At 36.0% G+C, this 119,712-nt stretch overlaps 7 protein-coding genes and 1 long non-coding RNA gene across 25 annotated transcripts; 3 read left to right on the plus strand and 5 right to left on the minus strand.

Annotated features, from left to right (window-relative positions):
• The first annotated feature begins 630 nt into the window (after nucleotides 1-630).
• Nucleotides 631-17,483, plus strand: LOC112569060. Of its 2 annotated transcripts, XM_025246708.1 has the most exons (9): nucleotides 646-702; nucleotides 1,153-1,210; nucleotides 1,669-1,773; nucleotides 2,530-2,727; nucleotides 8,820-8,948; nucleotides 10,129-10,159; nucleotides 12,364-12,402; nucleotides 14,390-14,458; nucleotides 15,708-17,483. In XM_025246708.1, exons 3-9 carry the CDS (start codon nucleotides 1,680-1,682, stop codon nucleotides 15,760-15,762), a joined length of 615 nt encoding a protein of 204 aa, XP_025102493.1. In that variant the 5' UTR covers nucleotides 646-702; nucleotides 1,153-1,210; nucleotides 1,669-1,679; the 3' UTR covers nucleotides 15,763-17,483. The 2 variants fall into 2 exon arrangements, with proteins under 2 accessions (XP_025102494.1, XP_025102493.1); XM_025246709.1 differs by lacking the exon at nucleotides 1,153-1,210 and having other exon boundaries at nucleotides 631-702.
• Nucleotides 17,484-18,302: 819 nt separating this feature from the next.
• On the minus strand, nucleotides 18,303-24,890 carry LOC112569230. 2 transcript variants are annotated; one of them, XR_003100340.1, is made up of 5 exons: nucleotides 24,723-24,890; nucleotides 24,001-24,381; nucleotides 22,867-23,175; nucleotides 19,591-22,667; nucleotides 18,303-18,942 (listed from the first exon to the last, which is right to left on the minus strand). XR_003100340.1 is itself a non-coding variant. In XM_025246963.1 (4 exons), the coding sequence occupies exons 1-4, from the start codon at nucleotides 24,841-24,843 to the stop codon at nucleotides 22,303-22,305; spliced, it is 1,176 nt and encodes a 391-aa protein (XP_025102748.1). In that variant the 5' UTR covers nucleotides 24,844-24,890; the 3' UTR covers nucleotides 18,303-22,302. The 2 variants fall into 2 exon arrangements, 1 of the variants encoding a protein (XP_025102748.1); XM_025246963.1 differs by having other exon boundaries at nucleotides 18,303-22,667.
• Nucleotides 24,891-32,374: 7,484 nt separating this feature from the next.
• LOC112568420 lies at nucleotides 32,375-33,595 on the minus strand. The gene is made up of 3 exons (XR_003100089.1): nucleotides 33,338-33,595; nucleotides 32,963-33,060; nucleotides 32,375-32,674 (listed from the first exon to the last, which is right to left on the minus strand). It is a non-coding gene; the product is annotated as an uncharacterized LOC112568420 (long non-coding RNA).
• A 3,201-nt stretch (nucleotides 33,596-36,796) lies between these two features.
• Nucleotides 36,797-55,854, minus strand: LOC112569090. Of its 5 annotated transcripts, none has more exons than XM_025246759.1 (13): nucleotides 55,033-55,854; nucleotides 52,036-52,404; nucleotides 50,017-50,289; nucleotides 48,669-48,959; nucleotides 47,597-47,731; nucleotides 45,801-45,819; nucleotides 44,880-44,932; nucleotides 44,450-44,638; nucleotides 43,871-43,951; nucleotides 43,635-43,712; nucleotides 42,945-43,000; nucleotides 41,872-42,065; nucleotides 36,797-37,241 (listed from the first exon to the last, which is right to left on the minus strand). In XM_025246759.1, the coding sequence occupies exons 1-12, from the start codon at nucleotides 55,106-55,108 to the stop codon at nucleotides 41,877-41,879; spliced, it is 1,809 nt and encodes a 602-aa protein (XP_025102544.1). In that variant the 5' UTR covers nucleotides 55,109-55,854; the 3' UTR covers nucleotides 36,797-37,241; nucleotides 41,872-41,876. The 5 variants fall into 5 exon arrangements, with proteins under 5 accessions (XP_025102544.1, XP_025102546.1, XP_025102548.1 ...); XM_025246761.1 differs by lacking the exon at nucleotides 36,797-37,241 and having other exon boundaries at nucleotides 41,031-42,065; nucleotides 55,033-55,145; nucleotides 55,709-55,851; XM_025246763.1 differs by lacking the exon at nucleotides 36,797-37,241 and having other exon boundaries at nucleotides 41,031-42,065; nucleotides 52,036-52,232; nucleotides 55,033-55,050; nucleotides 55,709-55,846.
• A 681-nt stretch (nucleotides 55,855-56,535) lies between these two features.
• On the plus strand, nucleotides 56,536-69,912 carry LOC112568072. 3 transcript variants are annotated; one of them, XM_025245095.1, is made up of 11 exons: nucleotides 56,537-56,836; nucleotides 57,464-57,588; nucleotides 58,997-59,158; nucleotides 59,570-59,698; nucleotides 60,415-60,603; nucleotides 61,736-61,795; nucleotides 64,188-64,229; nucleotides 65,872-65,976; nucleotides 67,016-67,043; nucleotides 67,689-67,838; nucleotides 68,406-69,912. In XM_025245095.1, the coding sequence occupies exons 4-11, from the start codon at nucleotides 59,581-59,583 to the stop codon at nucleotides 68,503-68,505; spliced, it is 792 nt and encodes a 263-aa protein (XP_025100880.1). In that variant the 5' UTR covers nucleotides 56,537-56,836; nucleotides 57,464-57,588; nucleotides 58,997-59,158; nucleotides 59,570-59,580; the 3' UTR covers nucleotides 68,506-69,912. The 3 variants fall into 3 exon arrangements, with proteins under 3 accessions (XP_025100881.1, XP_025100880.1, XP_025100879.1); XM_025245094.1 differs by having other exon boundaries at nucleotides 57,498-57,588; XM_025245096.1 differs by lacking the exon at nucleotides 64,188-64,229 and having other exon boundaries at nucleotides 56,536-56,836; nucleotides 57,498-57,588.
• Nucleotides 69,913-72,908: 2,996 nt separating this feature from the next.
• LOC112568070 lies at nucleotides 72,909-85,215 on the minus strand. Of its 3 annotated transcripts, none has more exons than XM_025245093.1 (9): nucleotides 85,083-85,215; nucleotides 84,095-84,472; nucleotides 82,387-82,659; nucleotides 81,291-81,584; nucleotides 80,566-80,694; nucleotides 80,046-80,055; nucleotides 78,136-79,282; nucleotides 73,710-73,832; nucleotides 72,909-73,335 (listed from the first exon to the last, which is right to left on the minus strand). In XM_025245093.1, exons 1-7 carry the CDS (start codon nucleotides 85,153-85,155, stop codon nucleotides 79,213-79,215), a joined length of 1,227 nt encoding a protein of 408 aa, XP_025100878.1. In that variant the 5' UTR covers nucleotides 85,156-85,215; the 3' UTR covers nucleotides 72,909-73,335; nucleotides 73,710-73,832; nucleotides 78,136-79,212. The 3 variants fall into 3 exon arrangements, with proteins under 3 accessions (XP_025100878.1, XP_025100876.1, XP_025100877.1); XM_025245091.1 differs by having other exon boundaries at nucleotides 80,046-80,058; XM_025245092.1 differs by having other exon boundaries at nucleotides 73,710-73,883; nucleotides 80,046-80,058.
• A 54-nt stretch (nucleotides 85,216-85,269) lies between these two features.
• LOC112568073 lies at nucleotides 85,270-102,772 on the plus strand. 3 transcript variants are annotated; one of them, XM_025245099.1, is made up of 10 exons: nucleotides 85,270-85,362; nucleotides 87,865-87,961; nucleotides 89,380-89,522; nucleotides 89,938-90,063; nucleotides 90,506-90,694; nucleotides 92,855-92,914; nucleotides 97,939-98,043; nucleotides 99,101-99,128; nucleotides 99,746-99,900; nucleotides 100,476-102,772. In XM_025245099.1, the coding sequence occupies exons 4-9, from the start codon at nucleotides 89,949-89,951 to the stop codon at nucleotides 99,825-99,827; spliced, it is 579 nt and encodes a 192-aa protein (XP_025100884.1). In that variant the 5' UTR covers nucleotides 85,270-85,362; nucleotides 87,865-87,961; nucleotides 89,380-89,522; nucleotides 89,938-89,948; the 3' UTR covers nucleotides 99,828-99,900; nucleotides 100,476-102,772. The 3 variants fall into 3 exon arrangements, with proteins under 3 accessions (XP_025100884.1, XP_025100885.1, XP_025100882.1); XM_025245097.1 differs by lacking the exon at nucleotides 85,270-85,362 and adding an exon at nucleotides 87,193-87,215; XM_025245100.1 differs by lacking the exons at nucleotides 85,270-85,362; nucleotides 99,101-99,128; nucleotides 99,746-99,900; nucleotides 100,476-102,772 and adding an exon at nucleotides 98,330-99,091 and having other exon boundaries at nucleotides 86,346-87,961.
• A 1,027-nt stretch (nucleotides 102,773-103,799) lies between these two features.
• LOC112567429 lies at nucleotides 103,800-118,452 on the minus strand. Of its 6 annotated transcripts, none has more exons than XR_003099828.1 (12): nucleotides 117,824-118,452; nucleotides 116,919-117,293; nucleotides 115,840-116,112; nucleotides 112,979-113,269; nucleotides 111,356-112,379; nucleotides 110,679-110,799; nucleotides 110,222-110,296; nucleotides 108,896-108,940; nucleotides 107,427-107,479; nucleotides 106,367-106,427; nucleotides 105,378-105,496; nucleotides 103,800-105,008 (listed from the first exon to the last, which is right to left on the minus strand). XR_003099828.1 is itself a non-coding variant. In XM_025244114.1 (5 exons), the coding sequence occupies exons 1-5, from the start codon at nucleotides 117,894-117,896 to the stop codon at nucleotides 112,213-112,215; spliced, it is 1,179 nt and encodes a 392-aa protein (XP_025099899.1). In that variant the 5' UTR covers nucleotides 117,897-118,452; the 3' UTR covers nucleotides 110,303-112,212. The 6 variants fall into 6 exon arrangements, 1 of the variants encoding a protein (XP_025099899.1); XR_003099831.1 differs by having other exon boundaries at nucleotides 105,367-105,496; XR_003099830.1 differs by having other exon boundaries at nucleotides 108,844-110,296.
• Nucleotides 118,453-119,712: the final 1,260 nt, after the last annotated feature.

Genomic DNA, 119,712 nt, shown 5'->3' on the forward strand with positions numbered 1-119,712 from the left:
AATGTTTAGTTTTCGCTTATTATAGAGTTCAAATTATTTTTTTCTTCAAAATTTATAAATCCTTTTAAGTATAAAGCCATTATTGTTTACCTGAACTATTATTGAATTCGTTGCAACTAGTATACGGACTGAAAATATCGAAGCCGTTTTTGTTAAATAAAACCTTAATAGAGAGGATTGATTTTATTTTTCAAACTTTGTTTAAGTGGTATGTCTGCCTCTTTTTCTTAAACCCATTTGAGGCTCTTTGATTACTAGAAAAAATGTTTTTCAAAATAAATGGTTTCTTAGAAAAGTTACAAAACTAGTTATAATCGTTTTTTGAGAGTTCCGTTAGTATTAGAGCAAAGATTAAACTATACAACGGGCATCTTATTTTTCAAATGCTTATATTTTACCTATTCAGAACTGAAAAAGCACGTTTTTGTCTGGCATTAAACGAATTTTTAAAACAATTTTTATTGTTTATGAGTTATGTGTATGCTTTTGCAAAAAGAGACAAAATATTTAATATGTGAGCACATACGCTGCTCCCTGCCACGCATCACACACGCTCACACAAACGCACTTTAATTATTCATTGATCGGAAATTCCCGTACCACGAATGTATCTATTAATAGTGTGGAGTTCTCACAGTGTAGAGACGACCTAAGCCTCATTTCCTCCCGAGCTCGCAGCCATCGAGTGGTTTTGCAAACATAGTATGTACAGATAGTTTTATATTTACTGGCTTGTGAATACTACTATATCTATCGTGTTTTTAATCAACACCTTAAAACTGTCATGAATTCGTGATCACAGAATCACATTCTTTTGGGTATAATGCCTGCAGTCTACAATATTAATCTCATATCGGATATACTGCGGTATTACAACTCGTTATCACTGTGAACCATCCCATATTGAAAGTTCAACCTGAATGGCTTGCGAGAGAGAGAGAATGAGCGACAATTCTGATTATTTGCACCGTGCAAGTCTGCATTTCTCGTGCTAAAGCAGCAATTTTCTTAAAATCCCGAAACAAATGCAGTCAGCGTCCGAATAATCCAAACTATCGCTCATTCTCTCCCTTCTGTGTTGACTGCTGGCAACCTTGACAATGGTGTACAAACGTGACGTAGTACATTGTTAGCAGCACTCGTTAATTGCAGGTGCGAATCGTAGCGGATAATTAATTAACGGATGTGTTTTGGAGACCGTAATTTACAGGTTAGTTTTTTATTGCCTTTGTTTATCTATATCTGAAAAAAACACAACCCATTTAGGGTTTGTCTTTAATCTCTTAATGTCATGACAAGTGTTTAACGTATGAGTACACCACCCCTCGCCTTTCTCAAAACCCGCTGATAGAAGGTATCCCAAACAATCATCTCTTCCTGTCCACGTTTCTCGTCGCAAGAACTATATTTCCTCACATATACCTAATGAATTATAATTTAAATAATTGAATTATAATTACATTTAGTAAGATCCTCTTTACCCCTGTATTGAGCAAGGTAATCATGTCATATGACAGCACATTTTCCTAATACATATATAGACGAACCAGAGATAGCCCTAAACTTGCCATTAAGCAGATATGTAGCATTAGAAATAAACTTTGGTGTACACTCAAACGGATTTACAGGAACGTCTGTTAACAGTTCTTTGATTTGAATGTTTTACAGATATTTCAGAAATGAGTGGCAAATCGACTCTGAAATTTCTAATTCCCGAGAGTTCATGCCAGCGAGACTTTTCAGTCTTCGCTGTGTATGCTGATGGAACAAAAGGTAATTACTGAAACCACCAAATATCTGTTTGTATTTCTATCTTTGCATCGAGTTGTCTCTTCTTGGACCCTGTCTGCATTTTATTGACTTAAAATTGAAAAAACAAACAAACATTGAGAACTTCCTTTTCTCTGAAAGTATTTTTAATGTTTATATCTTGCCGTGTAATTTTGTTCTTCATGCTGCACTGTGTGTTTAATTCGATTAATTAGCGATTTGAGTGTGCTTATAACAGGGAAGTTGTGTTGCAGTATGTTAGATATAACATGTGAACATGTGTAGAAAGACAGAGCAGTGCGTAACATAGACTTAACATGTGTAGACAGACACTGAGTAGCGTGTTATATAGACAGCATATAGACAGACACGGAGCAGTGTGTTACGCAGACTTAACATGTGTAGACATACACAGAGTAGTGTGTTAGACTTAACATGTGCTACATTTACAGAGCAGCATAACCGAGTACATGTAACGGTCGCAAGCTGTAGCTTAGGGGAAGTAACAACGAATAATCATTCTACTATAGACTGCAGTAGTCTCCCATTTATCATGCCCTTGTTTTTCTACATTTCTTTTCGTTCAAAATCTATTGAAGCATATGAAATAACTGAAATTTAAAATTCAATTAGATTTGCTTATGAAACTGCTCTTTTTCGCCAACATTACCTTTTTTTTTTACAAAACATTCAAATAATTTTGCATATTCTAACGAGCTCTAAAGTAAGGACATTCGTTTTTTGTAATATGTTATGTAGACAAAGTTCTCCGTTGTGACTGGTTTGACAAGTACCTCTGTGACAATGCTCCGGGATATACCCATACAATTGAAAACGACACCGCTCTAATCACAGTGCCACGTGACTTGAAAAAGGAACCTGAAGTTTTTATCTGTGAACCTTATTTTCAACTTACCAACTTCACCAAAAGGTGCTTTTGCAAAATGCATGTACCAGGTAAGGCTGTAAAAGTAATCTTACTGATTACAACTGTTAATTAACTCCTTGTGTGATTAGTGTAATTGAGTTATGAATGTCACTAATACAACACAATACACAACTTTTAATATTAATGTTAGAGCTACGTAATTAAAAAATTATTTTAACAGGTTTTAAAGGTGCCACACAAAACATAAATAATATACAAAATGTTTTATGCTAAAGTTTTGGTGCATGTTCGTCCGATTTGGTGTCTGCTGACATATATATATATAGTATTTCAAAGCAACAGAAAAACTTTTCACTTGCATAAACAAAAAGGGAAATACTGTTAAAATTTAAGCTGCATGCTGGTTGGCGTTTGGTAACACATCAGAAGGTGAAAAGGCAATAAATATTTGAAATATTTTGTATTTTCCTAGTCAGGTTATATTGTGCCAAAATATTGTAATACATATCCTAACATTACATAATAATTATATTATTTCACGCTATATTTTCTTCGGTAGTTCAACTTTGCTGTTTTAACTTCATCATTAACAATTGTAATGATATCGAAATATTAGCCGGCAAAACATTTTAGTTAAGGAGGGTTTGCTTTCGTTAGACACTAAACAGCTGCTCTGATGTACTATCTTTGTTGTTAAAACTGATTTAGAATTTACAATTTACAATTTTAATACATATTACTTCAGATTCTTTGATCTTCGTAGTACTAGATGTGCTTGAAGTGCATGAATTTAATTCCGTTTGCTGTACTGCTATGCAATTACCACTACAAGCAGTTATAACTACGATTCAATTTTTTAAGGTAAGGATTTAACGGTAGGCAGTTAGTTAGGCCCTTCGCCCCTCCTGGTGCATAGGCCATCGAAGACAGTCCTCCAACGCCTCTTGTCTTGGGCTACCGTCACCAGTTGCTCCCATCCGAGTCCGGTGAGCTTGGTGTCGGCGGCGAGGTCTCGTCTCCAGGTGTTTCTCGGCCTTCCTCGCTTTCTCTTTCCCTGAAGGTTCCATGTCAGCGACTGTCTCTTGACGATGGATGCTGTTTTCCGTAGAGTGTGCCCTAGCCAACCCCATCGTCTCCGCAGTATTTCTTCCTCCACAGGCTGCTGTTTTGTTCTCTGCACGTTCCACGTGCCCATGGAAAGTGCTTTCCTGGTCGATAGAAGGGTGGTCGGTGTTGTAGCTTCCGAAGATCGGCTTTCACCGCAGCACGTGATATTCCCTCTAGATCAGTGATGCCCAACCTTTTTCGGCCTGCGGGCCATATCCATTTCGGACAGCCGTGTCGCGGGCCACTTCACCGCAAAAATACAAAAAAGGAAAAAAAAAAGTAGAGCAGATACCATTTTTTATTAGAAACAAGTTGTAATTACCATTAATTATGGAGTAATTAGTGGGATATTTGAAGTTGTTTACCCGAAACCAACTTCTGAATGTCCGGCTGCATAGTAGAGACACCAAGTCGGAGCACTGAATCGAAATGTTCGTCCATCGAAAAAAAGATTGGGAAACGCCCCCTACGTAGAGATAAATACTTCTTCTTCCCTTTTTTCGTTTTTTTTATTACTAACATGCCGATTTCCTGCACTGTGGGCAGAAGTTTCGCGGGCCGGATGGCACCGCGTCGCGGGCCGGATATGGCCCGCGGGCCGTAGGTTGGGCATCCCTGCTCTAGATGAAGGCCCTTCCTCTTCCAGGACTGTTGGCAATTGTTTTACTGTTTTCGATTTTTTGGTAGCAAGGGTTTGTTTGACGGGGTTGGGGTGCTAGCCCCACGCCCAACCCTCCTCCTTTTTCAGCGGGCCTTGGGACCGTCCTTGGCGGAGTTGGTAGGCAGTAACATCAATATTTTATTGCAAAGCACAACCAGTATTATTATAATTTTTATTTTCATCTTTTACTTACTCTTTATGGCAGTGGTTCTCAAAGTGTAGTCCGCGGCCATAAGTCAGGTGGTCCGCGGCTGACAGTCCTCATATGTCAGCAAAGTGATTATTAAAGTGATGCATTCCTCGCATTAACATTTTAATTACAAAGAACGAGGTATACGTAGTTTTATGTCAACTTATTACTATACTACTTCTACAAAAGGACATTTAGTTCTGAATTAAAATGAAACAAACGCGGCAATTTAAATTTGAAATTCATATTACAGACTGATTTTTAGGCCTTGGTGGTCCGCCATAGCTTTTACTTAAGTAAAGTGGTCCGCGGTCCGAAAAACTTTGAGAACCACTGCTTTATGGAATGAACAATAATGATACCATATATAAAGTGCGTTCTCTTAAAACCCTCAGAGCTTTTTTTAGTTCTATATTTGGTAGATAACTGCGGACCACAAAAATAAAAAAAAAGTATAATAAAGGTATAATGGATGACTATGACCAGTGTCGTCGGCTAGATTAGCAAAGTATTTAAACAAAAGTATTTAGAGGTCTGCACAAGGACATTGAAAACTCTGATGAATGATACTTTTTTTATACTAATTGGAAACTAGCGTTGAGTTTTCTGTTTCCAAAATTTTACAAAATGTCTTTCGAGGATAGGTGACATTGGTAAAAAAATTGTGGTTTTTTTTCCTGTTGTTCTTTATGTCACAGATAGTATATGCAAACATAAGAATTGTTACGTCTGTTAATGTACGCACCAAATAAACAAAATCAACTTTTTATAGTGCAAGACATCATAATCATTATTTCTTTTCTTAATAGAAAACTACAGAAAAATATTTGAGATATTTCAAATTGAGACAAATACGTTTAAGTAAAGCCGCATAAATATCTAGCGCTGAAGAGAGAACATATATATTTCAGAGAATATATTTCAGTATTAATGTTACTGAGGTACAAATTGCATTTCACTTATAAATGACAGCAATCTGGGATTCAAATTAAGTTTAATTTAACATTTTTTGTTGTGACAAATGTAGAACTAAAAATTAATCTTTGTCAAAAATATGAGAAAAAGAGAATCTGAGTGAGCTATTAGCGCGATATATACTCAGGTATTATTCTACTCATGTTGATTGAACGCCTGCAATTAAAATATAAGATATTCAAAGGTAGACAAATAGAATTCTTTCACTTGGACAACCTATTAGTTTTAGTTGGTTATGACCTCTCCTGCATCCCCAACGTTCGTCCCTGATTCTACTAAAGGCCAGCATCTTGTTGTACATGAACAAGTGGCAAAAGCAACGAATCAACCGTCACAGCTTTACTTCCCACCGTTTACACTACTGACCGCGATTTTAGATTTTTGAAGAACCTCCTTCACACGTTTAAAAGCCTCTACTACTAGATTAGCTGATATGAGATAAACAGTAACCTAATTATCTGTTAAGACACTAATAGTTTGCTTTCTAAGTAGATATAAAGATTATAACAAGTCCACATTTGCAATACTGGCAAAAGACGCAAAAATGTTGGTGAACTAATCAAATTAAAACAGACATATATAAAAGCAGCTTTCTCATTTCTGTCACCATCTCTCCGACCCTTCATCATGCACACAGTGGAGACAGAAAAAATACGACAAAGTAAGCAGTCGTTTGGTTTATGATCACAGGTGTCATTTCAGGTACATTACTGAGGAAGCTACTAGCAATTCATAGCAACATACATAATGATCTATTCACAAATGTCTCAAGAAGACGGCTGTAAGTAGTAGTAGCAATAATAATAATAACCGTGTGATTGAAATAGCGCATGAAGGAGCCTGCTTTCAAAGCTTGGGAACGAGACACGGAATACGAATGACGGAAGGATAAACATCCGCCAAGACAAGTAATAAAAGACAAACATAGGAAACGTAAGGAGGACTCGGTAAACAAACAGTTGGTGTTTAGAGTTTCGTTAATCTCCAGAGGAAAACGAGCAGGCGGACTAGTTAACATATGGAAAATGTACAAGAAAAGATAGACTGTAGACTATGGCTGTCTCAAGACGACTTTCTCCATTATCTTCAAAAAGTTTGTAACTGGGTGGTAGTTGTTTGACACATTGACACGAAGTGTTAACTTCTTAAGAAGTGGCCTCATCAGGACCTTTGTAAACAATGATAGGCGAACTCCTGTTGACAAACTGGCATTGACAACATTAGTGATGGCGGGGAGTAAAATACCTCTGCATTCCAGAAGAAGGCCTGTGGGCATTGAGTCTAACTTGTTAGCTGGACCTTGAGTGATCATTTTTATATCAGTAAATCTTGTGGAATTAGTTGCTGTTGATTTTTGAAGGGAATCGCTTCCATCTCACTGCTTTCCATTTGGTTTTGTTGGGGATGTGTGTATGGGGGGATGCGGGTGAAGAGAGGGGCATAAGTCGCTGTGTTTGTGTTTTGTTTTGTCTTCTTTGGAGAGTGACATCCATTTCTTCACAGCCTGCGAACATCACTGACTGCTATTTATGACCCAACATGCAGGTTATCTAGCAAAGTTGACTACTGCGAGATGTTAAGAGAGGAATGTGGGAAGGTGCCCTGTGAAATATCATTCCAAGACAATCCTTCCAGAGTGTAAGATGTTTAGGTATTTCATCCGTGGTGTCGTATCCTGGGACAAAGTCTGCGGGGGACGTTCAGACCTCATGGGTGTTGATGCTCTAGCCTAATGTTGAGATCACAAAACATTGTGGGGAGCCTATTGATGGTGACATCCAACAGAACTGGATTGTTACATGTTGTATGGACATTGGCGTTGAACCTTCAGATATGATTGACAAATGGATTGAAGGCATTTATTGCATTGGCTAGTCACCGTTAGTGTACTTGATGGAAGTGTTTTACATTATTTTTATATTTTCCTTTTCTCTTATACAGTCAAATCTCGCTACTATGCCATCTACCGGGACCGAGCAAAAGTGGCATAGTAGCGACAGTGGCATAATAACGAGGGTGCTTAAAAACGGCTTTATTTGCTCAAGTTACCCGTCAGTCCAAAGCTCTCAAGAATCGTCTGCTGTCTCCTCTCATTCTCCCCCTCACCTCTTCATCCTCCACCCCTCCCAACCACATCTGCACACCTGCATCCTGTCGCTAGTCGACCCCTTCCCGCTCTCCCTCTGTCACGTGACTGTCATCCGGCCAGCGACCACCCCCCCATCGCCAGCCTCCACCCTCCCTGTGTGCGTGCTAGGTTCCATCCACCTAACTGCCATGTCTCACTACCATACAGTATAATAATCGAACACTGCGTGGAATTTCACAACTTGTGCCTTTTAACAATCACAAAAAAGTGGCATAGTAGCGAGAGTCTGGGGTGGCATAGTAATTTTTTTTTACATTGAATTTATAGTCGGGAAAGAGCAAAAGTGGCATAATACCGAGAGTGGCATAGTAGCGGGTGGGGGGGGGGGAAAGTAGCGAGATTTGACTGTATTTGTACATGATTATGTACTTGATTTTAAAGTAAATAACCATTGATAAACCTAGATTATCGACTGCCCAACAATACAGAGTTGTCTTTTTAGTTCTTTTTTGAATAATAAAGGTAAATAGTGAAATCAGAATACTTTGACTGGAGATGTCGACATTAGTTAAAACATCAATTATAGGTTTTTTAAAATACAGAAACTACTACACTTCATTGTAACGTTTATAATCAAATGTTTTGATTACTCTTTTTAAAAAGTGAACTTCTTAGTTATACGTTTAGTGCACTTTTACTTTTGTGTATAATGAATTGCTAGTCTACAATAATATCTTCGAGAAGAATAAAACGCTTAGTTTTTTGCAATTGACATGTCAGTGAATGCTTTTTTTCTTGCTTGCTCTAAAAGTTTCTTCTCGCTCTTCGTTTTTTTTGATTCAGTATTTATCAGTATTGTCTTTTATACTTTAAGCTGGATTTTTGATGAACAATGTTACAAATAACAAAGGGTTAGGAGATGACTATGACCAAGTAATGTTGTCCGCTAGATTAGCAATAGGGACGAAAGTGTCTAGTACTATTAATTATCAGAGGTCTGCACAAAGACATTGATACATCTAATTGATGATATTTCTGTTATACTAGCTTATTTTGACTGTGGTAGTATTTGTCTTTATAGAACTTTTAGTTCATATGATGGTAATGGCATAACTGAAAATCTGTAATATCTGTGCAGCCATTATTATCCCGGGACAGCCTGGCGGTGATAGTCCTGAGCAGGTTGATTTAATCGGGGGCCTGAGCGTGCTCTCGGTCCTCTTGCTCCTGGTCCTGGTCGTGGTCGGGTTTTTAATCTGCAAATATTGTAAGAAAAAATTTTATTCTAGTTCTATAATAGCAACAATGTGATATTGAAAAAAAGGAAAAGTTAAACTGTTTAAACAATTACCCTAATGTGTAATGCGAATTCTTCGTATTAAAAGGCTATAAAGGCAGCATTTTTTCTTTTTATATCTTGATTATCATCATAGAAGATATTTTATTCAGCTATTCTTTGATTATTAATGTTCGTCGGAACGTGGATATATGCTGATCTGTGTATTGACATATTTTGTAATGCAAATAATTCGTATTTAATAGCTGTAAAAACAGCATTTGATTTCCCTCGATATCTTGACTATCGCCAAAGTTAACTCATTCAATACGGAGCTGCGGTAGCCCGTTCGACCCCGGTATACGCAGCAGAGAATGACCGCGAATGAAATCTCGACTGGTATTTTCAAAAAAATTATATTTAATATCCTACATTAACAACAACTATGTGTGATACTCCGTTTTAAAGATCATTTAAAATAGATTTACGTGGTGTACATTTTAACAAATATACGTTTTGTTGTCTTGTAGTAAAATCAACTGAAAGACTGTAACTGTATCGGACCGAGAACTCACAAAAGTAGGTCAAAAGTTCGACAATCAGAAAAAATATTTATAAAATATATACACACACAAAAGCTCAAAACAGGCATATATTTAATGAGAATATACCTTTGAATTTTAATATTACTTACTGTTTTCTTCTCATTTTCGGTTGTTTGAGTACAAATCCACGTCGAATTGAGTAACCTGCTACGAATGTCAAAATGGCGCTGAAGTAAACAAACCTTCGCGTGGTTTTAACATGGAGAAAATACCTGATTGGTTGATTTTTTCAGACTTTAAAGGGAAGTAATCGAAAGAGGAACAATTCCTTAAGGTTCCCGTATTTTCTCCCCTTATGTATTCGTTCATTTACGCACAGAACTAAACACTCGAAAGACTCTACTGTGGTACAACAGTGCGTAGTACAGATTCAGGCGACGCGTGGGCTGCGACGCTTAGCGCCGTAGTACAGCCGCGTACTACGCGTGGCGAATGATTTAAGATATTTTATTTCAACTATTAATTAATTATTAATTTTCTTCGAACCGTGGATGCTGAACTGCGTATGCTCGTATTTGATACGGAAGGTAACAGTCATAATTTTCATATAAACTGAATGTTTTCAGGTCACAGACAAAACTCATCAGATTCCGAACAGTAAGTTGATTTAAAACATTTTTCCGTACATGTTTAATGTGTACCGCATGTTGCTAAAGCTTAACAGGCATGAAGACATACACACATACGTTTTAGCAGAAAGCAACACACACGTACACGCTTTCACGTATGTTAATGAAATTAATTTATGATTATTTATATTAATCACCTAAGCAGCGACTTACAGATTGCAATACTTTCAAAGGCTTTGTCTTCATATCTTGTCTGTTGCTTTGCTATTATATTTCTTCTCATGGAATAAGGTATGTGGTTATAATTGGAGCAGAACAGTTTACTTAATACACACAAATCATGTAAAATTTAATAGATACAGTGAAAGAATTTTCAAACCAACTAAAATAGCTACTTTTAAAGGTGAGACACAATCTCGCATTTAAAACAAATTAAAGTGTAAGCAATATCGTATAGTCTGTATCTACAACACATCTTTTGTGCTTTCCTTCACTATGCTTAGTTAATTAAGTGGATCCCTCATTAGAACATGCTGACCTTTACCTCTCCAAAGAATGCACTCAAATTTAGAAGAAATGAAACCTCAATATTACCATATCTTTCTCACTTATCCCTACCTTTTACACACAATCTATCTGAAATAATAATTCCCTAATCTAGGAAAGTATTCCTAAGAAAAGTTGTTTGCTGCTTGTTTATACATAAGGACGAAAACTAGTTATAATAATGTAACAATAAGTTATGATCTCCCAGGTAATATTTGTAATATTGTTCTGTAAAAGATAAAAAAATTCATCAAACGAAACTTCTAAGAAAAACTGAGATTTTAGAAGCATGGTATGAAGTAAATAAATAGCTGTCAAGAGATTTAAACTATATAGTATGTTTATGATGAAATGACATTTCTAAAATTTATTGTTCGGTGGCTATTTTCATTTATTTCTCTGTCAACTAATGATTATATTCACAAAAAACTATTCGACTTCACTAGTGTATACAAGGCCTGTCAAACAGTTTACATAGCACTGTATCAAAATACTTACCTAGGCATCCGTGTCCCTCCTGCCATGAAATGCTGGTCTGTTTAACCCTACATACAATGATTTGTGGAGTTTTGTACACGACTTCAAACCATCATGTACTACAGTTAATCTCATCAAAATATCATTAAGTAACAAGAAGACAGCATCAAAGATTTCCTATAAAACAAGTGACAACAATAATTAAGGTTCAAATCATGGCATGCGTTACTTAGAGGAGACCAGAAGAAGTATCATGCTTCATAATGTCTTGCTATTGATATTTTCTTCATTTTCTAAAGAAACTACCATTTCTGGAAAAGTAGGAGAATCGCTATTGTTTACATTGACTGTATATATATATATCAGGTAACGATCTTATAAAACAATAGCCTTGTGATAAAGTTGTATAAACCAATATCCACAGAGGTTCAGAGACCACTGCGTAATTATAATGACAGTATAAGTAAGATATAAGTTCCAAAATTAGTTTGATATGTGTCCATCGCTTCATCTCTATCTCTCCCACCCACCCATTCGCACACACATATTTTTGTACCGAAACCTGTGTGCGTTAGAGTTGAAGAGAGATGATGTACTAATAACTAACTACATCTAGAACTGGTCCCGTGCATAAGATGAACTTCTTTTATTGAAGATATCACAAAGCCTAGTGTAATCTATTTCTCCTTCCTTGGACGTGAGCTCCTACGACTTTTTGCACGGAAAATAATTTGGTTAATATGCAAATATGTTAATATTTAAATACGTGTTTGTTAGAGATTAAGAGAGAGAGAGAGAGTGTGTTGCATTTCTTTAGAGATGTACTTATTTCAGAAAACAAATTAAGTATAGAGCTGATTGACCCTCTAGGTGAGCACTTACGACTTTTATAAGGGTAAATTATTTTGGCTTCTTGCTGTTAATAGTGCACTTTTAAAGTATATCTCATTTCCGCGGAATGATTAAAAAAAAAGTCAATGTGAACAATATCTGTTCCGTTTTTATGTTGAGATGTTAATTTTAAATTTATTTTGATATTTGTCCATTACCGTGTTTCATTCTCCCCTCCTCTCTATACCTCACACATTCCCGCGTGCGCACACACAAATCTTTATATTTTAATATGTGTTTGTTAGAGAGGGAGAGGGTGATGCATCTAATTAAATTTACAACTGGCACCTCATTTAAAATGTACTTCTTTGATTGCAGTGATCGTAATGTGAGGCCTAATGAGCGTGAACCTTTGAAGTGAGCACTTACAACTTTTATGAAGGGAAATATTTTGGCTTCTTGCTGTTAATAGTGCACTTTTAAAGACTATCTCTCATTTCCACGGCACGATTAAAACTATTTCTGTGTATTTTTTTTTTTTTGGTTTTGTTTCACATATTAAACTTCATCATCAAGACTTTCTGGTTAAAAATTGCAAATAATAGAGGAATTCGCTGCTTCTAAGCTACACAACATTATATCTGATGGTAGATGTTTCTGAACCACTTAAGAAATGGCCTAAAAATATAGTTGTAACTTGACTGTCTCCTACAATACCATGTTACTGGGTTCTTATCATTTTGGCAAAAAAGAAGCTTAGAGGCAACATTAAGACTCCATAGAAAGTATCTTTACTTCTATGTTTTGTTTTTGTGTTTGTAAAGTGTGGTAAGCTTGACTGTACTACAATGCCGTGCTAGAAAGGCTTAGTGATGATGATGATGATGATGATGATGATGATGATGATGATGATGATGATGATGATGATGATTGATTGATTGATTGATGATTGATGATGATGATTGATGATTATGATGGTGGAGTTTTGTGTTGGCCTATCTTGATGATGTTCTTTAATAGTTTGTAGACTTTTTTGCTGTCACCCAGTAACATTCCCTCCTCTCTGGTACACCACTGGTCCTCAATCGACTTCTCCCTTGTTTCCTTGATGGCACAGTTCTCATATTTTATTTTAAAGCTCCATTGGGTTAGCTCTTTTCCATCTCTTCGGGGACCATCTCTGGTCAAATAAAAATTTAAGATGTTGTTTGTTACCCAAAGTTATGTCTTATTTTCTCTACTCCCTAGCACTTCCTGGGTTGTTGACAGTAGCACCTTTGATATCTCCAGCGAGTGTGTGTCTAAATAAAGTTAGTTAAGGGCAATGATCGATGTCCTTGAAGATCTCAGCAATGTTTGAGTCTTGAAATCTCTTTACATTTGGAGGAAATTTAAGTTTACCCACCAATGAGGTGAACTGTTATGCGGCCGAATTATTTTGTCCTCTGCTCTTTTGAAGGAGTCTCCTTAATCACTTCATTCCTAAGGAGCGATACACGAGTAGTGTGTATCTCTCGCAAACGTACGGCATGAGTGGCACAATGACAGACTTAGTCATTGGTACAAAATGTCCCCCCCTCCCCGAAAAAAAACCTTGAGCATGACTTTGCTTGAGGGGCTGATAAGCTGAATGTTTGGTTAGTTTTAGCACTGTTTGAAGTTTCTGCTTTTGGAAGGGGTATCACTAGTGACTGTGTTCATTTTGGGGGCCATTCTTTGCGTTTCCACACTCTTTGAAACAGAACAGTGAAGGCCTTTATAACTCTTTCCCCACGATGGTTAGGCAGATCAGCTGGCACATTATCAGACAACATTTCTCTCTTTCAACTGCTTACATCTCTTTTGACCTCTTCCCTTAGCACTGGTAGGTGTGCAGGTTCCCTGTTTCTAGTTGCTCGTTTGGAAGGATGTTAGGCTCTTTCTTCAGTTGGATGTTGTAAGTTCTGTGCAGTACTCATTGGTTGAGAAAAGCATTGCTTTCTTTGAGAAGGTAGATACTGCTGTCCTCGATGATTGAGATATTGTGCTTATCTGTCTTTTATTGAAGTTCTTTAGCAGAATCATGTACATTTTGTTCACTTGTGACGGGCTCATTCGAAATACTACTACAACTATTGAAATAACGATTTCCAGAGGCTTTGTATTCGAAATATGTTACAAACCGTATTCAAATAAACGACTGCCGTAAGTGTAACATCTTTGAAGATATTTTGTCATCAAAGAAAGTTTTCTTCCTTTACCCCGGTTCTATTTCTTAGCAAAGATTTCAGATATTCTATGTCCATGTTTTTATTAATAATTATTTATCTTTCGTGATTTTATTCATTTGACCTAGTTTCATCAAATTTTCTTTTAATCTGCTGTATAATATTTTCATTGACTTTTTTAACTTTGTCGAACGCAGACATCAAAATTCTCGCCTTAAACCACCGAGGATCGCTCATTCCTACCCAGATGTTGAGGAGGAGACAAGGTTAGTAAAGGGCTGTAAATTAATTACTGATTTCTACTTGTGTTTACAAATATTCATCTAAAACCACCAAACCCAGCCACTACACACACAGACGAAACGCGCAAACATGCAAACATATACTTCCACATTTTTAATACTCAGTTTTTTGTAATAATTAAAAAAAGGTTTCTTAATAGTTGATTTCTTATTTCAAACATAACTGCAGTGGAAGAACGGTTCTAAATAGACATTTAATCGTTACTTTGTATCAAAATACAAAGAATAGGAGCTCTGCCAAAAAAAAAACCCTTGTCAGGCAAAATTACTGTAAAAATTAGAAAATGATCCATAATAAGTTTCAATTATTGGAAACAACACAGAACAGGTGTTACTAAATGGGTTGCTATTTTTTATGGGTTATATTGCTTCTTAATCTCGTCTGCGTATTCCCCGTTGCAAAATAACCAATGTGGTAGACACATTTGCTTACTTTTACCTTTTGTCGTAAGAAATGTAAATATCGGATTAAAGCAGAAATTACCAAATTTGTTAAAACTTTCTAAACTGTTTTGATTGACACTTTATGTGTCATTGTAAAGTTTACTTTGTAGATAAGAATTGTTGTTTAGCAGAGAATAATTGTTTACGTATTTTGAAAATGCTGCAGTGGAAGAATGGCTCTAATAAAAAATTTAATCGTTACTATGTTTGTAAGGACAAAGAATAGGAATTATGTGAAAGACTCCGTGTCAGGCAAAATAACTGTAAAAATTAGAAAATGATCTATTATAAGATTAATTCATTAGAGAGATGCAAAGCAGGTGTTACTAATTAAATGGGTTGCTTTTTAATAGTTATATTGTATCTTCTTTAGAAGTAAACAATACTTGCTGCGTGCGAGCTCATTAAACTGTAAAAAACTGACAGTAAACTTTTTCATAATTTTTTTCTTTATCTTTCTTGTCTTTTCTTTAAATTTGGGGGGGGGGTGTTATTTGATTATTTTCTTTGTATTTAATTTTTTTCAGACGACAGGATTCTATTCAGTTCTCTCTTTGCTTCCGTTATTTTCCTAAATAAAATCTCTTTTAAAGTGCCTAACCAATTTTCCTGATGTGGGACATTGTTGCATGTTTATCATACATGATACAGTGAGAAATACGTTGTGCATGTATTCGAATACAAAATAATTTAGGTATATCTACGGTATTGTCGGTAATTTTTTTCGTATTATTTCATATAAGATGTTTTCTAATCACTTTTTCACCAGAATACAAGTATCCGATCCCGAACGTAACAACAAAAGCAGAAGGGACACAATATAACTGTACAGAAAATCCACCTTCTAGAACTGTTAACATGAAAACAAACACGTCAGCTGTCCTCCAGACTTACAAAGAACATTGATGAGTTTGCCAACTTTCTTGTTGTGTGTTTTTATCCATTTTATCGATGATGATGACTGGAATGGTGATGGGATTGGAATGATTTATATTTTTTAACATACCAGGTGACTGTAACATAAGAGTGTTTACAATACAGAGACAGAGTGGAGGAAGAGAGAGAGAGACGTCCGTCTCTTTGCAAATAATTTTTAAAACTTGAGGACCTTTTTTTGATACCATTGTATTACGGGAAATACAATCAGCTTTGTTTTTGCCTTCTTTGTAAGGTCCCAACAAATTGCAACAATCTGTATGATGTAAATGCGCAGCTTTTTGTGATGTTTTAATAAGATACTGGTAAAGCTGAATGTTAAAGGTGTGTTCAGTGCCTGTACTTACATACCTTAATTGGTGTTTCGAAAAACCCATTTGTAGGTTGACACAGGCTGCTGGTCTTTAGTAGACACCAAGTTCTCACCTTTGGCCCACATACATGTCCATTATCAAGCCAGCATCTAGTCACATCTTGTTGTGTGCTTTTATGAATTTGTACTGAACATTAGTTCATGTAATTATTACTGAAATTATTATGTAGTGATAACGATGGTTCTTAAGATATAAGCATGTCATTGCCGTAGTAAGAAAACTGTTTTCAGCCCAACAGCTATAGCTTCTAAGGATATTCGTGAAGTTAAATGGGAAAGTTTTGTACCCATCCAGAAATGGATATATATATATAACATATTGATTTTAAATTATGTTTATCTTAAAAAATGATTTTTGTATAAAAATAACTCTTTCTAGGATTTTTTTAGACTCACTAGTCTTCTGTGCTTGTAACCATCTAGAAACAACTACAAGGTCAGGATTATTGCATGCATACTTATTTATAAATGCTACGAACAATGAAAAGATGGATGTACACTCACAGCTCCTATAACATTTTATTGCTAAAAACCAACAAAGATGGTTACCACATAGAGTGCTGATGAATCAAATGTTAGCAGGCAGTCAAACATTTCCAGAAAATTCTGGATAAACAGACACTTCTAGCCTGCATAAAATATCTACATTGCTGTAAATTTAAACTACAACATTAAGTTAAATATGATACAATGGTTACCTTAAGTAGAAATAAGGACAGACAGTCACATTACACACTGACAATACACAAGAGCATTTGAAAACATTAAATGAACAAACTACTTTAAGACCATGTTTAATTCTTTTAATGTTTCGTGCTTTAAAGCATATGTGTATATATAATGGAAATATGTTCATTAATTTGTATATAAGTCTTTCAAATGTCAAATAATGCATTTTTTCAACAGTGCTTTAGAAAATAGACATGCTAATATTGGTCAGCATACCACTTTCTGTTTATGTGGTTCAATATACGCCTTGCTTGTAATGTTGTAGTACAGGTTTTTTAAATCTCGTGTATATACTACTGCTTTGGAGTACTATAGCCATTGCCTCTAAGAGCCTTATGAAGGGATGTGTATAATACACATAAATGTATGTTTGTGTGCTGAAATCAACACATTTGCTGTGTGTTTGTTTTGCGTATGTTAATCTGTATTTAATGCATGATTTCTTGTACGAAGATTGTTTGGCCATTATAACAAAAGAAAATAAAGAAGCTTTTATTGAAGTCTAAAGTTTGGTAGTATCAAAATGTTGACCATAGTACATGTGTGTGTGGGTGTCTCCAGTTGAAAATACTGTTTTTAAGTAGCATCATTTTACCTAATCGTCATAGTTTGGTGATTGCTAATTTTGATGGATGTCATCTTTTCAGTAGCATTTACTGTAGGTGTTTTCTTTGATAGTGGACCTGTAGATAATTTGTAAATTGTTTTCAAAGACATTACTATTTGTAACCACCATAATTTTAGACCAAAAAATGCTCTTAGTTTCACTGCTATCTGTATCATCATTCTGACCCTTCCTCCTCAAGACATGAAAACCATTTAAATCTAATAATAGTGGGGCAGTCAATGTTGTTGTCTCTAAACTCAGCTGTAGTTTTTCAATGGGAAACAAGAGAGGAAGGTGAGGCTGCCATGTGATCCCATCCATCCAAAGGGTCCGCCCTTACGAGTCCCTCACCCCTCCACCTGCCCTCCACTCCCAGCTCCAGTCGTTCCCTTAATAAGAAAGTGATGATCAAAATGATGATGTCAGTGAGTCCTACTATGGCTGTTTGAAAGAAAGCTTCTTACGATCGTAAATTCGTTCGTGGAAGTAGTCATGTATGTGCAAGATGTAGAACTAGAGATAATTGCTTACAGGAAGTACTCGTGCTTGTCGTGGATGAGTGTAATAAGATTTCAAGTACAGATAGGAACCTTGGAACACACTCACTATTTCTCTGTTAGACATGCGCGCGCGTGCACACACACACACATGCTCAATAAATTTCACAGACACATACATACACAATAAACCTTAATAGATGTCTTACTTGTTGTGCTTTTTATTATACTTAACAATTTTTAACATCCCTTCAGAGAAGTAAAACACCATGATGACTTACGTGTCATATAAACTACATAATTTGTATAAGATAGCAATAAAACATCGCAGTGGCAAGTGTGAACCAGAGGCTGTAGTCAAACATCTTTCTTCACTTGGAAGGTTACAACGCGGAAATAATATATGTTCCTGTAAAAGCCACATATTTCATTCCGTTCTTCTTGCACGTCAATTTCAATAAAGCTAACAACAACAGTAATAATAATAAAGCTTTCCTTCCCTGGTAAAGGCTGGAGGAAACGGTGAGAAAATCAGACCAGTGCTCACAGAAATATTAAATACTTTTTTTTGTCACACGAGTGAAACATTTTATTGACTAATTAGTAGATTACAATAAAAGAAAAAGAAGCAACTCTAGCTCTAGGTAATCAACCCTGTAGACTGCAGCCACATCCAAAGATACTCCAACATTTCCTATAAGAGATCTCAATGCAGGATATTTAGCCATTCTTCATTAAATATGTGTCAAGAAAACTATGTAGACATCTGTCAGCCTCAACATGGAGATATGGTATACACAACTGTTGAGTTACAGACTATACAGATATACTAAGCTCCGTCAAGAAATGTGTCTGATGGTTGCTGAAAGGAATTAAATCACAAAACTATCAAAACAAAAAGAAGGTATATTTAATACAAATGTCTAAGTCATTTCACGAAAGCAAATGGTTGTAGTGAAGTGTGTGGAGCATTTGTTTCTCAGCTACACATGGATAACTCATTTAACAAACCAGAAAAACAATCACTAATCACTTCATGAGACTTATTTATAAACGTTTTATGACAACTGTGGAATGCTGTCGAACAACGAATTAAATTTGTACAAGTGAAAAAGGTAAAAGATTTTTGTTATTAAATATGTGCGGTTATATAAGTAAAGACAAGGGTAGTCTAAAATTGTAATATATACAGATATAGAGACCAAAGGCTTAATTGATGATATTTTTTAGCGCAGATAAAACAGAAAACTGATGCAGGAATCCACTGCAATATTGTCTATGACTTGGGTTGACTACACGATATGTCACGAATCTGTTGATGATCATGACCAGTGCAGAGTAAATGGAAACCTCAAGAGCTTTAGCCCACACTCTTTATCCACAAGTAGCCATTGTGCACAAAAAAGTCCTACTACAACTTACAAACTTGTTTATCAAAGCTAGAACAGTGCCTCATTCAGTGAGATGACTTTTATTCGGTTCCGATTTCTAACTTTAGATAAGTAATTACCAAAGTATCTTCTTTTGTTTCTCTTTCTGTCAGTATTCTTACATCAGCCATCCCTTGATCTTTACACATTTTACTATCTTCTGTTTGTAGACTTGGAGAGGTGGAAGATGGTAGTGACTTTGATGTCTGCGTGCTGTGTTCTTTTGTGATGCCGATGGTCATCGTGGACGAACTGTAGGTTGTATAAAACTTTGTCTTGTTCATCAGTCGTCAGCATTCCTACCACATGATGGCGTCTCCGAGTTAATAGTAAATCAGATAATTCATCAACGTAAAATCCAGTCTCTTTCATGACATTAAAACAGAAAAATTGAAGAAGAATTAGTCCCTAATGAGTGAGTGTCACTAAACAGTTCTTATGTTTTTCACCTGCTGAGTACTGAAAAGAGAAAACTTCTATTATCATATTTAGTAGAGTCTCCCTTCCCCCATTAAACTTTACAGTCTCCTCTCTCATTCTCCCGCCATTCGTCAGACAAATGCCGGGTGTTTTTCGTTACTTCTACTTAAGCTTCATTTGTTCACAAAAAATATGTTTAAATCTATAATATCTTAAAATGTGTAATTCAATTTAAAAAGTTTTTTTTGGAAAGTTTAGTTTTCGAGCGATGTATTTATATTTATACAAAGATATTGTTCATGTTTTTTTGTTATTGGCCGTTTCTGGTCAAAGTGTCGGACCATTTCTATGGTGGGCTGCTCAACGGTCATACAGAGGCAGTTGCTGGCTCGGCGTTAAATATCTGTACCTCGATCTTCTAGTTAATTTTCTCCCACGAGTCGGGGAGGTTCATAATTTGGAAATAATTGTACTTCAGAATTTCTATGTGATTGCTCTGTTAATTTAAAATTTTCATGCATTTCGTTGACCGCAACAGTCTCCTCATTTCCTAATACTCAGTTAAATCTCTACAGTCTCTTTACTGTCATCGGAGGAGAAACGAACCTAATACATCTAACTCATCAAAGTCAATAACCAAGGGATTACAAACATAAGCTTCTGTCCTCAACTCTGTCATTTTATTACAAACAGCTTCACTCTCGACTTTAAGACCTAAGTACTCGTTGGTGAGTCTTATCGCCAGGAAACACTCTTCCTATTCTCTGTTAGAGCAAGGCAACATTTGTTGATGAACTCTAAATGTGATTACAAGAACAGTCTTTCTCTCTCTGTAATTGTGTATATCAATCTTTCCGCTTTTTTTTCAGCGCGCTTGCTTGCCTGTTCGTCTGTCTAGACTTTTCAGTCAATTTATTTGCTTTAACAATATTTTACTTTTAGGTCCTTTTCTTTCTACATTCCTTTATATGCTTCTACTTCATTATCTCTTTTCATCGTTTTTTTCAATGTTTCCTAATTTTCCCTTTACTTAAGTTCACTGATATTATAGTCTGTTATAGTAGCTATCAACTTTGCCCTGAGTAGTGAGGTTCAAAACATCATGAAGTCCATTCTTGTTTGCTTTAAACTTATCTCGCACATTTTCATTCCTTGCGAACTTTGGACTTTGACAAATGCATTGCATGATTTATGTAGCTATAATATTCTAATACATATAGACACACACAGCCAGAAAAACAGACAAAAAGAGGCAACTAAGTATGCTTTGTATGACACACAAAACCTTACGCCAACGAAGTAGGTGTAGAGTTCCTCCTTGTAGGCTGCAAGTCCAAATCATTAGCGCCGAGAAAACCTACGGTTACCAGGTGAGGTCAGGTGTTAATTGGCGCCGCGCGATGAATAAATTAAGTCGTTGATAAAAACGCGCGTCACTTCCGGGATACCCTTGATAACCTTTTAAACTTCATGAACTGATACCAATATGTTTACTCAAAAACATCATCATCAACTTTCTCAAACATAGAAACTATTACTTCCCGTCGGTTTATTTCGAGTGAAAATACAAAATAACTCTGAAAAAAATTAGGCATATAAAGCCACAAAAACTAAAACTTCAAGCTTAAAGGCTGGAGAAAAAATAATATGACCAATGAAGGCCTTTTGAAGTTAATTGAATTGATAGCAGAGAAACTGTGATAACAAGTGTATGCCAAAACATAAAAACAAAGACAAACATTACAACAAACCAAAGAAATGTTAAAAGCGATTAAAGCATATTACTCTTGTTATGTTGCAATTTAATTGCCATGGCAACGCATATACAGTAGGGTAGGCACCATACAACTTATTCAGTATTTGGATGTTGGAATAATTAACTGTCGTTGTGATGTTTGAACACGTTAGCATCTTAAAGAATCAGTTAAAAGAAACGATCTAAAATAAAATTCAGATAACCTGGTTCGGTCTTACTGGTTTTCTTTGCAATATTTACTAGTCACACTCAACGTGTCCTACTCAGACTGATTTCCAAAGGTTACTTCCATAAACAATAAAGCAAACCAAGGGGAAAGTATTTCTTCACGAGGACGCTGTAACCTCTTTGGAAGACACGTGTCAGAAACAAGAAAAAATGTAAGAGAACTTCATTCTAAGAGAAAGCAGAGCAATATTTCGAAACCAACATCTAATAAATTATAAATATAAGACTACATTATTTTATTACATAAACTTACCGTTCTTAGTCTTTATTTTCTCTTAAATAGCAGCAAAGATGAGGATAGCAACAAAAAACCACACAACAGGCTAATTATTATTCAATTTCCTGCACTATCATCTCTTTAACTTTAACAGCAAAAACAGCTTGTAGTTTATTCTGTGTAAAGGATAAGCATAACTGAAATTCCAGTGTAGTCATTATATAATAAACATGATTTAATATACTTACTAGATTCTTCAATAATTCTGACTGTTGTGTTTGCAGAGCCTTTTTCATTGCCAAGAATTATTTCCCAGCTTCCTTGTGAAAGGTTTCCATGAAGGTGAAGTCTTAAGATCAGATCAGGAGGGTCACCAGTAAGACTACATCTCAGTTTCACTATTAGTGTAGCCCCTAACAGGGGTAATGACAGACGACATTCATTGAATGCTGCTGTGTAGGCTTTGACATAAAATTTTGTTTTCTCGACTTCTGATGTGACCAGTGTGACAGGACTATCAACAAACTGAGGAGCACCTGCAATCATTCAAGGCACTTGTTATACCCGAAACAAAATCATAACTAAAGAGAAGGTTTTCACAGCAAAGTGATTTTGCAAAAATAAAATAAAATAAAGCAAAAAAAAAATAATAATAATAATAAAACAATGCATTCTGAAACAGGTGAGAAGAAGTCAGTATAAGCAATGACAGAAGCTATTTAGTGTACTACTTACATCTGACAAGAAAGGACACGGATTTATTTTGCTCCGACTCTCTTCCTTCACAATGATATGTCGGCCAGACATCTTCACAGATGACTGAAAACGAGATGTTTAGATGACCTTTACCCCTGACTATTCCTGCTCCAATTTTGTCTACATCTGTAGCGAGCTTCTTCATATTTTTGTCAAAAAGTCCAAAGGCAACAGGAGGATTTCCTCTCTCAAACGAGCAGGAGACCATGACCTTCTGACCCTCATTTATGAGATATTTGTTGTTTACTTCTTGTCCATCTACAGTCAGACTAGTGACTATGGGTGGGTCTGTACAGACAAAGGTGAAAACATAGATTTGGATATTTCCTTAATTTTTTCATGTATTTACAAACAGTTCAAATAAAAATAGCCTTATCTGAATAAAAGTGGGAAGCATTAATGCCTACTTAAGATCTCAGTTTTGTGTATGTATTGGTAATAATGTCAACTTTTACACACAGAGAAAGGCTTAATGCTAATAACAGATATAATACTTACTTACCTTTCTTATATTATTTATCGATTTATTGTTTTGTCTATTACCGAAGTTATTTTTGTTTACATTGTTTAAATTCTGCTCTAATTTTTGTAAGTTTTAAATTTTATCTCTGTACTTATTCAGAAATATCCCTGAGATTCGTAGTTCTATTTTATTATCTTTCTTCATATTTATAAAACTTTTTATTGAAAATTTCTCTCATATTTAGCAATGTTTCTCATTATTTTTTATGTTACCCGTTCAACTTAATTGTCGACTCTAAATTGTCATCAGTTAACCGTTTCGTTTTATAAAAATGCGAGTATCGGTGATTTTGTGCATGTAATAGCATCCATATTGATGAAATCTTGAAATAAATCTTTCTATTCTCATCTTTATCGGAGTTATCTTCATGACTATCTAGACTGGGTGCTTCCGGTTATTAATAGAACCTTTAACTGTTTTTTTCTTGATTAGAGTTCTTTCGTCTTTCCAACTTATTGCTTCGTCTCTCCTTATAATCTTACTTTATATTCAAAGTACTTTGTTCCTCTTTGTGCAGTTTTATAAATAACATCGGTGATAGTAATAATAAATAGTGATAGAATGATGGATTTGTATATCTAATTACTTACATGTCACATCAATGGGTATCTGCAGCACTGTCTGTCTCTGTAGTCTTTTATCCTGAATGTCGAGATATATAGCAGTGATGGACCGAGTGAGTAGCTGTGAAATCTTTATCTCCCAGGTCCTCATGGAGCTGGTGATGTAGCGACGCTCTGCTACACACACTGTGTCATCTCTGACATTATTATATTTCACAGTGAAGTCCTGAGACTGCTTTGGCCTTATAAACACGCACAGAAGTGATCTGTTGTTATTTTGGCACACTTCAACATAGAGACGTGTTGTGTCTGTAGATACTGAGTTTTCACTAATATTTAGAAGATAACTAATATTTAAAAAACTGCCTTCGTTTTGAGATAATACTTCGCCGGTGTTCATATTTCCATCTGGAAATACAAAACATTAAACAAATTAATGATGTTTCAAAATTATTCTCATCGTTATTTGCTCTCATTGATTTGTACGAATGCTGAACAGAACAAAATAACCTGAGTAATAGTTTCTCTTTGCTACACTCGTGAAGAGGAAACTGCTTTTGTTATTATTATTTTTGTAATCTTAGTACATTTCATTTTCTTGACTAAAATATTTCTATATACATGAAAAGACTTTCAATGATTCAATATTATATAATATACGGAAATACATTTAATCTGTTTATGTAAGCATAGTAAGCCTATACTTAGTGAATCAGTCTGTTATTAGTATAAAAAATTGTAATACTCACATTCACAAGGAAGTGTTTGCTTGAATACATTCGCTAGTATTAGAAAATAGCACACTTGAAAAAATGTCTCCATACTTAGGTTCATTAGACGACTGTTTGCTGGGTTCAGCGGTGTGATCATGATATAAGTATAGGTTTGCCAGAAGACTGAGCAAGTCCTTTACTGTTAAACTCCTGGCATCCGGACAAGCTTTCAGCTTCCTTGTTCAGTTAAAGCATAGTCAAAGTTTCTGTAGAATTTGCTAGAAGGCATTCTGTCTTTCTGGTACCATTACTGTATGCATGCTTCATGGATAGAGTTAAATGAAATGGTATATTTGTTTATGTTTATAAATTATCAGAAATATGATAAAAATGAATTTAATTTTATAGCATATTTACAAATAGTTGCTTGCTACATATTACTTTTGTATGAGAATGATGGTAAAGTTCCACTGAAATCGACCCCAGTTTTTTGGTTTTTCTTGTATTTTGTATATCTGTAGCTTGTTTATCAAAATAGACAGACTGACAGACAGCTGTAGCTTGTCTTTCATAATAAACAGACCGACAGACAGCTGTCACTTGTTTATCAAAGATCACGCATGCAGTGGCAATGAATCGCAGATTTCTTAAAGGTGATGTCATAAAGGTGAAGCTGGTTTCACCCACCCTCATGCGACTTGGTGATTTCCAGCAAAGAAGGGATCGAGTCTGTTTTATCGACATTGAGTTTGAGTTTGTTTTTTTTAATTGAAAAATGATCTGTGAATGTCAGTGTGTGTTAGATGGGGGTGGGGTGGGTGGGTGATAGGAATGTGTGTGAATATGTATATATTCTAAATATCTCAACACCCCTGTCAGGATGAAAGAATCGAATATCATCAAAAATTCTGCAGTGTGTACCCTCCCACCCTGTTTGGCGCTGATGCTGGCTGGGTTACTACAATACAAGCAGACAAGAAGAATAAATGTTTGCCACGGTCTGTACTTGATTATTTCCTTTCTATTCCGAAATAGATTTTCCTTAAAAATTAATATATATTGCAAGGGAAAAAACATCTTTATTAACTAAATTTTTAGTCCCTCCTGCAGCTGCCTTGGCAATGCCAGAAAAATTATTTTGCCTGCTTTGCAGCCATCGGGCTAGACCTTACCCTAATCTGTTGTAGAAGGAGGTAACAATAAGAGTCCTATAATCGCATCAATCACAGCACTCACTTCTTATTATTATTTAGTTTAAGCGAAAGTTTAGTCTGCCTTAAGAGAAATATATCATATTGCTTCTACTCAATGAAAGTTCTTTTAAAAATTATTTGTTACTTTCTGAAATACTTTTTTTTTACAAATCAAATAATAATATAAAAAAACCGGAAGTAGCCCTTTTGAAAATTTGAATGAACAGCGGTTATTTAACGGTTGCATCCCTGTGTTGTACTAAAAATGCTCGCTGCCGCAAAGATAAACCACTTCATTCTCAACAAATAATAAAACACTCCTTTATACTTTTCTTACATTTTTATTTTAACAGTTGTTCCCTTGTCCAAGTGTGAAACTCTAGTCAGTTATACAAACAATTTATATATATAAATCGGGAATTTCCGTGCATGGCAGGGGCAGGCCTAGGCTTCTTTGACTAGATATTTCTTGCAAGCTGCCCAGCCTGCATGGGCTTTGGGTGTTTGAACGGCCCCGATAGGGAAGTGAGACTTTGGGATGGGAAGCGTGTAATTCGATCCTAAATTGACGCGTCCATCGCGCTTTTTTTCTTCAGCCGCTCTCGATTTGGTAGCCACGTGATCGTGTCGCATCCTTCCACCCGCTCTTTCCCTCCCCCCTCTTTTCCCCCACGTGTACCTGCGGGTTAATCAGAGGTCACATCGGCCGGTTCAGCTTTGACCGGCACGCAGACATTTTGAACTGTACGTCCATCTTCAAGTGAAACACCGCCGATTTCTGAAGTAAGTCTTAATAAAGTTAAGTGAAAGATGCCATTAAAAACAACTATACTTTATAACAGTGGATAGTCATGAATAATTTATGATCATATATAAGTATTGTAGTGCTTTTTTGTGAAATGTTTCACGTGTTGTACCCGGCAGGTCTCACACATACTACATCCGCTAGCAAGTCGCTTTTACATGACGCTGTCTTCTATATGTGCTGTAGATAATTTAAATGGTTTAACCATATATCCTTCTTGTTGTAAATAAAATTGTTTAATCGTATCTCTTGCCTACTAATTGCACGTATTTACTAATTACAGAAACGAAATGTTGAGGCGCGAATACGATTGGGCAGAAGCAAGAGGACAGTGCATGATGGGTTCAAATCAACTAGTCAAGAGGTAAAGTACACACACACAATCTCTCGTATCATTTAATGATTAACTTCGAAGTTGAAATCTATGACATGAACTCATTGAGTCATGCTTGAAATTCGTCGTCTGCTTTCTCAATAACAGCGGTGCTGCGATTCCAAACGTTGTGTCCGTCTTGGTGCATTCTAGGGGAAAGCAACGAGACAATCACATTGCTTTTCTGAACAACTAAAATTTTGGAAAATTAATGCAAAAGCAAAAGAAAGAATTTTATTTTTGTACTTATACACTTTGAAATAAAAACAAAATGTATGAAATCCAATGCTATGCAATGAACTTTGTCAAAGTCTGTCATTTTCTAACAATCACTTATCTGATCCAATATATTTTCTTTGTCTTTAAAATGCTGCATGCCATTTTTCAGTTTATTTTACATGATTTACAAAAAGAACTATTATAACAATCTTTAATTGCAGATCACACTGACTAGGTCTGGCCTCAGTGAATTTTACCAGTAAGTTTATTTTGTCTCCCTCTATGATTTCATCAGGATCACTATACAAGCACAGGTTTTGTGTTTTTAGTGGTCTACATGCACATCCTTATTATATCCATCTAAACATTTTCTGTTAATTAAAAAAAATTGTCAATAGACTTACATCCATAGTTTTTTTTGTCATTACTTTAAAGACTAAAGTAACATTTTGATTTCAAATACATTTTTGAACAGAGTTCTCAGCAAAGTTGATGAGCAGAGCAAAGCACTACAGAATGTAGTTCACAAACTGAATCAGGTCACCTGCTTCTTCAAAATATGGGGAAAGAGAGCTGATGAAGAAATGAATTAGAACAAAAGTGGTATGTCATTTAAGTATAATGTGTTAGTACTAGACACCTTTTTAAATGTTACCTTTAGCTTTAGCTAATATATCAGTTAATATGTATGTATGCTTTACAGTCTTGATAAACCATTTAACAAACAGGCAGGCATAGCATCAGCTTACAGGTTAACTCTCCTGACAAGAATGTGTGGTCAGTGTAATATTTGCATTAAAAATAATACACATTTTATGAAGTACAAAATAATGTAGTATTTTATATGCATAGATTTTATTTATAAAATAATTCTGTCACTTGCTTTTCATGGTGTCAAAATGAGCAGTCTGTGTGTCTATTAACTATGACCCACTAAATTGTTTACTTTCATAAAGAACAGCTTTGATTAAACTCTTAATTAACTTGGTGATTTGAGTCACTTAATGCCATTTATTTTCTCTGAAGTCCCACTAGGGTTTATTTAAGAGACTGGGTATCTTTTGTAGCTATATTCATCATGCAACCATTAATAACTCATCAATGGAGTAGGGTTGAGCATTATGTCTTAAACATAACCCATCCAGTGAATTAATTTATTTCGCATTTGTATTGTAGTATTTTACATGGTGGAAACAACTAAAGATTTTTTAACAGGTTCAGCACCTCTCGTGCACGGAGAATTTTTAAAACGGCTGCTATCTTCAGAGTTGGCTCAGTGGAACCAAAGGGGAAAAAGTTTCCAGTCACTTCAGCTGAGAAGTATATTAATTGGTGTGTAGTTTTTGTTTTGGTTTTGATTTCTTTGAGGTGTACGTCAATATGAACTTAAAAGGACAAGTTTCCGAACAATTTAAAAAAAATAGTGAATCTAAGTATTATTTTCTCTACATTTACAAATTTATTATTGTGTACAATAGCATTTAAGTCTACCTTACAATTTCTATTTGTGCACAGCTGCAGTCCAAAGAGACATGGATTGAGGAATGATTCGAAGGGTGATGCCATCTAATGGTGAGTGGAATTACAAAATGAGTTTGTCAAGTTAAAATTATTAATGTGAGCATTGTTTTATTCTTCGTGGATTTATTCAGTAGGCCTATTTACTTTACTTTTTGTACTAAAGATTAATTGGTTACTTTCAGATATTATCCAAAACTTCTTATACACACAAATGGCCATCAAGACATTACCGTTTAAAAATCTTTTTATTCCACTCTTGTTCAAGTTCTTGTAATCTCACTAGTAATTAGTAGATTTATGAAAGCTTTAACTCTTTCTTTACACAAGGCTAAAGGCGGTCAAACCCCCCTGTACGCATGAATTTACCCTTTTTCAAAAAATTATTAAAAAATAACTAAACAAGATAGAACAGAAATTTAAATTGATTATGACAGATCAAAATGTGTAGAAGTGGAACAATTTTACCGTAATCTTGCTCGTGAACTCACTTTTATGATAATCCAACCAAAATTAGGTATATTATGTGAAGTTTGGAAAATTTTTTTTTTTTTAACACATTTCAAACAAAAAATTCGGGAGCAGATGAAAACCATTTTTACACCATTCGTGGTCAAATTCTCCTTCATGTGAAGCAGGAATATCCTCTGGGATGTTCTTTCTTTTGTTATTTGACGTTTCAGATGCATGATGTTCACAATGTGTACCATCGAAAAGGACAGGTAGTGTAGAATATCGGCGAGACTTTCGTTCAAACGTACGTCCTTCGTCATGTAAGGGAGATAATTGTGTTCATAAAGGCCTAAACTATCTTATTTATTAATTTTTTCTTTTAAACCACGAGCTGTAAAGGCCTAAAAAAATTACAACAATGCATAAGCCCAATGTAAATACTGCGTAACAAGTGAGCAGGGCAAAATCGGCCACCCGTGTTGAGTGCATAAAGAAAGAGTTAAGCTTTCATCTATGTGAGAGTTAGTTCTACTTACATAGCAAAAATCAAAATATGTAAATGCATTGTAACTTTTTTCTTTTCTTCTACAGGGATTCCACCACTCATGGATCGATTTTTGGTGTCATATTTTTCTATCTTTTATGTAAATTGTTTGACTTTATGTTATAAATAATTATTTCAAAAATAACTTTCATGGGGTAAAAAATTATTGACTGCAATTTTATGTAAATAATTGGATGAATGCTTATGTTCAAAAAACAATTTTAATGCTTTAAATAATGTAAACTGTTAAAATAGTTTTTTTGGTGTAAATAATAAAATTGTTTAATGATATCTCTTGCCTACTATTTATGTGTTGTGAGGAAACGAGATTTTGAAAAGCTGTTGAATGTTTTCTTCATGGTGTGCAAGCCTGTGTACCAGTGTAAGTAAAAGTGAGAAAGGGTGAGGAATGCAGCAAGAGGGAGTGGGAGTTGGGAGTTTGATGGGAAAACACGACTTCTCATGGGCGATCGGTGGTATGCAATGGTTTTTTGGTGGGAAGGTGGTGGGTCTTTCGTGGGAAAACATGGCAACCCGTGGGAATTCCCTACGAGGTCCCCTTAGGGTCCCGCTTCCAAAACCCGAGAGGGACCCAACTTTCTTCCCGAAGAGGTCCCATGAGGGACCCAAGAGTTCTTGCAGGCTGGGTGGTGGTTTTTAAGAAACTGGAGTTTCTCTTTATAGAATCTGACACATACGGGAACTGCTGGTCTTAGTAATCATTGTGCTGTTTATATCTTCCTGTCAAGCATGGAAATAGAAAGCCTCTGTCATGCTAGTAGACACATTTAAATCAAATCTTTGTGCACTCTTTACCAAATGTTAGGAACCAATATATTTTTAATAGCAAGTTTTATTTCATTATCTGTTTATGCAGATTTAAAACTAAAATACTGCAACATCTGAATATTAGTAGCAAACAGTGTGAAACTTATCAAAACAATTTTAAGTAAACAAAATCCAAGGTGCTGCAACTCTTTATGGGAACTGCCTGTGGTGAAAACAGAAGTCTTGCTGGCAGTGCTGAAGTTAATTCAGCCTGGTATAAAGAGTTTATTACTGTGATAAGTCACATCCTGTCCATGTAATACATGCTGCCATCAGTTTCATCTGTAAGCTTGTCTGCAAACACAAATATCACACAGGGAAAAGAAGTTATGACTCTAGCTATCAGAAATAATAATAGTAATAACAAGTAATACAGAAACCATTAATATTTTTTTGTGAATCCAGCACTTAAAGCTGTTTTGTGACAGAGGAAATTATGGTGCTATTACTACTTTATTACTGACTATTACTATAATTATTACCTACTGTTACTTCTGCTGATGCTGCTAATACCATTACCACATGGTTCAGCATGAGGTAGACCATGTCATCTTAGCTAGGAGCACATCAACCTTTGACCTGCTGTATTTTATAGCATCCGTGTATATCATTAACTCTATATGTCTCACTTTATACTTTTAATTTGATTTTTTACTATTTTCTTTATCCCCAAAAAGGATGGGATATTTGTCTTTGCTTGTAGGTCTGCTGGAATTGTAATTGTCAGGATTACTTCTTTTGAATGCTACAGTAAAATTAATATCAGAACACTGGAGGTGAAACAAGTAGAAAAATATTTTCCTTGAAATGAGAGTACATTTATTTCTGTAGGTGATCTGTTTCAGTGTAAATGTGAGGATCAGCACGAGGTCAAACACTGAGCTGCAACCTGTTGTTGTGCCTGACATAATCCAATATTTTTTCCTCCCGCACACATCTCCCTTCCTTGTCATAAAGACAAAAAGATAAAGGATAGCAATAACAAGCCATTTCTTGTATGTAAACTGATAACATCATAGGTTCAACCTGTCAGTGTAAAATATGCTGTTGATAAAATAGGATAATTCATTGTTTTTAAAATGTATCCCTCAAGATTATATCTGTAGGTAATAACATTGAGCTCATTTAGGTCTGTATCAGAGTACAATATGATCAATATTGTTTTAGAAAGACTGTGAAATCCTCAAGGAAATTTTACTATTTGCTAATACTTATTAGATAAGCACTGAAGAGTACATGTATAGTGGAACAAGTAGTTACACTAAGAAACATTGCATTAAATGTGTTCTCATGTAGTATGTGCAGAATGAATTATTCAGAGGTCACACATCTTGCTGTCATGTTTACAAATATACAAAAGTTCTTGGGCAGTGTTACCTCGTATGTGTAGTCCTTTGAAGACTCGCAGTAAAATTCCTGTAGTCACCATTCACACACCTTCTGAAACAAGAAAAAGGATGGATTCAGTGTCTCCTGCCTTTGACCTAAGATGTCAAAACATTCTAAAAATATTTTATTAGCAATGACTAAAATTTATTTTCCAGCACATACCACTGATATAAATAAAGATGTGATTACAGGTCATATGCTGAATGAAGTTTGCGCTTGTGTAACAGAGTTATTAAATTATCTCCCTTAGGACGAGAGAATGTGATTGTGTCAACACAGTGTGGGGATCAGGATGAGGTGGACCAGAGTGTCTCCACTAGGAACACATCAACCACTGATCATTCTGATTTAAAAGTTAATAATTATTTACTAGAAAATTTATACATAAAACAACAAAACAAACTTCTAAATCAAGCATTGTGAATTTATTTTTATTGAAAATTTAAAGATTTCAGATTTGCCTGTCCTCTTGTTCTCAATTTTTCTGCACAGGACACATTTCTACTGACTATACTATTTTCTTTTTCTAAAAAGGTATGCCTGATGCAAGTTCAATAACCTGTTTCAAAGTAAGTTTGGTAGTTGGTAGTTTTAATCATAATGTATCATGTTTCCTCCTGATGCACTGTCCATCAAACTTAACGCTGCATCTGTTGTCTGTATTTTCTGCCAAAAAATCATTGGAGGATTAAAAGTAATGTTTTAACTCCATGATGTTTACGCATGGTCTATTCATGTTATCCCTTACAGTAAATGTTATGTTACACTCTTATAATGTAATTTTTGCAGAGTCAAAGCAGTTCTTAAAAGATAAAGCAAAATAAAGGAACTCAATTGACTGACCTCATTGTTCAGATTGTTTTAAATGCCTTCATGTTTTGTATTTTCAGCTTGAACAACTTGATTTAAGTTAATTTTGCAAAATCCAAGTTATTATTATTAAGTATTAATTACCACTAGAGTTTATTTCTTTTAAATAACTTGACTTTGCCCTCCATGTAGGATATAGATGAAGAATATTGTCCACACTGCCTCTCCATCATTTTCAGCATCTGTAGGAAATAACACAGAAACAATAATTTACAAGGTGAGACCTAAATAAGACTAAGCTCTTTTTGAAAGGAAACGAAAGACAAGACTTATTATACCTTTAATTGTGTTTTTTTTTTTATTTTTAGTACAGTGTTGAAATTAAGTGAATTCTTAAGAGTGGTGATTTACCATAGTAATACTATTTAAGACAGTATATATATACTATTTTGCGTAGGAAAAGTTTTGGAAACAGCTTATCACAACTTACATCTGCTGTTACATTAGGGTATTTCCTACCTCAATGTTTTGTGCCAAGATATTTTTTCTTTCTATCTGACCTCGGCTATCGAAAGCTGTTGCTTGGCAGACGATGACCAGTCTGAGATTAAGCCCGAAGACAGGTTGACCGGTTCTCCGGAAGACTTTTCACTGGCTTTTGAGATGAGAAGAGAGATGAACATCTCACTGATATTTGTAATCACTGTGCCGGAATGGAGAGACAGCCTGTCTGGAAGCGATAAGCACTCGTCTCTAAAGATAATGAAGGAGCTTAAGCTCTTGTGACAGAACTGTGTAATTCTACTCTTTGGACATTCCCTTTTGAGTCAGTAAATAGGCCTGAGCTGCTTTTACTAGAAGTTTATTCTACTTCATTTTTAATTTATGTATGACTAAAACACCGTTACGTTTGATTGACTGAAAAATTAACTAATCAGAGCCAATCAAACTTCCTTACTGAAAATAACCCAAGCGTCATACCCCGCAATAAATTTTATTAGAATCATTTTTTTCAGTCACGTGATAGCGGATTTTCTCTGTTTGACTGTAGCAGGACCTACATGCAGCTTGTATCATGTCATCACCGTAAAAGGGAAGTGAAACTACACACATGATGAGGAGGAAATTACACAGATTGTGACAGGAAACTTAAGGTCAGAGCTACTTCCACCTCTAGCAATACCTTGCACCAAATGGCCTGAGTGATGATGAGTCTGTTAGGCAAACTGTCTCTGACTAATGTCAGTAAAAAGGAAAAACAAACACAAAATTAAAAACCAATAACTTAAGTGTCGTATTTGAAATAGCTTCGTGTAGGATTCAAAGGGGTTCGTCTCGAAAAAAATATTTTCATTAACTTGTAGGATTGTTTATACATTGAAACTTTTAGGATGGTAGGAATTTCCGTTTAGGTGGACGACTTTTATATTCCTATGATTAGTCATTTGCATAGACAAAATTATTTTCCCCGTACTGTCAATTAATCTGAGAAGAACTATGAATTACGAGGTTTGCACAAAAATAAGACATAATCCAAACAAAAGCCCTAAAATGATTTGTAATGATGTTCGTGATACCAGTCCTTCTCCACCACTAGTCAAGATCATCAGCCCAACAGACCCATTTCTTTCTTTGGACAAAAAATAATATAAAACCTGCTCTTATTTACGAGTAAACACGGTAGCATACAAATACTGGCCCTATGGGATGGGACTGTAAACAATTACAAGTTAAGGGAAGGTAGGTCTTTCTTGAAACTCGTTGCCTGATGAGAAGAAAACAGCTTTTTGTGGTAAAGTATTCCTGGAGGAGATGTGGCCTGGTGAAGCGCCAAAAACCTGACGGGGAGTGGAGGCAAATCACCATATGTGGGTTATTGTGTGCATCGCTTCTTCCGAGAAATTCTCAGTTTTGTGAAAACCGCCAACATGATGGCCACATCTGGTCAGGATTATTAAGGGATCAGTGCGTGGGCTGGGATATCTGTGAACCTTAGTCACAAATACTTTCCTGGTGTGTGTGTGACTGTGTGTTGCTTTGTGTTTGGTGCGTGTGCTGGCGTATTTATTCCGTGTGTTTAAATATACCACCATGCATTACAGCAATAAATAAACAGGGTCGAAAGAATGTACATTCCATAAAGTTATAAATTAAATTCACGCTGGAACATGAACAAAAACAATAAGGATTATAGGTATCGGATGCTTTAATGTGGTTTAAAGTTAAAATAATAATTCTAAATCTGTATCTTTATTCACTGGGATTTGCGATGGATACTTCCCACAAAGCAACAATTAAATACCATTGCTCTTGTTCTCTATTAACTTACATATCATCTTTAATAATAATAACAATAATAATAAAGCAGCGCATTTTGCTGTTGGACAAGGGCTGGAGGAAGAAGCAGACGATCAGCTGCTGGAAGTATGTACACAAGAGACTTGTCTGAAGGCCAGCCGTGATCGATTCAAAGATAGTCTCTGTGCAACCCGTTACAGACGAGGATATATAACGGGATCTGGCAGTTTGCCCAGTAAACAACTGCCTCTTGTAAGGTCAACGTGTCCTAGACGGGATCTGAATACAAGACAGCCAGCCTGACCACTTAACCTTGTAGTCACTCGTTCGCCGCAGTCGTAGAGGATAAATGATGAAAGCAGCTGTTGAAGTTCTGGTCATTAGAAAATATCATCTGCAAACCAGATATGTCTAAAAAGAAGAAAGTGACAGTAATCAAATCAAAAGATAAAATATAATCAGTAAATGTAAATTTTCGAGTTATTTTATGAAAGTAAAGAGCTTTTGCGTTGTTGGCGTATAGTCAAAGAGGATGTCAACAAGTGTGTACAAAAGCAGTCACGTGACGTGAGCTGTAGCACGTGTGGTCACATGCTGCACAGTCATTACAGGGTTACGAGGTACATGTGGAGGTTTTCATGAGATAAATTAAAAAAAACTGATGCAAAAATCTATGGCTACGAATTATATACATCAGCCGTTGGGCGACATCTGGAAAACTCTATTGATCACCTCAACCTGGTATCAAATATGTAAACAAAGTAAACACAGAGAGATGCTTAATGTTACACGATGTACAGTTGATGTGAGTTAAGATTGTAAATAACATGACTAGGGTAGAGGATGTGGATACCACATGTTTGATTCTGGATATTTTCCAGCACAGACTAAATAGAAAGCTGATGTAGGAATCCATTTCAGTTTTGCTTTCGATTTGTGTCGTCTGCATGACATGTAGTCACAAACCTGTGGCTGACCATCAGCAGTGTAAATACTCAATGTTGAGTAATAAGGCAGGGACAAAAGCTTTAGTGCACATACTTTAGTCATAAATAATTATTGAGAATCAAAATATGCTCCATAGAACTTGAACATTTTTGCTAGAAAATTTGATGAGATTTTTGGATATTTAGCCATTTCTGACATGTTGTTAGAGTGAGTGTACTTTTGTGTAAGTTGTTAGCGCGTATATGAATGCTTGTTAGGGATAAATAAATGGAGAGACAGATGAGACGGAAAGAGAAATACGCACGAGGTGTTAAATCCTTACAATCAGGACACACTTCTTCAAGGATTCCTGTAATCTTAACACTTGCAATCCTAGTATCATATTATCTTAGTTTAATAAGGAAAGCATTAGTCGTGCCTTTAGAGCTCTAAGGATTTGTCTTATACACTAATGTCTAATGTGAAGACATCGTTTAGCCATTTAGAAACAAGTAATTTATCACGTGTCTGTTTTTGTGTTGTGAGTGTGTAAATAATTATAAGGTGCAAGTGATGCCTGTTAAATGTGGGTGTTAATGTACCTAAGGTGTATTGTGGGTGTTTGAGCCCACTTTCAGTAGTGGGACAAAATGCCCTACACATCTTCTATAAAGGTTTATAAAGCCATAAGTTAAAGTGGACTCGGTACCTGACACACCCTGAACAAAAGCAATGAGGAATATATAATTCAGATGCTTTAATGTGATTTGATGTTTCAAAAAGAATTCTAAACCCTGTATCTTTATTCACAGGGAGCTGCGATCAACAAGTACGTCCAGCCAAGCAACACATTTCATTCTGCTTGTTCCCTTTTGACTTACATATGCATCTATACAATAATAATAAATCAACGCATTTTATAGCTTAACAAACGTTGAAGAGGGGAGAAAACGATAAGAAATTCAGACCACCAGCTACTGGATATATGTACACAAGAGACTTGTATGAATTTTATCAGCACAAGGCTCAATGATGGCCACTGTGTGAATCTTTAGAGGCAAGGATGTAGCAGGGCCTGGCAGTCAGCCCACCACACAGCTGCTTCTTGTAGATAGAGGACAACTTGTCCTACACAGGATCCGAATACAAGAAGCCCACTCTACACTGAACTTGTGTTTAATCTTGTAGTTCCTGTTTGCTGTAGTATAACAGAAGAAATGTTGTAAGCAGCTGTTGAAGTGATGGTCATTATAAAAAATAATCTGTAAACGAAATATGTTTCACTATAAGTAAAAGAAAAAAAATGTTATAATAATCGAAACATAAAAAAAGAATAAGATCAGTTTATGTAAAGTGTGAATGTAAATGGCCATAGTGAGGTTGGAGAATAGTCAGACAAAATCTCAATAACAATCAACATGTGTCACGTGACGTGCCGTGAACTGCAGCACGTGTGGGTCACATGTTGCACAATCACTAATGAGGTATATGTGGAGGGTTTTCTGAGAGAAACTACAAAGCTCATACGAAAATCCATTCCTACGAACTATTTACAACAGCCGTTGAGCGACATATGGAAATTGCTATTAATCAGCAGAACCGTGTATCAAATATGTACACTGAGTAAAAAATAGAGATGTATAATGTAACAAGATGTACACTTTATGCGAATAAGGATCGTAAATAACATGAGCAGATTAGTCAGGTATTGTAATATGGAGACAAGGCTTGATTGTGGATATTTTCCAGAGGAGACCATGATGTAGGAATCCATTCCAGTATTTGGCAAGATTTGTGTCCAATGCATGACGTGTAGTCACGAACTTTTGACTGATCATCAGCAGTGTAAATATACAACGATGACTAATGTGGGAATGGCAAGTGTTTTAGTGGACATACTTAAGGACTTATGGTAGCAAAACAGAATAGAAGCAACATGCCGGATCGGTCGAGGCCCGGATCACCAACGACCGCGCACCCCTCTGGTGGTCTCCAGGGAGGGGGCGACAAGTGTGATACTGGAACCAAGTCTACACCCAAGTCTACAATTAAGCTGCCTACACAAGGGACTACTTTCGGAACATGGAATGTTCGCACACTCTTTCAATGCGGCAAAGTGAAAGAACTCACACACGAGTTACAGCGTTACCGCTGGGACATAGTGGGACTTGCGGAAGTCCGATGGACTGGTTTCGGGGAGTCAACTACAGATGAAGGCCACAAGCTCTGGTTCAGCGGAGACGAAATCAAGCATGAACGTGGTGTCGCTTTCATTGTCAGGAAGGAGGTGGCTGGAACTGTCATCAGCTGCACTCCAGTCTCTAGCAGACTTATCTCCATCCGAATCTCTGCTCGACCGCACAACATCACCATTATACAAGTGTACGCCCCAACATCAGAACACGAAGATGAAGAGGTTGAGGAATTCTACGAGGAGCTGGACAACATCATCAAGGAAACTCCGAAGAAAGACATCTTGCTTGTCCTTGGCGACTGGAATGCTACGATCGGCCCTGACGCTTACCAACAATGGGCAGGAACAGTCGGCAAGTTTGGCCTGGGCAACACCAACGCAAGAGGCCTACGGCTACTAGAATTCGCTCAGAGTCACCGTCTCACCATTGCCAATACCCTCCACCCGCACAAGAAGTCAAGAACTGTAACGTGGCATTCGCCGGGAGGTCTGGTCCATAACCAGATTGACTTCATCTTGCTGCCTCAGCGTTTCAAATCAAGCATCAACAAAGCACAAACGAGGTCCTTTCCTGGCGCTGACATAGGCAGCGACCACAACCTCGTCCTCACTAGCCTCAAGTTGAAACTGAAGTTGAGACGTGACAACAATAAGAGCCCTCGCATCCGATTCAACCTTGAGAAGCTCAAAGATCCGGACACAGAGAGGATCTTCCAGGCCCAGGTGGGGGGCAAATTTGCAGCCCTGCGACATAGACGCCCTTGCTGGAAGTATCAAAGAGGTGCTACTCTCTACTGCAGACGAAGTGCTGGGGAAGCAGAGGAAGCGCAAACAACCCTGGGTGACAGACGACATCCTTGATCTTTGCGACGAAAGGAGAGCCTTGAAGAGAGGGAGAGGTCGAGACCCGACGTCAGCAGACAAGTACAGACTTGTCAACCAGCAGATCAGAACAAGGATGAAGGAGGCAAAAGAAGATTGGATCGAAGACCAGTGTTTGCAGCGTGGAAATAGGCATGGCAAGCGGAGACAGCAAGAAGGCATATGAAACACTGAAGGCCCTCACCAAGACTCAGCAGCGACCAGCCACAGTCATCGAAGACAGCGCCGGACAGCTCCTTACGGAAAACGCTGCTGTACTAAGTCGTTGGACTGAATATTGCCAAGACTTGTACAACTACAAGATCGAGCCAGACACCAGCATTCTCCAGCATCACCAGACTGGGACAAGAGAGGCTGAAGACCTGCCAGTCCTCACTGATGAGGTGAGAGAAGCTATGCACAGTCTGAAGGGAGGAAAGTCACCTGGTGTGGACAACGTACCTGCTGAGCTGCTGAAGCATGGAGGAGACGCAACAACCAAGGCCTTCACCACACTGTGTCAAAAGATATGGGAAGAAAAGAAATGGCCAAAAGAATGGGCTCAGTCTATCATCATCCCACTCCCTAAGAAAGGGAACCTGAGGCAGTGCCAGAACTACAGAACCATCAGTCTGATAAGTCACCCAAGCAAAGTAATGCTCAGAATCATCCTCAACCGCTTAAAACCTATTGCAGAGGAACTGCTGGCAGAAGAACAGGCTGGCTTCAGGGCTGGAAGAAGCACGGTAGAACAGATCTTTAACTGCCGTGTTATGATAGAAAAACACCTGGAGCATCAACGTGAACTATACCATAACTTCATCGATTTCAAAAAAGCTTTTGATCGTGTCTGGCACGATGGACTCTGGCAGGTCATGAGATCATTCAACATAGAGGAGGGACTGATCCAGATGGTAGCAGCACTCTACAAGAACGCCTCCAGCGCGGTACTACTCAACAACCAACTAGGCGAGTTCTTCGCGATGACGATCGGGGTCCGTCAAGGGTGCCTACTCTCTCCCATCCTTTTTAACATCTTCCTTGAAAAAATCATGCAAGACACCTCCACAACCACCTTACCTCAATCTCCATTGGTGGCAGACCCCTGTGCAACCTCCGCTTTGCAGATGACATTGACCTCATGGCAGGCAGTAACAACGAACTTCAGGATTTGACGGACAGACTCTCCAGGCGAGCGGGGCCTATGGCATGGAAATAAGCTCAGAAAAAAGCAAAGTAATGATTATTTCCACCACCGACAGCAGCAGCAACATCGTCATGAACGGCCAGAAACTGGAGGAGGTCAACAGCTTCAAGTATTTGGGTGCCACCCTGACTAGAGATGGTTGCTGTACAGCAGAGATCCGTATCAGGATTGGTATGGCAACATCCCGCAATGTCCAGGCTGGATAGGATCTGGCGAAGCAACTCAATCAGCTTCAGTACCAAGCACAGGCTGTACAAGTCCCTCGTAGTGTCAATCCTACTCTACGGCTGCGAGACTTGGACGCTGCTTGCCGCAACGGAAAAGAAGCTCCAGGCCTTTGAAACAAGTGCTTGAGAAAGCTGCTCCGCATCTCGTACCGCGAACACAAGACCAACGCATACGTACGGAGCACCGTAACCTCCCTCGTGGGCCCACATGAGCCCCTTCTGGCAACAGTGAAGCGGCGCAAGCTCGCCTGGTTCGGTCACGTCACCCGCCACAACACCCTGTCCAAGACGATCCTACAAGGAACCCTCGAAGGGAGCCGTCGTCGTGGTCGTCCGAGGAAAAGCTGGGTCACCAACATTAAAGAATGGACCGAACGCGAGATGCCAGACCTGCTCTCATCTGCTCAAGACAGGACCGGGTGGAAAATTCTGTCTGTTGCTGCTGCCGGACGGTCCCCCCTACGCCCGGACCGGGCATGGGACTGACCTGACCTGACTTTAGCCATAAGTACTCATTGTGCCCAAAACTATGCTCACTAGAATTAAAGCAAGCAAGAACATTCTATCATTTATTATACATATATGTATATAATTGTCTACTTGTATTACACATTATCAACTGACTGACAGAAACTCGACACATGATACATTGAATACCTTGGGTCATGAGATAGTTCACTCCGGATATGAACAGCTTGTGCACTTGGCTGGAGTGAATTACAATTTTTGGTAAATGCTTATCTCCCTTAGTGCTACACTATTAATTAATGTCAAGAGTTAGCTCATTACAGAATTTGGACCATGACACGACACGTACTGACAATGTCCAAGTTCACTCTTGTGATTCTAGCTTAGTAATCGAAACCCAGTTGCAAGAAAGGAGCGGGAAAAACTTGAACTGTGGACAAATTTAACATTTTGACTTGTGTTTGTGTGCGTGTACTTCCTTCGTTACATGTATAAAGCTGCAACTACATATGTGTATGCTCGCTTGTTTGACAGACATAAGCAAAAAAGCTGGAGAGATAAATGAGAAAGAGAGGGAACACAGAGAGAGATAATACAAACAAAATATACAACCAGGACATATTGAAGGATTCTTGTAACCATTACACTTTACATTCATTAAATCCTGTTAATGTGAGATTAATAGAGAAGGTATTGGAGGTTCTTTTACTGCTGTAATCGTGCGGAGTGTAATCAGACCCTAATCTGTTTTGTACTAGTAATTGGGATTGTTGTTTTCTAAGCACAAGGTAAACAAAAACAAAATATTTATCACGACTATTTTATCGTGAAGTCCTCTTTCCTTTCCATCCCGTTCATTATTTAGTAATACCTCCTTTACTCTTTCTTTGGTCTGTTTATTTTCTGTTGGTAGCTTCGGGGCGGGGGGACGATGGCGGTATCTTTGATGTCGGCGTATTCAGTTTTTGTTGTGGAGCCGATGATGTCCTTGGGAGAACTTGTGGTTGTAAAGTCTAGGTCTCCGTAAATTAGTCCATCAGCGTTTCTACTTCCGGATGGCTTCTCCTGTTACATGAATATAAATCAAATAATTCGTTATCGTAAAATCCATATTTCTCTGCCCGACTGAATAACAATGGTTGACTACAAAAAGAGATGAAGCACAGATATTTGTCCTAGTGACAAGTATCTAAATTAATACAAATAGATGTATGCCCGATGTAAGGGAATGCATGCGTGAAGAAGTGAAGGTGTGAGCGAGGATAAGTAAATAGTGGGTAAGTAGACGTATGAATATTGAGTGAAACTGAGTGAAAACAGCGTAGCGCTCATAAATAGTCCACCACTACATTTACAATTTTAGCCAGATTTCAATCGTCGATGAACTCGATGAACTAACCAATTTTCATTGGAGACTTCATATTATTCTATTCCCACTCCCTGTTGTTTTTCAGTAAGTGGAATGTGCTGTGGTACTTAACCAAGAGAGGGTCAATTATGGGAGTAGCATCTTTTGGACTCATTGCCAATGCCAGCGTCCTTTCCCATTTCAAGAAATCACTATTTTGAGATGCATTTAGGGTTTTCACTTAATGTCATGTATTCTCAGAAATACTCATTCTCTGTTAAATATAAATAAAAATACTTGAAGAGCACTCCTCGTGTTCTGCAGAAAGTTTTGCTCACAAGGAAGTTAAATATTCCTTCAATTCTTGCAGCAAGAAGAGATGAGTGAGTCACTGTTTCAATTTTGTGCGAGTAAAGGTTAAAGTCTAAGTAGTGTCTTGATGGCGGCTTTGACTACGACTTCGAAATGAAACGAACGTTACAACGCTTAATGTTAGGGATATACTTCATTAAACCCTGACCAAAAGTCCTGATAGAAAGCTAATCATGCCCGAGACCTCATAATCTCATTCGCAATGGAATTCACTGCATGCTCACCACTGACATCGTTGTTTGGGCTTCATCGCTGACTTTGGCAAGAGGTGCCTTGCATTCTGCAAAACATTAAAATAAATGCTGAAATATATATTATAATACAGCAAGCATCACTTAAATAACTCCTCAACTTCTACAAATGATTTTGGCCATTCTAGAATGCCATATCTATATTCTGTATTTATTTATTATTTACTGGCCATGTCAGGTTCGATCGTTAGCATTTTCAAACACAGCTATGAACAGAAAGAAGAATGAAGACAATGATGATGTTGATGATGATGACATTGATGTGTCGTTTTATTACATACAAAATAGCGAATACACTCTGAACTCTTAAACCCTCATTGGCCATGATCCTAGTCTAAACACGGATTATCAAGTGTTGACGCTAGGAAATATTTCCTGGTTCCTTCTTTAAATCAAGCTGAGTTGGTGGCAAGTGCAAGTGGCTGTTGCACAGAACAGACTCTTATTTCACAGAAGAAAACAAGAAAGTTGTTCACCATGAAGCCGTTATTCAAAAGTCAACTATGTCCTTACTGTCTCTCTGTCAACCCGTCTGTTACCTCGTCCGCCTGCACACTGCTTCATTCATTCATTTTCCCGCCCAGTAGCACGTGCACCCGTCCGTCCGTCTTTTTTTCTTTTTTATTGGCTCTGACATTATTCGCTCTAATATTTGACACTAACCTTTTTTTGCTCTCTTCTTTTCTTTGCGAACGTCTCTTGCCGAAACATAGGTGTCGCCTTGTGAGTCATCAGCTCCAACTGACAACCAAAAAGAGTTTTTCTTATTGTAATATTATATGTTACCTTATTTCTGCTTCAAGCTCATTGAGCTAGACTGGTAAAGCGGAAAACCAGACTATTAACGTTTGTCAAGTTTAATACAAAGTTTGAAATGAACATTGTTCTGCTTGTCTCACCTTGTTTTTTCAATCGTTTTTTCTCTCGAACCTCAGGTGCAGACACGTAGGTATTCTCTTCTGCTCCCAATGATGCGTTACCTGAGAAATAGCCAAAAAAAATCCCATGAGATCCGACCATGCTTTTGTCATTGTCAACAGACAAAGAATTTCTTTACTGCTACTATAACCCCTTTCTTAAGTTTTTATTTTTCTGTGTCGTTTTCCTTCCACCCATGCTTTTATCCACGGAGTCCCGCATGTTTATCTGAGACTGAATATACATATATCTGAAAAAGAAGGTTTGTGGCTTAATATAGACATGTCAGAATTGTTAATGAAAGAAAGGCCAAACACAACAGAGATATGTCAAAGAAAGCAAGGGCACTGTGGCTTAAGGTAGACATGTTCATTACTTTTTTACTAACAACAACAAAGGCAATAAAGGAGGACCAGCTATGATTATTATCTATATTCTTTTTATAGATGAAAGGCTTTTCTTCCAAGATATCCTATGCATTCATTTGAAAGTTACATCAAACTGATTCATTAAAGTCCTACTGAAGCCAAAGTGACAATAAATATCCTATGATAGCTTACGAGAAATATTATGAACATCAGCAGCAGTGACTCGTGTCTGCGCGTGCTGTGAGCGTGGAGGGCGAGCTGGCATCTCCGACATGGTCAGTGGAGAAAGAGGGTCTCGTGTATGAGGACTGCTCGTGTGGATGGCGTGGTTGTTGTTGTTAACAGCTCCACTCGTTTCATACACATCATTGACAATCATACCTACAGAGAAAAGGGATATTCTGTTTTAAAAGAATAAATATCCTGCAGACTGAAAGAAGTCCTAAGAACGATTGTAGCTTTGTAAGATTAGGAAATAATTCTACTTCTGTCTTAAAACTCTCTTTTTTTCTTTTTTCTTTTATTTAAGAAAACAATACAAAAAACAAAATTTAAAATAAAAAATATGGACTAAATTAATGTAATAAAGATAGTCCTGATAATATAGTTTGTAATCACTTACTTGAACAACTTCCTCGTCGATTTTCATTTGATCTATCGTTTCCAACTGTATGTCTACAGTTTGATTAAAAAGAAATTATATGGTCAAAGAGTACAAATATAGATATTGCTTTTAATAAAAAAAAGGTTTTTCCTATTAATTGCATAAGATTTAGAGATGAACTGTAAATTTTATTATTAATATTAATATTAGCAATTAATCAAAGATGTCTACAACTTTGAATGACACATAACAAAGACTTATTTACAAACGTTTTGTGTAATCTTAATCAGATTAAAAAGCATTTTATTGAATTCCGTTCAGGATGCCATCTTTTTCCGAAATAATAATATTAGTACTCAAAACTGATAATCAGCACATTATTCTGTATACTATGTGAATTATATGATGTGTACTTCATCTATAAATAAATCTTTGTGATCATTTTTATAATTCGCAGTTCACAAGCATGTGGGTTTAGAATACAAGTGAACCCAGCAATAATAGTAAAAGATTATTTATGGCATAAAATTTATGGCGTTTTTCATTTGTCTCTCCCCGTAGGTAGAAGAGGAAGGAAGCACCTCATGCTAATTAAGGTATTACGCATGCGTGGAAAATGACAATATTGCTTGAATGTCCGAAGGAAATCGATAAAAGTCTTTTTAAAGATTTAAATGAGATGGAGATACTTTACAGAAACTCGTTTTACAAACCTTATAAACAAATCAAGACGGTCAGTCGAATCATAGTGCCTTTACCTAGGGGATAGTGCGTTAGGGGATGATCTACCTGTCCACATGTACCTGTCCAGCCAGACAATGGGCAAGCAAGAAAGTCATGCAGCAGATAGAAGCTATCGGGAGCATTCATTAATTCAGCAATCATTCAAGTAAGTCCTTATGTCGTGAATGAGTGTATAAAGTCATAAAAAATACATACCTATTTGTCTCCACTGATCCTGTTGGCCACATTCCATTGGAAACACAAACGCAAAGCAATATCAGAATAAAACTAAACACAATCAGGTCTCTTAATCGATAAACAATTTATATATGAAATTAAATTATCTACTAAAGATCTGAGAACAAGAGCAGTACAATTGTGAATAATGTGGAACAGATCATACAATAATCCCAAAATAAAATACCTTTATACGGCCTTTGTACCATATGCCTGTATGCAAAAGGCAGAACCTAAACACCACCTTGGGACTTTTTAATACCATTTCTAATATCTAGACGGAAAGTTTCATTTAGGTTAACAATACATTCTGTAAGTCAACCTTTCTCGGGTTTCTAAGGATCTGTCACATCCGACCCAAACTGTAAGCTTCTGACACCAAAAGTCTCGCATCTGTTTTTGTGTTGTCTTGGTTGGATAAATGCAACCCTCTATTTTTAAACTTCTCTAACTGCCAACTGCACAACCTTCAAAAATGCCGTTTGTATTCTCCTCAAAAGGGGAAAAGCGGATAATACCACACCCTCCTCCTCGAGCTTCATTGGTTGCATTGATTACAATATTTGCCCACTATACTGCCATCGTCTTCACGGTCTTGCCTCAAGAATACCTTGGTAAGTAATGACTAACCGAGTCTACTAGTGTTTCCTTCCTCTCTGTGCCACCCATCAGACGGGAGAAGTTCGTCGACCGCCTTCAAAAAATTGCTTTAAAAATGTTTTTTTTTTCTATCTTAGCCTGAAGGAATAATAGATGTGATGTTAATATGTTTATAACAGCAGGCGGTTAATAGTTTTAGGAAGACTGGATTCTATATTCCATCCTAACGATCAATCATTAAGACTGTAACATCTTGCAGATCGAAACCTATTTCTATTGGTTTGCTCTTAAAGAGCGAAAAAAATTTCTTCTTTCTTCTAGGGTGGAGCTAGTGACTGATGACCCATCGAAGCCAATGAAATTAAATTAGAAAACTTCATAACACAACATAAATTAGAACAGCTCAGGGAAGAATTAGGCAGTCAAGGGCCACACATGCACACAAGGACGTCTAAGTGAACCTTTAAGGTAATTGTCATCTATCAACCGGACACAAAGTAATTTTTTTCTATTCCTCATCTTATGACCTTTAATCAGTCTAAAGGTCTTGGGTAGAGTAGTCTTGGTTTAACCAGACCTAAGTCCCTGAACTTAATGAAGGATGAAGGATGTACAAATGAAACCTGTTATCAGGGTGAAATGGTTTCTGGTTTTTCCTAAATTAATGAGGTAAGTAATTATTATCTAAACTCGAATCCAAAAATATATGTTAATCATTGTTCGTGTTGGTGAAAACTTTAGAGTAACGCTTCTCACTGCAAGTGTTCTTATTCTTAGTAGTTATAAATAGACATTTTGAACAACATATGATAACCAATCTTCTGGACAGTTAGCATTTGTGAAAGTGGTAAGCTATTTTTAAGATAATATCTGTCAATGTCGTCTTTGCAGTTATCATCGTCGTTAGCGTAATCATCACCATAAAATCAATCATATATTGTAGTTTAAAACCATTAATAACGGTTTAGACGTGTTTTACATATAGTAGTTCTGTGTAATCAATGTGTCTAGAATACAGAAAAATACCCGAGTTTCACCATCTGGTAAATTGGACTGTGTTACTTTTTTGGAAAAAATATTATTGAAATTAGACACAAATAACATCGCGATGTTTGAAGAGAAAGAGAGAGACAGCAATAACTTTTTTTCCTACCACTACTTTTAAAAAGTCTTACCATATCTCTTCTCTGTGACCTTTTTAATTGCAAGAGAACCAGCAACAGTGATCAAAACAACAGCAGCCACAATGCCGCACACGAGTATGATGTTTATTGTCTTCTCTGAAGTTAATGCTGGCGATTGCTCTAGCGCTGAAACAACAAAATAATTATATTTCCTGATGTGAACAATCTTCGTGTACATTGTCATTAATAGCTTACAAGTAGGTTTTATTCAATGTTCATACATCACATCACACTATATTATGCCAATGTGATCGTAGTAAAAAGACACAAAAATAAAACAGAAATAACTACCCACCTCGAGTTAATAGAAAACTACAGTAAATATGAAAATACAGCGTTTATCATCTTTCAAAAAATGATGGTGATGATGATGATAATGGTGATGATTGATGATGATTGATGATTGATTGATGATGGATGGATGGATGATGATTGATAAATGATGATTGATAAATGATTGATGATGATGATGATGATAAAATATTATTATTTAGAAAATACAAGAATAGCATACTGAACCAAAAACGTTTATATTGCAAGTTTGTTCTAACACTTTTAAGAAAAGGATGTCTTACGAATACTTGAAACAGATTACGCATTTGGTTCTTTATATATATCCTTTGGTGCTTCCAGAATGCCATAGATTGTACTATTTAGAAAAAAATGGACATTTCCTACCACCACACAACACAAACGCACATTTTCACCACTAATAAATAAGAAGTGAAATCCATTTTTTTGGGATGATACCAATGTGTTCTTGACTGTGGACATATCGTTGCAGTCAAAAGTGTATACACTCGTATGATTTTATTTTGCACTTTGGGGTTTTGTATATAGCATTGCTCAAGTACCATTTCTGGTATCATTATATATAGCAGTGGTTATGTTTTTGCTTATAGTTGCTAACTGTGCCTCTTAACCGCCCACATCACGAAATTGCACGACAAAGCAAATATACAAGTATAATTTTATTACACGTCTAAAATCTATTTCGGGAACTTAAACAACTGGCCACAAATTATCCATTCAGTAATTAATATTTTTTAAAAACTGTGATTACTTGACTTATCTGATACAATGACAGTTGTGTTGGAAGAACCCCAGTCATTGCTTAGTGTCAATGTCCAGTTTCCATGGAAACTGTCATCTCTCTCGAGCTGAAGACTCAGGACTAGGTCAGGTGGATCCCCAGTAAGGATGCAGTTCACTTCCTTCGTGTTGTTATGTTGTAAAGTGAGAGATGTCAAGAGGCATCTATTGACTGCTGTGGTGTGAGCCTTGACACCAAACTTTACAGTGTCAACTCCAGGATCAACAGTTTTCGTTGACTTGTCAACAAACTGAGGACGACCTGGGGCAATTAAAAGAAGAAACTTTCTTAGAAGTTAGGTTCCTACGTATTTTAAGCATAATGAAATGTGTGCCAAAAGTATGAACCAATAAGGATCGTTTCATTCTAAAATGTGTTTAAGGTGTAAGCTTTTCTTAAAAACAAAAATTCATTTTAACATTAAAATCTTTGTTGCCCCCCAAAAATCTATTAAACATATTTGCAGTTTTTGTTAGCAGTTTTTTCTGAAGTTTTAAGTCTAATGTATTGAAAGTATTCTTGATATTGTAAAATCACGTCTTTCAATAATTTTCTTGGTGAGAATATTACTTACCAATAATAGTGATCTTCAAGCACATCTCTTAAAATTTCTTTCCATGTTTACTGATTACATAAAATATTAACTAGAAAATTTTGATAATTATCACATCACACAGGCACCACGTTCGTATACTTTCATTAAATTTAAACAACGATCGTTTTACATAGGGCGGTCCCTGCCCAAAGTGACAATATAATTATAGACATTAGTCAACAAAGAACGACAAATATTAAATAAACAAATATCGAAACAGGCCACACTTTTATCGCAACGGTCATACCACACTATTGCAGCTCACTAGCATGTTTTCTGTGTTTGCAAATCTTGTCACCTCTCTGCCTCCTTGCATAAACACACTGTTTTGCTGAAGGTTTAGACATTTTAAGCAACTCCTAAGTAGGGCGTATGTCTACCCTGGAAATCTCTTGGTGATAAACTCTGTGATCATATAGTCCCTTGGAGTCCAGCTTTTTTTAATTTTTACAAAAAAAAAAACAAACCAACGGCCATACAGTTTACAGTTTAGAGAAAGAAATTCACACTCAGTAATAAACACAGACACAAAACAAAAAACCAGAACCTCGCAATAAGAACAAAATCTAACACACACACAAAGGCATGCCCTCTTCAAAACCATGTTCACAAGCTTTGCACATAAACGGGATCGCACACGCTTGCATGCCCATATGAAGGAGCAAATAAAAGTATCACATTAATGTGTAAGATACGTGTAAACATTGAAGTTTGTTTACTTACACTTGACGAGGATTGTCACGGACATATTATGTTGCGACCCGTTGCCTTCACACCTGACGACTGGCCAGTCATCTTCACACCGGGCAGTAAGAGAGTAGCTAAGTTGTCCTTCAGAACTAGAGGCATTCAGATTATCTCCATGTTTATCCAGCAAATAGAAGACACCTGGGGGATTGCCCTTCTCAAATAAGCAGGAAACATTGACCACCTGGCCCTCATCGATGATGACATTATCGCGCCCGTCCACAGTCAGATTCTTGACATTGGGTGGGTCTGCACACACACGAACACTACAGAGGGAAAAATAATAACACAGCAATATGTTGTGATCATTTATGCCTCCTTTTATCTGTTTAATAAATGTCAGATGCATGGAATTTTCGCCAACGACACACCTTGTCTAGATTCTTATAAGTGTAAAACTGTTTGGGTGATTTCTATGACGATTTACTATTACAGGTAATGTTTTGATAATGTGTCGATGTATGTACTATTTGTTGTGTAGTTTCGTGTTACTTGTACTTTTGATTAATTATTGTTAATTTAGAAATGAATGTCAAATGCGTCTTAAGCACTGTAACGAAAGCATGTATATAAATGTGATGCACAAATGACAGGTTTCATAAGCATTACTCATAACAACAGTCCACACAATGCTAGCTCATCTTCAAACTTCCCTACTTGTCTTTGTCTCCAGAATCACGACATCCTTGGGTCTCATTGCTCGATTCTTCTTTGCATTTTTTTATTTATCTTTCGTTAGTTATGTTTCATTAGTCATATATGCTGTTGCTTTACTTTCCATCCTTCGTATGTCGTTCATGTCTCGTTCTTGGCTAAAGCAATAAAAGCACTCTGCTTATAAGCGTGGGTGCTATATAAGTCAAATGTTGTTTATTCTTCTTCTTTATTAATAAATCAGTAGTAGTAGTATTAATCGTTCACATACTAGTGACAAGGAATAGTATAAAATCAAAAGCTGAAACATAAGACGTAAAACTAACAGAATTTATATGGATATGAAAACTAAGAGCACGAATCTAGATATAAATTATTTTAGATTTTAAATACATAGACTTTCATAAAAAGGATAAACAATACCTCAAAAACAACGCAGACAATAACAACGCTCACAAACCTAAAACACATCTGAAATAAAATGCTCTTTTTTCTCTCTAGCATCTGACTAATGAGTCTCTGGTTATCTACGTCTTCCTAAATGTTGTAAGCTTTAATAGCAGACGGTAAATAGTCCATGGAGGTGCAATGCGATTAAAGGATCATCTTTTTTGTTAAGAAAACTAAATTTTAAATAAAAAATTACAAAATAACTTCCTGACGAAGATAAAAACATACGAAATGATACAAGCACATGTAAATATCAAAGCCAGCCTTACAATATAATTCAGCAAGGCACAGTACCAGTATGTAGGACAAGACAACAGAAGAGAAGGTAAGAAAATTTCCATAAGTGGACTAGCCTTTCACTCAGTGCATTGCAGAAGAACTCACGAAGTTGGTGTAAGTTGTAAGTAATATTATTAAATGAAAACTAATAGGGTCAAATTTATGTACAAAGAATCATTTGTTTTCTTAGCCAAATAGTTTCAAAAATGTGTTCAAATATGAATTAAAGTTGTCTTTTAATGTATGTTTATTATTTAACTGTTTAAGACTTTTCCGAAAAAAATGTCTTTTTTCAGATTATTTTAGTAATAAATATACAAGTGCGCCTGTTTGTGTGCGCTAGTGAGTTGTAGTTGCAATGACATTTGTATAAATAATTAGTAGTATCCAGACTAGCAGAATTAACAGAACAACCGACTGTCCTTGTTAACCTTTAAAATAGAAAGTACTTTAAGTGATATTGAACATTACACTTAATACATTACAAATATAGAGTATATACCAATCAAACATATGTATATAATTCTTATTACTGCTTCTTTGTACTTACTGAAAGTCGCACTAATATAAAAACATTTTAAACAATGTAGTCAAACTTTTATTATTACTTACACAACACCTCAACACGTATCAGTCGGGTAGGTTTGGGAAGTTCACCTCTGCCAGTGGAGACTATCATCGCACTCAGTGACCTGGTGACGACCTGAGAGATGTAGATGTCTAAAGCCACCACAGAGCTGCTCACGTGTCGTTGCTCCCAGTAGCAGGTGACTCCTTTCTCTTGACTCAAGTTCTCGCTGATAAAGTCTCTTTTGTAAGCAAATATACATGGATTACTCAAAGAGTTTCCTTCACAAACCTGATAGTCAGCGTAAAAAGTGTCTGTAACATCAGGACTTGCCGTAACGTTGATGGTGTAGTTGATATTGATAGAACTATTTTCTTCTTTACTCAGGCTTTCACTAAAGTTAGAAAACTGACCTGAAAGAATGAAAACGTTTCAAAAAATGTAAAAATTTGGAAAGAATATCTGGAATGTTTTAGTGAATGTAAAGGGGTAAATTTTTAAAAGATTTTTGTGTGCGAATTCCCCAAAATCGAAACAGCAGGGATGACAAAACAGTTTCGCAGCAGGCTATTAAAGGAAAAATTGGCGCCTGTGTATATGAAGGAATATTGTCATCAAGCGTCAGTTCCCGGAGTTTAAATGAAAGGCAAGTTATAAAGCATTGGTAGCAGTGACTTGGGTCATGGAGATCAAGCCATGCATGTATGTCCGTGACTTTTGCGTTATGACTATGTCAATGACCAGTCAATGCTGGTATATAACTTTAAGCTTTTCCTCCCTAGTTTTTACCCCGATTGGTACCTAACCTTTACTGATAATGTTTTTTTTCGTATGAAGTCATGTATTTCAAACGCATATCCAGCCTCGTGCGCTAATTGCCATTGTTCGATGACATTTAATGGTTGTCTCTTCAACTGTTCTTCAGTGTGTAAGAGATTTGTTCCACTTTTATTATTTCTTTATTCTTGGACGACGCAGAGCATAAAGTAGGGAAACGCACGCTGAAACTATTACGCAAGTTATATTGTAATTGTGTCCTTTTCCAATAATAAACAATTTTACATTTCGCAAAATCTTTTGCATCGTATGCCTATAGAGATTATGTAATACAGAGGCTGTGGAATAGCCATAAAGGAGTAGATATATTTTAATTAAAAATATAAACACTGTAAAGAAAATCATGACTTCACCTTTTGAAGACCAAGAAACAGATTTGTCTCATGATTTTAAATGGAACAAAAATTTGATTGAAACAAACTTAGAGCAGCAAATTTGTATAAGGCATATATGTCCCTACAGACCACAAGAGAACTTGAGTGTTGCTTCTTATCCTTCGTTTATTTTCGATAGCTGCAACAATAAATGCTCAACGAAATCAAGAATCAAATGTCTTTGAGATATTTCTAAAATCCTTCGATTTTGCTGGTTTGATAGCTTTTGTTGTTGATCAAAATGAATTGTACATGTAGCACAAGGGGATTCCTTTCCAAATTAATGCTCAAGAAACATAATCTATTCATTCTTGGGAATAAATTTTGTAATGGGATATCATGTGGTTCTTCCCTTAACAAACTGCTGGTCCACCGAACCGGATCTTCATTGTCATATGTTTCTGATGTGATACTTAGGAAACGCTTTGAAATGATAATGAATACCTTACACTTTCCAAACAAATTCTGAAGATGCTTTTCCTAGAACAGATCCCAACTTTGATAGGGCTTTCCAAATTCGGCCTCCGATCACTTATTAAATCAATGCTTTCAAAATGCACGACACCCAAGCAAACAACACTTAGCTAATTAAGACATGATAAAACTCAAACAACATCATTAAGGTATACATAAAAAAACAAAGCAATAAAGGTATGGTGAAGGTGTGATTCGAAGACCAGGTACCTCTATCAGTTGCGATTATAGACAGGGAAAAAAAACTGAAATTGAATATGGACGTGGGAAGAGAGAGGTTGCTATGCTTACTAAACTACTTGAGAATTCGTGTTGTAAAGTTACTATTAATAATTTCTTCAATATGCATTTGCTTCAAAGAAAGTCACAGGAAAAGAAAATATACTTGTGCATTCTGATAGGAAATACATGCCGAGAAATCTCAAGAAAGACAATGATATGAAAAGTGGAGAAAGCCTCATGTTGTCACCAAAGGATGTTACCTGATTTAAGTGGATGGACAACAGATCAGTTGTGCCTTGTCCTGAAATTGTCGTTGCCTACAACAAACTTGTGGTGAGGTAGACATCATAGATAAGAAAATGATTACATATAAAGTTGATCGAAGGTGAAAGGGGAAGTACTACTGTCGAATATTTTTCGATTTGTTAGACATAGCGGTGAACAACGCTCACTGTATTTTACGCAGATGAATCAGAAATTCAATCCTAAATAAAAGGAGATAGCTTGAGTACAGACAAATGATAGCAAGAGCAGAGCGCTCATTAGAAATTACACAATCAGGAAGAGAAGTATTTCATCAGAACCTGTTTGTAGCAGCAGCAAGATCATTTCACCCTCATGACCTAAGCACGAGTTGGTCAAAGAAGAAAAGCGCAAAAAGTCAATGTGCAAAGGACAAAATCGAAAACAGGACTAACAATGTGTGGGATGTATGCCATGTTCATGTGTCCTACACAACATCGTGGAACTGTTTTAAGAAGTACCATTCATATATTACATTACAGGCATAAAAGATGGATCTTTGTTCTCATCACTGTCCTATCATTTATGATGTTCCATAACAACAGTGCAATGTCTCATCACTGTTTAGATAAATAATATTGACAGAAACCATACCGCACATTATTACCGATAATAATGATAACAATAATTATAATAACGATAGAGAAATATTGACAACAATAATAATAAATACAAAATATGTAAATCGCATACTCACACACTTAATGTCTTGAACTAAGTAAATTATCTTTTATAAGATTAACTGCTTTAATGATTAGCAAAATTTTCTTTATTAGAACCTGTAATGAAAAAATTTGGAAGGAAGATTAGAAAGTAATAGTCACTACTTACATGTCAGCAAAAGCACTCCTTTCGTCAGCGTGAGAAGAACCACAAATGTACAGGAAACCTTTATAAGCGTGTTCATTGCGAAGTTCTTATTAAGGTCTAGTTATTGTACACCACTGTCAGTGAAGTTATAACCGGAAAATTATCTCAGGATGCCAAAGATCTCCCACAGATTTAGCTATCATAATTTTCAGTTTCCGTGTATATTTTATTGCAGAATAATCACATTCTGGTCATTGTAGACTAAGAATCTACGAGCTATAAAATATTCTGTACTGTACTTCTTTTATTCTAAGAATGTAAGAACACTGTTACAAGACAGATAAAGAGAAATAGAATGCGTGGTCTCTATGCTTCTTTGCACCGTCAGATACACAATCTTTTTTTTCTTTGCTTCATACATATTTTTACTATATTTGCTCTAGTTCTACAGGCTAGAATGATTTTTTCGAGTAGTGAACAGATTAAGTAGACAGCCTTTCTGTAAGTATCGAAGTAGGTTGTTTTTGATTATGGCCTCGTCAGTCATTTTAGATTATAATTGATTCCTACAATTTTTTTATTATTACTATTTATAGTGAATTGAAACACCTTAATGTCAGGGTTATAATTGTTTACAGTTTTACATACATATCCTACGATGTTTACCTATAACGCATTATCTAAACATCGTGTTTACCTAGTGGCTTCTGAAGATCTTGCAACTTTCACATCAAAGTAATTGTTTCCATCACTAGATCGTTCAGTAGAGCTAAATTTCAAGTTATGTTAGTCCTCACTCGCATTTTCTGTCACATAGGTTGACTAGTCATACTTTCAATGATAAGAGAACCAGTGAAACAGAAAGAGGTTAGAAACGAGGAAGGATACGCCTAATTATAGGGGAAAGCCTGTTCTAACATTTGAGAGATCAAGTAAAAGTTGACTTAATTTTAGTAGTCATATATAATAATGAAAAAGTATGATTTATATGCCGTATAATCACACTCACGAAAAAATATGCTTTCAATGCTGTGCATATGTACATGATGGACAACAAATATATGTCTAATTAGTACTTCCATATACTTTTTAAAACTGTATTTTTCTGTACTAATAAGCTTATTATATGTTCCATAACGAGTTATTTCAGCAGCATTGCAACTTTTCGCTATGCTTTTCAATATCAACGATATTACAGAAGACGAACTATTTATAAAGCCAAGCTCGTATTTTGTGTGTGTTCCGTCATTGGTTCTGCTCTTCTAATAGACGAGAAATTTCCTCTCGATTAAAGGTGCGCTGCTCATGGGAATTACAGATTAAATGAAGCAGACGCTTTAAGAAGGACCTACTATTCAGATGGTTTTTTGGGGTTGGGGGGGGGTGGTTTGGTTTTTTTATGAGCCAGCAATCAAGGCAGCCAGCCTTGTAAATACATGTCACATACAGAGAAAGTACAGTGAACTCAGGACAGCCAACCCTCATTGTGTTGGTGACAGGCGATACCGTTGCGCCACCGGGATGCCCAGATGGGCTTAGGCTTTATTGTATAGACTGGAATATTTCGGTACAGCTGTTGGTACAGGCTTTGAAGAACTATTTCACATCTATACATGCATATAACTTATTTTCGCTTTTTTATGTTATTACTAGGTAGTTATTACTAGGTAGTATAAATATTACATTGGTTCTGCATTTCTCGTAGAAGAGAATATTTTATGGAAAGGTTTGCTGCCAACGGGAATTACCGATTAAATTAGGTAGAAACTTATGAAAGGTCGGCTTAGGCTTTATTTTATAGACTAAGGCGATGGCCAGCGAAAAGGTAAGTGACACAGGCTTTTAAGGATAATTTCACATACTTCTACCGTGTTATCTTTTAGTAACATCATTCTTTGTATGCTGTATATACTTAAATCTTTTTGTTTGCTATAATTATAGTAGTTTCGATAATGTGTAGTAAAATTCATGTTCTGAGCTAAAAGGATTCATAGCTGACGACTCTCTCTTACTCTCACAGTCTGTTTATGTATTAGTCTTATTTTATATAGTCCCATATTTTTGTGCCATTTATTAAATGTCAACCTAATTAAATGTAATATGTATTTCAGTTACGACACAAGGTGTGTTGCCATTAAAACATATTTATATTATTTTAATAGCTATTTTTTGGAATAATACTTATTATATACTTACAAACTTTTATTAATGTTATCTGCACAAAGAGAAGATGTTTACTTTGATGAAATGAGACATTTACATATGTGCGCTAGAATAGTGTATACCATGTTAACAGTAATTTAATTTACCATGTTAAAAGTCACACAGTTTAATGATGACTGAAACCATTCATTTTAGCAAATTATTTTTTAATGTTTGTTAGACTTTTACAACGTTAATAAAGTTCTCTTTCCCTTATGAGTTTGTATTTTGTATACTCCCTTACAACTAGGGATGCTATTGAATAAATTTAATGCACCCAACAGCCTGTAACCAGTCATCAGCTATCGTGAACAGAGAAGAAGACCTCACCACGCTGACACGTGACTAGCCCTATCACCGACTACAAGCTGGAGGGTAAGAAAACAACTCTTTTAACCATTCTAGTTTGGTACATCCCACCGGCTATGTCAAACTTTCTGTGAGGGTGATATGAGGCTAACCGCCCGCACTTCTCATGACTATTTTTGTGTTTGTGAAACAAGAAAGGGGAAAGACGATTAAAATTCACTGTCACTGGCAATCGCTCAACTTCCCAGAGAGACACGGCAACTTTGGGGGAGTGGAGGCTGCCTCGTTTTAGAAAGGTCCGCTATTCGTATTTTTGTGCTTTTCGGATTTTTTGTGTGTTCAATTTTTCATGTTTTTAAATCATCTTGGACAATATCTGGCCCCAAGAGGTAGCGTTTGATATATATATATAAAACAAGGTTAGGTCGCTCGTTCCCAGAGACAGCGGCATATTGTGTAATAAATAACTAGCACATTTGTATAGCTCCTTTTTCCAGCATCATACTCAAGGTACTTTACATATAGGCATGCAGGCATAACATATTAATTTATACATATATCAATAAAATACTATTAATTAATACATCATATTTAAAGAAGAAGTAAAAATTGTTATTGCTAGGTGCCATGAAACAGGCATTACCCTTTTCTTCCGTGATCCAACATGATAGGATCCAGCAGGCCCGGCATGAAGAGGGCGAGCAAATCGCAAAAACTAAGTATTAGATGGATGTGGAAGACATGCTACTGACAGCAAGTCTGATATAAAACTTGCCGACATGTCACTGCGATGTAGGCAGTGGCTAGGTTCTGTTGTAAAACACAATGGCCTGGTTTATGGACCAGATAATATCACCAATCTTTCAATAAACTCTCCAGACAAACACATTCATCTCAAGAACAGTGCCATTTAGTGTACATCTATCCCAGAGTGGAGGTATCAGTGTTGGTTTGCTTCTAATTGATTGTTTGAACGGTTAAGATAATGTGTGGGGGTGCGTGAAAGATAATATATTTGGATTCTGGAACATTAGTCCCAAAAGACTGTTGGTACACTGGAACAAGAATACCTAGTGACTGAAGTTAAGAATATTATCCGATTAGTCATCAGTGAAAGCTATGTTGTGCAGGACTGCTTTATTAATTTTATGTTTGATCTTCAACCAAGAAATAGAACTTTCTTCAAGACTGTGTTTAAAATTAGATATTGGTAAGGATTGATTGGTGTATTTTTATTAGTTGCTGTAGTTTAAATTTAATAAAATGATGCAGGAGCAAAGAAGGGAAATAATCAAAGCTTCATGTTCCAGTTCCGAATTCCTTTGTTCTTCCCCCTCACTTGCATCCATACCTGCTTTCAAGGAATGTTTGTTTCCTCCGTCCCGACTTACTAATTTTTGGACAGAGGTGTAAATTAATAACTCTGATTTTTTCTTTATAGTATTGGTGTATTTTTCTCCTAATGTTTCCCAAGGTAATATGTGAGACATTGCTGACATCAATCCCATCTACTCAGAGCGCAGTAAGCATCATCACCTGACAGGTCAAACCCAGGTGACTCAACATAAGCTGAATCTTCACAAGACTTGTGATTGGATGTCTGTCGACTGAAAAGTTGCATTCTTTGTATACATAGGTTAGCCTTTCTTCGAAACCTTTGTAATTTATTTTGATATTTGACATGGCCATTTTTGTTTTTACATATTTAACAAATCTTTTTATCACATATCGAAAATGCTTAAGTCTCCCTTTACCTAAACATACGACACTGATTAGCCATCAAGGTTGAAGTACACCTACCATTGGTTTTAAAAAAAGATTTTATTGTTTTAGTAAATTTGGATGAAATGCTCAGCTTAATGTGTAGTTTCATTAAGATCCTTTCTTCGAATAAAACGACATTATAAAAACAGATTTACCTTTAAGCATCAAACTGATTTTTGGAAAGTGCTATTTTTATCTTATCAGAAAAACTATTATTATAAAATTAAAAGCCAATTTACAAGTAATATTCATATTATATTTTTTGTGTTTGTGTATATTGCAGCTATTTCCACCATGAGCTGTGAAGTTAGGAACGAAAAGTGTCCGTTTCAAATACAATGCTTATTTCCCACTAATGCTGATGATAAACGACCTTTTACTCTTTACTTTTATTCTTCCCAGGGAAGTCAAGGTAAGGAATTGGAGAGCCATATCCCTCACTGTCCATCTATCCGATCCTCATCCATGTTATATAAACTACTAAAATAAGTTATTTTTAATTAGGTCAATGCTTTTTTGTTGGCCCATAGCTTTCACAAGAAAATTCCTCTTAAATGAGACATTAAAATGAGTAACAAACTAATACAACAAAAGCTAAATAAAACATATATCTATCTTCAGTTTGTAATTTCTTCTTCTGGGGCGGAGGATGACAGTTTCACTCCAAATCTTTCGGTGTCTTTTAATTAATAGTCAGCTTACCATTAAAGTGTCAAGTCGTTCCTCGTTATCTGCTCTTCTGCTATCTCATCATTTTCATCTAGTATCAGGGAGTCTGAGACCCCAGATTCCGTATGTCCAAACCTAGCTAAATAATTCAAGACTATGCAAACTGTAAGCTCATTGTTTGGTATTGGAGAGAAATAAAGTGAAATTATTCAAGGTGTTTGAAACATCCGTATGATGGTCGGACTTGATTGGATAACAGCGGGGTCTCTGTCTCCCAGACCAGTATCTTGTGTAAAACTCAGACATCAGGGAAATGTTATACACCTTTTTGAAAAGTCTCAAATTGAAGATTGTAGTATAAATTTTGTTTTCATCTACTTGATAAACAATCTATACTGTCTAAATTATTCGTAAACCATCTAAACCCTTTTTAATTAACATTTTTACATTTTTACACAGAACGAGTACTTGGCTGTGCGTACAACGGAAACCATACATGCTTTCACAAAAATGGATTCGAGATCACACATAAAGGTTTTAACGATGCCACCATCACAGTTCCTGACACATTTGCAACAAGCAATGGTTCATTTGTTTGCAAGAAAGGATACATTGATACGTTTAAAAATTGTTCGTACCATCCTTCAGGTAAGATTTTCTCGAGTTGTAAAATATGGTTTTGGAACACAAGGCTGCAACGTTAAATGGCTAACAGACTAACATGTCAAATGTTAAATGAAGTTTAAAGCTCCTGGCTCATTTTGTAACAAATTACTCAATTTTAATTATTTGTTTTGAGAGAATTCAATATAGATCAAAACCTTTTCGTGAGGTTTAAACAGATCTGCAGGGAGTTCGGTGAATTTTTCATATTTGATACAGTCAGCTTGTAAGTTCTTTAAAATCGTAAAACGTAGGGTACCCAGACCATAAAATAGAAAAAGATGTAAACAAAGAACAGAATACAAAAATACTCTAAAGAATTTATAGAAAAAGAGTAGGATGTTTTGCTGTAAAAGGGTAACTTCTTACACAGCGATGATGGATTTTATAATTTTTATATTTTTAATTCTTTTACATACATTGTAATGAATCGATGTTGATACTTACATTTAAAATACTATTAATGCTTGCAGAAAAAGGAAAACAAAAAAAGAGAAAAATCCTCAAGTGTGAAGCGTGATTACCCATCACGAACAACAGATATTACCAAATATTAGTGGCTATGAAAATATAATTTTACAGTGCGGGAATTAAATATAAACAAGAAAAAAGAACGAATTGTAATACAATCAGAAAAAATGCGTACTGCCATCGTAGTACACATTCAAACTACCTTTCCTATCTACAGCACACCTGATAGCCATGGAACTAGGCTTTTGCCAACAGTGAAGTGATCTCCATTGCTATGATGGTTATCATTCTGAGTTCCCTAACTACACCCCATGATCTTTTGATAACAAGATAATAATCTTGTAGTTCTCAGGACCTAATATGAAATATGCAGGGTGAAATATAAAATGTGTTACACGTGAAAGCCCAGCCTTTGTTATGTGGCCCCTTTGTAAGATCTGATATATATCGGACTGCAAGAGAACTTTACTACGTGGTCAATTAACGTCTGTTCTCTAAAAGCAAAAGTATTAACTATGCGGATACAAAAAACGGAAGAAGCATACATAATGTTATTTTTTCAGTTGTATACCATTGTATTGAAACCAGTTTTCCCATTAAGTTTAATACCCGGATCTAGTATTATGCATTGCTCATTTTTTTTCAGAAATCTGCAATACTATTAGCAGCACTGAGTCTGGAATCGGTCTTGAGACGACTACAAAAGGTAGGTACATATTAATAAAATAAATGTCTTAGTCTCTTGATGGTTTATCAAACACTGCCAAGACAACAAAGTTCTTTCTTAAAAGCATGACTTCATTATCTGGAAGGCTTTTTAAACTTTAGCTCTGCTCTGCTTTAGCTCTTCTTGCTCTTTTCAAAGAAATATTTCTTTTATAAATACATGTACAAGGAAACAGATTAAGCACCAGTCACCATTAAACAGATAAAGAGGTAGATGACATAACATACTTTATATGTTTATGCGCATGAGACAATGTTTACTCATCTGTAACTGTGTTCTGCTGTGTCACATCACCGCCTCATCTTCATGCTTTGGTTTTTTTTTTCACTTGACTGGGACTTCCTGTGCAGTGCACTATGGTAATGGGGAAGCTCGTTGTACTAGTAGACTGTTATTACTGTACAACACCTTGAGTCCTGCTGATGTTGGAGGAACGCGCTATATAAATGTGCTTCTTCTTATTATTATTTTGTTATCAACATACTGTGTACATATACAAGTGTGTACAAAGTAACAAGGAACACATTTTTATTCTGCCCCTTCCTCTTGTTCTCTCCCCTATACCCTATACTCTCCTTAGGTCAATTGTGTGTGCTAACAGTGTGCACAAACGTGATTAAAAAAACTATGTATGAACAAGATAACAAATTCATGTAAAGTTTTACATATGTTTGATTTAATAAAATCCTGACTGCTTATGTATACCGGTCACCGTGCACCACTTTTTTTCATTCTCTAGGAAAATACCTCCCGATCATAGGTAATGATTTCTGTTTTCTCAAATGGTGCTCTAACTTTATGTTGTTTAGGACATGTAAAGTCAGAGCACGCACTCACATACACACACGTCCACACACACATGTTTATACAAAATAGGCAGGTGATGGTCAGTAGTCAATACGTTGATGTGTTCACAGTGGAGACGCATGTGATACACCTCAAACTGATGTAGATGAACTTTGCTGTCTCTCTCTCTCCTCACTAATATTCACGCGCTTAAAATACAGTTGGAAGGCAACCGGTATTGAAGTGCACCACATACAAATTGAGGATATTGGTTATTTTTAATTATATGCTACAGTGAGTGAAATGTCTGAAACTTGTATTCTTACCAGTATTGCGACGTTACCCACCTTTTTCCTTTTCTAAATCTGTCTTTATGCATTGATAGTAAAAAAGATTATAACTAATGACAATAGCTAGGGCTGATATCGACAGGAAGCTAAGAGCCGTGAAAAATGATTGAAAGAGCTTACTTACTAGAATGTAATAAATGCACGTCCTACCTTTCTGCATTAAGTAAATAGAAGATGTTACCTGTCTTTAGTGCGTGTAGGTTTCTTTTGTGTATTAGAAAGTACAAAAAAGAATTATATGAGGAAAAGAGAGATGGAGATGTGAGTGGCTGTAATTAGAAAGAAAATAGCAAAGCCTGAAACATTAGGAGCCCTAACTAGCCTTTTTCACTATACAAACGTGAATACATATAAATATTCAAGCTTCTCTTTAAGTTTGTTCATAGTTTCCTTATTTCCAGAAACAAAGTGTAAACTATAAGGTGTATAATTTTTGTTTTCAACCTTAAGGCACCCTGACTTCTTACTTTTATTCAATTATTACCTTATTCATTTTAAGTATTTTTACAATTATGTAACTGTGAACTAAACTGCGTATATTTGTAATATAGAACTATAAACAGAACAGCATCAAAGTCGTGAATATTTACGAAGAATCCACGGGATTTTGAACTGCTAGAAGCAGTCCGATACAAGTAATTCAAACATTTTAATGTGGTAAACAAAGAGGGTGATACAATGTAAATACCCTTTCAGATGACTGTAAAAGTCAAACGAAGATTGCCAATTGCTACAAATTACTATATAGTTGTATTATTATCCATCAAACTAAACCAGAACTAAATGTATTAGTTATAAGGAGGGTTTTTTGGTGTAAAATCAATTTTTTTTTTGAAAAATGACTAGCGGGCAATTAATTTTGGTGACTCAAATCAATAAAGCCTAGTCTGCACTTTCGGTAGGCTTGGATTGGATTGTCAGTATTAATGATTGTTACTTTTGCAGTTATTGAGCATTTTAGGTACCGTTCCATAAATTAAGATGCTGCATGGTATTTAAGAGAAAGAAGATAAGAGAAAGTAGACACCCTACTCGTTCTATTGGGCGCTTAGGCATTAAAAACTTTTTGAAAATAGTTGTGCTAACCCATTCTTCCGTTTAAATTAAAACGCATTGTATTGTTTTGTTTATTTATGTATTATTACTTGTGCATAATAGTTTTTTTTCATTAAAGAGATAATGCAGCTAATTTAGCATTGCATGTTTCAATCACTGACATTTGCTTCAAATTTTAGGTGTTGACTTCACTTTAACCACTGAACAGGTCGGAAATAAAGGCAAGTAGTTCTAGTAATAATAATAATAACAATAACAATAATGGGTATTTGTAATGCGCAGCACCACGACCAAGGTAGATCGCACTCAAACATGTAACATGTTACGTATTGAAGTAACAAAACAAACATTAGCATTGCCTACCCGAATAGAAAAAGCAGTGACGGTTAAACTCTGGTTCTCCTATTTGAAAAAAATTAAAGCTTTTGCTTTTCCCTCATTTTATTTTCTCTTGTGGATCATGCATTATCAAATATCAGAAATAGGGTCTTGGATGCTCTGGATAGCTGCGAGTGCCTGAGAAGGAGAACATCAGGTGTACAGCTGAGTGTCAACAGCAAAGGATTGATCAGATATTTAGTGAGATTAAATTAGAGTAGTTAGTGGATTATGGACATGATAAAGAGTATGGGACCAAGTACAGAACCTTTGGGGACCCATGAGCGTATAGAGACTGGTGAAGACACGCAGCCATGCACTATAACTGAGTTTTATCTGAGAGATATTTGACTGAAATCGGTCAAGTGTGAACCTGAGATGCCATAGAGAATAATTAGTCTATGAATGAGAGTAGTGTGGTCTATACTGTCAAAGAAATTAGACAGGTCTAAGATGGGGAGAAATGAGATGTCACCTCTATTAAGAACTGACAAAATGTCGTTTGTCACCTTGGGCAGGGCAGTCTCAGTGCTATGAAAAAGGCGATAAGTGGATTGTGATGGAGAAGCAAATTTTCAGAGTTAAGATAGCATAAAAATTGCTTGAGAACTACTTTCGCGAATATTTCGAAAAAAAATGTCGTTTTAGACTAGGTGGTAATTGTTTCACTAAGGCTGTTTTGAAGGTAGTTGAGAAGATGCCAGAGGACAAGCTATCATTTACTATTTCTGTGAGGGCAGAAAGTAGGACGTGAAGGTAGTCTACCAGTAATAGGGTTGGATTTGGGTCCAGGGGACAAGTTGTGGATTTTGAATGGAGTAGGATGGTCCTAAGCTCACTTTGCGAGATTTGATGAAAGGAAGAAAAAGATAACTTTAGCCTTGTCAGATTGTCGACGTGGGCAGCAGAGCTGAAGGGTGCACAGGCAGTTGATCATGTTTAAGCCAACTGTGAGCTTAGGAGCTGTTGCCAATGGTATTGCGAAATGTATTAATGATGACCTTGTGCTGAAACGCTTTTTAAAAATAATTAGTCAGCATAGTGATGAACAACACATTACTACAGAGGTTTAAAAACCCGAACCGTAGATTTAACCAGTTAAAAGGTAAATAAAATTAGATAGGCAAATACTTTCATGCCTGCATTCAGTTTTGAATACCACATTAGGTTATTTGAAGGAAACTTTAAAACAAAATGGATACTCTATCTAGATGATTTAATTTAGCAACTTGTTAAACTAAGAAAAAAATCCAAAGTACTTGCTTTTTACTGTTATAAACTTTACAAAGGAGATCTACAAAGGATGTGTTTATAGTCATTTGTCACAAGTACATGTACAGTAAACAATAAAAAGAGCTATTTAGAGGCCTTTTTCATTCCAGAGGTCTTTAAGAAAATGTTTTGGTTTTTTGGTTTGTTTTTGATGTGTGAGATTTTCTTCTGGAGCTCTAACTTTTATGGTGATATGTGTTTCTGTTCTTTCAGATGTCAGTCCTGCAGTTCTTGCTGGTGTGATTCTAGGATTAATCACCGTCATTGCGCTTATCATCGTCATCGTCTGTCTGCTGCTCAGGAAATACAGACCTAAGAGTACGACTGCATTTTCCTCACTTGATATTATGAAATCACAGTTTAAATGAAAACACGAGTAAAAAATTGGTTTCTTTATGATCGGGTTAATTTCCTTTTTAAATAATAGTTTCCTAAACATGAGTAGATAATTATTCTTAATTTTCAATATGTCTTGGAACATCAGCATTCTCACCTGCCACTAGAAAAGCATTGAAATACCTGCTAAGCAGGAGAGTTTAGTTCGGTACAAGTAGTATTTTTAACAGGGAGTCAGTTAAGCAAATCTCTCATGTCTTCAAGTAAAATAAACATCGCCACGATTGTGTTAAAGAAGCGATTTTGCGCCAGAAAATAAAAAGGCTGATTTTGAAATACAACTTTACAGATTAGAAGCTTTAATTAAACACAAAAATAAATAAATACAAAGGTATAAAAACCGAATTCACTCGAGAAAGTAGTAAAAAAAGCAGAGATCTGATCTGTGTTTACATCTTTGAACAAACATAATCCAGTGGCATTTGTAGTCAGCAGCCAGTGTCTTTAGGTAATGACAGTAAGTACAAACTCCATCTGAATGTTGAAGAGAACATCCAGCAACATTACATAGTGTGCTGGTCTGTTTTCTTTTACCACTGATTGCATACTTTTTTCTTTAAATTCAGTGTTTTCAGAGGAAATTTGAGCAATACTAACCTTTTGTTACTTCCTATTTTCTCGACTAATCTAAAAATGCATAAGATAACACTATTAATATACTTACCAAGTCTTTTCGTCCTAAACTACCACTACAATATTTTTTCTGATACTTTACTGTCTATTTTCATTGATTTTCTCCGACGGCTTGGGCTAATTCTTAATATGGTTAAAAACTATGCACATATGATTTCTTAATTGAACTAAATTTGAAATAAAATATTAGAAAAAAGCATATTTCTTTTTGAAGCTTTAGCAGTCAGATCATGCGAAAAAATATAGTCTTCAAGTAGTCATACATTAGTAACTAATGTATGTATTGTATTTTGAAACAAAATTTCATATTAAAAAAAATTTGTTTTAGGTTATGGGCGTTCCAAGAAATCTCCAATGTAAGTTGAATGCTTTCGAGTCTCGTTAACTGTAATCTATGTGACATGACCACAATAAAATCTCGTTTTTATTTTTTTCATTTAATCTATGTGACAAGACCACAATGAAAATGAGATTTTACTGTAATTGGATACTTGTATGCCACTCAGTAAAAAATCCTCTGTATCAGACAGTTTTTCATTAGTGTCCTGATCAATTGACTAAAGAGTGACGGGACCCTGTACTTGACTACAATAGTATTTTATTTTAAATGAAAAAAAAAAGACTTACAGAAAATGGTACAAAGGCGACATGTAAAATAGCATTTCATGTGAGCAAATCAGTGAAGTACAACCAATCTCAAGATGTCTAACAATGTCTATCAACCCAGTTCTCCTAACAAGAGAACTTTTTTCTCCTCTCTAAACTCATATTCTAACCGAATGGCTAATAAAAGTGTGAAGCAACAGAAGAAGTCCCGATCAAGATGGGACAGTGCCAAAGTTATTTATCCAGGTGCTTAACACCATATAAATGTTATATCTATACCCTTGAGGCAGTACTCTGTACACTCACTCAATCATTCCAATGCACATAAATCATAACATATCATTTTTGACTAGCTCTGAAACATGTACAGTAACCACACATCTTGCTTTGTTTAGATACACCGTTGCTACACCAGTCATCGTTAGCGACGAATACAACAAAGTCTTTCTTTGGAAAGAAAACAACCATGTAAACCAACTGACGACTGACCCTGCATCACCTAGCTTCAATGGAGGCATTGTGGAAACAAAGGACCTGCTCCACTGGTATGGAAAAACACTGTTCACAATTGGTTTAAACATATTGTAAAGAATTTGAATAATGAACAAAAGGGTTACCTACCTTGTCGTAAATTGTCCGTAAATAACGCGTAACTATGGAGATACAATACCTCTGTGGTGTGCTTCCTTGCGTGCAAGAGCACATCAGTATGTGTGTATTAGAATATATTGATGAATGCAGGTGAATATTTCTTGATATTATCTATTCTCTAGGGACGTAAGAGTGAGAATATAAAAAGACTGTACTCTTCAGATGATAGTATCAACGACGATCTCGGTTGTCAGCAATCTGAAAATACAATCTAAATAATTGTTGGCATTATAAACAACTTGCAAAGTTATAGGTGCTCACCACCGTAGAAAGCAGACCGTTTCTCATCACAGCGAATATCCAGTTTTTGTTTCTCTCTTTGTTCTCAGCACTAAACTGTTCTCAAACTAAGCTCATTTTTTGTACTCACACTGCACCTTTGCCATCTTCTTGTTTTCTTTCTTGTCCATAAGATCTTAAGATCTATTGATTTTGTTTTTAAATTGTTTCGTTTTTTATAGGGATGACGAACTAACCATCAATGCGCCGACGGCAAACGCCGACCAGGAGCACACATCTACTGACAACGAGAACAATGGCGATTCTTGGTGGAAATTGTGATGAAATGAAGGCGGCTGTAGAGGGATGGTGTTACCATCCGAGGGGAAAGGGGTCTCTTTAGCTGGCTCGCTCCGCCCGCTTTCGCCCTCACACTCAGTCACCCGCCCGTTCACACGTCCGCACGCGTAACGACTAATAGCCACTCTCACCCACGTGCGCAAACACACAACTGACAAGACAGTTGTACAGATTATATAATTATAATTGAAACAAAAAAGCAAATTAGGTTGACGTGAAAACAGTTACAGAAGAATGGATTTAGAGATAATTTGATCTTACGTCAGTATGTGCATATATGTCCGGACACACGATCCGCCTCTGACCCACAGTTCACAGTTTTAGAATATAGTGGGTCCTCCTCGAACACGAACTGTCCTTGTTCGTTGAAGATTACCGCTCACCTACCTTGTCCTTTGTTTCCTGAAGATGAGTGCAGCTGGCTGCATGCACCTTATCTTCTAGATGATTTCTTGCCACTGTCCCACCACAGTTGCCCCAGGCAAAGGATGCAGCGACGATGCTCGGAGTAGAGATGTCTTGTATGCTGAACGTTGTTTCCTGAAGATGGGTGCAGCTGCCTGCATGCACCTGGTCTTCTGGTTGATTTCTTGCCACTGCTCCACCGCAGTTGCCCCAGGCAATAGATGCAGCGACGATACACGTAGCAGAGGTGACTTGTATGCTGGTCTGTAGGTGACCACACTGGACCGGTGGCACGGTGGGGTCTGCCAGCCGCTGCCTCGCACGTCTTGCTGCCGGACACAGTTAACTCCCCGCTTGTCCAGGGGAAAAATCAGCCTCTTGGTTACAGTGCACACCCTCCTCTCTTTATAACCACAAATGCCAGCAGGTAGTGATACGTTCTGACTGAACGGGCTTCCCTGTTTCAGACCTGCTGCCTGCGACTGAATAACACTCAGAGACGACGTCTCTGCTGGAACACGAGGGAAAAAGCCCCGACTACACATCTACCCTAAATTATATACTAAGAGGACACGTGACTACTCGCCACTCAATCTACCAGGTCCTGACGCTATCGCTCTAACACTAAAACAACTACTGACTGCGCTATTCTCAGGTACCTGTGACATCTACCGTTCCTTTCTCTCACGATCGGCCACATCAACCTCTGACTTCCGCGACCCTCAGTCGGATTCTCTCATTCAGCCGGTATATAAAAAAGTAATTCGAAGGTGGGGGGAGGGAAAGTAAATAACACATAAGCAAACGGGATATTTTGTTTCTATCATAATTTAGGAACGCCTTTCTATCTTTCGCCACTTTTCCTTCTGATTTGAAGAACTGGATGATCTGAATAATTAGGCCAGAAAGACTTTTTAAGAGATTATGTTGTAAAAAGTAATGCAGATAGCAGAGAGGTATTTTGATGCTTAATTTTCCCGGTGATAAAGTAAGTGATATATGAGAGGCTAACGGATGAATATATTTTATCCAAAGAAAAAATTGTGTAACACAACAGTAATGGGGGAAAGACGGTACACCTAGTCTCTTGAACAACGTTTTCTGTCATGATATCAGTTCTTCTTTACAAAGAAACTGAAGCTATCCTGATTACTTCCTACTGCGTGTATCTAGTCACTGTTTACAACCTCTAGAGAGCTTTTTATAGATTGCAAATATGCATCATTAAGTTGTTGCAAGATTTTATTGCATATGTAAATATTTGAAATCTTAATTTTTAGCATGGTACAGACGACTGTATCCGTCACATGATTGTTTCTCTGCCGTTTTAAGCCTGACTTTATCGCCTGATATGTGTACTTGATATGTTTGAGAGAACAGACTTCCTACTTTATCTCTCATACAATATCTTATACAGACTCTTGACCAGAGTAGTGTGCGGGCAATATACATGGTACGCTGGTGATGAGGTTAATCTTTAAGAAAAGTGGGAATCGTCTGGTTTACTGTGTGCCCCAGCTAAGAGAGTGACTGTGATAAGAATCCCTCATGTCTTCTGGGTTAAGTATATTCCAATTACTTCCCTTAACACATTTTTCCTAGAATTTCTTATGTTTATGCTTCCCCAAATCCAACCCCTCGTCCATGGTCGTGGGAGGTGAAAATGGTCAGAGTAAAGATTTTTATCCGAAATGAACGGCTAACGGGGCTCTGGTGAAAGTTCTCCTGGCCTAGAAATCCAGGACTGGATCTCAAAATGCTCAAATAACAAACAGGAGAGATGTACTAACATAGGGGATGAGGATTGGCGTCTTCCACCGAGCCAGCATCTAAAGCTAAATGAGGGCAAGGCTGCCAGTCCTGTAAACAGATGCCACATACAAAGAGAGAACAGTGTTATCGAGACGAGAACTTAACCCAGAGCAGCCAGCCCTGAATGCATTGGTGACAGGCGCTAACCCTTGTATATCGAGACAGCCCTATACCAGTGACAACACCTTATCCTACATTTAATGTAGCACATGCTTTTATAATATCAGATATACCAATTATTTAGTCAGTACTATAAGATAAATATAATTTCTTTTGTGGTGAAATTTTTAAAAGTTGTAAAATTTGTGCTAGGTTTTTGTAGTCTTTTTCTTCACAATGCAATTTATTTTCACTTTGTATTCCGTCAGTTACTGGCACAGCGTAAAACTCCAACTAACTTTTTTTCACAATACTGACATGTACAACGCTCACAATCATACATATAAATAGCTGGAGATTTAAACAACATACAAACACACAAATATCATAGTATACACATAAGATAATAGAACCTACGAACAGGGCAATCTAATACAATATAAAGTTTTATTACAAATAGTACCGTAATAATACCAATTTCCCAAAAGAAGTTTGTGTGTTATTGCTAACACCTTGTATTTTACAGTAATGTATCTTTGTGGTTTGTTTCCTTGTTAGACTGACTTCATCTTCTTCTACAGTGTGTAATGTGTACAGTCTTTTTATGGGGAAGCGCTCTGTACAAGTGAACTCTCATGATTGTACAATATTGGTTAATACTGGCTAAAGGTGCTATACAAATGCAATTTATTGCATTAAATATAACACATGTTTTTATTACCCATATATTCTACAGCATGAAGCTTAGTGATTAAGTGTGCTATATGTATCATAGTGTTTTACTATTAGCTCGTGTATTAATGTTATAACTTCAGTTAGCATAGAAAGGAAAACCGTTTTGCTTGAAATGCTGTAGATATGTGTGTTGGAATGGGATGGAGAAGGTCATTCATGTTTGGTTTTTATGCATGTATGTATATGCCAAAATAACCATACATATACGAATGTATAATGTTTTTAAATATTATATAGATAATAGATCACAGAATCAAACACATCCATGATGATTTAAAATCATCTGTATTCAGATATAATACAACAAAAGGAATTATTAAAAGACGAATGAATTCATATTTCGATTCTGATTTAGATAATGTGTGATCAACACGCAACTCAGAATAAATTCTATACAGAAACGATTAATAAAGATGGTAGAAGTCTAAGACTAAGTCTAAGAAAAAAATGCCAGCTATTTTATAATATACTAAGGAATAATGGTAAGCAATACAATTGTGAATCCTTTTGAAAATCTTTTTACGAGATTTGTAATGTTGAATCACATCTCATGGGTATTAGGTATTCCCTGAATCCTTGGATAGACCTTATGTTCTCAATGTTGACACCTAAAAGGTGCATCCTTGGTTCACAAAAACACGGGGGCTTGGAATGATTTAGCCCATTAATATTAAGTTTGTCTACTTTTGGCTTACTCTGATTGTCTTAAGTGTGGTTTTGTATGTCATCGTGATGGTGTCATAGCATTCTGAGTGAAAGGGGAGATTGATTAACAGTAGGCACAGGTGAATGTATTCCGTGCAAGAAAATGTAGATAAATTGAAGACATGTACATTTTGTAGATATCAACAGCATTTGCTTAAGTTTTTAAAATGTTCAACATAATTACAATCTGCAAATTTGTTCTGGAAATTAGTACAGGATACGATTGTATACCTGCTTTTCTCGTAATAAATGTCAGCCAAAAGCCACAAAAAAAAATCTCGAAATAAAATTCTGAAAAATCTTATGCACATTTTGTTATAAAGTTTGTATAATGTCTGAAAACGCTAGGCCGTGTGAGAGAAGATGACAAATACTCTTTTGCCTCTGCATTACTTTAATAGAGGGAGTACACTTTGTGTCCACACACCCTGTAAATGAAACCACAACTACATCTAGTTTGATGCCATGTACTCTCCCTGTTAAAGAAATACAGAGGTGTAATAAAAAAAAAGTAAAGAAACATATAAACATACAAGACCGAAAATTAATGTTACTCTGAAAATCAACTCGTAAGATATGTTCCACATGCCACCATGTCAGGTTGTGTTTTAAAGCTAAGCAATAAATTCTGGTATAGTTCTAGCATTAAACTTTCAACATAAAAAACAATGGGCCTGTACTCAGATCATCTTCATTTGTCCTTTTGCATGTACCAGATCTTACACTTATATAACAGTTCCTTCACCATTCACAAACATTTCTTCAACAGTCAGACCTCAAACAGTGAAATGCTCTTCGACATTTGCTTTCAATTTATAAATTGCTCATTACAACAAAGCAGTAATCACGACCATTGGTCTCGGCATCAACCTCTCATTGCCTTATAGCTCGTCTGTAACAGGCTGTACAGTGGCTCGGAAAATCTTTTCCCTCAAGAAAATTATAGAATATATTAGAATATTTTGTTTTTATTCCAGTGGCTCGGGCGAACTCGTGATTGTTTAACTAGGTCTGAGTTGATCAGTCCATCAACATCCCATTACAGAATGGTGTCTCCTGTTAAACATAACATAAACGGTAATGTACACAATTTACATCCCTGTGTACTGCCAGTGTCACTGCCTGTCAAACAATCCATTCTGTTCCCACAACCGCACACTAACATACATACGCGCACTCACACACACACACACAAACACACATTCACGGTATTGTTTGCCAAGACATTCATACTAATGAAGCTTAGTTTTGAGTCCGTTAGATGAGCAACTCTAATGTAATTAATAAAGGTTCTTACTATGACCATACTTCTGAGGCTTGGGTTTCATAAGTGTTATCTGTGTCCAGCAATCGTACTGTAGGGCTAATCATGTCCGAGACTTATTAATCTTATCCGCTATGTATTAGGTGTAGACTCGCCAGTGACTCACCAGCTTCTCCAACAGTTCTACAAGCAGTCCTCTTCACCATGAACCTTGTCCAAAGGCCCCTGAGCGAATGTTAACTCAAGGAAGCAGACTTTTCCGGATTTCTTCTTGCAAACAGTAGTCTCTCTGTTGGTGATGGAAGTAAAGTTTGATTACATTGACCAGGCTTCTATTTTGCTAGAGGAACAGTCAGCCAGTTTAAGCCTCTCTCAGTAAAAAGTAAACACTTTCTGTCTGTATTTCTAAGAGAGTTAGTAGACAACACACTATCTACTTGCTGTTTTCTTATGTTACTGGTGCTCAACCTTTTCTCACCCGAGGGGCGAATTGGACATGATAGAAAATATCGCTGGCCAGAACTTTGCAGTTTTGTCCAGAATCATGACGAAGTTAAAACTGAAATTTTGTTGTGTCTGGTTAAAGAGTGGGCCCTTGGTTGGGCGTCCGTCTAATTCTGTCGTTTTCTTATGACTATTCTAAATCTAGGTCTCTTATATGTATATAATACTAAATCTAGGTATCTTATACATATATACATTTTATTCCTTATACCATCTTCCATTTGTCTGTCAAGCAGCTCCCTCTTTCCCTGGTTACCTAATTCATTCTTCTGTCCACTCCTGCATACTTCTTCTCCAGGGCTCCGGTGCATAGGCGGTCTTAACTTTTCGTCTTAAGATGCCTTGCTTAACTCGCTTTTCGTCTTGGCTAAGTTCGCGGTCTCAATCCTGTTGCATGAGCGATCTCAGCCCCTTGCTTAGCTGAGAAACGGGTCAGGTCAGCGCGGCGGTCGAGGTCGGCGATATAAATAAATTCGTCCGGGGAGCGGCCTTGCCAACCGTATATTCCACCAATGAAAACTGCGCTACAGCGATGGTGCCGAGCCGCGAAATTCGTCTGCACACCATGGCTGAAACGAAGGAGAGATGTGCGACAGCGAACTATTAGTCTTAATCGAGGAGGTTACCAGGGAGAAGAAGAGGCTTTACCAGAAAAAGAAAAAGATGAAATAAGAAAGAAATAAAACAATTTAAAATCTTCCACAATTTCATCTCGCAGTCGTCAAAAACATCCACCAACGGGCGGGGGCAAACACCAGAAACACCCGTTATGAATGGAGAAAGTGATAAATATTTTAGATGATTGCAGACAACTGATGGACGGCATAAACATCGAAGGTTAGTCATTTTGTTTACCTGTGTAGACTTATTTTTTCACGTCTGTGTCATCCGCAGAAAAAGATCTAGATACCGAGAGAATGCAAATGCAAAGCCGATAGTCGGCACACAACAGCCGGTTTAGAAAATAAATATTTCCATCCGAAATACATTTATTTAAAATGACTAGGTACATTTCTCATTTAGTTTTTGTGACAGGTGGTGAATCATTTACACTGGTTCCTCAAGAAGTCTTTTATGATAGGGGAGAGTAATAAAATAATATTGACATATGTAGGAGGTGCAATATGTGTACTTATGTAGAACACCCCAGTTCCATCTTCTAATTCAATAATGGAAATGCTTTTGTTAGAAGTATATGCAGATGTATTATTTTCTTGCATAACAAGCAAGAAGGAATTGAACATTTCAGATGATGTTTTCAAATGGGAAATTTTAAAAATGTACTTTATATCACATAGATATTCCTGATGGTAAGTTTGAACAAAACATAAAATATTAAGGAAAAGCGCCAATGTTTTTTGTACATTACTTCCAAAGCTGGCTTAAAATTATAAATTATTTAATTCAAGTGCCAAACATAGACTATGACATAATTTGGGAGGTGTACATAGCAGGTTTGTCTGTACATCCACAGTCAATTTGGACATTTAACCAGTTTTAACTACAAGTCTAATACATGTTACAGTACCAGTGTTCTACAGTTTAGATTCCAGTAGACACTGATCAGCTTCTGAGTGACATGGATGTGCAGTGTCAACATTCTTTACCAGTTGCATGTTATAAAGTTCTGAAATAGCTATACCTGGGTCCAGTGAAAAGTGCTAAATATTAACTCTAAAGAGAAAAACATGTCCTTCACAATCTTACCAGCAGCATGTAGTAAATATCAACATTACTGCTTTTTATAGTTACTTTGCATCACAAAGAATAACAAGCAAGATAACAAGCAGGTGATGTACCAAGCAGCCAGTATTCCATCCGTCAACTGAGTCATCTGAAGAAAACAAAATACCTGATGATACAAAAGAATCCATAACAAAGATTAAAGAAAGAAAAACTTTGTATCTCCTGGACAGTGAACTTGATCGTGTTAAAAAAGAATCGCAATTGATGGAAATCAAAATAAATCTGGCACAGGCCGAGGTAACAAATATTACATGGAAAAACAGATGGAAAATGAATTGGTAATGCCGGCTGCTCAAAGTGTTGACCAACTGGTTGAGGCGGATGCTGCTATTCAGCCAAAGTCCAATTGAATAATAAATGTTGTGACCATTCAGTTAGAAATTATGACAGCACTATGGAACACCTGATGATTTTTGCTGCTTTGGCAGGGATGTATCTGATGTCACACAGTATATTCTGGAGCACTGGATATTAAAGGGGAGGAGTTTATGTTTTTCTAAACCATGATGCAAACAAAAGGGTGCAATATATTACAACATGGAGTAAAGACACATACTAACCAGCCCACAAGCAAAACTTGTGCATTTTAACCCTGACAAAGCAAAGACAGTATTTACCGTAGTTGTTCCTGAAGAAAATGGAATCAATTTTTGAGAACATCATTGGTTCTCTTAATGGTGTCACTTGTTGAGCTGTGGGCACAGTTGAACTTTTCCTTGGCTCTAGTGTCTGCATTTTAAAAAAAGGGGATACTAAGCCAATCAGTCAGCGGGTAGCTACTGTCTCCCATATTCATCCCATGTCAATGCCAAAAGTGTCAGCCACTACAACTTGCATTATGCCTTGTTGCATAAAATTGTAATGCCACCATCGCCTGCAAAAGAGATAGGAAACATTATTGACCTCAATGATTTATATATTTTAGTACTCACATCTCAACAAAACTGTCCATTTTTAGTTAAAAAGGACGATGTGAACATTAACCTATTATGATTATTTACCTCTTGAGCCACATGCTTCCAACTTGAGACATACTGCAAGGAACTGCCTGTCAAATTGATAAACATGTATTAAATCAAACTATATCGGAGTTTCTGGGTGCTCTGCTACTTTATTCTGTGTTGTTTTACTTAAATACAATGACATCAATTTTTTTTAATAATGTTAATGTTAATAATACTCTAAAACAATACTTGGAGCACAGTGGATGGGCCAGAATTGTGCCTCTGCTCATATGAGCCAAGTATAGCAAACTGTGAATTTTCTTGGATTATTGCTGTCACCAGAGTGAAAGTAGAAAATTTTCATTACTTTTATTGCAAAGTTCAAGTTTTATCCTTTCCAAAAATGTATTGGTTTTGTGGTCTCATGTTTACCTGAGAGCAGCAATAATAACAACAAACATCACCCACTGTCGTCAACACCATCTTAAGTTATACGCCATTGTTTTGTTATGTGATTATATTTTGAAGTCATGCTAACATTATTAAATATTTTTAACGTAATGCTGTCAATTACACTTATTAATTATATATTTATATAGTGGTGGTGACTATAGTCTTACCTGCAGCAAAGGCGGAATAGAGTCTTTTCGTTGAAAATGATGGTCGAAATCATTTTCCACTGTTATGTTCGCTCGACGGAATCGAAAACGATGAAACAAATCGACGTCATACATTTCAAATGGATTTGATGGATCGCTGAAGTAGTGAAAAATCTGTATCTGTCAATGGTATACACAGAGCAACTCAGTAAACAACACGATGAAGCGCCACTGTTACTACGAAAGCCGCCGAGCGGTCATGCGTAAGCAGCGTGTCGCGGCTAAGCAAGGAGTTAAGCCTGGTGGGGACCAGTCTTAAATTTTAAGACTAAGACCGCTTGCTTAGCGAGTTGAGATCGCCCATGCACCGCGCTTAACAGGCGTCTTAGGTTAAGACAGCGTGCTTGGCTTAACTGCGGTCTTAACTCGAGTTAAGACCGCCTATGCACCGGAGCCCAGTTCATTATTTCTTCTGTCGGGTAGGTAAGGCCACTAATGTATGTATTATGTCATATATAACATTAGCCAAACTGTTTTATACTACCACAAGATGGAATTAGGTGAATGAAATTTAGTGTTGAAAAATAGATGCAGTAAAGATGAGAAATATTTGCCTGATGAAATTCACATAAAACCATTTTAATATTTAAAATTTGTATCGTCTTTTTGTTAGTATTTGAAATAGCAAAATCTTTATCATTTGACTGCAAAAAAGCTGAAAGCCTCTGGTATCATACGGTTGAACACCCGATTGTCACGACTGCAGTGAGAACGGAAACTCCGTGGGTCACAACCTCACCTCGGGGTACGATCTCTATGCCACTCTGCCCTCCAGCTTTGTTTCACGGATGTCTCGTTTCCTTCTCCGTAATCGTCTCTCTCACTTTGTACAATAAATTGCTTTGTGTTGAGGTCATTTCCTAACAGCAATCCAACCAGTAAACCAAGGAAACCATGCTGACAGGAAACCTATATATGTATTTCTGTTCCAAGAAATTTAACACGTTTATTAGTTAATTATTACTTATTATTATTAACACGTTTAAGTTAATTTTTTTAATGAAAACATGTGTTTAAAAAATTAAATTCAGAACTTCATTAATAAGTCTAAATTTCAATCATGCTTAAAATAGATATATGTCATGAAAGTTGACTGTACTTACCAAGGAATTCTGTCGTTGGTGCATTTCGTTCCTCATACCATGGACGCGTACACACATCCAATATGTCTGTCGGTGTTCATACCATGCGGCGACTGATAAACTTAGTAAACGCGCTTGCGAAACAGTGACAGTTTAGCTTCTGTTTCTTAAACTCAGAAGCACATAAGTCTTACATTATTACATTAAAATGTTAAAAAAAACCGACAGTTATTTTAACATGAACTCCTCTGCTGTCGCACTTTAGACGCATAAAGCAAGTCGGATAACCGATTCTCCGCCATTTCTTCCCCCTAATTTTATCTAAGTCAGAAAATCAAATTGGAGCTGGTGACTTCATTTTTTTCAATATCACAAGCTAAAATAGAAAATTATAGTAAAATATTACAATAAGGATTACCTTTTATTTATTAATACAAAAATAAAAAGCTAAATTTAAAAAAATGAACTTAACCACTGTTTTAAGAGTTGTTGAATTACACATACGCGTTTGAGGATGACGGATACTAGGACACGAGCATCATTTGCATATCACATGGTATCGGAGTTGGCTGGAAACAGAGATTTCAGCTGAGACGACTCGGATAGTCTAGCTCAGACTATCAAACTAGGTTCACCCCTTTCTGTTCACTATATTTTTTAATTAAAAATAGTGAAAACGATTAAAAAAATAAAGCTGATAAAAAACTAATAAAAAGTTAATCAAAATATTATGTTTACAAAAATAACTTACTTGGTGAGTTTCCTCTTACATTTTCGTACGGATATCTGCTCCCATCTGTAGGCCTAAATATTAATATAAGATAATTATGTGTATAGACAATAAAACCATGCGCTGTCAAACAGGGCAAAAACTCTATAGTTCTATGACTAGACTTGTAAAATGGACAGGAACATGTGCAGCCTTGATCACAGTTTTTCAAATAATATGAGCACATTGTAGCAGCTTCTTGCTAGATATCACAATATTATCTGGCATTCTCTGGGTATTGCATGATATTTTGCGTGCGTCCGTGTCTGTTGTTGTTTGTTTGGGATTTTCTGTAAAGGTCCATGAGTCTGTCCATAGGACCTGGATAATGCGCGATACAGATTTGCTGTATTATTATTATTATTAAGAACATTGCAATAATCCAATACATGACTCTTGCAAAGCATTTAGCATGCAGTACTTATGGTTTTATGGGTTGGAAAGGAAATGGTGACAAGTGCAACATGCTTCAAACAATATTTCAAACTCATTGGACATTTGGCAAAGGATGCTGCCTTCTAGAATTTTTGCGTTTTAATAAAGAGTGTAAAATGAAAGTGAAGAAATAACCGTGAACCCACATATTAAGAATTTGTTAAGGCCGCAAGCAGCAAACATCTGACTCAGTCACTAGATTCCTCTCATCAAACCGTCGTGAGATATTCATTCAGACTCCAATTAATATCTTTCCATTCATTCACATCTAGTGAAGTAGCGGGTAGAGCGTGCAAAGTTCTATATGTACTTTTATTTGATTATTGATGGAGAAAAGTACTGGCAGGCATAAGTTGCACTTACCGAGTTCTTTCTGCTGGAAAAAAATTTAAAGAGAATCCAAAACACAGAAATCAGCGTAAATTTATACATTGTTAGTGAATGAAGCACACAACTCTTAGAGTCGAAAAATGCAAAATATATTAAAAAAGACTTTCTAAAATAGTTGACAATGGTATTATGTCAGCATTGAAGACAGATTATTCAATTACAAAATGTAGGAAATTGGAAATTAACTTGGAAAAGGATTTAAAACTATGCTTCCAAATTTTTTTCAGTAGTTACCTCTGTAAGTCGCAGAGCTTCCAGGACTGCAAATGTATTATTTTGAATTAAAGATAAAATATTGGATCACATTCGCCACTTGGACTCCAAGGCTACATTCAGACACTCTCTCCAAAACATGTCTGTTCACAAAGTACTATCCCTGAATTACTATCCTTAACTCCGTGGTAGTACTGTTCGTCATGCTAACTGCCATCTATCGACTCCGTCTTACACTGTTTATAGTATCTACATCCCTTTATACCTTCATCCATCTTACCATGTCTCCTCTCTTTGAACTTTCTAATGGCAAAAGTAGTAACTACAGCAATCAAAACAACAGTCACCACTATGCCGTACACGAGTTCAATGTTTATTGTTTTCCCTGAAGCTGGCGATCTCCCTGGCGCTGAAACAACAAAAAATTATATTTTCTAATATTCACAGAACTTCTTTTTAGTTTAAATTGTAACTGGTAGTTCAACAGAACCATTGAAGTTAGTGTTAGTACATCAGACTATATTTTGTCAGTGTGAATGTACTAAAAATATAATATATATATATATATATCGGCTTCTGTGCTTCCGGAATTCCATATGTTATACTACTTAAAACATGCACAATATTTCCCCATGTAGTCAGGGTTAGTTAAATCCAGTGATTCGTGATGATACGAATGTATTCTTGAATGTGAACATATCGGTGAAGTCAAGAATGTACTTGCACACGTATACTTTAATTTGACATTTTGGGTTTTTGTATTTAGTATTGTTCGGATACAATCACTGGTATTAGTATAATTAGCAGTAATTATGTCCTTAAAGTTGCTAACTCTGCCTTTTAACATTTCATATCACTAAATATCACAGGACAGAAGAAATGCACTTGTATTCTTTGACTATATGTAAAAAATACTTTTCTTACTTATGTCCATAACAAATTTTGTGAACTTAAACAAGTGGCCAAAAATCATCCTTCAAGTTATGTTTTTAATGGTTCGCTTACTTGATCCATTTAAGGCAAAAAAGATTGGGTTGGAAGAACCCCAGTCATTGCTGAGAGTCAATGTCCAGCTTCCACATAAACTGTCCTCTTCCTTCTCAAGCGGAAGACTCAGGACGAGGTCAGGTGGATGACCAGTGAGAGTGCAGTTCACTTCCCTCTCGGTGTAATGTTTTATAGAAACTGATGTCAAGAGACATCCTTTGACTGCTGTGGTGTGAGCCTTGACACCAAAGGTTACAGTGTCAACAGCAGGATCAACAATTTTTGTTGACTTGTCAACAAACTGAGGACGACCTGGGACGATTGAAAAAAACATGTTCTTAAAAGTTAGGTAGTTACTTATTTTAAACAGACCAAAATATGTGAAAACTAAGAATCAATAAGATCGTTTAATTATAAAAAGTTTCAACGGTGTAAGCATTTCAAAAATCCTTTTTAACATTTTGGATAAATTAAATTCTATCACGAAAATATATAGTTTTGGTCAGCAGTTTTGTTCTGAACTTTCAAGTTAATTGCAGTTAAGCCATTTTTCATATTATAGAAACGTCTTTACATAATATTTTTGTGCAAAATATGGCTTTGTATGTGAGTACTTTCTTTAATAATATACATAATTTTTGGGTTTATTTCTTAGACCTTTTTTCCATTTATACTGATGTCATAAAGATGACCAAGAATTTGTTATGACCTTACTAAATTTAGTAAATTTATTGCCATTATCTTGCTTACATCCATGCAGCAAGGTTAATAATATGGCATTACCTGAGAATGTAACAAGCTTTCTTCGTCAACTCAGTTATTGTAGTTGTTTGTCTTTATGATATACAGCATAGGTGCCAGAAAAATCCTGATTAATGTTTTTAGTAATATCAGTATCAAATAACTACTATTTCCAAAACTTTCTGCCCTGTTTCTATGACAACTCCACTGTAAAAACCCTCGTCACATAATCCGCAAAACCAACTGATGTGCCAGTTTAGAAAGTTTTATACCTACACGAGATTTCGCAAGCTAAGTGATTATATAAACAAGCAGGGAGAATATTACATTAATGTGTAAGATACGTGTAAACACTGTAAGTTTGTTTACTTACACTTGACGAGTATTGCCATGGACAAATTCTGTTGCGACCCGTTGCCTTCACACCTGACGACTGGCCAGTCATCTTCACACCGGGCAGTAAGAGAGGAGCTAAGGCGTCCTTCAGAACTAGAGGAATTCAGCTTCGTTCCATGTTTATCGAGCAAATAAAAGACACCTGGAGGATTGCCCTTCTCAAAGAAGCAGGAAATATTGACCACCTGGCCTTCATCAATGATGACATTATCGCCCCCATCCACAGTCAGACTCTTGACTTTGGGTGGGTCTGCACACATACACACACGAAGGAAAGAATAGAAGGGGAATAAAATAACACGAAAATATTGTGTGTGCATGTGTTTCTAATGTATGTAAGCTCCATCACCTACTCACCTAGTCTATGTAAGAATATGTATATGTATATAATTGATTTGAAGATTATTGTGACAATGTATAAATGTTTGTTAGTATATTTGCCTTCTTCTGTCATATTCTTTTGCAGTGTGTGTATGTGTGTGCGCGTTGTTTCTGTGTGGGTGTGATTTTATTTCTCGATAAGTTTTCGCCAAAAAACATTCTTCGTGCTAAAAGCTCTACTAATTACGATATATTAATAAAAGTCATGAAAAAATATTGCCATGGGATAGTACAGAAATAAAAGCGAAAACGCAAAGACCAGTAAAACTAACGGTATTTTTATAGACAAGACATCTAAGTGCAAGGATATAGATTGCTATAGATTTCAGTTTTAAATATCTAAAGTTTCAGAAGAAGGTTAAAAAATAACACTGAACTTTGCCCTCCAAAGTGAGTATATGGCAACAACGCTCACAAAGCTATAAAACTGAAACATTTGCAACAAAATAATCTCTTTTCACTCGAGTGTCTAACGTCTGTCTTCTTATCTTCCTATATGCGGATAGAGACTTGAAAAAATAGCCATGAAGGTGTAATGCAGTTTAGGATTATTTTTGTGTTATCAATACCACATCATAAATACAAGAGTAGAAAATACCCCCTGACGAAGATAAAACCAAGTTAAAGTGATACAAGCACATGTAAATGTCATTGCAGCATTACAATAAATATCATCAATGAACAGTAGCAGAAGGTAAAAGAAGACAACAAGAAACAAGGGTAGAAATACTCTATGAGTGGACTGGCTTCTCATTCAATTCATCGCAGAACAGACAAAATTGGCGAAGGTTGTTAGTGACATCGTCACGTGACCACTAATAGTGACAAATGTATGTGCAAAGTGTTTCTGTATGTGTTTCTTTACTCACAGGGTTTCGAAAATATATTGTAATGTAACTAAAGTGGCACTTTAACGAATAATTAATATTCTCTAACAATTTGTTAAGACTTTTTTTGAAAAAAACATTTTAATTCTTCTACTGTCTAAAATTGGTTAAGTAATAAATGTGCTGGTGCCTATGTCTTTGTGTTCTTTCTTAGGTTGTAATTGCTATTTAAGGGTCATCGTCTTCTGTACAAAAATGAAAGTATCCAGAATAGAAAAACTTGCATGATAACCGTCTGTTCTCCTTAAACTATAAAAAAGAGAGTACTCCCAGTGATACTGAATATTTGATCTGGTTAAACCACAAATTAACATTACTGCTCCTCGAAAGTATCATTTGTACATAGTGATAGTCGAACTTATGTACACATATTTTTAAAGACTTTTCTGTACATGAATATTTGAAATTATTACTTACACAACACCTCAACGCGTATCAGTCTGGTAGGTTTGGGTAGCCCACCTCTGCCAGTTGAGAGTATCATCGCACTCAGTGACCTGGTGACGACCTGAGAGATGTAGATGTCTAAAGCCACCACAGAGCTGCTCACGTGTCGTTGTTCCCAGTAGCAGGTGACTCCTGTCCTCCCACTCAACTCCTTCTTAAACTCGCTGCTAAAGTCTTTGTCGTAAATAAATACACATGTAGTTCTCAAAGAGTTTCCTTCACAAACCGTATAATCAGCGCTAAACGTGTCTGTAACATCAGGACTTGTCGTAACGTTGATGGTGTAGTTGATATTGATAGAACTATTTTCTTCTTTACTCAGGCTTTCGGTAAAGTTAAAAAACCCACCTTAAAAAGATAAATCTAAAGATTAGATTCCAAAAGAATATCTGGAATGTTCAAATGCATATCTAGCCTCTTGCACTAAATTCCTAATTGGTCGCTAGGCACAGATAATCTCCCCAACTGCTCGCCAGTGTAAGAGATTTATGACTGATAAAAATAGAGTATAAAGTAATGATAAGCTGACATTTCTAAGCATTTTGAGTAAAGCCTTTCCTCAGGTAACTTGATTTACGCATTTTATTATGCCCTTTTACAAAGATATATAGTTTGACATTTCGGAAAATCTTTTGGATTGTATGCATTAGGAGATACATAATACAGATAGCTGTTATAATAGTCATACAGAGTGAATGCATTTAAGTTAAATATGTGAACACTACAAAGAAAGTCATGAAATTAAATAACCTTAGTAATTATTCGTGTCATACTTTAATTCACTCTTATTATTTTAATCACTATAAATAAATTTTCTAATTCTTTGCTTAATTTTATATCTATACGTGTTGCTTTAAGCATATTATCTTTGATAAGATTAATTGCTTTAATTATCAGCAACTTTCACTATAAGAACATTATAAAAATGAACCTACAAACATAATGAGTCACTACTTACATGACATCAACAGCGCTCCTTTCATCAGCATGAAAAGAATCACAAACGCACAGGAAATCTTAGAAGTTTTCATGGCAAAGTTTTCAGTAAGGTCTAGTTGCTGTACTCAACTGTCAATGAAGTTATAACCGGAATATTATCACAGGATGGAAACGTTCGCCCAATCATCCAGTCATTATGAGTTTCAGTTTCCGCGTATATTTATCTGCAGGTTCAGCACATTCTGTCTGGGTTTCACATCCTAGTCATTGAATGCGAATCTACCAGTGGGAACATAACGGTGAGTGGGAAACTCATGTTCATGCAATAAATAATATGCAAAACCAAAATTGCGTAAAACTAAAAATAGTCGTAAAATAACGCTCAGAAAGTCATGATGAAAGGAGCGCTGCTAACGGTAATTAACAATTAAATACAACAGAGGCTTACGGCGCACTGACTATTCAAATGGGCCTAGGCTTTATTTTATAGACTAGAAGATATTAGTATACAGATAGTGCTGTACAAACGCTTATGCAGGCTTTTAAGAACAATTTTACATCCATACTTGAATCTAACTTACTTTCCTCAGTACGTTATTATTTTGTATTATAAATATTACACTGGTTCTGCTCTTCTTGTAGGAAGACATTTTCTATGGATTAAAGGTTTTGTTAATGGTAATAACCGAATAAAGTAAAAGCTAACGAAAGAAGGACTTAGGCTTTATCTCATAAACTAAAAGACGGCGCTACAAAGGATATCTCTACTTTAAATATTTGAAATTGAAATTTTTAAGTGTATTTATTTCATTAAAATTCATTTGCTTGATTTATAACTGCTTAATTAATTCCTTTACTTTTTCTCCTTTTTAAGTATTATGCATTCATCTTTATCATAAACTGCCTCCATTTGGTGTACATATAAGAGTAATTGTTAGTGCATGATAATGTCTCCTGTGTTTATACACAATAACACAAAATATCTTTTAATGAAAAGGAAAGTTTTAATCTTCTGTGTTTATCATTTTTTCATGTTGAAGTGGAACTGCAGAGAGTATTTGTGATTTGCTAAACATTTAAATTAGGTTTAAAATATTTGTTAAATGTTTTATAAATGTTTAAGTAAGAACAACTATTTAATGTTCCAAAAAGTTTTACATAAAAATGTATATAAATGGTTTAAAAATATTAGAATGCAAACATTACTAAAACACTACTTTGATGGGCATAATAAATATTTAAAAAACAGTTGCTGCAAACATTTTGCAAACATCTCGCAAGAAAAAATTTTAAACGTTTATAAAAATGTTTAAATGCTATCTGGGCTTATTGGCACCCTGTAGGACTGACCTGTAGATATTATTTCAAATGCATATCCAGCCATCATAAGTTTCAGTTTCCGGGTATATTTTATTGAGGAATAATCACATTATGTCTGTTTTATATTAGGGTCGTTGCAGAATAACAATCTACCAGCAGTAAAGTGTGCTTTAGGGGGATATTAAAGTTGAGGGGGAAACTAATGTTCACTTAATCATATATATATGAAATAAAAGGAATACGTAAAAATAAAAATAGTGGTGTGATTGATATGTCGTAGAATCACGCTCATTTAGGAACATGCTGTCAGTGTTGTGTGTTTTGTGTTTATGAAAACATCTTTCTAGTTAATTAGCAGTTTTCCAATACTTTTCAAACTATAAGTTCATGATATGTCCACAACGTGTTATGTCATTGTAGCTGCCATTATTATACACAGTCACAGAGTGTAAAGATCAAGAATGTGAGGTTGTGAGTCATACATGCAGCGGTTCGCTTCTCGTGGGGATTACAGAAGAACCGACTATTCAGATGAGCTTAAGCTTTATTTTGTGGAGTAGAACATGCGGTACAAACGCTGACTGATAAGTCTTTTAAGGATAATATAACAATCATACAGGCCTACCACTTAAATTCAATTTTTATTATGCTATTATTTAGTATTATAATATTACATTCGTTCTGCTCTTCTTGTACAAGAGAACATGTCTATAATTTAAAGATTTAGTGCTAACGGAAATTACCGATTAAATGAAGTAGAAGCTTACCAAGAACCGACAATCCAGATGGGCTTAGGCTTTATTTTATAGACTAGAAGAGAGCGTGACAAAAGGTAACTGATACCGGCATTTTAAGAACAATTTCACATAGTATAGTATTTTATTATTTAATAATGTCAATGTTACCCTTTGTATGGTATGTACTTAAATCTGTTCATTTGCTAGTCTTTTCAGTAATGTGCAGTGAAACTCATGTTTTGAGCTAAATAGAATTTATTGCTGATGACTCAATCTCCTACTCTCTCACAGTCTTTATAATTATTATTGTCTTATTTTTATGTATTCTTGTCACCATCAAAACTCATGTTAAAGAAATATGATAAGTACTTCAATAATCACACAAGGTGTGTTGCAACCGAAAGATTTTTGTATTATTTTAATAAATTCTTTTTGGAATCATACTTCTGATATACCGGTAAAACTTTATCAGTGATATCTGCACAAAGATGGGAGGTTTACATTAATGAAATGAGCCATTTACATATTTGCGTTCAAATGCCATGCTATAATTAACACGGTGTTTAATGATCAAAACGATTCATTTTAACAGATTATTTTGTTAGCTTTGTTAGACTTTTACAACATTAATTTGATGTTTTCTTTAGCTTTTTGACTTTGCATTTTCATGTTCCCTGTTGAACACACACACACCTACACTTTCTTTGTCTTACAACTGGTGATGCTACTGAAACAAATATTCAGCCAAGTGCTTTTAACCAGTCAGCAGCAATCGTGAACAGAGAGGAAGACCTCACCACGCTGAACATGACTATCGTTAGCCTCGCCTACAAGTTGAAGGGTAAGAAGACTACTCATTTGACAAATGATAATGATCAACTTTATTTGTCCCAGTGAGCAATTTGAACATGGGAAGGTGCTATAGCCCATTTGGGTACGTTCACCTGCTTTCTATGACACACTCTCTGTGTCCAGCCATCAGATGCCAGGTCATCTGCCACAGACCTCATTCACACCTGCTTTGATGTCAGAAGTGCACGGTTGGCTGGCTTTCGCCCTTCAATCCCCTTCATTTAAATCAAATGTCGGATAAATGCCTGTGCACAGGGTTATTTTATTTACGTGAGGTTTTTTTGTTTTTTGTTTTTTGTTTTGTTTTGTTTTTTTATTTTTATTTTTTTTGTTGTAGACAATTTTAGTTAAGGGTTTAAGGGTTTAATTGTGGGCCCTTTTAGTGTCCCACATAACAATCCTAAATAATGATAGCTTAACATAAATAACTAGTATTAGTGTTGCAGTAACAAGGTAATTAAGCTATTGACTGCTTTTTGTCCTCCAAGCATGTTTTAATGTCAGCATTTTGCATGATAAACCCTTTGCGCTTTTCTTGAGAAATGTCTGCTACAACTCTCTGTCGGTTTCGAATTTTTTTTTAATAAAAATCTGGGGAACGTTAATAACAGTTGTTAACGATGGATAAAAAAGCAGTATTCATTCTTCATTCTTCCAAATCAATTAACTGGTATCTGTTATGGTGATCCCCCTTTACTGGTCGACGGGAGGAACAAATTGATGCGACAGTTGACAAAGAGCACCATCCACGTGAGGGCAAAGAAGCATTGCATGAAAAGACCAGGGCATTCCTTCACATTTTCAAGCCACTTTTTCGATCATGGCATTAACCTCCATAATAGGCGACACTGTTTCACGGATGCAGTTTGAGATTCCTGGCTGCTTAGTTCCTTCAAGTATACAAGTACAAAGTCGTTAGTTCTACTTTCTCTGTAAGAGATTCATAGCAGCCCCCTTAGGCACTTGCTCTTGAATTCCTGCATTATTCTGTATATATCAGGAATGTCTCAAATATGTGCAGCGGGATTTTAAAAAATAGTAAGCTTTAACCCTAAGACCTTCATTCTACAATTTGGTATACAAATCGTTTTATTGAAGTATTAGACACCAGAAAAAAATAATAAAACGTTGTGACGAAAATCAGTAGCTGCTCGACGACAAGACAGATAATATATCTTTCATACAGTACTGATATATTAAAACTAATAAAAATGGTTGAAGAGCAAAGAAGAGAAATAATTAAGCTACATGTTTCACTTTTAAATATTTTTGTCTTCCTTCTCAATAGATCCATAATTGACACTCAGTTTCTTTCTCCTCCATCCCGACTTACTTATTTTTGAACAAAGATGTCAGTTACTAACTCTGACTTTCCATTTATTGTCTTTTCTTCCGATGTTTTCGAAGGTCATATATGAGACGATCCTAGCATCAATCCCGTCTGCTCAGAGTGAAGTTAGCATCATCATCTGACAGGTCAAACTCAGGTGACTCATCACCATCTGAAGCTTCAAACACTGTCTTGTAACTGGTTGTCCGTTGTCTGACAGGTATAACTCTTTTAATTAATACACAATTAAGTCTTACCTCACAACCTTTGTAATTTATAATATTTGACGTGGAGATAGCTGTTTGTCCATATTTTTCAAATGTTTTTATCATACATCAGAAATGTCTAAGTCTTCTTTTACCTAAACATACGACGCTAATTAACCATTAAGGCTGAAGTACAAGCGCAATTAATTTTTTGATAAAAAGATTTTACTGTAATTGTAATTTTTTATAAATTTCTCAGCTTAATGTGTGGCCTCATAAAATGGCTAGTGAAAGATTTGCCTCTTAATATCAAACTGATCTTTGGAAAGTATTTCATCTTTTCTGAAAAATAATATTATTATGATGAAATTAAAAGCCAATTTACAAGTAATATCCATAACAAACTTTTTGTGTTTGTATATATTGCAGGCATTACCACCATGAGCTGTGAAATTAAGAACGAGAAGTGTCCGTTTCAAATACAATGCTTATTTCCCACGGCTGCTGATAAACGACCTTTTACTCTTTACTTTTATTCTCCCCAGGGACGTCAAGGTAAGGAATTTGAGAGCCTTGTGCTTCACTGACCATATATGTAATCTTCATCCATGCTTATTAAAAGAAGAAAGATCAATTAGATCAATACTTTTGATTTCTACGAATAGCTGTAAAACAAATTCTTCTTATAGAGATGAGAAAAAATCCTATAATTAAAGACCTTCCCAAAATGCTGACAGATATTGCGATCACTTCGTTCACAACATTTATTAATGCCTGGAACACAAAACAACAGCTGGAAAAATACAAATTGAAAGATTGCTATTGTACTAGTTGTCTGCGCAAATCAGTCTATACTCTACAGTTTGTACTCAGAAATGTGTGATAAAGACTTGCGGGCAGAGCGTGGATTGGATCACAAGACATGACGTAGCACGTTAATCACTAAACGTTAATAAGTTATTTTAATTCATATTTTTACTTTTAACTTCTTCCGCAGAACGAGTGCTTGTCTGTGCGTACAACGGACACCATGGATGCTATAACAAAAACGGCTTCGAGGCCACACATGAAGGTTATAACAGTGTCACCATCACAGTTCCTGACACATTTGCAACAACCAAAGGCTCATTTGGCTGCCAGAAAGGAGACATTCCTATGGTTAAAAATTGTTTGTACAATCCTCAAGGTAAGATTTTCTCAAGTTGTAAAATATTGTTTTGGAACACAGTACTGCAACTTTAAGTGGCTAACAGACTAACACATCAAATGCTAAATAAAGCTTAAAGCTCCTGACAAGTTATTGAAAAATAAATCTATCAGAAGTTTGTAACAAAATAAGTCCTTAATTTTAATTATTTGTTTTGACAGAATTCAATATAGACCAAAACTTATGCCGGGAATTCGGGAAATTTTTTCCCGTTTGATACGGTCAGCTTGCATGTGCTTTAAAATCGTAGCACTCAGCGTAACAAAACCATGAAATAAATGAAATTTAAACACAGAACAGAACTCTGATATTCCATAAAGAATTTCTTGAAAAGAGTAAGATGTTTTAGTGTAAAAATGAGTAAATGTAACATTTTTTGCTATTGTTAATAGTTTTTAGCAGGGTTGTCCATGGGACATATTTTTCTATCCCATCCCATCCCATGGCAATTTATGCCTGTCCCATCCCATCCCATCCCATGGGACGTTTCCCGTGGTAATAACATTCCTATGGACAACACTGCGCATTGCACTCATGTTAACAAAGTCATGGCATAATGAAACTGGAATAAAAAAGTATTTTCCTGTGCTTAAAAAGTCTGACAATGCAAATTTCAGCGTAAATTTATTTTACAATATCACGTATCGTGGGAAATACAAATGTGTGCTGTCCCATCCCATCCCATCCTATGGGACGTTTCCCATGGGATTCCCATGGGATTCCCATTCATATGGACAACACTGGTTTTTAGTCTACAGACAGAAAATATAGTGCTTAATTTTGTTGCTTAAAGTGTTAAATACAAATTTAGTGAACTATTTACGTTGAATTGTACATTTAACAATAGTTTATGTTGCTGATAAAATTATCAACTGACACTACACATAGTCAAGGTTAGCCATCAGGCCGAAGAATATTTAATCCCATACGAGATGAATGTGAGAGTAACATCCCAGGCTCTACCTTGTGATTTGTAATGTTCACACATTCTGATGAACCTTTAGTGGCAACATGCATTTTACACATTTAAAATTATAAATTTCTAAAAGCTGCATTTCTAAGTCTAATGCCCTAGGCATAATTGTGGCAGTGTTATCTAAAGAGACTAAAATTAACTAACGGCGAGCTTTCTTTGAAGTATCTGATATTACTTCCTTCGCTTTGAACTATAATAGTTATCTTTATCTTGTAATTTTTCTTAAAATCATAGATCAAAAAACTTTCTTGCGCTTGTTGGCCCGTCTATAAATTAAGCATTCCATGAAAAGAATTATGGTAACCTTATTTAAGAAATGGTTCTTTAAATGTTTCTTAGCTCTAAAGCTTATAGTTTACTTTTAATGTTAAGTTTTAAACTTTTCTTTAAAATGCAAAAGCTTTCTTTTAAATTCCCAATTCTTGTCAAATATCTGCACCCAAGAGCGTCTCGACCTGACATTGCCTAAAGTTCTCTCTTTATGAGGTAACAACTATCACTATTTTGCAACAAACAATGGGTATTTTTTCACTGGACTAGATTCCGTAGTCAGCTGTCTAAATACGGAAAATTCGTAGCGGGATGCAAGTCTGTGTTGTGTATCTCACCTTTTATTTGCAAGTGGCTTTGCGTATATATTAGAAGGTCTGTGATGACCTTTCCTATCGGGTGGGGACATCTATCCGTATCTACAGTACACACTGATAGCAATGGAACTACGCTCTTGCTCACAATGTTTTTGATGTTTTGTGATGTGATCTCCAGTGCTATGATGGTTATTAGGGTGAGTTTCATAGCGACACCCCTGCAACTTTCAATAACAAGATAATATTTTGTACTTCTCAGGACCTAATATGAAATAGGCAGGGTGTTATAAATATGAAGGGTGTTACATGTGAAAGCCCACCCTTTGTCATGTTGCCTCTAATTTCCTTAGTAAGATCTGGTACACATCGGACTGCAAGTCCGTTAACAGGAGAACTTTACTACATGGTCATGCCATGTCTGTTCTCTAATAGCAAAAGCATTAACTATGCAGATATAAAGTACAGAACAAGCATACACAATTACATTTTTTTTTATAGTTTTATACCATTATGTTAAAACCAGTTTTCACTTTCAATGCCAGGATGTAGTATTATGTATTATTCAATTATTTTCAGGAATCTGCGATAATATTAGCAGCACTGAATCTGGAACCGCTCTTGAGACGGCTACAGAAGGTAGGTATATTTCTTATGTCTATTGATGGTTTATCCAACACTGCCAAGACAACGAGTTCTTTCTTCACAGCATGACTTCATTATCTGGAAGACTGTTTAAACAATCCAGCTCTGCTTACACCTTCTTGCTCTTTTCAAAGAAACATTTCTTGAATTATTAAATACATGTACAAGTAAACAGATTAAGCACCATTCACCATTAAACAGATAAATAGATTGATCGCATCACAGTCTTTATATGTTTATGCGTATTAGACGATGTTTACTCATTTGTAACCATGTTCTGCTGTGTCACATCACCGCCTCATCTTCGTGCTTTGGTTTTCACTAGACTGGGAGTTTGTCTTGCTGTGCAGTGCACTGTGCTTGTCTTTTTAACGGGGAAGCTCGCTGTACAAGTAGACTGTTATTACTGTACAACACCTTGAGTCCTGCTGATGTCGGAGGAACATGCTATATTAATACACATTATCATCATCATCATCATCATCATTATTATTTTACCATCAACATACTATATACATATACAAGTGTGTGCAAAGGGACAAGCTCAAAATTAACTGTTCATTAAAAACTGTTCACTACGGTGTAAAACAATACCATAAACAGACATAGTGTACTGTAGAGTCAAATTAGAATTGTTATTATGACAATTTGTGTGATAAGCTAAAAACACATTTCTCTTGCTCTCTCCCCTATACCCAATACTTTCTTTACATCATTTATGTGAGTTAACAGTGTGCACAAACATAATAAAAACTTCTAGGTGTGAACACAAGAAAACAAATTAATGTAAAGTATTAAATATGTTTGATTTAATAAAATCCTGACTGCTCATGCATACCTGTCACCGTGCACCTGTTCTCTTCATTTTCTATCAAAATACCTCCCAATAATACTTAATAATATTATTAAATGCATCAATCTGATTTTTGTTTTTGACAAGAACAATGTTTATTCATTTCAAGTTCATATGCAGTTATCAAAGTGTGATTCCTGGAGGAGTAACTTGTGCTAGCATCATATTTCCTGTGCAACCCTGTGTGAAATTCTTTTTTCTTTCAATTACACCTGCCTAATTTGTTTTGGATTACCTAATAAGTGACTGTTCATGCAGGATTTAGATGTAAAATTTTTTGTTTCATTTTGATCTCTTATTATTAGTTTAAATTTTTTTCTATCTCGTACACTTATTTTTTATGATTTTTTGAAATTGGTAAATTTCCATGCGGACGAGGGGAATGTGTCCTCGTTAAACCCTGCCGTGGAGAAAGAGTTAAAGATTTCTGTTTTTTTAATGGTGCTTAAGCTTACAGTTGTTTAGGAGATTTCAAGTTAGAGCAGGCACGCACATACACACACGCCCACACAAACAAGCATGAAATTATCAGCACTTTTTGATACAAAAACATGCAGGTGATAGTCATTAGTCAATGCTTTGACGTTCCTGTGTAAATTCATGTGATAGACCTAAAACTGACATTGATGGAAATCTCTCTCTCACTTTCTTTACTTTTATTCAATTCTTACCTTATTCATCTTAAGTATTTTTACAATTATATAACTGTGAACTAAACTGCGTATATTTATAATACAGAACAATAAACATAACAGCATCAAAGGCTTAATCATGTGAATAGATACAGTCCTAAACAAATCATTTAAACATTTTAATGTCGTAGTTGTCGAGGGTAATACTATGTTAATACCCTTTCATATGACCATAAAAGTAGAACAAAGATTGCCAATTGCTACAAATAACTATAAAGTTGTATTACTATTCATTATTCTAAATCAGAATATAATGTATTAGTTAGAAGGAAGGGGTTTTGTATAAAAAGTTATCAATTAAAAAAAATGACTAGCAGGCAATTTGGTGACTCAAACCAACAAAGCCTGGTCTGCACTTATGGTAGGCTTGGACTGGATTGTCAGTATTAATGATTGTTACTTTTGCAGTTATTGCGCATTTTATGTACCGTTCCATAAATTAAGATGCTGCATGGTATTTAAGAGAAAGAAGATAAGAGAAAGTAGACACCCTACTCGTTCTCTTGGGCATTTAGGCATTAAAAATGTTTGAAAATAGTTGTGCTAATCTATTTTTTCGATGAAATTAAAAAGCATTCTATTGTGTTTTATGACTATTGGGCATAATAAATGTTTTTTTCATTCAAGAGATAATACAACTAAGTTAACATATCTTTTCAACCTATAACATTTGCTTCTAATTTTAGTGATTGACTAATTGTCTAATATCAGAAATATGGTCGTGAATGCTCTGGATAGCTGTGTGCCTGAGAAGGAGAAGAGCTGGTATACAGCTGAGTGTTGTCAGCAAAGGACTGGTCAGATAGAGAGTGAGATTGAATTAGAGCAGGGATGCACAACCTACGGCCCGCGAAACTTCTGCCCATAGTGCAGGAAATCGGCATGTTAGTAATAAAAGAAGACCTTAAAAAAACGAAAAAAAGGAAGAAGAAGTATTTATCCCCACGTAGGGGCGTCTCTCAATCTTTTTTTCGATGGACGAACATTTCGATTCAGTGCTCCGACTTGGTGTCTCTACGATGCAGTCGGACATTCAGAAGTTGATTTCGGGAAAACAACTTCAAATATCCCACTAATTACTATATAATTAATGGTAAGTACAAGTTATTTCTAATAAAAATGTATTTTTTTTTCGTATTTTTGCGGTGAAGCGGCCCGTGACACGAATGTCGGAAATATATATGGCCCCCAGGCCCAAAAAGGTTGGGCATCACTGGGTTAAATCATTCCAAGGCCCCATGTTTTTGCGAACCAAGGATGTACCTTTTAGGTGTCAACATGGAGAACATAAGGTCGATCCAAGGATCCAGGGAATACCTAATACCCAGTGCTCCGACTTGGTGTCTCTACGATGAGGCCGGACATTCAGAAGTTGGTTTCGGGTAAACAACTTGCAATATCCCATTAATTACTACATAATTAATGGTAAGTACAACTTGTTTCTAATAAAAAATGGTATCTGCTCTATATTTTTTTCCTTTTTGTATTTTTGCGGTGAAGTGGCCCGCGACACGGCTGTCCGAAATGGATATGGCCCGCAGGCCGAAAAAGGTTGGGCATCACTGAATTAGAGTATTAAGCGGTTTCATGTACATGATAAAGAGGATGGGACCAAGTACAGAACCTTTGGGGACCCCTGAGCGTATAGAGGTTGGTGGAGACACGCAGCCATCAACTATCACTGAGAGATATGACTGAAACCAGTCAAGTGGGGATCTGAGATGCCATAGAGAGTATTGAGTCTGTGAGTACTGAGTCTATGAGTGAGATTATTAAGGACTATAGTACCAAAGGCAGTAGACAGCCCTGCGTACCGTAACGCGGGCGCTCACTCACGCTCTAGAGAGCCTGTGATACCCTTCGCCCACCGTGGGCGCCTGTTAAAATGGCGGCTGACAGCGAAGTAGAGAATATAATTTTGTTTATGGGCATATTTGACAACGACGACGAATTAATAGAAGCAATCTATTGCAGCGCCAAACAATATACTTTTAGTTGCATTCATTTGGGAACTAAAAGAGGAAAAAGTCCATGAGAATTAAAGATTATGTGGAAAGAACAATGCGGTAGTCAAGCATATCACGTAAAAACAAACGACGAGTAGACTTTCTGTTGTTGTCGTCCCGATTCGAAGTTTCAAGGTCGAAGGCAAATTCATCTACCATCTCTAGAAAAACATGACGATGAAATCTGAACTTTAAATATCCTTCTTTGTCGTTGCATATATCTATCTATTGCAAAATACTTATTTATTAGAAGATCCACCGTGAATATCATCTACACGTCTAAATTTTACAACCATGGCGGCCATCTTTGCGCCCGTGGCGTAGTACCTCTCAAGCAAGTACGCGTGCGCCCGCGTGCGCTCACTCAACTTTCGCTGCGGTACGGCCCGCCCGTCGTAGGCGCCCGCGTGCGCACGCGTGCGCCCGCGTTGCGGTACGCAGGGCTTGTCTAACATGGCGAGAAATGAGAAGTCACCTCTATCAAGAAAAGACAAAATGTCATTTGTCAGAGCTGTCTCAGTTCTACAAAAAAGGCAATAAGCAGACTGTGATGGAGAAATCCAATTGACAGATTTAAGATAGGATTTCAATTCCTTGATAACTACTTTCGCGAAGATTTTGAAAAGAAATGTCTTTTGAGACTAGGCGGTGATTGTTTCACTAAGGCTGTTTTGAAGGTAGTTGAGAAGATGCCAGAGGACAAGCTATTTCTGTGAGGGCAGAAAGTAGGAAGTGGAGGTAATCTACCAGTAATGGGGTAGGATTTGGGTCCAGGGGACAAGTTGTGGGTTTTGAATTGAGTATGATGGTCCAAAGCTCACTTTCCGAGATCGAATGAAAGAAAGAGAAAGAGAACTTTGGCCTTGTCAGATTGTCGACGTGGGTAGCAAGAGCTGAAGGGTGCACAGGCAGTTGATCATGTTTAAGCCAACTGTGAGTTTAGGAGTTGTTGCCAATGGTATTGCGACATTTATTGCTTATGACCTTGTGCTGAACCGCTTTTTAAAATTATTATTCAGCATAGAATTGAACAATACATTACTACAAAGGTTTAAAACCCAAACGGTAGATTTAACCAGATAAGAGGTAGATAAAACTAGATGAGCAAATACTTTCATGCCGGCATTAGGTTTTGGATACAACATTAGGTTAATTGAAGGAAATTTTTTCAACAAAAAAAGGATAGTAAATCTAGACGAGTTAAATTAGCAACTTGTTAAACTAAGAAAAAAGTCAAAAGTACTTGCTTTTTACTGATATAAACTTTACAAAGGAGATCTAAAAAGTATGTGTTTATAGGCATTTGTCACAAGTACATGTACACTAAACAATAAAAAGAACTATTAAGAGGCCTTTTCATTCCAGAGGTCTTTAACAAAATGTTTTGGTTTTTCGTTTGTGTTCGATTAGTGAGATTTTCTTCTGGAGCTCTACCTTTTATGATGATATGTGTTTCTGTTCTTTCAGGTGTCAACCCTACAGTTCTTGTTGGTGTGATTCTAGGATTAATCACCGTCATTGCGCTTATCATCTTCATCAGCTGTCAGCTGCTCAAGAAATACAGACCTAAGAGTATGACAGCATTTTTCCCAATTGATATTATGAAATCACAGTTTAAATGAAAACACGAATGAAAAAAATGGTTTCTCTATGATCGGGTCAATTTCATTTTTAAATAATAGTTTAACATCAGTAGATAATTATGCTTAATTTTCAATATAAGTCATGAAACATCAGCATTCTCACCTGTCACTAGAAAAGGATTAAAATACCTGCTGGGCTGGAGAGTTTAGTTGGGTACAAGTAGTATTTTTAATTAACAGGGAGTCAGTTAAGCTAATCTCTCATGTCTTCTCAGATAAACAGAGCTACGGTTGTCGTGTTCAATAGGCGATTTTTCCCAAGAAAATGAAATGGCTGATTTTGGAATACAAATTTACAGGTTTGAACTTTATTTAGAAGCTTCGATTAAAAGTAAAAATAAATAGATAAAAGGTCTATACCAAATTCACTCGAGAAAGTGGTAAATAAAGCAGAGATCTGATCTGTTTATATCTTTGAACAAAAATAATCCAGTGGCATTTGTAGTCAGCAGTCAGTGTCTTTAGGTAATGACAGCAAGTACAAACTCTATCTGAATGTTGAAGAGAACATTCAGCAACATTAAATAGTGTGCTGGTCAGTTTTCTTTTATCACGGATTGCATTCTGTCTCTTTAACTTCAGCTTCTTCAGAAGATGCCAATAATAGCAATACCACCCTTTTCTCACTTCCTTCTTCTCCAATAATCTAGGAATGATTAAGAGAACATCACTAATATGCTTACCATGGGTTTTTGTCCTAAAATACTACCGAAATGTGTTTTTCTGATACTTTACCGTCTATTTGCAGTGGTTTTGGCCGACGGCTTGGGTTAATTCTTAATAATTATGGTTAAAAACCATGCACATATAATTTCTTAATTCAACTAAACTTTAAATAATGGATAAGAGAAAAGCATATACCTTTCTAAATCTTTAGCACCAAGATCATGCGTCACATTTAGTCTTCAAGTAGCCACACATTAGTAACTAATGTAGGAATTGTATTTTGAAACAAAATTTAACATTGAAATGATTTTTTTTTTTAGGTTATAGCCGTTTCAAGGAATGTCTGACGTAAGTTGAATGCTTTCTTGTCTAGTTTGTGTCTAGTTGAATGCTTTCGTGTCTAACTGAAATTTATGGTTAATGACCACAATAAAAATGTGATTTTACTATAATTGTACACGTGTATGCCACTCAGTAATTAAGCCTCTGTATCAGACAGTTTTTTTATCAGATTTCGGATAAATCGATTAAAGAGTGATTTGACCCTGGTTTTACTACAATAGTATTTTATTTTAAATGAAAAAAGACTTACAGGAAAAGGTACAAAGGCGACATCTAAAATAGCATTCCATGAGAGCAAATCAGTGAACTACAACCAATCGCAGGATGTCTAACAGTGTCTATCAACCCAGTTCTTCCAACAAGCGACTTTTTTCTCCTTTCTTAACTCACATTCTAACCGAACGGCTAATCAAAGACTGAAGCAACAGAAGAAGTCCTGATCAAGATGGGACAGTGCCAAAGTTATTTCTCCAGGTGCTTCACACAATATACATGTTGTATCTATACCCTTGAGCCAGTACTCTATAGACTCAGACAATCATTCCAAAGCACATAAATCGTAATATATCACTTTTGACTAGTGCTGTAACATGTACAGTAACCATACATTTTCCTTTATTTAGATGCATCGTTCCTCCACCAGTCATCGTTATCGAGAAATTCCAGAACACATTCTTGAGAAAGAACACAAAGGCTACCGTGTAAACCAAATGACGACTGACCCTGTCTCATTTAGCGTCAAGGGAGGCAATATGGAAACAAATGACCTGATCCATGGGTATGGAAAAACACTGTTCACAATTGGTTTATGTATATTGTAATGAATTTGAATAATAAACGAAAGGGTTACCTACCTTGTCATAAACAACGCGTAACTATAGAGATACAATATCTCCATGGTGTGCTTCCTTGCGTGCGTGATCGCGTTCTTATATGTGTATTAGAGTATATGGATGAATGTTGGTACGCTTTATTTAAAAAAAAGTTATTTCTTGACATTATCTATTCTCTAGGGACATAAGAGGTGAGAATATAAAAAGACTGTACTCTTCAGATGATAGTATCAACGATGATCTCGGTTGTCAGCAATCTGAAAATACAATCTAAATAATTGTTGGCATTATAAACAACTTGCAAAGTTATAGGTGCTCACCACCGTAAAAAGCAGACCGTTTCTCATCACAGCAAATATCCAGTTTTTGTTTCTCTCTTTCTTCTCAGCACTAAACTGTTCTCAAACTAAGTTCATTTTTAGTACTCACACTGTACCTTTGCCATCTTCTTGTTTTCTTTCTGATCCGTAAGATCTTAAGATCTCTTGATTTTGTTTTTAAATTGTTTTATTCTTTATAGGGATGACGAACTGACCAATTCCCAGACGGCCAACGCCGACCAGGAACACACATCTACTGACAACGAGAACAATGGCGATTCTTCTGGGAAGCAGACTTTGCCTGCTCTATTCGTCAATAGCACAACTTCCTCAAACGCGCCTCTCCTTGAACAGTTAATTTAACTGTTGTTCAAATCCATCATAGCCTCATCACCAGAGAGTATAATCTCTGGGTTTCTATGGGGCTAACATCCTACACACAGTTGGAAAAGATATTAAAAAGTAATTCGAAGGTGGGGGGAGAGAAAGTAAATAACACATAAGCAAACCTGATATTTTGTTTGAATAATAATTTAGGAACGCCTCTCTGTCTTTCGATTTCTTTTCCTACTTTGCCTTCTGATTTGAAGAACTGAATGATCTGAATAATTAGGCCAGAGAGACTATTTTAAGAGATTATGTTGTAAAAAGTAATGCAGACAGCAGAGAGGTATTTTGATGCTTAATTTTCCCGGTGATAAAAGAGTAAGTGATATATGAGATGCTAACGGAAGAATGTATTTTACCCAGAGAAAAAAATTGTGTAACACATCAGTAATGGGGAAAGGACGATACACCTATTATCTTGAAAAACGTTTTCTGTCATGATATCAGTTCTTCTTTACAAAGAAAATGAAACTATCCTGATTACTTCCTACTGCGTGTAACTAGTCACTGTTTCACAAAAGTGGTAAAGCACTTTTGATTGTAGAAATGACTCACTGTTTACAACCTCTTGAGAGCCTTGTTATGGATTGCAGATATCCATCAGTAAGTTGAAGGAAGATTTTATTATATATGTGAATATTTGAAATCTTGACATTTAGCATAGTACAGACGATTGTATTCCACCACATGATCGTTTCTCTGCCGTCTTAAGCCTGACTTTATCGCCTGATATGTGTACTTGATATGTTTGAGAGAACAGACTTCCTATGGTATCTCTCATACAATATATTATACAGACTCTTGACCAGAGTCGTGTGCGGGCAATATGTAAGGTACGCTGATGATGAGGTTAATCTGTAAAAAAAAGTCAGAATCGCCTGGTTTACTGTGTGCCCCAGCTAAGAGAGTGACTGTGATAAGAATCCCTCATGTCTTCTGGGTTACGTATGTTCCAATTACTTCCCTTAACACATTTTTTCCTAAAATTTCTTATGTTTATGCTTCCCCAAATCCAACCCTCGTCCATGGTCGTGGGAGGTGGAAGCGAGCAGAGTAAAGATTTTTATCTGAAATGAGCGGCTAACGGGGCTCTGGTGAAAGTTCCCCTGGCCTAGAAATCCAGGACTGGATCACTAAATGCTCAAATAACAAACAGGAGAGATGTACTAACATAGTTTGGAGCGAGAAAGCAAAACGTAATCCAAGGTGTAGCCTGGAAACTAAAATGTATGTGCATGTATCTTTGAATCAAGCCCAATGAACTGCTCTTTGCCCACTAGAGCTTGATGAACAAGAAGCTACAATACCATGTAAAAATGTGAGCATGGCGTGTGATTCCAGTGACATTAAGATCAGCATAGAAAACGTTTCAGTGGATTACTAGAAACTTTGGACTTAAACATCAACGACATGCTATTCAAGCAAACGTCAGAGTAAAACTATTTTTAATTAAGATAATAGAACCTACGAACAGGGCAATCTCATACAATACAAAAAGTTTTATTACAAATATTACCTTTATTTAACCAATCACATGATTAAATGAAAGTAGCAATTTCCCAAAAGATGTTTTTGTGTTATTGCTAACACCTTATATTTTATAGTAATGTATCTTTGCGGTTTGTTTCTTCATTAGACTGACTTTATCTTCTTCTACTGTGTGTATTGTGTACTGTCTTTTTATGGGGAAGCGCTCTGTGCAAGTGAACTCTCATGATTGTACAGTATTTTGGGTCTGGTTACTACTGGCGAAAGGTGCTATACAAATGCAATTATTATTGTATTAAATATAACTGCTGTTTTTATTGCCCATGTATTCTATAGCCTGAAGCTTAGTGATTAAGTGTTTTATGTCTCCTAGTCTGTCACTATTAGCTCGTGTATTAATGTTATATCTTCAGTTAGCATAGACAGGGAAAACCGTTTTGCTTGAGATGAAGTAGATTTGTGTGCTGGGGTGGGTTCTAGAAGGTCATTCATGTTTGGTTTTTATGCATGTATGTGCATGCCAAAATAACCATACATATCATCATCATCATCATTCCTTGCTACTCCTCGAGGAGCATAGGGCCGCAACAACACCTCGCCAGCGGACCCGGTTTTGGGCAGCCCCCCCCCCCTCAGTTGGGCCCATGTGGTTCCGGCAGCCTTTGCCTCGCTCTCTACTGATCTTCTCCAAGTCTGCTTTGGTCTCCCAACTCTCCTCTTCCCCTGCGGGTTCCAGTCAAGTGCCTGCCTGGCAATGGTGTCAGCTGGTTTGCGAAGGGTGTGTCCTATCCAGCCCCACTTGCGCTTTTTGATGTCTTGACTAGTGGCTCCCACAGGCTGCTGTTGGAGATCCTCTCAGGCCTTGGTCGTCAGAAGATGAGTCGGCGAGCATACATATACGAATGTACAATGTTTTTTAATATTATATTGATCATAGATCACAGAGTGAAACAAATCCATGATGCGTTAAAATCAACTGTATTCAGATATAACACAACAGAAGTAACTATTAAAAGAAAACAGGATTCATATTTTGATTCTGATTAAGATAATGTGTGATCAACACACAACTCTATACAGAAAGTGATTAAAAAGGTGATAAAAGTCTAAGAAAAAAACAATGCCAGCTATTTTATAATATACTAAGGAATAATGGTAAGTAAAACGACGGTGAATCTTTTTGAAAATTATCTTACGAGATTTGTAATGTTGAATCACATCTCATGGGTATTAGGTATTCCCTGGATCCTTGGATCTACCTTATGTTCTCCATGTTGACATCTAAAAGGTACATCCTTGGTTCGCAAAAACATGGGGCCTTGGAATGATTTAACCCAGTGATGTCCAACCTTTTTGGGCCTGGGGGCCATATTTATTTCCGACATTCGTGTCACGGGCCGCTTCACCGCAAAAATAAAAAAAAATACATTTTTATTAGAAATAACTTGTACTTATCATTAATTATGTAGTAATTAGTGGGATATTTGAAGTTGTTTTCCCGAAACCACCTTCTGAATGTCCGACTGCATCGTAGAGACACCAAGTCGGAGAACTGAATCGAAATGTTCAACAATCGAAAAAAAAGATTGAGAGACGCCCCTACGTAGGGATAAATACTTCTTCCTTTTTTTTTCGTTTCTTTTTTTCAGGTCTTCTTTTATTACTAACATGCCGATTTCCTGCACTGTGGGCAGAAGTTTCGCGGGCCGGATTGCACCGTGTCGCGGGCCGGATATGGCCCGCGGGCCGTAGGTTGGGCATCCCTGATTTAGCCCATTAATATTAAGTTTGTCTACCTTCGCTTACTCTGATTGTGGTTTTGTATGTCATGGTGATGGTCACATATCATTCTGAGTGAAAGGGGAGATTGGTTGATTAACAGTAGACACAGCTGAATATATTCCATGCAAGAAAATGGAAATAAATTGAAGACATGTACATGTTGTAGATATGAACAGCATTGCTTAAGTTTTTAAAATGCTCAACATAATTACAATCTGAAAATTTGTTCTGGAAATTAGTACAGGATAAGATTGTATACCTGCTTTTCTCGTAATAAATGTCAGCTAAAAGCCAAAAAGAATCTCGAAATAAAATTCTGAACAATCTAATGCACATTTTGTTATAAAATTTGTATAATGTATGAAAAAGCTAGGCAGTGTGAGAGAAGATGACGAATACCCTTTTGCCTCTGCATTACTTTAATAGAGGGAGTACACTTTGTGTCCACACAACCTGTAAATGAAACCACAGCTATATCTAGTTGGATGTCATGTACTCCCCCTGTTAAAGAAATACAGAGGTGTAATAAGAAAAGTAAACATACATAAAAATATACAAGACCGAAAATTAATGCTACTCTGAAAATCAACTCCTAAGATATGTTCCACATGCCATCGTGTCAGTTTGTGTGCTTTAAAGCTAAGCAATAAAATCTGGAATAGCTCTAACAATAAACTTTCAACATAAAAAATCAATGGGCCTGTACTCAGATCATCTTCATTTGTCCTTTTGTATGTACCAGATCTTACACTTACATAACAGTTCCTTTACTATTCATTTTTTCAACAGTCAGACCTCAAACAGTGAAATACTCTTTGACACCTGCTTTCAATTTATAAATTGTTCATTACAACAAAACAGTAATCACGACCATTGGTCTCGGCATCAACCTCTCATTGCCTTTTAGCTTGTCTGTAACAGGCTGTACATTGGATGGGAAAATCTTTTCCCTCCAGAAAATTATAGAATATATTAGAATATTTTGTTTTTATTCCAGTGGCTCGGGCGAACTCGTGATTGTTTAACTAGGTCTGAGTTGATCAGTCCATCAACATCCCATTACAGAATGGTGTCTCCTGTTAAACATAACATAAACGGTAATGTACACAATTCACATCCCTGTGTACTGCCAATGTCACTGCCTTTCAAACAATCCATTCTATTCCCACACCAGCACACTAACATACATAGGCGCACTCACACACACACACACAAACACACATTCACGGTATTGTTTGCCAAGAAATTCATACAAATTAAGCTTAGTTTCGAGTTCGTTAGATGAGCAACTGTAATGTAATTAATAAAGGTTCTTACTATGACCATACTTCTGAGGCTTGGGTTTCATAAGTGTTATCTGTGTCCAGCAATCGTAGGGCTAATCATGTCCGAGGCTTACTAATCTTAATCACTATGTATTAGGTGTAGACTCACGAGTGACTCACCAGCTTCTCCAACAGTTCTAGACACAGTCCTCTCCACCATGAGTCTTCTCTAAATGCCCCTGAGTAAGTGTTGATTCAAGGAAACTTTTACGGATTTCTTCTTAGAAACAGCGGTCTCTCTGTTGGTGATGAAAGTAAAGTTTGATTACATTGACCAGGCTTTTATTTTACTAAAGGAATAGTCAGCCAGTTTTAAGTCTTTTTCAGTAAAAAGTAAGCACTTTCTGTCTGTATTTCTAAAAGAGTTTGTAGACAACACACTATTGACTTGTCGTTTTTTCTATTCCAGTAGTGCCCAACCTTTTTTTTCCCGAGGGCTGCTCTAGACATGATATAAAGTCTCGCTAGCCAGAACATGGCAGCTTTGCCAGAATCATGAAGACGTGAAAAATGTTGTTGTGTCTGATTATTAAAATAACTTGCCGAAGGTTGGGCATCCGTCTTATTCTATGTTGTTCTCTTATGCCTACTCTAAATCTGTGTATGTTATCTATAAATATATACCTTTTATTCCTTATACATGTACATAAATTTTGTATATTATATAGAAGGCTGCCATTTTCCATTTGTCTGTCAAGCAACTCCCTCTTTCCGTGGTTACCTCATTCATTCTCATGTCCACTACTGCATACTTGTTCGCCAATTCCTTATGTCTTCTGTCGGGTAGGTAAAGCCACTAACGTATGTATTTTGTCATATATAACATTAGCCAAACTGTTTTATACTAGCACGTGCAGGATTTATATGAATAAAATTTAGTGTTGTAAAATAAATGCAGTAAAGATGAGAAATATATGCCTGATGAAATTCGCATGGGTCCATAATTTTTATATATCTGAAATTTGTAATCATCTTTATGTTAGTATTGGAAATAGCAAAATCTTAACCATTTGACCACAACGAAACAGAAAGCCTCTGGTATCATATGGTTAAACACCCGATTTTCAGGACTGCCTTGAGAACTGAAATTCCGTGGGTCACAATCTCACCTCGGGGTACGCTCTCTCTGCCACTCTGCTCTCCAGCTTCATTTCATGGAACTCTGGTTTCCTTTAAAGAGTAAGTTGCTTTGTGTTAAAGGTCATTGCCTGACAACAATAATCTAACCAGTGAACCAAGCAAACCATAATGAGAGCAAACCTTTGTATTTCTGCTCCAAAAATCTACACGTTTATTAGTTAATTATTAATTATTATTATTATTAACACGTTTAAGTTAAATTGTGTTAAGAAAAAAATTTGTTGGGGAAAAATTATTTCAGGACTTCATAAATAAGTCTAGATATAAATTATCCTAAAAAATAGATACATGCCATGAAAATTGACTGTACCTACCAAGGAAGACTGTCTTTGGTGCATTTTGTATCTCATACCACTGACGCGTACATACATCCAGTATGTCTGTCGGTGTTCATACGGTTTATAAACTATAGTAAACACGCTTATAGCTCTTGCGAAACAGTCAGAGTTTAGCTTCTGTTTCAGCACATAGGTCTTACATTACGTTATCTATTAAATGTTTAAAAATTCGGCAGTTATTTTAACATGAACCCTGTCCTGTTGCATTTTAGACGCATAAAGCAGGTCGGATAACCTTTGGGATTCTCCGATACTTCTGCCCCCTAATTTTATCTAACTGACAAAACCAAATTGAAGCTGGTGACTTCATTTTTTTCAACGTGTATAAAAACAGCTTTAACATGTAAAATAGAAATATCAACTAAAATATTACAATAATAACTACATTTTATTTATTTATACAATAATGAAAAGCTAAATTACAATAATTGACTTAACCACTGTTTTCAGAGTTGTTGTATTACGCCTACGCCGATGAAGGATACTAGCATACGAGCATCATTTGCATATCACATAGTATCAGAGCTGGATGGAAATGGAACTTTCAGCTGAGACGACTGGATAGTTTCACTCAGTCTATCAAACCAGGTTGTTGTTCCCTTTTTGTTTACTACACTTTTTCAAAAGTAAAAGTGAAAACGGCACAAAACAAAATTTTAATCTAAATATTATATTTACAAAAATGACTTACTTGGTAAGTTTCCTCTTACATTTTCGTACGGATCACTGCTCCCATCTGTAGGCCTAAAAGTTTAATTAAAACAATAATTACGTGTGCATAGAATAAAGGCATGCGCTGTTTCCACGAAATAGAGTTTGTATTTATGTAACTATTTTACAGTTTGATAACTCCATCTTGACCCATTAACAATTTTTCCTTTTCTTTCCCATTTTCTTAATGTTTCTATTCATTACAGCTAAATCAATTAAATAAGCTGACAGTAAAGTACTAAACGCATGTTTCTTTGCTTTGGAATGAAAAAAAATGAGCAAGTGTAAGACTCAGAGAGAAAGGGGGTTTGTATGTGGACAGATACATTTGCAGCCTTGATCACAGTTTTTCAAATGATTTGCATACCCTAGCAGATTCTTGTTAGATATCACAATATCATCTGGCATTTTCTGAACATTGCTTATGTTGCGAAGGCCCGTGTCTGTTGTTGTTTGGAATTTTTTGTAAAGGTTCATGAGTTGTATAGGGCACTATACAAATTTGCTGTATTATTATTATTGTTTTTATCATTGTTGTTATTGTTATTGTTATTATTATCATTATTATCATCATTATCAATATTAAGGCCTAGAAATCCAGGACTGGATCTCTAAATGCTCAGAGAAAAAACAGGAGAAGAAAACAGACGAATCAGGACGGAAATTGTCTTTTTTGGCTGAAATAAAGAGTCAGAGATAGCATGGTTCACGTAAAAACATGACATCCATTTTGGAAATTTTAGACTGTTTATTTTTTGGTCACTAACATCTGGCACAGAGATGGACAAATATTAACAGATAAATGAATCAAGGAAATGCATTTCAAGTAGGTATATGCATAGTTTGGAGTGGGAGAAAGCAAAATGCAGTCATATGCTAAGAAATAGTGGTAAATTATACAAAGGTACATTCTTTTGAAAACCTCTTTATAACATTTGTAATGTTGTATAACATATCATGGGTATTAAGCATTCCCTGGAATCCATGGAAGACTTCATGTTGTCCATTCTGACATCCAAATGGTCCATCCTTTGTTCACAAAGCCACGGGGCCTTTACTCTGATTTATTTTAAATGCTGTTTTGTATGTGACAGTGATGTAAACATGGTGACATCACATTCTGAATGAAAAGGGAGAGTTGTTGATTAACAGTGAATTGAGTAGAATTAGGCCGTGCAAGAGAAGGGAGATAAACTGAAGACATGTACATTTTGTAGATATGAACATCATTGGCTAAGTTTTGAAAATGTTTGACATAATTACAATTTAATTTGTTCTGGAAATTGGTACATGATAAGTATGTATATCTACTTCTCTTGTAATGAAAGTCAGTCAACAGAAAAATACGATCTCGAAATGAAATTTTGCTATGAAGTTTGAATAATGTCTGAAAAAACCTGTGATTTGTACACTTGGCAGTGTGAGAGAAGATGACGAATACCCTTTTACCTCTGTACTACTTTCGTAGGGGAGAACACTTTGAGTCCACACACCCTGTGTAAAAAGAAACCACAACTACATCGAGTAGAATACCCTGCTATACCCCTGTTAGTGAAATACATAGGGGTAATACAGAGCCAATCATACATATAAACATATGAGACCGACACAAACAATTCTACAGTAAAAATCAACGCGTAAGGTAAGTTCCTCATTTCATTATATCAGTATATGTATGTGTGTGTGTTAAAATAATCTATGCATAAAGACAAGTTTTTAAATGCCCATGAACATAAGTGTCTGTAGTTGTATTTGCACATGGAAACAGACACTTTACCAAAGTTTATGTTAAAAATTTCTCTGCATAAGACTAAGCTTTTATCTCTTTATACAAGGAAGCCAGTTCTTCATAAAACATTTGTCACCCTAGAGTCAAAACTTTCTTACTTTCTTTTTAAATATCTTGGTCTAAGCTACTTCATCGTTTTGTTGTGCTTTTACTCTTTACAGAATGTTTAATGCAAATAATAAAAACGTTTCATGCCTTCATGCTTTGCTACCAGTCTATTATCACCAATCCTTATATCAGACAAGTCATATTCTTTATAATTCATTTTATTCTGCTTATTACTACATCACTTTTCCCTGTCGTTTATTCTTTTATCATGCACAGACAAGTCGACAGAAAAACAGAATAAGGATAAGAAAAAAAAAGATCATACGATTTTTACTGTGGGTATAACTAGCCTTTTTACGGTGGGAAAATAACTAAATTTAAAAATCGTATTCATTCTTTTAATAACAAGGTTAGCACTTATCTCTCCATGTAACGACTAGCAGTACTCACTGGTTATCTCGGTGTTTATACCATGTTTATACTTATAAACTATGCTGTCGCTCTTTAGACGCACAATGCAAGTCGGATAACCTTTGGGATTATCCTCCACTTCTTCCCCCTAGTTTTATATCACTCACAAAACCACATTAGAGCTGGTGACTCTCTATATTTTTAACGTATATAAATAAAGCGATAACAAGCTAAAATAGAAATATATACTAAAATATTGCAATAAGCAATACTAAATAATAATACAAATAATACAATACTAAAAAGCTAAATTTAAAATAACTTAACCACTGTTTCAAGAGATTTTGTATTGAAACATTTAATTGTTAATTTTCTGAAAGTCCATTATTTCTTATGTTGAAAGTTAAATGTTAGAACTATGCCAGCCTTCATATGTCTTTCCATGTATCCAATTTTATGTACCGGGCCTTTTATAACAGTTTCTTTAGTATTCACAAAAATATATTTAACCAGTGAAACGTGCGCACCTTCCTCTGCCCAGAGTCTCACGCGCAAGTGGACTTCTATGGTTCTTGTTTGCAGAGACATACGAAGTTTCGGTTCTGTTACATGAGTGAATAATAATAATCATAATCATCATAATCATAATCATAAAAAATACTAAATTTGTAAAGAGCATACTTACACCCCTAAGGAGCACGCTCTTAGCGCTTAAGAATAAGAACAAAACATGGACAGCATACGAGGGACAGGAAAAACAAACAAATAACATATGAGCTAGAAATGAATAAACAACCGCACTAAACGAAGAATAAAATAAATGTAGATGGCCACGTTATAATTGTTCTTACTATAACAAAGCTTTGTGTGACTTGACTAATAAGTCTGGGTATTATACTCGTTATCTGTGGCCGGGAATCGTCTGTAAGGATCATGTACGAGCGTTTGCTAGTCATATCCGCTGTGGATTAAGTGTGTACTTACTATTCACGCTGAATATTCGACCTTCGCCCATGATCCTCTTCTAAAGTCTCTTAGGCCGGTGTCAACACAAGGAAACAAACTTTCTCAGGAAATCCTTCTCACAAACAGTGGTCTTCTGTTGCTGAGAAAGTCAAGTATGATTCCATAGAACAGACTTTTATTTTACTACAGAAATAGCAATTCAGTTTCTCACTCATTATCTCTCAGTCAAAAGTAAAAACTTTTATCTACATATCTTTAGTTAGTACTTTTGAAAGTTTTATTAGACAACACACTGTAGGTTTTTAGTTCTTATTAGCTTTAAATTCTGTGTACCTTATGTATACTATTCGTGAACCTTTTACGTCTTATACATAAATGTTATATATATATATGTTTAACCCTAACCCTTAAAGCAAATCCGTCGTTAATTTCTTTATTCTTCTGTCCACTCCTGCAAACTTTTCGCCAAAAAAAAAGGAATCATGTTAATAAAATTTAATGTAGAAAACATGCAGTAAAGATAAGAAACTTGATAAAATGTTCACGGGACTATTTTTTTCAAATCTTTATTTCTGAGAATTTGTATTGGGAATATCAAAATGTAAATCTTTTGAGCCCAATTAAACAGGATTATACAGTTAAAACCTCGATTGTCACTTTAGTGAGAACTGAAAATACAAGGGTTACAATTTCACCTCTATGCCATTCTGCCATCCGACTTTATTTCAGGAAGCCTTGTTTCCTTCTCTTCTATCATCTCTCTCACTTTGTAGTGTGAATTGCTTCGAGCTGAAGGTCGTCATTTTCTACCAACAAACTATTCAATCAAGTAAGCATACTAAGAGAAAACCTAGTAACCATACTAGGAGCGAACCTATGTATTTCATATGCCAAGAATTTTCACACGTTTATTAGTTGATTAAAATCCCTCGATACATGATTTATTTACGAAAAAAAAAGTTTTTGGAGAAAATTATTTCAAGACTTCATTGATAAGTCTAGATGTTAATTATGTTTGAAATAGATAGATACCATGAAAATTAAATGTACTTACCAAAGAAAGATGTCGCTGGCGTTTTCCATTCCTCATACCACGGACGCGTACAAACATCCAATATGTCTGTCGGTGTTCATACTAAGCGGTGACTTATATGAATTATAGTAAATACACTCGTGGGGAACAGGGAGGGTTAAGTTTCTCTTCATTTAACCCTGGGGCGCATAGATCGTACTTGATGATGTGCATTGAACAACAGTTTAATACGAACTCGTCTGATATCGCACTTTAGATACATAAAGCAAGTCGGATATTCTCTGGGGTTCTCCGCTACTTCTTTGCTGCCCCTCCCCCTAATTTTACTTAATTCACAAAAACAAAACAGAGCTGGTGACTCTGTCATTTCAAAATGTATACATACAGCAATTACAAACAAAGACAGAAATCGACACAACAAAATATTTTAAAAGTTAGCTATTGCTAATTTGAACAAAACTGTGTGTGTTTACTTCTTAAAATTAGAACTAACAGTATTCAGGTATTATTAGAGCCATCTTATTGGCTACATTTAAAGTCATTACCTTTTTTAAAAATCGTATCATATCTTTGCACTTTGACCTTTCTATTGGCACAAATACCAGCAACAGCGATCAAAGCTACAGCAGCCACAATGCCGCACACGAGTTCGATGTTTATTGTTGTCCCTGAAGTTAGCTCTGGTGCTGAAACAACAAAATAATTCTATTTCCTGATACAGATCATGTTTTCATGTACATTGACATTGGTAGTTTAACATTACAGATTTATTTAGTCAGACTTTATTCTATCAATATGATCACACTAAAAAAAATCAAAAACAAAACAGAAACAGCTTTTTTTATTAGCGTTAGAACACATTTTTAAAAACTACAGTAAATATAAAAAATTAATCATCTATCATGTTTCAAAGGTGACAGTCATAAAGATGATGATTTTAAAAAATACTAGTGGAGTACATGTCTCAAATAGTATACCAAGTATATGCAAACGTATTCTTAATTTTGCGTTATTGTTGAGATACCATTACTGATATTATTCTAACTAACAGTAATTAAGTATAGCCTTGCAGTTCTTAACTGTACCTTTTAACCGTCCAAATTGCTAAATATTGCACGACAAAACAAATGCACATCGATACCTCGACTGTGTGCAAAAAGAGTTGATTTTCTTACTCTTACTAACCTTTACTTTTCTAACTTATGTCTAAAATCTCTTTCGTTAACCTAAACAACTGGCCAAAATTAATCCTTAGTAATAGGTATCTTTTTAATCGTGTACTTACTTGACTCATCTAACACAATGAAAGTTGTGTTGGAAGAGCCCCAGTCATTGCTTAGTATCAATGTCCAGTTTCCACGGAAACTGTCGTCTCTCTCGAGCTGAAGACTTAGGACGAGGTCAGGTGGATTCCCAGTAAGGATGCAGTTCACTTCCCTAGTGTTGTTTTCTTGTAAAGTGAGTAATGTCAAGAGGCATCCATTGACTGCTGTGGTGTGAGCCTTGACACCAAACGTTACAGTGTCAACACCATGATTGATGATTTTCGTTGACTTGTAAACAAACTGAGGACGACCTGCAACAGTTCAAAGAACACACACTTTTTTACAACTTATATAACTACAGTACTTATTTCAAACTTAACGAAATTTGTATTAAGAATATAAATCATTATGAATTGTTTCATTATGAAATGTGATTACGGTGTACATACATTTTAAAACTGACAGCTTTGTTGCCAGATTTCATTATATAATAAAAATGTATATTTTTGTCAACAACTTTTATCTGACGTTTCAGGCTAAATGCATTAAATTATAAAACTACGTTTTCTTTTTAAAAAATACTATCGTGCAAAATGTCCCTGTCTAGCTAAGAATTTATTTATTAATATAAATAATTTTCAGATATATCAAAATCAAAATCAAATCAAAATCAAAACAGACTTTATTGTCTGTCCAGGAGACCCAGGACAGAAATTTGTCTTCGCTCACAAGGGCAGGCATACAGACGTTTAACACACAATTAGGAGTAAAAGTTAGGAGTAAAAAAGTGTAGATTGCACCAGTCCATCAAAGCAGTTTATGTTTATCCTAACAACAAACCTTGGGTGACCAAGGGCCTAAAAGCAGTGGGTAACAAAAAGAAACGTGTGTTCATCACTGGTTCTGCCCACGACAGAAACTTGGTACATAGAGAGGTCCGTGATGCTATCCGTTGGGTCAAGGTGAATCACAAGTCAAAAATCGAGTCTCAGTTTGCTACAGGTAACATCCGAGTAGCTTGGCAGGGGCTCAATAACATGGCTAATATTGATGATCGGAGTAAGGGGTCGTAAGCCAAAATCTCGATCTCAGGCGTTGAGAGTACGGCCATGCGTAATGCTCTTAATGCTTTCTTTGCTCGTTTTGAGTCTCATGACTTCTCAGTGCAGTTTTACTTCTCAGTTTTACATGTAAGAGTTTCAATGAGCACTTTGTTTGTCATTGTATGTTGAAGCATTTTTAAGAAACCTATGGCCAGTATTATTGTCCTGTGGGCAATAAAACAAAATTTGAGTTTCATCTTCAGTGGATCCTACAAATAATCGACAGTCATGTATGTTAAGAGCGTTCTGATTATAAATAAATCGGTTCTTGTGAATATTGATGTCACTGACTCCCAATCGAAAACAAACCAAAGCATCCCTAAACATTTTACATTTACATGTTCAAAGTATAGCTCTGGAGTGAGAACATTTTTAATTCTGCGAAACCGGGGTACATTTGAACACCATGTTTGCCATCAGGAAATATTTTCTCAGTTATTTCGTTTATAGTAAGTGAGAATAATTTGGGGTTAGCTACATCCTTGTCGGACGCCTCGAGGGCAATAAAAAAAAATTCAGTGAGTTCGTTATTCGTTCGAATACATGCCTTTAGACAATCCTACATTCATATTATTGCTTTAGTAAATAGTAGAGATGTTTTAGAATTAATTATAGTGCTCTTAGTAATGTTGCATGATGGACAGAGTCATACGCCCATTTTAAGTCCATAAAACAAGCACGGAGTTTGGCTGGTTTACTGAGCTATCTTTTAATCGCTCATACAATGAAAATATATGGTCTGCTGTTGAGTAGCCCTTCCTAAGACCTGCTTTGGTTTCAGGTAAAAGCTTGTTTTCTTCTAGCCAATGGTAAAATCTTATAGTTACTATTTCCTACTGCGATACGTACCTCGCTCTCTCTGATGGTCTCGTCAAGTTACTCTATTCCAGGCCGATTATCAAAATTAAAAAAAAACAAACTTCAGGTATATGAGGGTTATCATCCTAGATAGTAGACACATGGAAACTGTCGAGACTACTAAAATTGTTCACCAAAGAACGTATAAAGAACATAAGTCAAGGCAAGAAAATGTTTTGTTGCAGGTCGCCCTCTTTTTAAGTGTACTTTTAAAATACAGTATTTTTCGGTGTGCTGATATGTTGGCTACTATTCTCTATTACCTAATAATATATTTTTTGTGAGAGTGGTAGAGCTACTGTTGCCAGTAGAACGAGAATCGTAGTTCCTGTGTTTATATTATACGTTAGAGCAAACGTGGACCTATTTATCTCAGCAGTAGTCAGCCGGCATGATAGTAAAAATACTCCTTAATATCGGAACACAATAAAAAAATACCTTGTGCATTGTAAGTAAATGGATATAATATTTACAGTTTTATTTAAGAGTAGCTTTAATTGTATTCCCCGAAGTCAGAAATATTTTAAATACTCAACTTTCAGACTGGGCTATATATAGTACACTGCTGACGTCAGCTTACGTTAGCAGCAGCTAAAGTAATGTGTGTATCAACAATGAATTTATTTATGTGACAAAACTCTGTCGACATACAGTCCATAAAAGCCCGACTCTTTTCTTTTACACATAATTCAAAGGCCCATTAGTTCGAATTTTAGAGGAAGAAAATTACACTCAATAGCAAACACAAATACAAACGTACACAATCGAAGACACGCAAAGGCAAAACCTCCTTAGAACTATTTTCATAAAGCCTTGTACATAAACGGGATCTCACACATATCTCCATGCTCATATGAATGCAGGACGAGTAGCCCAAGACTGTGTAAAATACTAGTAAACATAAAAGATTGTTTACTTACACTTGACGAGTATTGCCATGGACATATTATGTTGCGACCCGTTGCCTTCACACCTGACGACTGGCCAGTCATCTTCACACCGGGCAGTAAGAGAGTAGCTAAGGTGTCCTTCAGAACTAGAGGAATTCAGCTTAGCTCCATGTTTATCCAGCAAATAGAAGAGACCTGGGGGATTGCCCTTCTCAAAGAAGCAGGAAACACTAACCACCTTGTCCTCATCGATGATGACATTATCGCCCCCGTCCACAGTCAGACTCTTGACATTGGGTGGGTCTGCACACACACACAACAGGAAAATATGACAAGGGGAATATAATAACAAACCAACATGGTGTGTAACTGTGTATATGCTTTTCTATTTTCTATGCACCTCAAATTTACGGAAGCTCCAGCAACCACTCAGCTAGTCTAGGTAAAGATTTGTAGATGTGAATAATTATTGGGATGATTATTATGTCGATAAATTATTAAAGTAACATTTTTGGTACTGTTAATTTATTTAAGTCTAATTTTGGTGTAAATAGTTTAGTGTGATCAATATGCTTGATTAACTATTTAATTTAGGAATAAAGGTTGAATGCGGTTTAGGCACTCGAACAAAAGCATGTATATAAGAGTAACCTACAAAGGACAAGATTCAGCTGAGAAAAAACGAGGCCAGCTTCAATATGAAACTTCGCTGGTATTACTCATAACAACAATCCACACAATGCTTGTTCATCTTTAAACTCTCCTGTCTTCGTCTGAAGAATCACGATACCGTTAGTTCTGATTACTTGATTTCTCTTTGCCTTTTTTCTATTTTTCTTTGTTTAGTCATCAGTCTTGTTGTTTAGCCTTCCGTCATTAGTATGTTGTCCATGTCTCGTTCTTATCTCAAGCGATAATAGCACACTGCTTACGAGCGTAGGTGTGCTCTATATAAATCATTTCTTTATTGTTATTATTATTATTATTATCTTTTTGTTTTTGTAGGTATGAACTCTTGGTCCGTGCGTGTCGCGTGTCAGTGATTGTAATTACGAAGTCAGCCCTAATATAGTATATAATATAGCTTAATATGTGAAATTATTACTTACACAACACCTCAACATGTATCAGTCGGGTAGGTTTGGGATCCCCACCTCTGCCAGTGGAGATTATCATCGCACTCAGTGACCTGGTGACGACCTGAGAGATGTAGATGTCTAAAGCCACCACAGAGCTGCTCACGTGTCGTTGTTCCCAGTAGCAGGTGACTCCTGTCCTTCCACTCACGTCCTTCTTAAACTCGTTAAAGTTTTTGTCGTAGACAAATATACATGCAGTTCTCAGAGAGTTTCCTTCACATACTTGATAATCAGCGTTAAGTGTGTCTGTAACATCAGGACTTGCCATAACGTTGATGGTGTAGTTGATATTGATAAAACTTTTTTCTTCTTTACTCAGGCCTTCGGTAAACTTAGAAAACCCACCTGCAAACAAAAAAAGATTCTTTCTTCAAAAAGTTTTAAGATTCATAAAGAATATATGGAATGTTTCATTGAATGTAAATTGTAAAGATGTTCATTTTAATATGTGATATCCCAAGAAGAGCGAGAGTATAGAAAGTGCCTTTAGAATATATTTGTTCTCTACCTATGAAGGAATGTTACCATCGAGCGTTTGAATTTCACAAAATCTCTTGCATTTTATGCTAATTTAGACACGCTATGCTGATTACTGTTGACTAGCCATAAATAGCACATGCATTTGAGTTAAAAATCTGAACACTGTAAAGAAAAACAAGACTTAATACCATTAATAATCTTTTGTGTCATAATGTTATTAAATCTTATCATTTTAATCATTTCATTTTAAAATCAAGTTTCGAATTTTTTTGCAAGCTTTTTCCACGTCAATCATCTTCGATAAGAGTAAATAATGATCTGGAATACTTTCATTATTAAAATTAATTTTTAAAAACCTGTCAAGAAAATAAGATTGTAGTAGTCACTCTTCTTACAGGTCAGAAAAAGCGCTCCTTTCATCAGTGTGAGAAGAATCACAAATGCACAGCAAAGCTTAAAGGTGTTCATGGTGAAGTTCTCACTAAGGTCTAGTTGTTGCCCTCAACTGTCAATGAAGTTATAACAGGACAATTATCACAGTATCCAGAGTTCATCCAATCAGCCAGCCATCATCAGTTTCAGTTTCAGTTTCCGTGTATAGTTTGTTGCAGATTAACCACATTATGTCTGTGTTTCAAACCATGATCATTGTAGAAGAAGAATCTAAGAATCTCCTTAGGTAGTGGTATTTGCCTGTACTTCTTTCATTCTAAAAATGTAAGAACACCTTTACAAGACAAACCAAGAGAATGTGTCATCACTGTGCTTCTTTCCCCCGTCAAAAATTCCTTTTTTTTTTTTTTTTTTTTTTTTGCTTTCGTATATTTGTAAGGACGAATTTTGATCTTTTCCTCGGAGTTGGAACGATTTTTTCCAGTAATGGAAACCTTAACTAAGCAACCTTTCTGTAAATATCCAGGTAGGTGGTTTTAACTATGTGCTGACCAGTCATTTCAGATTATAAATGATTCTTCTGTTTTGATTTTGGCTTTTATTATTTAGAATCAAGTGGAGCCCATTTGTGAAAAGGTTATGGTTATCTCCAGTTTCATGTAAAAGTCGTCTCTCTCAAGTTTAGTAGGAAGTGAGGTTTACTATAATGTATATATCTTAAACAAGTGTTTACTTTGTGCTTGTCAAAATCTTGTAACTTTCAGATTAAATTAATTTTTTCATGGTGTGTGTTTGTGCGTATATGGTTGATGATGGGTTCGCGTGCGTGTGTGGTTAAGAAGTTTAAGTTACATAAAGTATAAGGGTTAATTACATGTTCACACGTGTAAACATTGTCGTACGCACTTAGTACAGCACTGCAGCACCATATATGGTGGCTGACTGTACAGTGGTCACGTGACATTAGTAACGCTTGGCTGGGAGTGGAAATGACAATCAGGAAGTGTTTTCAATGTTCCATTGCAGTCAAAGCGGTCGCAAAAGGGGAAAGGTCAGCAAATGAAAAGCCATTACCAGCTGCAGTTCAGAGATGATGCGACCGAGAGCACGCGCAGAGAGAAATGGGAAGACAGGGTAGAGGAAAGTTCTAGGGTTAAAAGTTCAATGGTTTGAGTGAGTTTATGTATCGTAGACGGCTGGTACGATGGAAAATTGTCTTACCACACTCGCTGAAGTGTTGAGGATAGAATTGAGAGACAGGGTGTGAGAATGGATGACAAGTTTCACATTCCCCACTCTGTTCTTTTAATTCTTACCTAGGACCTAACAAAAATATGCAATCTTCAGAATTTACTGTTTTTTTTCATTATCAATTTGTGTGTTAACTTTTAGTACCTTATAATCGTATCAGGCTGGAGTATATTTCGAATCTGTACAATGTGAATTTGAGTTTATGATTATTACTTCAAAATCAAAATTTAAAAAGCGGATACCTTTTACTATTCCTTTCTGCCCACCCTGCACTTAAATCTGTCCTCTATACTATTTTTTTCCGACCATCCAACCAACCCTTAATTTTAAGAGCAAAGTTATGCATTTCCTGCTCTAAGAAATTTAAATCGTTTATTCATTCATTGTTGATGGGTGTTCATTCAGGAATGCGTGTCTTGTTGAACATATAATGAAGTGATCCTTCATTAAAAATCCTAGTTTCTCTAATGACTTTCTTATACCAAAATTAAAATATTGCAGCAAAAGGCACACAAATTTATACACGTTCAGTGAAAATAAACAACTGAGTATGTAATGTATATAATTATGTACCCAATGTGAGCAAGTTAGAGAGAAACCAGATTTGTGTAAACTCTTGTGCAAGCCTAAACAAAAGTGG

This window comes from Pomacea canaliculata, linkage group LG7 (genome assembly GCF_003073045.1).
Source record: "Pomacea canaliculata isolate SZHN2017 linkage group LG7, ASM307304v1, whole genome shotgun sequence".
NCBI lineage: Eukaryota > Metazoa > Mollusca > Gastropoda > Architaenioglossa > Ampullariidae > Pomacea > Pomacea canaliculata.

Excerpts from the sequence above, each read along its gene's own strand:
- LOC112568072 (XM_025245095.1), top strand. The coding sequence starts at position 59,581 with ATGAGCTGTGAAGTTAGGAACGAAAAGTGTCCGTTTCAAATACAATGC. Across the intron at positions 60,604-61,735 it reads TTGTTCGTACCATCCTTCAG|AAATCTGCAATACTATTAGC; the intron begins GTAAGATTTTCT and ends ATTTTTTTTCAG. Across the intron at positions 67,839-68,405 it reads ACAAAGGACCTGCTCCACTG|GGATGACGAACTAACCATCA; the intron begins GTATGGAAAAAC and ends CGTTTTTTATAG.
- LOC112569230 (XM_025246963.1), bottom strand. The coding sequence starts at position 24,843 with ATGATCACACCGCTGAACCCAGCAAACAGTCGTCTAATGAACCTAAGT. Across the intron at positions 24,382-24,722 it reads GCAAACACTTCCTTGTGAAT|ATGGAAATATGAACACCGGC; the intron begins GTGAGTATTACA and ends TTGTATTTCCAG. Across the intron at positions 23,176-24,000 it reads GATACCCATTGATGTGACAT|ACCCACCCATAGTCACTAGT; the intron begins GTAAGTAATTAG and ends TTGTCTGTACAG.
- LOC112569060 (XM_025246709.1), top strand. The coding sequence starts at position 1,680 with ATGAGTGGCAAATCGACTCTGAAATTTCTAATTCCCGAGAGTTCATGC. Across the intron at positions 1,774-2,529 it reads GTATGCTGATGGAACAAAAG|ACAAAGTTCTCCGTTGTGAC; the intron begins GTAATTACTGAA and ends TATGTTATGTAG. Across the intron at positions 14,459-15,707 it reads GATGTTGAGGAGGAGACAAG|AATACAAGTATCCGATCCCG; the intron begins GTTAGTAAAGGG and ends CTTTTTCACCAG.
- LOC112568070 (XM_025245091.1), bottom strand. The coding sequence starts at position 85,155 with ATGAAAACTTCTAAGATTTCCTGTGCGTTTGTGATTCTTTTCATGCTG. Across the intron at positions 82,660-84,094 it reads GATACGCGTTGAGGTGTTGT|ACCCACCCAAAGTCAAGAGT; the intron begins GTAAGTAATAAT and ends GTATGTGTGCAG. Across the intron at positions 81,585-82,386 it reads CATGGCAATACTCGTCAAGT|GTCGTCCTCAGTTTGTTGAC; the intron begins GTAAGTAAACAA and ends CAATCGTCCCAG.
- LOC112568073 (XM_025245099.1), top strand. The coding sequence starts at position 89,949 with ATGAGCTGTGAAATTAAGAACGAGAAGTGTCCGTTTCAAATACAATGC. Across the intron at positions 90,064-90,505 it reads TTCTCCCCAGGGACGTCAAG|AACGAGTGCTTGTCTGTGCG; the intron begins GTAAGGAATTTG and ends CTTCTTCCGCAG. Across the intron at positions 98,044-99,100 it reads CAAGAAATACAGACCTAAGA|GTTATAGCCGTTTCAAGGAA; the intron begins GTATGACAGCAT and ends TTTTTTTTTTAG.
- LOC112569090 (XM_025246759.1), bottom strand. The coding sequence starts at position 55,108 with ATGAACACGCTTATAAAGGTTTCCTGTACATTTGTGGTTCTTCTCACG. Across the intron at positions 47,732-48,668 it reads CATTGTATCAGATAAGTCAA|CGCTAGAGCAATCGCCAGCA; the intron begins GTAATCACAGTT and ends TTGTTGTTTCAG. Across the intron at positions 44,639-44,879 it reads TCGACGAGGAAGTTGTTCAA|GTATGATTGTCAATGATGTG; the intron begins GTAAGTGATTAC and ends TTTTCTCTGTAG.
- LOC112567429 (XM_025244114.1), bottom strand. The coding sequence starts at position 117,896 with ATGAACACCTTTAAGCTTTGCTGTGCATTTGTGATTCTTCTCACACTG. Across the intron at positions 116,113-116,918 it reads GATACATGTTGAGGTGTTGT|ACCCACCCAATGTCAAGAGT; the intron begins GTAAGTAATAAT and ends GTGTGTGTGCAG. Across the intron at positions 113,270-115,839 it reads CATGGCAATACTCGTCAAGT|GTCGTCCTCAGTTTGTTTAC; the intron begins GTAAGTAAACAA and ends GAACTGTTGCAG.